General features: G+C 36.4%; 1 protein-coding gene across 2 annotated transcripts; it reads left to right on the plus strand.

Moving 5' to 3' along the window:
* Positions 1-38,956: 38,956 nt before the first annotated feature.
* LOC149829996 (heterogeneous nuclear ribonucleoprotein 1-like) lies at positions 38,957-94,834 on the plus strand. 2 transcript variants are annotated; one of them, XM_090016228.1, is made up of 6 exons: positions 38,957-39,372; positions 39,582-39,622; positions 93,124-93,287; positions 93,416-93,518; positions 93,582-93,748; positions 93,836-94,834. In XM_090016228.1, exons 1-6 carry the CDS (start codon positions 39,185-39,187, stop codon positions 94,295-94,297), a joined length of 1,125 nt encoding a protein of 374 aa, XP_089872354.1. In that variant the 5' UTR covers positions 38,957-39,184; the 3' UTR covers positions 94,298-94,834. The 2 variants fall into 2 exon arrangements, with proteins under 2 accessions (XP_089872354.1, XP_089872353.1); XM_090016227.1 differs by lacking the exon at positions 38,957-39,372 and having other exon boundaries at positions 39,600-39,750.
* Positions 94,835-144,179: the final 49,345 nt, after the last annotated feature.

Consider the following 144,179-nt stretch of genomic DNA (forward strand, 5'->3'; position numbering starts at 1 on the left):
CTCCCTAGGCCACATCAATGGAATGATCAATTCCAACACCCATTTTTTTTTTGTTTAGTTATTTTACGGGTCATTTTTTTTTTTGGATTTCTGCAGTTTGTATAAATGTAAATAGCAGTTTATGATCGAGGCTCCCTTTCATCGTTTTACTCTTTGTATCTTTTGTTTTCGTGTTTTACATTTCCATAGGCTATTTTTAGCTATGACTATTTCCTATTTTGATCTAGGCATCACTTTTCGTATATCTCTGTAATTTGGGATCTGAATCAATATTTCCTGAGATTGTCTTCCTATAAACTGCGACCTAAAGTTACTGGGCTGTTTTAGTATTTTGCCTTTCTGAAATTATGATTGCAATGGATGATCGGAGGATGACATGCGCTCCAGTGATTTCCTTTCTGAGATTACACTCCCGTAACGGGTGATTTAGAGACGTTATGCATCTTTTGTGATTTCTACTTTTGGGATTGGGCTGCTATCAAGAATGATCTAAGAGCATCGCTCATCTGGGTGACTTGGATCTCCGGGGGTGATGTCCCTGTAGTTTCATCACAGGCTTGCGTTATGCTCTGTCATAGCATGAACACACACCCTCCCTCCGGGAATCGTAACCTCTCCCAAAATCAAGGGTACCATGGTTAGGGGTCATGCTTCATAAGATACCTTTGCTTTTATTTAAACAATGATGTCTTGTTGATTTGTCATTCAATCCTTCGTCCAAATACCAATTTACTGAAGTTCAAGGCTAGGACCATTGTATTTCATGTACTTTGATATTTAGTTCCAACAACTGTATGTATGAGGATTTGTATCTTCTGCATTCATCTGATCCAGCATGACTATCACGATATGCATGTTATTCATTTTAGCTAAATTCCCTGTCATATATCACCCAACAGCTTCCATTCACTCTTTCATCTGTTGTTTGAGAAATATTTGCAGAAAGATGCCAAAACACGGTGATTATAGGACTGATGAAAGGAAATAGCAATTATCCAAAAAAAATTTGTTTCCCCAAGCAAAATGAATCAATATAGATTGACTATTTTGTTGCATCTTATGGTCCTTGGTTTTTATTCCCATTACAGAATTTTTTGTCCTGTTCCAGATACCCTTAGGTTGCGACTTATTTTTGTCATTTTATATTATCATGGATTTTGGAAGGTCCCCTATGGAAAGAGAGATATACCTGGATCGACTCTCATTGAGATATGAGAGTGATCGTAAACTGTCAAAGCCTGCTAATATCAGTACCAATCTCCATTGGTTACTATCAATACCATTTTTTTTTGGCAATGAACTACTCAGTCCAAAAGGTTGTTGGACACATCTTAGGTGATGGTGATACCAAGCTAACATTCGAATTATTGACAGTAACATTGGAGTTTGTTAGAAAATGGATACCATTCTGCAAAAAGAAAAGAAAATTTTCTTTGAAGATTGAGTTGTGATCACCTATTATATCACCACCTCACATCATGCACATTTTCCTTTTCTGCAAAATACACTATTCATTACCTTTATGCTTATCACACACGTGCACCATAGCACAACACCCTCATTTTCATATATTCTAGCATATGCTCCATCATTGCTTCACATATATCCCCTGATCATCCGCAGTATGGCATTGAATTTTTGTAGTCACGTATGCTTTACCAGAATTCAAAGTATCGTTGCATATGTTCGCGGTATGTCATAGCAACTCAATTGACATTAAGTAGCAAACAATCCATCGGCACTCTGTTGTATATGATTTCCCTGCAACCTAATGTCACAACTATACATTCCCTGCATTTTTTTTTACCACTAATCTGAATAATAGCACTACAGCATTTACTTTTTCTCCTTTTCTTAATTCTCCTGTATTTACCATGAGCTGTGTATGATTTTTCATACGTATGCTTAACACCAGCCATAACCTGCTGAGCATTTACTTTTTTTATTATTTACTATATGTTGTATATAATTTTTTTTTTCTTCACATACATGTGTTTTGGTCCAACCATATACTTGCCCATTACCTGATACGTTGAGCACCAGTACTCCTTTTGACTCTCTCTCTCTCTCTCCCCCCCCCCCCCCCCTTTGTTCATCTTTCAGTCCCATTTTATTCTTTTGCCCCATGTCTGATCCAAGAAGCGCACTCTTGTTTGTGATTTAAGGGCTCAAGGCTAAAACATCTTTAGTGTCAGATCGGATTTCAAACTCACCACAAAGACCTGTTGTTCCTCAATCATCAGAATATACACTACTAAGAGCCATCTTTATGTTTACTTGAAATTTATCCATGCCAGAACTGACCAGTTCTATGTCCTTTCCTATTATGCCTGTTGCAAATTCTATACCAATCAGCTCATCATCAGTGGGTGCGCCAAGTAAAAAAAAACATATGTTGTCATACAGCTGATGTTGAATTTTGGTATAATAATTGGTCAATAGGTAGGTATTGATGATATGTCATAGCATGCTATAAATAACTCAGTTGGCCATTGATCTTCAACAACAACAAAAAAGGGATGGGTTGTTCATGTCTGAGAATGGGTTTAACTGAATGTGTTGGTTCACCCCAATAAAAAAATGCTTTGCTGGAGCCTATTCCATCCTCCTCCATCAAACTGTTGTGTCTAGAGAAACTCGACACCAATGAGAAACAGCCTGACTGGTGTGGATTGATCACCTCTTATGATGCTGGAGGATTGGTTTCCCCTAATACTGTTTAAGGGGTCAAAATCAGTGCAGAGTCTGGAGCTTGATTTTGGTTTCTCTCTTTTCATAATTTATCACCCACCTTATCACCATCATTCACCTGCATCTTTGCATACAGCATTAGCACATGCACCCTCCGCCTAACCTAGATATCTCCCCCACCTAGCTAAAGTCTTATACCTTCTCATGAAGATTTTCCTGATTAGCATTCAGATATTCCATGTATGTTTCGTATAAGGGTAGAAATTTGTAGGTTCATCCTCCAAGTAGAGTAAGTGCAGACACATGCATTTGTATTTTTTATATAATATCATTCATTTACCTTATGCTAATTCGGATTTTGCAAGAATTAGGTAGAAAAGACCATTTTCCTAAACAGTTTAAGAATTTGAATTTCAATTCAAATCAAAACCTTGTAATAGCTAGACATTAATGAGAACTTTATATTTCTAGTTTTAGATAGAATGTATGAGCGTCATAGATATCATAAATTGCTTGTTTCATACTATTTTCCTCTTATTTTCTAAAGAACCCACAATGGTGAAACACGAATGGCACGTGCACCATTCTAATAAAAGGTGATTAAATCTAAATCCTAAGTTGACAATTTGCATCAATGGCCATAGTCAAGGTACGAACAAACCTTATGGTTTTCAGCTTTTATGGAATAACACTGGATCCACACTGGATCTCCTTCGAAAATCATCATATTTTTTTAATATTTTATTCTTTTATCAGAGGTTAATTTGAAATTAACTCAAAATATATATCAATGGCCATACTCAAGATATATTGAGAGTTAATTTTATTTTAAACTCTATAAAGGCACCAAAATGTATTTTATTCTCTATCTGAATTTAAATATGGATTATCTTATAATACATTTTATGGTCATAGTTAGAAATGTATTATATCTTCAATCTTATTTTAATTCATTTAAAAATGAAATGTGCTTTTTTTTTTCAAATTCAATTTTCAAATTTCTTTTAAATTCATTCATCTTTAGGATAGAATTACATCATATTTTCAAAAAAAGTATATTATTTCAAAATCCAAGTGATTTTGAGATAATCCTCAAATATCTTCTTCATTTCTCAAATCAATTCTTATTTATAAGTTCAAACTCATCTTCTCAAATTCTATCTTATTTTAAAAATCAAAATTCAATTTCAAAGTCCAATTTGACTTTAAAATTTTGAAATCATTTCAAATTTCAAATTCAAATATAAATTCAAAGTTCAATTCAACTTTGAAAATTCAAATTCATCTCCATTTTCAAAATTCGATTGTTAAATTCAATTCCATATCCCAGATCGTATTTCAAAGTTCAATTTAAACTTTGGAATTTCTAAGATTCATCTTCTGATTTCAGAACTCAAGTTTGAAATCAAGTTTATTCTTTATCTTTCAAAATCTCCAAAGCTCTATCTAAAGATTGAGTCTTGATTCTCAATTCAAAATCAAGGTTTTGAGATTGATTCTGAATCTCAAAATTCGATTTTTCCTAAGTTTAAAAAGCCCACTTTTAAATTCATATCTGGATTTCCAAAATCCAGATCCATCCTCAAAATCCCATTTGGATTTTCAAAATCCAATTTCATCTTGGACTCTAGATTTAAAACCCAATTCCATTTAGGATTCCAGATTTTGGATTCAACTCCATCTTGGGTTCCAGACTTCGGATCCAATTTCATTTAGGATTCCAGATTTTGGATTCAACTCCATCTTGAATTCCAGACTTCGGATCCTATTTCATCTAGGATTCCAGATTTCGGATCAAATTCCATCTAGGATTCCAGATTTCAAATCCAGTTCCATTTCCAATTCCTACTTTCAAAAACCATTTTCAAATCTATTTCTTGAATCTGAATCCGAATTCAAATTCCTCTTTCAGGTTCTGAAATTAAGAATTCCTTTTTCAGAATCGATCCATTCAAATTCAAAGTCCATTTTGACTTTGAAACTTCATTTTTTTTTAAAATTCTATCTCAAGTTTCAAAAATCTCCTTTTCTTCTTATTTCTTTAAATCAAAATCCATTTTCAAAACTTTGATTATTCCAAGACTTGGAATTTCTAGTCTCTTCTTCCAGATCTATTTTAAATTCTAAAGTTAGATTCAAAATCTAACTTTTCCAAACCAATTTCAAACCGTTGAATCATTTCTTCACTCCATTATCAAATTTATTTTAGAATCACTTGGAAAATCCTAAAATTTCTAAATTATTTTGTCAAAAGCATACATCCTTGCATTTGCATTGCACAAGCATGATTCTTTGTGCATTTTAGACTTAGAATAAATTCTTAGATAACATTTAGGCAAAGCAAAAGGCATAAGTTCGATCCTTGGTTCGATTACCTCTGGTAAAGGCACCAGGAACGGTCGAACCTCATACCGACGAGCGAATCCTGTCTCTCCATTTTTCTGCAAATTTTCAAAAATGGAGACGAGTAATTTCAAAACATTTTCAAAATTAAGGTCAAGTGAGACCTTTGCAAAAGAGTTCCTTTTTCTTCTTTCTTTTTCTCTTCTCTCTTCTTTTCTATCTTTTTATTTCCCTTCAAAAAAAAAGAGGGGAATAGAGGTTAGAAAGGCTAAGAGAAAGGAAAAGAGAGAAACAAGAGGAAAAAAATTTGCAATGATCACAGGATTTGGCAACCATGATGGGACCTCATCTACGTCTGGTTGAATTTGTGCCTTTTGCTTTGCTTTGATATTGTCTAAGTCTTTATTCTTCAAATGTCAGCTTTGTTTTCATGCAAACCTTAGGAGCCTAGACTCCGTCCTAGCTGACATTAATGCATATAGGATTTAAGTATGGTTTGGTAGGACCATATTGAGGAGATTATTCCATGCTCACTTAGACTTAGGTCTGAAATACAACTCTCCTCAATTCTAGGGATTGAATGCAAACAATGTATGCAAAGTGTATGCTTCTCTTTATTTAAAATCTATCTCTTTAGGACTTGCATTAGAAACATCTGGTTTTATTGCATGTTGAACATGTTTTCAAAAACATCCCTACCTATATTGTCCCGGTCTTCACGTTGTTGGACTGTCTCACTGAACCATAGTTTGGGAGAAAGCCTCATAACTGGATCACTTATTTGGGTTAGCGCCCCATTACCACCTACTTAAAGGCCATAGTCTGAAGTATATCGGTAGGTGCTCAAGGATGTTGGGAAGTCATTACCTTAGAAACCGAAGAAATATTTATATACCACGTACTTTGAGCTTCAGCTTGAGTACATCGGCGTACCTTGATTAGAATTGGATTATCTGAACCATAGAGCTAGGATTAAGGTCCTACAAGCCATTTCAAATATTGCATTTAGAGTCAGCCTTAGGGAGTGTTGTTTGTGCATCCTTGTTTGTAGATCTGTGATTCAGTGATATTTATTTATTTCATTATATTTTCCAAAGACCCTGGGTATATTATTCAAAATTTCCTCTTTATTTTTAAAACCCAGGTGTATTTTCTTTCTTTTCTTTTCTTTTTCTGATTTCTTCAAATTCCTTTTGATTATGCCTGTAATTTTTCAAATTTCAAAATTTACCATCTATTTTCATTTCTTTTGTGTATCTTTTAATTCTATTCCTTGCCTTTTTGCAATAAAAAACTCTTTCATCAAGAGATGTCCTTTTCAAAAAATAGTGGTTGGTCATATTCTAAATTGTTTATTTCTTCTCACGGAAAAACAATACGATTGTCGTACCTTCTGCGCAGACTCGGTCCCTAGTAATGGGCTATCTTTTTGTCAATTTGATTTCTTCTTTTATCAAAATTTCCCTCCCAAAATCTTTCTAAAAAAATCCCACTCTATCCTACAGAGAGTATTTGGCATTGTCGAATGATTCAGACAAGATCAAAGACCGCACCACTCTAGCACTTCAGTTGCAAGCAGAAAGTGAGAAATGGATTCTCAAAGGTTTACCAGGGAGGGAGTTTAGGACAGCAAGAATGAGATTGATCCCGCTATATATCCGTTGTTCAAAAAGATGATGGTTGAGATATTATCTAAGCAAGCTGAAGCCAGTTTCGGAAAAGCTCCCACCGAAGAAGCGGCACCTATCGCCTTCTCAATGAACAAACACATCAATAGCAGTGCAAGAAGTTCTAAGGCCAGCAGGGGCAGCCACAAAGTCAACTAGGGGAATCAAGGAAGCAACCTAGGAGAGCCTAGAGGCCAGGAGGGAAAGTTTTGCGAAAGCCATGATAGACCGCTTCAATCCAGTCCTCAGCAAAAAGGCAAGAATCAGGAGAAGCCAAAGCACAAAGACTGGAGTAGGGATCGAGACTTCGCTCCTTTAGATAAGCCGCTCGACAAAATTCTAGAGTACATGCTGACCAAGAGACTAGTCAGACTCCCAAAAGCCACGAGTCCTCCCACGATCATGGAAAGATTCAGAGACCAGTCCTGCAAATTCCATCGGGCAGTGGGGCATGACATTGATCATTGTTTCGTCCTCAAAAATATTGTCCAAGATTTCATTGATAAAAATATCTTTGTTGAAGATGAAGAAAAAGAGCATCCGGTGGTCTTAACTGAGCAGGGTTAGTCTTGTTCCCAGAAAGGGGTCAGCATCCAACAGAAGTCAAGCAAGCCAAAGAAAATAAAACATGATGGTTAGGGTTATGATCGTAAGTTTACCCCTTTAGGTCAGTCAATCAAGGAAGTTCTCGAATACCTGCTTGCGAAGGATATGATCGAACTCCCAAGAATTGTTGATCCTTTTGTCACCATAGAAAAATGGAAAGAGTGTTTCTGCAAATTCCACCGAGCAAGGGGACACGATACAAAGCGTTGCTTCATCCTCAAAAACATAGTACAAGACTACATCGACAAAGAAATTCTGGTACCAGAGGAAGGAGAGGAGCAACCTGCAGTTCTGACCAAGACTTTTCCGGACCACTCAGAAAATTGATGATGCCAAAGTTTTCTGCTTTCCTCCCTCCTTTTTCCAGTTACCTTGTAGGGGCAAGTCAACCCCGGTCTTTTGTGACCTTTGGTCAAGTGCTTGTAAATATGCAGTCTCTTGTTATTAGCTTTGCTTATCAATGCAATGTTAATTTTCTTCATATCTTTGATATCAAATGCTTCTCTCTTTTGCCATACTGGGGCATTTATTTTTAAAAAAAATCATTTCAAGAATCTTCCTCGCCATCGACTTCTATTAAGCCGCATTAAATTCCTATTCTTTTCAGGATGAGGGACAATCCTAACATCATTCGTGAGAGAAATGAAATTACCTATGAGGGTTTTTCAAAATCATGAAATTTTGAAAATTTTTGCAAAATCTTCATCATTATCACCAAGAGTTCAATACTTTGGTTTAATCTTTTTCAAAATCAACCCTCGTGTTGATCTTCTTTTTCAAAATTGGTTTTGAACCATTGTCTTCAAAAATCAGCCCTTATGTTGATCTTATTTTCCAAAATTGGTTTCGAACCATTTGTTTTTAAGAATCAATCCTTGTGTTGATCCTCTTTTTCAAAAATAGGTTTTGAACCTTTGTCTTCAGAAATCAAAACTTGTGTTGATCTTCTTTGCTTTTGAACCATTGTCTTCAAAAACCAACCCTGGTGTTGACCTTCTTTTTCAAAAATAGGTTTTGAACCATTTGTCTTCAAAAAATCAACCCTCATGTTGATCTCTCTTCAAAATCAACCATCGTGTTGATTCTTCTTCCAAATCGACCCTCGTATTGATCATTCTGCAAAATCAACCTTTCGGTTGATCCTCTTCCCAAAAAATGATTTCCCTCTCAATCATCATATGCAGGCAGGATCAGACAAACTCTTTTTCCTAAAATGTTATCAATTTTTAGTTAATCTTGTTATCTTTATTAGTTTTCATCCATTTTTATTCATTTTTCAATTTGATCAAATTTTCATTAATTTACTAGCAATTTTATCGATTTTCAACAAGTTTTATCAAATTTTTCATCAATTTTATTAAATTTTATCAATCTTTATTCGCATACCCTTTCAGGTTAAGTGATAAACTTGATGCCTCTTTCTAATGAGGTATTCCTTTCCTCTTTTTCCCGCTCAGGTTAAGGGATAAACCTGACCCTCGTTCTTCGAGGTGTTTCCATTCAGGATAAGGGATAATCCTGAGACCCCTCATAGGAGCAACAATGCAATCTGTGATAATTCTTTTTCAAAACAAATTTTCATAAATTTCTTCAATTTTTCTTCATTTTTATAAATTTTATTTACCTTTTCAGGTTAAGGGATAAACCTGAACCTCGACCTTTGAGGTATTCTTTCCCTATTCAGGTTAAGGGACAAACCTGAACCTCGTCCTCCGAGGTATCCCCTTTCAGGTTAAGGGATAAACCTGAACCTCGTCCTGCGAGGTCCTTCTTCCTTCAGGATAAGGGATAATCCTGAAGTCTTTCATCATCAATTTTTTATCAAACTTCTACCAATTTGTTTTCCAATCTTTTTCAATTTTTATTGTCAATTTTATTGATTCATTATTAAGTTCTTTATCAATTTTATCAATTTTTAAAAAATTTATTTTATTCTTCTTCAGGATAAGGGATAATACTGAAAACCAGCATAAATAAATTTAAAATATTAGGCCATCTTGGGTCAAGAATCTTGAATGAATCTCTCATCTTCTTCATAATCGTCGGAATCTATTCATACCTTTTGTCGATCCCTCCAGAATCCGACTTCCAGGTTGGAATTATTTCCTTCCCATCTGAGTTCTGACTCAGCTTTTTGTTTTTCATTTTATTTTCTTTATTTTAAGATCTGAGTTATGACTCGGGTCTCATTTTTATATTCCATTTCCGGAGTTTCAAGTTTCGACTCAGACTTCCATTTGGATCTGGTGCTCGCTTTAGACCAATTGTTACGTCAAAAATTTGAGTTTTCAAACTTGATTTTCTCTTCCTTCTTTTATTTTGAAGATCCGAGTTCCGACTCGGGTTTTCCCCTTTTTTATTCCATTTTCAAAGTTTCGACTTGGGCTTTCTTTTGGATCTAATGCTCGCATTGGATCAATTGTTACGTCGAAAAATCGAGTTTTCAAACTCGATTTTCTCTTCCTTCTTTTATTTTGAAGATTCAGGTTCTGACTCAGGTTTTCCTCTTTTTATATTCCATTTTCAGAGTTTCGAGTTCTGACTCAGGCTTCCTTTTGGATCTGATGCTCGCATTAGACCAATTGTTACGTCGAAAATTAGAGTTTTCAAACTCGATTTTCTCTTCCTTCTTTTATTTTGAAGATACGGGTTCCAACTCGGGTTTTCCCCTTTTCTTATTCCATTTTTGGAGTTTCAAGTTCCGACTCGGGCTTCCTTTTGGATCTGATGCTCTCATTGGACCAATTATTAAGTCAAAAATTTGAGTTTTCAAACACAATTTTCTCTTTCTTCTTTTATTTTAAAGATCTGGGTTCCGACTCGGGTTTTCTCCTTTTTTTATATTCCATTTTTGGAGTTTCAAGTTTCGACTCAGGCTTCTTTTTTTATCCAATGCTCGCATTGGACCAATTGTTATGTCGAAAATTCGAGTTTTCAAACTCGATTTTCTCTTCTTTTATTTTGAAGATCCAGGTTTCAACTCGAGTTTTTCCCTTTTTTTATATATATCCCATTTTCGGAGTTTCGAGTTCTGACTTGGGCTTCCTTTTGGATTCAATGCTCGCATTGGAACAATTGTTACGTCGAAAATTCAAGTTGTCAAACTTAATTTTCTCTTCTTTTATTTTAAAAATCTGGGTTCTGACTCGGGTTTTCCCCTTTATATATTTCATTTTCGGAGTTTCGAGTTCCGACTCGGGCTTCCTTTTGGATCCAATGCTCGCATTAAACCAATTGTTACGTCGAAAAAACGAGTTTTCAAACTCGATTTTCTCTTCCTTATTTTATTTTGAAGGTCCGAGTTCAAACTCGGGTTTTCTTATTTTTTTTATATTTCATTTTCGGAGTTTCGAGTTCTGACTCGGGTTTCCTTTTGGATTGAATGCTCGCATTGGACCAATTGTTACGTCAAAAATTTGAGTTTTCAAACTCAATTTTCTCTTCCTTCTTTTATTTTGAAGATTCGGGTTCTGATTCGGGTTTTCCCCTTTATATATTCCATTTTCGGAGTTTCGAGTTCCGACTCGGGCTTCTGTTTGGATCCAATGCTTGCATTGGACCAATTGTTACGACAAAAATTCAAGTTTTCAAACTCAATTCTCTCTTTTATCTTTTATTTTAAGATCCAGGTTCTGATTCGGGTTTTCCCCTTTATTCATTCCACTTTCGGAGATTCGAGTTCTGACTCGGGCTTCCTTTTGGATCCGATGCTCGTATTGGACCAATCGTTTCTTCGAAAAGTCGAGTTCTAAACTCAAGTTTTCCTTCTCTTATTTTGAAATTCTGGGTTCCGACTCAAACTCCTTTTTTATCCAATGCTCGTATTGGACCAATCGTTTCTTTGAAAAGTCTAGTTCTAAACTCGAGTTTTCCTTCTCTTATTTTGAAATTCTGGGTTTCGACTTAGATTTTCCCTTTGATCAGATGCTCGTATTAGACCAATCGTTTTTTCGAAAAGTCGAGTTCTAAACTCAAGTTTTCCTTTTCTTATTTTGAAATTTCGGGTTCTGACTCGGATTCCCCTTTGATCTGATGCTCGTATTGGACCAATCGTTTCTTTGAAAAGTCTAGTTCTAAACTCGAGTTTTCCTTCTCTTATTTTGAAATTTCGGGTTCTGACTTGAATTTTTCCTTTGATCTGATGCTCATATTAGACCAAAGTTTTTCTATGAAAAATCGAGTTCTGGACTCGGTTTTTCATTTCCCTTTCAGGTTAAGGGACAAACCTGAACTTCCCCTTCAGGATAAGGGATAATCCTGAAAAAACGACAATCATTCCCGCTTCGATTTCCAAATATCTTGATAGTGTCGGTCTCTTTTCCAAAATCCAGTGCTCGTACTGGTGCATTCTCAAAATTCAGTACTCGTACTGGTGCATCTTCAAAAAAAAAAATCTAGTGCTCATATTGGTGCTTTTCAAAATTTATTGCTCGTACTGGTGCATTTTCAAAATCCAGTGCTCGTACTGGTGTATCTAGTGCTCATGCTAGTGTCTGGCAGACTGATCAGTTAGCCTCCCTCCAGGTTCAGTCTTTGTACTAATCATTCATTAGAATTCAATCTCTAAATCTCAATTCCAACCTTCGGGTTACCATTTTTGTCAAAAATCAAAGTTTTTCTCTTGCAAAGGACCCTCTTCCAGGGAGAGATCGAGGGAGCTCATTCCTTTCGCATGCAACCATCTTTTTTGTTCGCAAGAACCCTTTTTCTAGGGAGAGTTTTAAGGAACTCGTTTCTTTGTGAACTGTTTGCAAAACAATAACCCAATTTTTACACAAAGGAACCCTTTTTTAGGGAGAGCTTCGACGGAAGCATGTTTCCTTTTGTGGCCCCCAATTTCTCATTTTGGCCACCCTCTTTGCAGAGGACCCTCTGCCAGGGAGAGTGTGATGGACTCGTTCCTCTGTGATACTTTTTCAACTTCATTTTTTATCGCCTTTCCATAAGAGAAGCCTAGAGATAGGGAGTTTTAACGAAAACTTAATTTCTCTTCGAAAGTTCTGTTTTGCAAACACCTCTTCTTCAGGGAAGAGAGGAGCATTTCCTATTTTCCATTCAGGTAAGGGCTAAGTCTGAGTCTCGCTTTTTTGGGAAAAAGAGAGGAGAATTTTGTCATGGATGTGTCAATTTGATGTCAAGCAATTCCTTTCATTAAAGATTTCCAAAATATTTTGTCAATTTGCTATCAAAAACCATTGTTGATCTCAAAGCTTTTATTGCACAAAGAATTACCTCGAACTACCTTCAGTATTATTTTCAAAAGGACAAGACTTTTGTGAAGAAAGAACAAAATTCAAGCTTTTTTGTTGATCAACCAAGAGAATGAAGAAAAATCTTCGATATGACTGGCAAAAAAAAATTCAATGATGTTGAAAAGCCATAAGTGAATTGATATTGATCATGGCTATGACACATTCTTAAAGATCATTCTTTTGGCAGTAATACAGTGGAAATATCATGGGCAATAGAAGAATCTACCCAATCCATATCCAATCCATATCTTTTCAGTCATTTAAGCTACAATCAAATATCTGCAAAAGGGATCTCTCAATTGTCATCAAGATGAAGACGAATATGCGAGATAGACCCCCGGGGCCAAAGAAGATTTGGATCATCTCCGAGATGAAGGAGTTTGTGATGGATCCTTTCAGAGAAAGTTCAGATCACTGTCAAGATGAAGGCGACTGCGATAAACCTCCCGACAAACCCTAAAAGATATTTGATTTCTGCTATCATCAAAAGATTCTTCACCCAAGAAACAATATCACCAGTATAATTCCTGAGAAAAAAAGAAGGATCGGAGCATCTCCAAGATGAAGGAGTTTGTGACGTAACCTTCTTAGAAAAAGAAAAGTCGGGACATCTCCAAAATGAATGATGATGTAATAAACTTCTTCCCGAAACCCAAGAAAGCTCAATGTCTTAAAAAGAGTGCCAGAAAGATCATCATGGAAAAAGCCCCAGGATATCAAACTGTCAAAACTGCCAGGAATCATCTTTATCTATGTGAAATTCTTCTATCAATATCTTTTCATTCAATTGTTTTATAAAGCTAAGAATATTTCCTCTCTTTTTATATCAAGAAAATTGATATCTTCCTTAAAGAAACTCAACGGCAACAAGTTTGAATTTGACTCTTGATTCTACGGAGTTAGCCCAATCAGAGTTAATACTCTAGGTAGAAAGAGGTGATGTTTTCACACATATGAGCACAGTTCAATCATTCTGAATCAACCACAGTTTTTGGCATCTTATTGACAATATTTTCTAGTTATCCCAACATGAAGCAAGAACTTGATGTTCATTTTGACATATCCTGACGTTGTCTCTCATTTAGGACTGGAAAGTCCTTCCCTTTTGTTTTGATCTGAGTGTTTTGGCTCTCAGATTTGCACACTTCCATGTGTTCTCCATTGTCCCGCCATAGACAGTTCCCGCTCAGGATAAGGGTTAAACCTGAACTTTTTGCAAGAGGTCTTCTGTTTTTAAAAGCTATTTCAGTCTCAGCAATGAAGCGTCCAAAATCAATCCCTTTTCAAGCTTTAGGGACACCCATTTCCTTCTTTTGCAAACCTCTCTTGCATTTGTTGTGCAAAATCCATAGGTCCCATCACAGTTTTTTTGCTCCTCGAGGATTCTGTATCCATTCAGGCTATGGGTCAAATCTGTTACCTCGCTCCTCAAGGTACCACCCGCTCAGGTTAAGGGTTAAACCTAAACTTTCTGCGAAAGATCATCAATTTTAAAAGCTGATTTAGTCTCAGCAATGAGGCGCCCAAGATCATCCATTTTCCAAGCTTTAGAGAACCTCATTTTCTTTCTTTCGTAAACCCCTCTCGGATTTGTTCATCCAAACTCTGAAGGTCCCATCATGGTTTCTTCATTCGAGGATTCCGTATGATTGCCCCTTTCAGGATAAGGGTTAAGCATGAACCTCGCTCCATGAGGTATCTTTCGTTCAGGTTTGGGTTAGACCTGAGCCTCGTTTTGATGAGGTTCCTCATTTCGACAAGGTAGTTCTCTTAGTCTCATCATGGTTTTTCCCATCGTGGAGTCCATGCTCTTTATATCCATCCAGAAAGGATCATACTTGAGCTTCATCTCACGAGGCATTTTTCTCAAGAATGTCTCATCAAGATCTTCATGTATTCCTTTCCCATTCAGGTACGAGTAGAACCTGAAATTCATCTTGATATATCTTCATCCCATCCAGGTTAAGGGCTAAACCTGAGTCATTCCAAAAAAACTGATCTCGCCTCACCCATGAGACCTGATCAAAATTCTTATTTTCCACCATTTCGGGATCTTCATCCAAAATCCCATCACGATTTCCTCATTTCTGTTATTTAGTCATATCGTTTTCAAGGATTTAGTCTCCTCAAAGCCATTCAGGATAAGGTTTTAAGCCCGAAAAAATATGTTTTCAAAATAATTCTTCTACACCCAGTTCAGATCTGCTGATTGGGGCATTTTTTTTTCAAATTTTGGAGTGTTTTCTTTGCCACTAAGCTCAGCTTTCAACCGGCTTAGTAGCAAAGAGGGGCATCTGTAAACACCCCAAATTTTTCAAAAATTTGCAAATATTTCCTTTTTGCCCCTAGCCCCCATTTTCTAAGTAAATTGAGTCATTTTCAATCTAAATTCTAGTTACTTCTAAGATTCACTGGAATCCAAATCCATTTTATATATCTGACTTACTTTTAGATCTGGATGTAGTGTCAAAATCCAAATCTGAGCCTCGTTATCCAATTTTTAAACCAAATTTACAAAAATACCAAAAATAATTTCTGAAAGGCTCAGACAGTCAATCTGGTATCCGTTTGGATCCACTACTCTGTACTTCTCGATTCGAGGTTCAAAACTCAAATATTTTCTTAAAATCCTGGATCCAAAACTCGTTTTTCTAAAGAAATTTCCAAAATTCAAACTCGAATTCTCAGAAAACCCCTCTTTTGTAAATATTTTCCAAAAAAATATAAAAAAATAGTTTTAAATCTCTTATTTTCCCGTAGTTTTAGAGTTTTATTTTAAAAATACAAAAAAAATAGAAAATACAAAGAAAAGAACAAAAAAAATCAAAATAGAAAAGAAAAATGCAAAAAAATAATAGTGTAGGAGTCTCCCTTTGAAAGTCTTGTTAAAAACACTTTTTAGAAAAATCTGTTAAAAGGAGCCACCTTTTTAAAAAATGTCAAAAACCTCTTGGATCCAATTCAAAAAATTTCCAACGGCCTTTCGTTGCAAAGGAGAGACCGCAGGGAGGGAGTCGGAAGACGTTTCGATCAAGTGCACTTACCTTCCAACCATTGATCCTCAACTGCCACCTTCCTAAACCTTCTTCTCCCTCTATAAAAGCAGGTGTTGAATAGAGAGAAGGCATTGAGTTTTTGCACCATTTCTTTTCCATTTCATTCGTTGTTCATCGATTACATTGGGAAGCATCCATTCCCTCAATATTTCCGCTCATCCACACCACGCTCCCTCCTTCCTCTGGTTTTCCCAGCATAAAACCGAAGAACGATCCCATCGCAAGGTGCCACCCCGGCAGTTGCTCGGAAAGGGTCCAATCCGCCTCAAAACCCAGGCGAGTACCCCTCTTCCTTCTTAGTTTTCTCTAAAATTGTTTGTTGATTTTCTGTTTTTCGATCCCCAGTAATGCACCTTGAATGATATTGGATTGCCTATAGCAATCCCAATATCTCTCTGTGCCACATCAATGGAATGATCAATTCCAACACCCATTTTTTTTTCTTTAGTTATTTTACTGTTCATTTTTTTGGGGGGGGGGGGGGGATTTCTGCAGTTTGTATAAATGTAAATATCAGTTTATGATCGAGGCTCCCTTTCATCGTTTCACTCTCTGTATCTTTCATTTTTGTGTTTTATATTTCCATTGGCTACTTTTAGTTATGACTATTTCCCATTTTAATCTAGGCATCGCTTTTCGTATATCGCTGTAATTTGGGATCTGAATCTATATTTCCTAAGATTGTCTTCCTGTAAACTGCGACCTGAAGTTACTGAGCCGTTTTAGTATTTTGTCTTTCTGAAATTATGATTGCAATGGATGATCGCAGGATGGCATGCGCTTCGGTGATTTTCTTTCTGAAATTACACTCCCGTAATGGGTGATTTAGAGACGTTATGCATCTTTTGTGATTTCTACTTCCGGGATTGGGCTGCTATCATAAATGATCTAAAAGCATAGCTCATCTGGGCGACTTGGATCTCCGGGGGTGATGTCCCTGCAGTTTCATCACAGGCCTGCGTTATGCTCTGTCATAGCATGAACACACGCCCTCCCTCCGAGAATTGTAACCTCTGTGCTGCCCAAAATCAGGGGTACCATGGTTAGGGGTCATGCTTCATAAGATACCTTTGCTTTTATTTAAACAATGACATCCTGTTGATTTGTCATTCTATCCTTTGTCCAAAAACCAATTTACTGAAGTTCATGGCTAGGACCACTGTATTTCATGTACTTTGATATTTAGTTCCAGCAACTGTATGTATGAGGATTTATATCATCTACATTCATTTGATCCAGCATGACTATCATGATATGCATGTTATTCATTTTAGCTAAATTCCCTGTCATATTTCACCCAACAACTTCCATTCACTCTTTTATATGTTGTTTGAGAAATATTTGCAGAAAGATGCCAAAACACGGTGATTATAGGACTGATGAAAGGAAATAGCAATTATCCAAAAAAAAAGTGTTTCCCCAAGCAAAATGAATCAATATAGATCGACTATTTTGTTGCATCTTATGGTCCTTGGTTTCTTTTCCCATTACAGAATTTTATGTCCTGTCCCAGATACCCTTAAGTTGCGGCTTATTTCTGTCATTTGTGAGTTAGATTTTATATTATCATGGATTTTGGATGGTCCCCTATGGAAAGAGAGATATACCTGGATCGACTCTCATTGAGATATGAGAGTGATCGTAAACTGTCAAAGCCTGCTAATATCAGTACCAATCTCCATTGGTTACTATCAATACCAATTTTTTTTATTTCTGGCAATGAACTACCCAGTCCAAAAGGTTGCTAGACACATCTCAAGTGATAGTGATACCAAGCTAACATTTGAATTATTGACAGTAACATTAAAGTTTGCATGAAAATGGATACCATTCTGCAAAAAGAAAAGAAAATTTTCTTTGAAGATTGAGTTGTGATCCCCTGTTATATCACCACCTCACATCATGCACATTTTCCTTTTCTGCAAAATACACTATTCATTACCTTTATGCCTATCACACACGTGCACCATAGCACAACACCCTCATTTCCATATATTCTAGCATATTCTCCATCATTGCTTCACATATATCCCCTGATCATCCACAGTATGCCCTTGAATTTTTTTAGTCGCGTATGCTTTACCAGAATTCAAAGTATTGTTGCATATGTTCGCGGTATGTCATAGCAACCCAATTGACATTAAGTAGAAAACAGTCCACCGACACTCTGTTGTATATGATTTCCCTGCAACCTAATGTCACAACTATACATTCCCTGCATTTTTTTTTTACCACTAATCTGAATAATAGCACTACAGCATTTACTTTTTCTCCTTTTCTTCATTCTTCTGTATTTACCATGAGCTGTGTATGCTTAACACCAGCCATAACCTGTGGAGCATTTACTTCTTCTTTTTTATATATTTACTATATGTAGTATATGATTTTTTTTTCTTCGCATACATGTGTTTTGGTCCAACCATATACTTACCCATTACCTGATGCGTTGAGCCCCAGTACTCCTTTTGACTCCCCACCCCCCTTTGTTCATCTTTCAGTTCTATTTTATTCTTCACATACATGCACCCTCCACCTAACCTAGATATCTCCCCCACCTAGCTAAAGGCTTATACCTTCTCATGAAGATTTTTTTCTTTAGCATTCAGATAATCCATGTATGTTTCGAATAAGGGTAGAAATTTGTAGGTGCATCCTCCAAGTAGAGTAAGTGCAGACATGCATTTGTATTTTTGATATTATATCTTTCATTTACCTTATGCTAATTTGGATTTTGCAGGAATTAGGTAGAAAAGACTATTTTCCTTCCCTGTTTAAGAATTTGATTTTCAATTCAATTTAAAACCTTATAATAGCTAGACATTAATGAGAACTTTATATTTCCAGTTTTAGATAAAATGTATGAGCGTCATAGATATCATAAATTGCTTGTTTCATACTATTTTCCTCTTATTTTCTAAAGAACCCACAATGGTGAAACACGAATGGCACGTGCACCATTCTAATAAAAGGTGATTAAATCCTAAGTTGAAGATTTGCATCAATGGCCATAGTCAAGGTGCGAACAAAACTTATGGTTTTCAGCTTTTATGGAATAACACTGGATCTCCTTCAAAAATCATCATATTTTTTTTAATATTTTCTTTCTTTATCAGAGTTTAATTTAAAATTAACTTAAAATATATATCAATGGCCATAGTCAGGATATATTGAGAGTTAATTTCATTTTAAACTCTATAAAGGCACCAAAATGTGTTTTATTCTCCATCTGAATTTAAATATAAATTATCTTATAATACATTTTATGGCCATAGTTAGAAATGTATTATATCTTCAATCTTATTTCAATTGATTTAAATAATGAAATATGTTTTTTTTCAAATTCAATTTGAAAATTCCTTTTAAATTCATTCAGCATTTAGGATACAAATTACATCATATTTTCAAAAAAAAATCATATTATTTCAAAATCCAAGTGATTTTGAGATAATCCTCAAATATCGTCTTCATTTTTCAAATCAATTCTTATTTATAAGTTCAAACTCATCTTCTCAAATTCTATCTTATTTCAAAAATCAAAATTCAATTTCAAAGTCCAATTTTACTTTAAAATTTCGAATTCATTTCAATTTTCAAATTCAAATATAAATTCAAAGTTCAATTCAACTTTGAAAATTCAAATTCATCTCCATTTTCAAAATTCGATTGTTAAATTCAATTCCATATCCCAGATCGTATTTCAAAGTTTAATTTAAACTTTGGAATTTCCAAGATTCATCTTCTGATTTCAGAACTTCAGTTTAAATTCAAGTTTATTCTTTATCTTTCAAAATCTCCAAAGCTCTATCTAAAGATTGAGTCTTGATTCTCAATTGAAAATCAAGGTTTTGAGATTGATTCTGAATCTCAAAATTCGATTTTCCCTAAGTTTAAAAAGCCCACTTTTGAATTCAAATCTAGATTTCGAAAATTCAGATCCATCCTCAAAGTCCCATTTGAATTTTCAAAATCCAATTTCATCTTGAACTCTAGATTTAGAGCCCAATTTCATTTAGGATTCTAGATTTTGGATTCAACTTTATCTTGGATTCCAGACTTCGGATCCAATTTCATTTAGGATTCCAGATTTCGGATTCAACTCCATCTTGGATTTCAGGCTTCGGATCCTATTCCATCTTGGATTCCAGAATTAGCTCTAGTGATAATGGTAGATATGAAATAGAGGACAAAGAAGAAAATTCACCTCATCGAAATGAGGCTGAGGCTTGACCCTTTACCTGAACGAGGAAAATAGAACGAAGAAGAAAATTCACCTCACCGAAATGAGGCTCAGGCTTAACCCTTGAGCTGAATGTGGAAAATAAAACGGAGAAGAAAATTCACCTTATCGAAATGAAGCTCAGGCTTTACCCTTGATCTTAACGGGGGAAATAGAACGGAGAAGAAAATTCACCTCATCGAAATGAGGCTCAGGCTTAGCCCTTAACCTGGATGGGACAAAAAATACCTCGTGGAAGAACGAGGTTCAAGCTTGACCCTTGACCTGAACGGGGAAAATAGAATGTAGAAGAAAATTCACCTCATCGGAATGAGGCTCAGGCTTAGCCCTTGACCTGAACGGGAAAAAAAAGAAGAAAATTCACCTCATCAAAATGAGGCTCAGGCTTTGCCCTTAACCTGGATGGGATGAAAAATACTTTGTAGAAGAATGAGGTTCAGGCTTGACCCTTAACCTGAACGGGAAAAATGAAATTCTCAAAAGGAAAAACCATGATGGAACCTTCGAATTTTGCATAATAAATCCGAGAGGGGTTTGCAAAAGGATGAAAATGGGGGTCCCTAAAGCTTGAAAAGGGGTTGATCTTGGGCGTCTCATTGCTGAGACTGAATGGCTTTTAAAACAATAACTTTTGCAAAAACAATTCAGGTTTAACCCTTACCCTGAATGGAAACTATATATGGTGGGACAGTGGGGAACACAGGGAAGTGTGTGAATCTAAGAGTTGAGGTGCTAAAATTAAAACAAAAAGGGAAGGATCTTGAAAACTCCTGTTATCAAGTTCTAAAGAGGGATAATAACAATGCCAGGATATATCAAAATGGACATCAAGCTCTCACTTCATGTCGGGATAACTTAAAAATATTGTCAATAAGATAAAAATTATAGTTGATTCAACATAATTTGAAATGTAAGCACATTTGTTTGAAAGATATTTGTGATACCCCAAAATTTTAAAAATTTCAAAAATTCCCTTTTTGCCCCTGGCATCCACCTTCTAATCAGTTAGGTTGATTTTTATTCATTTCTCAAATCCATTTCATTGTTGAAGATCCAAAATCCAATTTTATTTTCCATATCTGACCCAATCTCGGATCTAGATTAGATATCCAAATCCAATTCTGAGTCTGGATCTTCTATTTTTCAAGAATAAAAAATTAATTCTCTGTATTAGCTTAGGTATTTTGTCCAGATCTAATCTCATTATATTTTCTCAATTCGAGATCCAAACTCGATATTTGCTCAAAACCTAGGATCCAGATCCATTTTGAAACTCAATTTTTAAAAATCAACTTTGTTTTTTTGTAAAATTCTCAAAATTTTAAAACAAAATATTTTTACAAAACCTCTTAAAAACTTTATCTGGACCCCTCCCCCCTTTGTATTCTGGATTTTTCTTTCAAGAAAATAGAAAAAAGGCAAAATTTAAGAAAAGTTGTTTTAGTTTTTTTTTTAAGTTTTTACAAAAGTTAAAACCTTCTTTTGAAAATTTTTGGAAAACTAAAGGACCCTTTTGAAAAATCTCCTAATGGCTTCTTCTTATTTAAACAGACATTGAGAGGCCATCTCGCCATCCATCGACCACCTCCCACCTCTCACAGCCCATCAACCAAGCTTTCCCCTCTTCTCATTTTCCCCTTTCCCTCTTCTTTCTTCTTCTCTTTCCCCTTTCCTTTCTCTGGTTCCTCTACCTGATCGATTGAAGCGGATCAACATCCAGCAACAATAATATACAGAGGAAGCATCATCTCTTTTGATTCACAATAAGCAGCTCATCACTTCTTTTGATCGATGCTATTTCTTTCCTTTCTCTGCATTTCATCCTCTTTGATCTTCACAATTTTGTTTCCCTTTTCTTATTTCACTGTTCACCGAAAGCATGTTTTGTAGCATTGATCTGCCTATAGCAGCGTCGATGCTACATATTGCAACAGTATCATTGCCTCTGTTTCAGTACTTACTGCATTTGAGGTGACAACATATTGCATAGTTTATTCTCTACCTTAATGTATTGCTTTCATTTTCTTTCATTTTTTTTTTGTTAATTTCTGTTATACTGCGTGAATGTATCTGGTCATTGCGCTCCCTTTCTATTCCTTATTTTTAACTTACACAGCAACATCATTGATCACCATTTCATTGTATCATACCTTTTGTTTTCCTTTATCATTCTTATTTCACCCATTTCTGCATCCATTATTATACCTCATTTTCTCCTTTTTGCATTGATCCATCCTCTGTATATCGTTGCATTTTATATATGACTGTATCGATCTGGTGCCTTCTGCTCATCAGTGTCATCATCGGTTGTTTTGTGCTAGCATCCTGCATCCCATAATATATGCATCTGAGTTGTTGGGGTCTTATAGCATAGCATCAATTACCATCCCATCTCATTGCATCGTGTTTATTCAAATTTCCCCTGCATTTAGTGACATTTGACCTGCACAACAAGTATCCAGCATCATCTAGTCATTTTTTGTTTTTTGCATCAAGGTCTCACGTATTCTATTTTCTGTTCAACGTCATCTTGCATCTGTTCATGGCATCATCGTTTTAGATTTTTGTCCATTGCTTTTTTTTTATCCTCTGCATTTTATAGCATTTGCATTGGTATCTTCTTCATCGGCACTAATATATCAGTGTACCTGATTTCCTGGATCTATGTGATAGTGGTCCTTGCATTTTATATAGTTTGTGTCCTATACTAGAGAAAGGTATGATGCAAAGGAGTACATATGTTACCGAGCTATTCAATTCTTTGTCATAATCTTTATGATTTTAGTTTTTGTCCTCTTGCTGAAGCTCACTAGTTTCAAGATTGTTGACGTGCTTACAAGTCTGTTGGCTCTCATCCCCACTGGATAAGGCTTGATATCAATAGCCCTGGTGCTTAGGCTTTTGTTGGGGAAAACACTTGTGTGGAATACTGTTGCTACTCTGGCTCGCTGTTATCATCGCAAAAAATTTTCCCTCTCCCTCTGCGAGAGTGAGAGAAACAATTTCGCGAGTCAAACTCGACCAAAGTTTTGAAAATTGATTTTGAAAATTACTCGCCTCCATTTTGAAAATTTGTGGGAAAATTTCGTAGAATGGGATCCGCCTATCGGTACGAGGTTCAACCGTTCCTGGCGCCTTTACCAGAGGTAATTGAACCAAGGATCAAATGTGTGCTTTGACTAAGTTAAACTATCTAAATTATGCTCTGTTTTCCTATAATGCATAGAGAATCAGGCATGTGCTATGGAATTTTGAAAAGATGCAAGTTTGAGAAATATGGTGTTTGCTTTGGAAAATTGAAATGTATTTGGAAAATGCTTGGGAAAATCATTGAATTTCATTGAAAATCAGAAATTTGCATTGGAAAATGAATTCTGAGGAAAACTTGAACTTTGGGAAAATCAATTTTTGAGATTTGGATTGCTTTTCTAAGGAAATGGATTTAAGAATCTTGAGAAAGTCAGGAAGTTCATTGGAAAATGATTTTTGAAATAGAAAATGGATTCTCAGGAAAATCAGATCTTTGAGAAAATTGATTTTGGGATTTAAAAATGAAATTCAGAATATGGAAATCTTGGAAAATCTTGATTTGAACTTGGAAAATACTTTGAAATCTCATGTGAAAACTCAGAGTTTTGAGAAAATCAGATCCTGAGAAAGACTTAGAAATTTTTGGAAAAATACCTTCATTTTGCCAAAAGCTGAGATAAGGTCTATTTTCTGAGCTTTGGACTGAGCCTGTTGCAGCACAAGGACCTGATGTTGAGCTTACATATTTTTTTCAGAGCATGGCTTGATATGCTCCTGCGGCTGAAAAGGTTGTTCAGAAATAACCACTGTAGAATGATGAGGAAATGGTTTTTTCAGAATTTTCATATTCTCATATTCGGCACCCTCTACCAAAAGATTTTTATTGATGTGATCCTGAAAAATATTTTTGAGAACAAAGCAGTTCTCAGTATTGTGCCCCACTGTTTTATGAAATTTGCAGAATTGATCTTTGAATTTTCCCATGGGAACAGGGGGATCGACCAGCCTAGGCAATTTGACCATCTCCTTGGTCAACATATACTTGAGCACAGTCTCGAGTGATTGGTCCAGTGGAGTGAACTTCCTGTCATAGCTCCATCCTTCATGCTTTACTTTTTCACGGAGCTTTGGTCCCTGCTCTAACCGAAGTGGCTTGTTGAACTGGGGGATAGATTTTCCTTTCTGATCATTCTTATGGGGATTTGAACCCCCTGCACCATAACAAAAGTCTCTATTATGTCCCTTACGATGGTTCCAGTTATTATTTCTGACAGAATGAGTGAAATAAGCCTTCTTTTTTTGCTCATTCTGACTATTGTTCTTAGTAAATGTGAAGCTTCATAGACTCTATTTTTCATGCTCAATTCGAGCCATTCGGCTCGCTCCGTTAGCTCAATAAATGTTCTGGATGTTGCAGTAGAGATGAGACCTCTTAGAGGCTGTGAGAAATTGCTCAGAACTAGAGACAGTGTGTGTCCCTCTGATATGGGGTCCCTCATCTTGTTGCAAGCTGACCTCCAGCGATGAATAAAAACTCTGGCCTTCTCATTTTCTTTTTGCTTGAGGTCGCAAAGATGACTGAGGATGGGAAGTGCCTCAGCATTAAAGAGGAATCGCTCGATGAACATGTTTACCACTTTGTCAAATTCTTTCATCTCAATAGGGTTGACATGCTCCGAATACCATTTTGCTGTTTTTCCCTCCAAACTGTGAGGAAAACAAAGGAAAAGCGCCCGGTTATCTCGCTTGAATTTGGAGCATTCAGCAAAGAACATGGCGAGATGAGCCTTAGGGTCGCCTGAATCATCGAATTTGATAAACTTTCTGGGGACATTCTCAAGATTATCATCCACATCTAAACCATCATAGAAGTCTTCGCTGGTGAAGACTTTCTTGCCCTTGTCGCGGGTCTGCAGATCTCGAACCATTCTGACCACATCTCTGAATTGCGGCTGGTCAAAGTCATTAACGGACTGCTCTTTGAATTTATGGGCTGACCCCTGCCCTTGAGTTGATTTTTGAAATGTTTGCTGAGTCTCGAATTCATCATCTGTGTTTTCCACTGATTCTTCTTCATCAGTTGTATCAGCATTCTGAGCAGGCTTCTTGGATATCTTCAAGGCTTTCTTGATTGTCCGGCCTTTTTCCTTCTGCTTTACCTAAGTTTTCTCTGTACTAGCTTTAGCTTGCTCTGCCAGCATCTTGCTCATCATCTTTTTTAACATGGCATACATTTGAGGATCAATGTCATCCTCGACCTGCTGCCCTTGATTTCTGCCTGATTGAGGAGAGTCCATCTCTTCTTCTGAGGCCATGGAATATACAATGCCCTCGACTGGTGCAGTTTTCTTCCCTGACCTTGTCTGAACCATTAAATATCATGAACGCTCTCTGCAGGGCAAAGTTGAGGGTTAGGCGTTTAAAAGAGATTTTGATTGGAAGAAAATATTTGCTAAGAATTTTGGTAGACAATTGAAAGAGTATCTCATTACTAGAGATTGAGTCGTCGCTGGGATTACGACAATTGTGTTGTCATTCTTTTGCAAAGAAAATAAACAACTAAAAATTATGCCTTGTTACCTAGGCAAGGTCGTCAAACCAAGATTTGAATAATTTGCAAGATTTTTATTCATTGAAGGAAAAACATGATTGCATCAATAATAAACTTGGGAAAGAGGGGGCGGACAGACAATTTGCCACCACTCTTTATAATCAACAGAGACACGAGGACAGGGAAAAAGTGTAAGAGTAACAAAAGAGTCTCAGCCATATCTGGCAGAATGGTATGTTCCGGACCACTATGCTGATGTAAGGTCGAACTCTGGCACGACTCCTGATAGCAGCCGCATCTCTATGTGCTTCTGTCTCTGAGAAAATTGTCGAACACACCGCTCTGGATGATAGTAGGCGTAGAAGAATGGACCAAGCAATATCTCAAAAGGTCACCTTGACCTCCCTAACTCTGAGTGACTGGAGGTCAAAGGATGCCTCAGCTCTTATAAAAGCACGTGTCGTTGTAACGACTAGTCACTCAGGGTTGTACCATCTACCATCTCTAAGGTGAATCATTTTGTGAATGGGGCACGACGGTTTATCTTTCTTAGGATGGGTTAACAAGTCATATCTCCTTCTGAGCTATTTATGCCCCGTGGTCCCCATGGGGTACGCAAACGAGGACTTGGCCTGCCCATTCACATGCTCAGCCTCACACGGCCACAAAAGAGCACATCGCCTGTGAAGGTGATACAACACCATTTTATCTTTTTCATTCTAGGGTATATACATATGTGAGCTCACTCACGAACATGGGACCACCGCCCAAAGACTCCAGCTGAGTCAAAAAACCATAACAAGTGTATTGCTCATACCCTATGGTGTTTAAATCTTTGTCATTCTTTATATCACAAGTGTAATATGCAATTCGTGCACTCATCTATGCCTCAAGCACGAGACCAAAGTGTACCACTTGAGGTATGTACTAACTAGTATAAGTGTCAGGATGTGCTACGTGCACGTGCGAAGCTAAATGCCACATATTCTCAAGTCTTTCACACAAGTAACGAAACAGAGGCAAAGATATGTTTGCATATCTACAAAAAAAAAACATTTCAACAAGTGACAATGTGCAAGTGAGCGTACCATCGCACATTCTTTAAGGGATATGCAACTCAAAAAGCATAACCTAATCATGATTGCATGTATATCAAAATAGACAAGTATCGCATGCTTTGAGTGTGAACCAATATTGCAAATTTCCAAGTACATGTATTTTCAAGCATCATACATCGGCAAGTTTGCATAATGTAACCATTCGCATAAAATCTTTGCGATATCACACACCCAAGTGTTGAAGGTGAATTTTAGAATATTTTCATACGTATAGGAATTACATTGGCATTCCCAAGGTGGGTCGCTGCACTTGCGAGAAGTAACAATGCAAAAGGCAACAATTTTTTATGAAACGACCAAAAACCTCAAAATGGAGGAAATTTTGCAAATACGAGTGGGCAGCGTTCTGCTCACCAACAACTCACTACAAGGCTGCCAAAACAGGGCAGCAAAGAAACCATGAAAGCCACTCTGGACTCACCACACATTCGGCCACCTGAATGTGTCAAGCTCAAGGCACGAAGTGCCGACAATCCCATAACAACACGGTGACTCGGATATCCACATACCATGGGTCTTAATGCCGCACAAATCGTGCCAAGTGTCCAGCTGGGTCTGCTGGACTGTGAATCAAGGAATATTCTAATCTCTAGATTACGCTCTCATAAATATTCACTTTTTAAAAAACAATTGCTTTCTTTTTAAAACCTCAAAAAAAAAAACTTGTTGCAAGGAGTAAGAAACGCGGACACATGGCTGAACACCTAGGGACTCCTACTCTGTCTCAGATCTGAAGGTAATCAGGCCCTGCTAGGTCTTACCCAAGCCCTGGTCTGAACTAAGATGGCTCAGACCAGGCGGCTGCCAAAGAGATAGGCTTTGTTGGAATTGCACCGAATTGGACTCGTTCAGTCATTCCAGCAAAAACACGGCGAGACCACTAGGTCTGGTCTGTCAGACCAGACCACAAGGGTGTGAACACCCCAATTTCAGAGTTTTGGTAGTTTTCACCACCAAACTCGCTTTTTATAGGATTTTATATATGAAGTATGCCCCTATTTGCAGCACAACTCCAACAATGATGATCAGAAGTTCCTAATCTGATTAATCCTTGCTAAACGGAGAAAGAAAGATGCAACGTCTTGAAGAACGGTTTCCATAATATTCTCAAGTTTAAATCCAGATCTTGGATTCATTTTATAAACAAAATATTTTAGTAAAAAAATCATTTCACCCTACAAAAATCGGAGGATCCACAGTACCCGGCGAAAAGGCCATGTCAGCTCGGGCACTTGACCAAAATCATAACCCAAATGCGACCAAAATATTGTTTGAGTTGGGTTCAAGTTGACCCAAATATTATTTTGTTCAGCATTTTCCATGCCCAAACCTAAGAATTTGTGTTTGGGTTGGGTCAGGCATTCGATACGAACCGGTCTCTTTGATAACCCTATATGTGAGTTCACTATTTTGTTGTTTTTTTCTCTCTCCAGCATAGAGTGATAGTTGTTCTCTATAGCATGAAAACTCTTTTACAATCATCTGAATCAACAAATCATGTGAGATTTGTGTCTCTTTCTCACACTTTAAACAAATGCCCCTACTAGTGTGTGGGCTATTCCATTAGGAATCATGTTGAAATTTTTCTTTAAAGCTGGCTACTTGAGAGTGGCAAGGGTGGTCGTAGGTGTCAGATGAGGCTCACCAGGCATCTTGTTGGTAGAGTCATCTAGAAGGGAATGTGGTCAGTGTGGTGACTCGTGCTTTGGAGGGACATTCATATATAGAAATAAAGTCCTTGGAATATTTTTATAAATTTGAAATACTTGATTGTGAGTGAATGGATTGTTCATAACTATAATTATGTGACCGAATGTAAAACCTATGAATTTTGGATATTATTAATAAATAAATAATTCATCTTTATCTTTGAGTTAGAAATGTGTTTCTATCATTTAAATATCATTTATTGGTGTTTAAATGCTCAATTACTTATCTTTGGCTAACAAGGGTCAAATTGGTATTTTTAAAACTATTTTAGATATTTAACAATCGATTATATTACTTTTGATCAAAGACATGTTTTTAAGAGTTCTGTAAAATATTGGTGTGATATCATTGAATTTTGAAATTTACTAGATGAATTTAGCAAGTTAAAAATATTAATTTTTAAGGGGTATTTTTGTTATTTTAATCAAAAGTACTATTTAAAATATTTAATCTATGTTTTGTAGTAACCAAATTTGGTGAGATGGAGATGGAGATAGAGATGCTGGTGTATCCAGCATTTTCTGCTCAGTAGTTAATATTTATTTGTGGTTCACCCTGTCTTTCTGGATTTTTTGGGATTTCATATTTTTAGAGCTTTTGGCATTTTCGACCATACACCAAGTGTTCAGTGCATTGTTGCTTGAGCTGTTGGTGTGAGTTTTATGAAATAGTTTTTTAAAAGATATTTTATATAAAAACAATCTGAAAGCCATACACCAAATAAATAAAAACTGGCTCGCATGAGTGGTGGAGTGCCTTATTACAAACCCAATTTGAATTGAATTGAATCAAATAAAATAAAAGCCTAAGCTAAAAAGAAAAGCAAAGGCCTTCAGTGTTTTGAGTTCTAGTCCCTTCATTGTTGCTTGAATATTAACTTATGTTCCTTTTTTTTTCTTTGAGGGCTCCCTGAGGCAGTGTGACAAATATCGCGAGATTTATGAAAATCTCGTGATAATATAGTGAGAAATTGCCTAAAAGTTTAAAACGGTAATTTCTCGTGAGATTTACAAAATATTGTGAGATTTATAAAAAAAACATAAATGTCGCGATTTAAATGCGATATTTATGTTTTAAACAACTATTTATCGCAAAAAAATCATGTATTTTTATTTTAAATAATTTTTATTTTAATAATTTTTATTAATATTTTCTTATAAAAATATTTTTAAATTATTATTTTTATTGTCGAGATTTTGCCAAAAAATGTGAGATTTATGGGTTTTTTTTAATTTTTCATGAGTTTTTGAAAAACAAGAAATTGTCGATAAAAACGTTTGTCACTATGCCCTGAAGAGCCTAAAGGGCCTTTTGAGAGGACCTCAGAGGGTTCTTTAGGGGTACTTTTGAGGGCTCACCGCACATCTGAATGCTTCCCTGCAAAAATCAAAACACGAAACACAAAAACTACATAAAATCTAATGCTAGTTTAAGCAAAAAATCATAAAAATAAGATACTAACTAACATGAAATAAACTACTAAAAGATAAATTAGCAAAACAAACTAACTAATTAACAAGAACAATTTATGAAACTAAGTAAATAAACATAAACTAATTCACTATGATCACTTAAAAGAAACAAACTAATCTACTTAGCCACCAAGAAGAAAACGTGAATAGTGTTTAGAACTAACTAAACTAATGAAATCTATCTGATTGAAAACAAAGAAACTAAACAATTCTTGACTAAAAGAACACATTGACTCAAAATAAATTACCTAACACTATAAAACAAAAACCTTCTAATATAAATGAATATTACTTACTTTAATACTTCTAATACATCTAATATGAAATTCACGTTAACTAATGTAAGAATGAAGAGAAGACGTTAACTACACGACAAGCTAAATAAAAAACTTCAATGAACCTAATTATATAAAAAAAAAGTTTGGCATGATACACACTAATAAAATTTGATTACCCTGGGTCATGTTGACTGAATGAATATTGAGTTTAGTGTCAATCACGCTGGATTGTGATTGACGTTACTCTCCAATAGAAAATGATACACATGAAGTGTTGTACTAGCTCGTGCCTAATGTGCGTGCCACTTGCAATCTGTTGGTCCTCTAATGATTTATTTAGCAGCAAAAATATAGGCTCCAGCAGACTGCCAATCGATGCTTAATCAACGAGATGTTAAATCTGGACAAAAAGAAACTCATTGTTCAGCATGGATCGACGATGGCGAATATTAATGGCAGGTTGTAGCTATGACGCACAACTCATGCATGTACGCACGATTTGTTGTTCATGTTCATGGTCACACCGGTCTGCATAATGAAAGATATCACGTCGATCGGTTTTGCTAATGATGCCTGTGTGCGATCTAATCCAAGCCAAAAATCACGACAATAAAACACCTGACAAATAACAATCTACTTCTTAGCTATTGCAGAAAATTAAATTTTACTCTACACTAAATAAAATAAGCAAACAAGAACTGATTTATGATAAAAAAAATCATCAAAACTACTTTTTATGATGTATATGCTCTACTCTAATATGCTGAAACAAAAATATAATAATCAGATTATTTTCTATGCTATGAAGATGTAACAAATTAAATAATGCATGCAATGATCCTAAATGTTACGAAGAAGGGGGAGAAGAAGTTTACCTTACGGCTTACCTCTGACAGAGGGCTTGAGAGAAAGAAGATGGCCTTTTCACTTGTCGCACACACCTCCATGACGAATAAAGAACGAAGATACCGACAATGAAAGCGTTTAAAAGAAGAGAAGAAGAGAAAAAAGAAAGGAAGAACAAGGAAAAAAACCGATAGGAAGAGAGAGGGAAAAGAGAGAGAGAGGCAGAGGAGGGGGCGTGGACTTCAAAGGGGAAAAATTCCCCCTCTTTCTCAAAACTTTCTTTTTATAATTGCTAATTAGGTTTTTAGCGATTATTTTAAAAAGAGTCTAATAAATTTTCAATATTTCCAAAAGACCTCTCTTTTAAAAAGTAACTTCTAAAACTTAATTATTCTCCCAAAATTACTCCAAAAGGCTCAAATTTACTCAATTTTTAATTTTGATAAAAACATGGAAACCTTCGCAAACAAACATTTTTAAATGTTTATCGCACATGATCATGCATGAAAATGTATGAAATTATGCATAAAAATTATTCATGATCAACGGTCTTTGTGAATTTTAAAATTGCTCGATCTTTTGGGTTTTGATTTGTTGTTCTTCACATTATTAAAGTAAGTTTTCTTAACTGAACTTGTAGAGATCATGTTTATGTACTAATTGTGTAAGTATGATGTTGTTGTGCTAAATACTTTACTGAATTGCAAATACAAGTTATGCACACTAACCACACATAGTTGTGGATATCTAGGGGCAGTATGGTTGCCTCTATGTTTAACTGATTTGAGTGCATGATATACTAAAAATATGATACTTACGCTAAGTATCAAAACAACTATAAGCCAATATGCATTGAATGCAATGCAATGCAAAATGCAAATCGGGTAAATACCCATGGTAAGTATGTTGTGCAAATGCATCACCCAATAGATTTATTTATATTATATGCAACACTTTTCTACTCACACACACCACTTGGTTGTAAATATGTAGGATTGTTGTGATTGTAGTTCAGAGATCATGTTGAGCATTATTTAAATGTATGAGAATATAAGTTAATTTTTTATCGTAGTTCAGAGATCATGCTCGTTATGATTTTAGATAGCAGAATATGGAGTGTTTGTTGCAGGTAAATGGTTGAGCATGCATTTATGTGAATGAATATTGCATAAATTGATGTATTTGACAAGACCATATTGAATGTTAGTGTGAAATAATAATTATGTAATCATGCATGAAAGCATAAGCGATAAAATCATGTTTATGATAAGATTATACAATTACCATTATACATGGACTAATACATCCTGTGCTTTCAAGAACAAACCATGGTTTTTTTGAATGCTATTAATATATATATATGTATATATATATTATGTATGAGACACATTATGCATAAAATGCTTGCTTTGCATATTGATTCATGTGGTGAAATAATTCATATATAACTTTAATTCTATGTGCATAACTCGAACTGCATAGGAGTTACGTATATTGAGATTTGGTTGTTTCGTATTATAAAATGTGCATGTTCATGTATGAATGCATAAAACTCATATTTTGTTTGTGCATGCTTCGATATTTAATTTATAAAATACAATATTCCTTGTAGCGATGATATGATGCGTAAGATAATATGCTTTTGTATGATATGATTCAAATGCCATGTGATATGAAATTATGAATGCATGTGATAAATATTTAAGTTCAATAGTAAACTATGGTTTATGGAAACTTATTAGTTAAATGTGTGATTTTATGATTTAAGTGCCATATGAAGTGATGTATGATGTGATGCATATTAATTGTATACATGTTTGTGCCTGTGTTGGTGGCTATCGACCTTGAGAGTGGTCAATTGTATTGATGCATGTATCATAATAGTTTTTACTTGATATGATACCCATTAAGGAACTGTTCCAAAATGATTCTTAGTGAGGGTGTGCATGACCAGATCATATAATCTGGCTATAGCAGTAAGTCTTTGTGAGGAAGTGCATTGCCCAAGAGCAGGTAGCCCGTGAAGATGATATATTCCTGTGAGGAAGTGCATTGTCCAAGACCAGGTAGACCATCCGTCTAGGACAATAACTCCTTGTGAGGTTATGCATTTCCCAGACCAGGCGATCCAACGTGGATCTTATGAATGTTTATATGACTAAATGAAATGTTATGATGAATTATGATAATCTTCTGAGCTGATTGTGATAGCCAATTATGAATCTATAGATTTAGCTTTTCTATTATAGCATGATTATATATTGAACTCAAATGTGAGAATAAAATCCTTATTGATTTTAAATCTTGATATAAGGTTATGATTGTGACGCTTATGTTAGCGTATAGGTGAATGACACATCACGCCTACAATGAATAATATATCATACATACATAGTTTTATTGCAAATAATTGCATTATGATTGTCTGAGTAAATATATCATGCTTATGTATCGTGATTGATGTGTATCATGAATATTTAACAAAATTATTTAGAAGGTACATGTGTGTTTTTTATGCTAGGATGGTAAAAATGTGATTTGTCTAATTGTTTATAAGAATTATGAATACATATGAAAATGATGCAATGATCTAAATGTCTTAGATGCATATATATATATATATATATATATATATATATATATATATATATATACACGATGACTGACTTGAATGTATATAAATTATTCTTTATTATGTGAATTAAGGTTGAATATAATATTGAGTGATAAAATACTTTTAAATGCTTTATATTCGAATGCTTGAAATGAATGACTCATAGGACATTGTTCTCATGTCTATCACTTGACGATTGATGAATAATATATCATGTTTTACCATTAAATACTTGATATATTTTCTTTAAGTTTGAGTTTAGGTTGTTTTACCAAACTTTAGCGAGTATGACCACATTTTATGGGGGTCAGGTAATGCAAGTAAAGTATGATGAGTAGTTTGAGCGAATGATTGGTTTAGCTGCATCCTCGATGGTTCACTCTTATATTGCAATCTTGGTAGACATGATCTTTTCATTTTAAGTACTTGCTCATGTAGAGACTGAACTATTGTTTTTATATTCTAATTTGAAATGAAATTAAAATTCTTCATATTCCAATCTTATATTGTACGTGGTTTGAAATATGCATATTCCGCATATTTTGATTTAATTGTTATCTTTAGTGTAACTCTACCCAAAGTCTTAACCATTTTTTAAAATTATTTTTACATTATAAGATCCGATTTACTTATACTTATAAAAAAAATTGGTCTAAAAAAAATTAATATTTGAATAATAATTAAGGTTAAAATTTTAAGAGCGTTACACCAAATGTCTAGTAAATATAAGATGTCTCAAGGCTTAGTAAGGAGTGAAAGGATAAACCATCAAACTGGTTTCTTTCATATGTAATTGTTCGAGTGTCCTGTATACCCCAACTTCTCTATCAAATAAATTTTTTTCCCAAAAACTTAAATGGTCCTAGCTAGGGCTAGGAAACAAGTCAGTTGCTCATGGTTTGACTAAGTTCAGCATAAAGAGCTCATTTGATCTCCTAACATAGGCTTGGAAAGTTGAATATGAACAATAGGTAGTAGGCTAGGCTCGACTAGTATAAGCTTGTGAGTTGGTAAAAAATGTATTTTAGATATATTTTATATGTATTTTTTTGTAATCCTATTTCTTCCGGCTATAAAAAAAATGTATTTCTTCTACAAACAAGTTTAACTCGGGCTCATTATGAGTTCAAACTTGGCTTGGCTTGGCACTCGAATGAGTCAAGCTTGGCTAATTCATTTCTTTTGCAAGCACTAGTCCCAGCCCTTGACCATACACAAATGTGTTGCACACGAACTGGATCATGGTAAATCCGAATATTAAACAACAAGCATAAATCACAATTTGGGTCCAAACTAGATATAAAGCAATACTGTTAAATCTAGATCTGATCTTAAATCATCATATTGTATTTCAGGTCCATCTCAAAACTGACTGAATTTGATCCATTTACATCGTTATGTTTATAATTCAATTGAAGCTTATGTCTGACTACTCGTTTAAAGTGAGAAGAGGGATGTGAATGGGTCAGACAGTTCAAATTTGTTATAATTTTAGAAAAGGGATGAAAATTAAAATTGTCATTTTAATAAAATTGTGTTGGGAAGGTAGGAGTAGGGCTAAGCAATAGGCCGGGTCTTGTGGCCCAGTTCGAACAGGTTGGGCTTGCACCTAGTTTTCAAAAGAAGGTCCAACCCAAACTGAGCTTAAACCTGACCCAACAAAATCCTGAGTTGGGTAGGACCAGCCTGTGGGCAAACGTATATCGGGTCAAGTCTACGATTCAAAAAATGGATTCATCTTGATTCCTATGTATTCCTTTATGGTTTTAAATTTTAATTAAAAAAAACTATGAATTCAAGGAAATGAATGACAAATATTGTGAATATATGCTGACTTGCAACCCAGTCCGAATTAAACCCATGAGCCTAATAAGAGGGTCGTGGGTTTTGTATTACAGCCGAGCCTAAGCCCAACCGGGCCTAGGCCCAACCCAGCCGGTCAACGGGCACATCAATGGCCAGGTCAAGCCAGTCCCAGCCAACCCATTGTCCAGTCCTGAGTAGGAGTGTCAATCGAAGCACTAATATGAAAATGACCCAAGGCAGCCTCCTCCAAACCCGAGGTCTCCAAAAAGGGTTGAATCTGGGTTCGGTTACAAATCTAGATTTGATAGAGCACACAGTAGAATTCAGGAGTTGGATATGATCGGACTCCCATTTGAGATAGGATCCACAGAAAACAGGTCAAGTACATTTACTTTCCTGTAAAACAGACGAAACGGGTTGGGTCAGACCTAGTTCTTACCCGGTTCCAAACCTATTTATTTATCCCATTGTGGTCCGGGTCTGACAGACCCTGACACTGCTTGCTCTAGAACCCGAAGACGTCTATAAAACATACATTACTTCCGCATGCCGACCATGCATTGCGCGAAGTATCTCTCTTTGGGAGAGGGTGGTGTATGTTCTCCCCCGATGATTCACTGAATCCCACATATGTGTTCGGGGGTCTGAATGAGCACCATGTATACAAGCACATGGGGCTCATATTCCTGTGTATGTTGACATCACTTAGCATTGGAGTCTGGTGTGGTTGCAAAGACTTAAGTACCCTTTCTTGCTATTCTTCTCATAAAATGACGGTTTGAGAAAATGACAAAAATGCCCTTCATTCAAAAAAGGAAAAACAAACGGTTCAAAAAAAGGACAAACATGTCCTCCATCCAGAAAGTCGAGGATGATGTTGAATCTTCAAAGTCTACACAACGAAACAAACCTTAATCGTTTCGTTGATGGTGATTCAGCAAAACAATGGTAAGCTGATGATCCGATGGTGAGTCGGTGATCCGATGGACATCCGGCGAAACGAACCTGAGCCATAAAAAATGTATGTTTGAACTTTTTATCGTCATCATCTTCTTCTTCCTTCTCCGTAAAACACTGTAAAACCCTCTCTCTCTAGAAAAGAAATCAAGGGAGGCAAAGAGTTCCCCCTGGAGAAGGCCATGAACATCAACCCTCTCTCTCTCTCTCTTCTCTTTCTACTGTTGTGCACATCCAGCAAACGATCCTACATTGCTCCATCAAACACCGACTGACCCGCACACTGACTGTAGCATCGTTCAATTTGATGAGTTGTGGAGCCTGATTCATAGTTTTTGCCCTTACAGGAGGGGGTTTGGGGGCTCCTCCCAACGCGGGTAGCATAATTCAACTTGATGAGTTGTGGAGCCTGATTAAGAGTTTTTGCCCTTACAGGAGGGGGGTCCGATAGCTCCCCTTAGCGCGGGCCTTGCTGACCGCAGGCGGGGATCCAGGGGGCCGCCTCTGGCGGGGGGCTTGGGGGGCAGTGCCCCCCGGACCAAATTTTTTTGGGGCCTTGTATAATCGCTGTAAATCGCTACTCGAATTAGGACCAACTTGTTAGGGCCATATCTCCCTAACTGGAGGTCATATTTCAAATCCGTAAAAAGTGGTGTCTTCGTTATTGAGTGTAGTTTAATCCTGTAAATTTTTAGTGATTTCTATGATCATTTCATTATCCATTTTAACTAAAAACTAGACCCCTATTATTTTGTGTTGTGCAACCCAAAAACACTGCAAATCGCTATAGTGATTTGCAGAAGACACTAAAAATCATTGTTGAAAGACCGGATAACACTATAAATCGCTGTGGGGCTTGTTCGAGACCCAAAAATACTACAAATCATTGTAGGAAGGCTCATCAATACTACAAATTGTTGTTAGAAGACCGAATAATACTATAAATCGTTGTTGGGCTCGTCAGAGACTCAAAAACACTACAAATCGTTGTATGAAAGCCTGACAATACTACGAATCGCTGTTGGAAGACCGTATAACACTATAAATTGTTATGAGGTTTGTTGGACACCCGAAAATACTACAAATCGCCGTAGGAAGGCCCGACAATACTACAAATCGTTGTTGGAAGGCCAGATAACACTATAAATCGTTGTTCGGGTCGTTAGAGACCCGAAAGCACTAAAAATCGTTATAGAAAGGCCCGACAATACTACAAATCGTTGTTGGAAGACCGAACAATACTATAAACTGTTGTGGGGCTCATTGAAGACCCGACAACACTAAAAATCGCTGTAAAGGAGTCATTAAAGAAACCGTGAAAAAGAAACAGAAACAGAAAAATAAAAAAATCGTGGGAATGGGTGTTACAAAAACCTCGAGCAAGAAACAACCGAAGGAAACATGAGCCCCACGATTAAACAAAATGCTTTATTGCTCTTTTTCGATAGTTAAAAGAGGGAAAGAAAATAAAAAATTTATACAAGGACCCCGAAAAATTTGGTCCGGGGGGCACTCCCCCCCTCGGCCACCCACTAACCGCGCGGGGGGGGGGGGGGGGGGAGCCTCCGGACCCCCCTCCTGTAAGGGCAAAAACTCTAAATCAGGCTCCACAACTCATCAAGTTGAATGATGCTACCCAGACTGGGATGAGCCCCCAAACCCCTTCCTGTAAGGGCAAAAACTATGAATCAGGCTCCACAACTCATCAAGTTGAACGATGCTACCCACGCTGGAAGGAGTCTCCAAACTCCTCTCTTGTAAGGGCAAAAACTCTAAATCAGGCTCCACAACTCATCAAGTTGAATGATGCTATCCACGCTGGGAGGAGCCCCCAAACCCTCCTCCTGTAAGGGAAAAATCTCTGAATCAAGCTCCATAACTCATCAAGTTGAATGATGCTACCCATGCTCGGAGGAGCCCTCAGACCCCTCTTTTGTAAGGATAAAAAATCTGAATCAGGCTCCACAACTCTTCAAGTTGAATGATGCTACCCACGCTGGGAGGAGCTCTCAGACCCCTCTCCTGTAAGGGTAAAAACTCTGAATCAGGATCCACAACTCATTTAGTTGAATGATGCTACCCACGCTGGGAGGAGACCCCAAACCCTCCTCCTGTAAGAGTAAAAACTCTGAATCAGGCTCCACAACAATCAATGTGCAGGTCAGTCGGTGCTTGATGAAGCAATGTAGGATCTTCTGTTGGATATGCACCGAAGCAAAAAGAGAAGAGATAGAAAGAGTGAGAGGGTTCATGTTCATGGCCTCCTCAAGGAGAGATTTCTTTCTCGGATAATCCTGCAGTGCAGAGACTGAGTCTTAAATAATCATCTTCGAGGGACTTAAGTCTTTACAACCACTCCTTTTCTAGAATCGTCATTTTTTTGACATCAATGGAGGAGAGGGTACTTAAGTCTTTGCAATCGCATCAAACTCCAACGCTAATTAATGCTGACAAACATGAGGATACGAGACACACATGCTTAAATACATCGTGCTTTTTGAGACCCCCGAGCATGAGATGCCCTATTGGGGGGTTAAATGCTTCGCTCTCTTTGGTCAGATCAGATTTGGAAAAAGACCCAACCCCCGCTTGCACCCCTACAACTTCCAAACCAGCTTTTGCTCGACACGTGCATCATAGGCAGGCCGCACGTGCTATGAGTTACTAAAAAACTTTAAAAGGAGAAGAGAAACAGGGAATCCCCAAACATTGGTCTGCGACTTTAGGGTTTGTGCCTTCTCCTAAACTCAAAAATGGCCGAAACCCTAGTTTAGGGTTTAGGGTTCTGCTGAGGAACGGGAATTCGAGAGGCCCTAGAGCTCATCCTCGGGCCATTCTTCTTTATGGCGGTGTAGTGGGTTTCTTCGGAAGAAGAGGAAGAGGAGGACGAGGACACCGTCGCGCTCTCTCTACGTGTGTTTGTTTGCAGGTCTCAGAGTGGAAAACTTCCATGGACGTCGCGGCAGAGGAGTATGCGCGGGACAGCATCGATGGCGAGGATATCCCCGTCGCGAACGGCGAGGAGGAGGAGGAGAAGGAGCGGGTGGAAAACGAGGGGGAAGGGTCTGATGAAGGAATCGACGGTGTCCATAGTGTCGGTGAAAAGCGGATGGGCTCTCCGTCGGACGCTTCTTCAGGGTTAGTTAGTTTCGCCGTGGCTGTGGACTCGTGAATTTCTAGTGTTGTTTCTCAAAATTGGATTTTTAGGGGAAATGATTTTTTTATGTGTTTGTCCGTGTGTCTGTGTTCCCCATTCACAATGCGACTCCCGAAAATCTTCTGAACCCGCCAGACGATCATTCGGTTTAGCTAACTCTGACCCCCCTGGTTGTTTCTTTGCTTGGTAGGAAACTATTTGTTGGTGGCATTGCCTGGAAGACTACAAAGGGTATGCACGAATTCCTGATGTCTTCTTCTCTTTTTCTCGGAAATTGTGCTTGCTGCGTTTCTTCTTCTCTTTGTTGGGTTGATGGAATATGATCAACATTGGAGTGGAGTTGCTCTGCAATGAAATAAGTATACATTGAATTTCATAAGTTGTTTCCGTAGATATTGGTACTTTAATTCTTACATGGTGAATACTGAATAGAAGTGCAATTGGTAGCTTTTCTATTCTCTTGTCTTATATTGTCTCCTTGACTTTGGTTGTCATTTTTCTTTGTCTTGAAAACATATTTGTATTTGGGATGTTTATAATAATCTGTTTATTATGCAGATAATATGTTCTGTATTCATAGAACAATTTGACATGCCATGTAGCTTGAGGAAAGAAATTAGAAAAAAAGAAAAATATTGAATGAACATCTTCTGATTAAGAATCTCACCTTTTGTTGGGTTTCCTTGAGAATCAGCATAAATATGCGATTTTGGCTTTGGAGAAATTGAGTGTAGATAGAGGTGCATCTATGTTGGATTATTCTTAGTTTACTAACTATGCTATGATAAAGAAGGATGAATACATGACTATTTTATGTGAATTTATAGTCTGTTTCCTGCTGCAAAGGATTGCATGGACTTGGATTTAAACAAAACCAATGTGTTAAGTGGCATTTGTTCATGCCATCGATGTCTGGTTCTATTCATGATGGTGAATGTAATTTTATCTATGTTGAGAAAACAATATTTTTAAACCAAGAACTGTGCACAAAATAATAAATTTTAAAACCAGTTGTTGCACTCGCTGCAGAGTATCTAGTCGGATTGTCTCCACAGGCAACAATACTTAGGCAAAAGAATTCACTAAACTTAACTTTATTAATAACTGAGAAAAGAAAATTACGCTATCTCTTAGTTACAAGCTAATACAAATAAAAATGGAACAAAAATAATAAAAATCCTAATTATGCTTGGGCCCTCAGATGAAATTCAAGGATCTTTATAATCCTATTCTTTGTATATTCACCTCAACCCACCCTTCCTCCTTACGCTGGCTAGGTAGGGACCTGTAATATAAAAAAAACAAAAAGGGTCCTTCCCTAATCTAAACAATAAATATTAAATAAAGAAAATATAGTCACTAAGTAAATAAAGGGACCTAAAATTGAGGGACAAACCAATTAAGGGAACTAAATTAAGAGAGAACTATAAATTTAAAGGAAACAATGCAATTAACAAATGAAGTAAACTAGACAATAACTACACTTAATGCTACACAATAATTAATCTAAATTAACTAATTAATTTAACTAACCAAGAAACAATAAAGCAACTAACTAATTTAATTAATTGACTAACAAACAAGAAAACAAGCTAACCGAATTTAAGAATTAAAACTAATTACAAACTAACTCACTAAATGACAAAAAATAACAAACTAACTAACTAAGCTAACAACTAATAAATAAAGAAAGCAAACAACTCACCGAATTAATCAAAAGACAATAACCAACTAAAATATTAAGAAAGAAATTAACTAATTGAGTAACAAGAATTCAATAATCAAAATTCAAGAAAAGGTTAACTAATTAACAAATAATGTTGTATGGAAATAACTAATGTAACTGATTATAAATCTGGAAATAAAATAGACTACTTAAGCTATCTAATTTACTCTGTTGAATCAATGAATTAAAAGAAAAAAGGAAGAATCAGCTATTCTAAATCTATTTAACTAAACTAATTTGACTACAAGCTTGGAATAAGAACTGAACCAAATTGACGTGAATTTAACTAAACAATGAATCTAGCAATAATAATAATTAATCTAACTATCTAAACTAATTAATTAATCAATGAATAAAGAAATAAATGATCAGCTATCTATTCATCTAACGAACTTGGACAAGATTAAAGGGCAAGGCATGAAATCAAAGGCTGGCTAAACTAACGTGAATCTAGACTAACTGAATGTTGAATTAAAGCTAGTATTTACCTACAACTACTCACATATACAATGAAAATTAATAGTAATTATGTTAAAAGGAAAATGATAATTACACTAGAGAAAAGGAAGCGGCTAATATAATTTTAATTGATCTAACTTATGTGAAACTAAAACAATATTAAACTGACTAATCTAAAACAAATATGCATTAACGTGAATTAAAATTGACTAAGTGATTAAAACAAAATCTCATCTATCTAATTATGCTTAATTTGTTCTAATTAATTAAAAAATGACAATGACAACTAAAAAAATTAATTCTAATCTAATTAATGGAATTAAGATTTCTGGAACTAAAGCTAACTTTAACTACTGATAAAGACAACAAATTAAACTATCGTATTCGATGGAAATAAAAATTAATTATAATATCTAATTATTCTACCTATTAATCTAATTTAATCTAATAATTAAATAAAACTAACTAAAGCAATTAATGAATATCAAGAACACGAATTAAACACTAACTAAACTATTCTAATACTGAAAATAAACAAAAAATATTCAGATCTAATTGACAAAAATTAAAAATATTATAAAAACCCTAAATCGACTAATTTATTTTAATTTAAATAATTAATATAATGAATACTGAAAATAAAGAACTTATTCTAAATTAATTCTACATTAAATCTTAACCTAAACTATCTTAAAATCACGAAGATCATAAAAAGAAACTATTCTACAACTAATGATTTCAAGAAAATATAAAAAATATGAAGAAAAACACTAAAAATCGAAAAACCCTAATTTTGCCTAATTTATTTTTAGAAAAACCTAAATCTAAAAACCAAGAAACTCAGATTTGATCTAAATCTACTCTAATCAAATAAAAAATATAAATAAACTATGCTACGAATATATACATACAGATTTTACAAAACAGAACTTTCTCGACGGGCCTTTTCGGTTAAGTTCTTGGACCCAGACGAAATAAGACTCGACCAAAACACCAAAATGAAAATGATCAGATCACATAAACGTATTCTAGACACTAAATAACACCTAATATAAAAAACCCAAAACAAAACGAAAAAAAAATGAGCCAAGATTGGTTACTTTTAAAAAAAACAAAGGGTTTAAAGACCGAAAAGTAGAGAGGGGGAGGAAGACACACCGCAAGGGCTGCTCGACAAATGTGCGGGTAGAGGGGAGCGAACTTACACATAGTTTTTTACGCCGCAGACATCCTTTTTGTCGTTGGAATCCGTTTTTGACCACTACGTTGGAGACCGAGTTGACGAAGAGGGAGATTAATGGTGGAGAAAAGTGATCGGTCAGTTGCAAAGGGAGAGTTTTATCGACCGACCGATCATGAAGGTAGATGGTGGTTCACACCAAATCCGAGTTGAAGCCTCCAATAGTGTGCCAAAACCAAAACCAAAACCAAAACAACGAAAAGAAATACAAAAACAATGGAGGGGAAGAAGATTGAAAATCGAAGGCGAGAAAGAACAAGGGAGAAGAAGAAGTCAGAAAGCAAAAGGGTAGAAAAGGTTTGGAAGAGAGGGTGGCATTAAACCCTAGGGGAAGACAATCTCTACATTGTTGGACGTTCTCCTTTTATAAAAAATAATTTATGAAAATTATGAAATAGGTCCTTATTTTAACTATTTTAAAAATAGTACCCAAAACATTCTAAAATTACAAAAAAGTGCCTGTGCCATTTTCAAAAAGTTTTTTTTATGAAAATATTTACGTGTAGATCTTGGATTTAGGTTTAAGAGGACGTGTGGACCAGATCCCAATGCTATTTGAATAATTTTGGATTGGATCTGGATCCAGTTCGCATCGATACAGATTCAATTTCAAAGAAAATGCTCTAATTTTCTCATTTTAACTCTGATTCTTATAAAATTCAAACCGTAGCTCATTCATACCTAAAACAACATAAACAAGGGTGTTTAAACTATAAAAGTTTATATAATTGCATAATTTTGTGATAATATAATATGCATTTTATGCATTATCAAATGCCCCCATGCTTATTTGTTTGCTAGTCCTGAGCAAACTAAATCGAAATTACTTTGCTAAGAACTAGAAATAAACAATGCATGAATTTAAAAGCAAATAATAAACAAATCCTAACTCACTTTCGTAGGAATCACAATTGCATTGCATATGTAACATACCCTTTAAACCCCTGGGTTATCCTAGTGGACAAGTAAGGTCTTGTGAGGGTTTGTAGCGATGCAACCCACAAGCATCTCTGTCATGCATAAGTATATATTTTTTAAAAAGCATTAGGCTATTAAGAAATTAGTTTAAAAAATATTTTATGCAATTACATTCTCACAACATATTTAGAGTTTACTTGCCTCCACAGTAGAAAATTTTTTCTTTCACCTTTCTAAAAATTGTAATTATCTATGTTTTTTCCTCATAAAGTCATGTATATTTATCATCACTTGTATGTTTTCTGCACAGTTAATGAATTTGTCATTAAGCTCTTATTCTTATTTTTTTTCTTTTTCAAATTTTCATACTTTTTTTTCTTCAGTTGAGCACTATATTAAATTTTAGGTCAGTGACTCCCAGGCCCGACGACCTTAGGACACCAAATATAGAGTATCCCTCAGACTTAATTGCTCGAGTCACTAGACCTTAGATTTTTATAGTTACGTATAGTCCTTTTCCTGTCATGTGCAACGTTTACATCTATTAGGCTTTCTGTTAAGTCCATGTAGTGGGATTTCAGGCCGGTGGCTCCCAAACCAGATGACTTTAGGGCACCAGGTGTAAAACACCCTTCAGTCTCTTCTTGTTCGAACCAAATGGCCACATATGTCGACTAGACAAAGAAGTGATCTCCTTAGTTTTCCTTTTCAACATGAGAAGCAAACACTTCAACTTGTGTCTGAGTTCGGCTGCTAAGGAACAACTAGGATATCAAGCAAACTAAACGTATGCTCTTTTTCTTTGAAGCACTTATTTTTTTTCATATATATATATTTCATTTGCTTAGTTTTTCAAAAATAAGACTGTGATTCAAAACAAACTCTAACATTGTTTCTTAAAGGCCTAATTTTATGGGTTTTTATCATATACATGGACAAAAAAATTTGGGTGTACATCTCATATCCTCTCCCATGCTTGAATGACACTGTCCCTAGTAGCATACAAAAAATGCAAACATACAGATGCAGATGCACACCTAAGAACATGAAGAAATAAATATGGGAGGATAGAAAGATACAACCTGTTTATGCACAAAGCCCTTTTAAGCATGCATATTGCCTTGTCCTTGCACCACCACCATGCATATACAAATGCATGATTTTTTGCCGGTCCGACAAATGGTATACTCCTATAAAAGTGCCTTGTGTCCTGTAACTCATAACACTAAAGCACAAAAGATCAAAGCATATATGCATGACAAAATCTAAAGAAACAAAAATAAAAAATGAAACAATCAAATCAAAAGCAAAGCAAAGATGAAAAGAAAATACAATCTAATCCTACTCTTACTATATACATATGATATAAGATTTCTGCTCAAATCCTATCCAATTCCTCTCTTGGGCACAATATGTCCGAGCACAATCACTACAAGAAGTCTGCGGATTAGCGACAGACATAATCCGTCGCAAATCCGTCACTGAACAGTTTAGCGATGGACTAGTGACAGATAACTTTATCGCAATTTCCTAGTAGCTAATTAGCGATAAAACACATCCGTCGTTACTTCCGTCGCTAATTTGAAATGGATTAGCGAATGCCATGATTCATCGCGAGGCCATCGCTAATCCGCAGAGATTTGGTTTTGCGACAGATGCACATCCGTCACTATTGTAGCGATGGATTTGCGATGGATTACAATCTGCCGCAAAACATCACTGATTCAGTTTTGCGATAGATAAATATCCATCCCTAATCCGTCGCTAAATTAGAGGCTGATACTAATTAGCGACATATAGTATCCATCGCTAATCCGTCGCAAAAATAAAAAAATTTTTAAAAATTTGTTTGAAATATAAATATTGAGAAAAATTTTCTCGTTATACAATTTATATATCCTGTGTATAAAAAACAAAGTACATATAAAAAATACATATACAAAGCAGGTGAAACAAATTTAACACAAGTTACAAGGGAAAAAAATTTAGCGATCCACTATAATCCTCGCCAAGTTCTAATTATTTACACGTGAACATATACAAAGAGTTTCGTTTGAAACAACAAGTAGGTGCAACAAATTCAACACATGAATCTAATCATCGCTAAGATTCAGAGCATCATCCTCTTCATTGTCTCGATCTGCCCCCTTCATCCATGCCTCCATCAGCTCCTCTACGCTGATTATTTCCAGCATCCTACAATAGAACTGAAAGGTTAGTATTGATAAACAAAATATAATGAAATAAATTATATGCAATGCACCTAATCTAAGGCAATCAAAGTAACATGGATGAATGACACATAGACTAGCAATAAAGTGAAGCACATTAACAGAATTCAGATATGTGTTCTAAGGCTGCCAAAAAAAAATTCATAGTGATTCAATCGTGCAAATATGTATTCTAAGGTTGTCAAAAAAATGTAATAGTGATTCAAGCATGCATATATGGTTTATAAGGCTGTCAAATAAATGTGTTATGTATCACAATCATGCATCTATGTGTTATAAGGCAGTCAAAAAGCTTTCATAGTGATGAAATCATGCTTATATGTGTTTTAAGGTTGTAAAAAAACTTTCGTAGTGATTCAATCATGCATATATGTGTTATAAGATAGTCAAACAATTTCATACTGATGAAATCATGCTTATATATGTGTTCTAAAGTTGTAAAAAAACTTTTATAGTGATTCAATCATGCATATATGTGTTCTAAGGTTGTCAAAAAACTTTCATAGTGATTCAATCATGCATATATGTGTTATAAGGCACTAAAAAAACTTTCATAGTGATGAAATCATGCTTATATGTGTTCTAATGTTGTAAAAAATCTTTCATAGTGATTCAATATGCATATATGTGTTATAAGGCAGTTAAAAAACTTTCATAGTGATGAAATTATGTTTATATGTGTTCTAAGGTTGTCAAAAAACTCTCATAGTGATTTAATCATGCATATATGTGTTAACAGTCAAACAAATTCATAGTGATGAAATCATGCTTATATATGTTCTAAGGTTGTCAAAAAACTTTCATAGTGATTCAATCATGCATATATGTGTTCTAAGGTTGTCAAAAAACTTTCATAGTGATGAAATCATGCATATATGTGTTATAACACAGTCAAAAAACTTTTATAGTGATGAAATCATGCTTATATGTGTTTTAATGTTGTAAAATCTTTTTGATAGTGATTCAATCATGCATATATGTGTTATAAGGCAGCTAAAAAACTTTTATAGTGATGAAATCATGCTTATATGTGTTCTAAGGTTGTCAAAAAACTCTCATAGTGATTCAATCATGCATATATGTGTTATAAGGCAGTCAAACAATTTCATAGTGATGAAATCATGCTTATATATGTGTTCTAAGGTTGTTAAAAAACTTTCATAGTGATTCAATCATGCATATATGTGTTCTAAGGTTGTCAAAAAACTTTCATAGTGATTCAATCATGCATATATGTGTTCTAAGGTTGTCAAAAAACTTTCATAGTGATTCAAGCATACATATATGTGTTCTAAGGCAGTCAAAAAACTTTTATAATGATGAAATCATGCTCATATGTATTCTAAGGTTGTCAAAAAACTTTCGTAGTAATTCAATCATGCATATATGTGTTATAAGGCACTAAAAAATCTTTCATAACGATGAAATCATGCTCATATGTGATGAAATCATGCATATAATAGCTTGAAATCTAACAACATGAAACAAATGACATGAAACTTTTATACTTGACAGACATCTGCAGACAAAGTTTTTCTGTCCCGAAAAAAGTTGCACAACTAATTACGGACAACGTCATAAATGACTTCATGTAAAAAGTCACGCACTATGTCCTTAACAAGCTGACAAACACCATTCCAAGAATTAACAGGGTTAATCAAACACTGAGAATTGATGCTGGCGGGAGAACTCTGAGAGCGAGTTGACAACGACTGGTGTGGTGTTCGTATTACTCCTAAACCCGAACACACGACCCTTTTTCGGTTCACCGGTTGCAGTCATCTATGCTACATGATCAAAAGGCAGATGCTGAGTGGAGTCATCGCCATATCGCTCTACCATCTGTTGCTCGTTTGACTCCTACAAAGTAAGGATTAATAATTAAGAATTATAATGTTTATGGTAACTTGTCTATTACAATGTTTATTAATACAATAAATACATATCGTTGTCGCTTTCGCCTTCTCTGATACGAACTCTCCCGTGCTCTTACGTTTATGTGTTTCAACAAACACATCCTTGTAAGGCAAAATGCCTACTTTTTCTGCTTCCTGCAAGGTTAAATGATAAAAAAATCAATTAAAAAGTATGCAACAAATCTTATAAATTTGGTATATATATATATATATATATATATATATATATATATATTGAGGAGTTACCATTTTCTTCAGGTGGCTCCCAAAAGTCCTAGAAACACTTGTGTGTAGATGGGCATTAGGCATCTTCGCTCGGTTTTGTGCAGCCTTTGCTGAGCGGTTTCGAAAATCATACCCTGCCCACTTGTCGCACGTTGCATCCCAATAATCTGACCTGATAGTAGGAGGGCCATGACCCTTCCACTGCAGTGGATCATCTATCCCACCAGATGCTTTTATTGTTGCAGTCTTCATATTGTACAGCATATCGACAAATCGATTGACAACCACCTTCTGCCACACCCGCCTCGCGTCCTGCTCCTCCTTCGCAGTCGTGAAGCGATTCGAAGCATACAAATAATTTCAGAAAGTTAGTACACATGACTATAAAAAAAAATTAAATATGAAACACATTAGCTATGATAAACGATTGTATACCATGAATGAGGACCACAATCTGTCCAACACTTCATTCAGGTACTCTTTCCATTGAGCGACCGGTCCTCAAAGATGTTGAACTAGTGACTGCCTAATTTCTCGTATTACTTCTTGTGGCTCGAACCTCGCGGTGTACATATTGATACACATTAACAATCGACTATCGATATACACTATTTATAAGATAAGTATTGGATAAGTAAAAATGAAATACTTACAGTCGACTATCGATATACACTATTTGAATGAGTCGTAGTGTGTCAGACTGAGAAGACCCTGCATCCGACGTTGTGATAGCTAGTGTAAGTGGGTCATGTGCAGGCAAAACAACATATAGAAAAATGAGTTAAAAATTCACACAATGCACGTTTAAACTAATCATCAAGTATATAATTATTTAAATGATATACCTATCAAAGCATTAGCTGAAAACGAAGGTTGAGACTAGTTATCACGACCTCCACTTGATCCTCGACCACTGGGTGCTCGACCACTGTGACCTCCACGAACCATATTCTAACAAATAAAAATGTTATTTGGATCAGTTACATAACTCTTGATCTTATCATGGACATGACATATACATGAAATTTAAAGATTTAAAGGTCCTACATGAATCCGTTTTATAACTATGCATGAACTGGGCATGTACACGGTAAGTATGCATGGAATGTAACATGATGTGCAATACCATGAACATATATACATAATCAAATTGAAAATAACTTCCTGCAAGCATGCATACAGTTACATCAAACATTGCAATACATTCAAATCATTCATATCACAATAATGTCAAACATGTACCTGCAACAAACACACTCCAATATCCCGCTAACTACAACCATGACTACCATGGTCTCCAAAATACAAACAAAAGAGCATATGAGCATACGAGAAAGTGATGTGATATGCATTATAAGATGTATTTCACTATTTCGAGTATGCTTCCTCGTCACTTGTTTGACTTTCATATTCTTCTTCCTCCTCCTCCTCTTCGTCTTCTTCTTCATTGGGCGCCCATGCACTTGGTATATCATTTGGATCACATTCTTTCATACGTGTGCCATCGAACAATAGAGATGTGACATGCAGACCATGTGTGAAATCGTGGTGGCCATAAGAGAAATTATACATATCATCTGATTGATAGTAATCACCCTCTTCATCCATCTTGTCTTCCTGTAACTGATCATACTCGGGGTATAATTTAGACTTCATCTTGCAAACTACCCACAATTCATTTCTATCTGACTTCCTTGTATTCAGATATGAAGTATAGTAAACTTGTTGAGCTTGCGAGGCTAATATGAGTGGTTCATATGTTTCAAACCTTGATTTATGATTCACCTCCACAATGCCTGAGCTTTTGTCGACTCTTGTTGCCGTGACATCAAACCAATGACACTTGAATAAAGTTATCCTCTAATTTATGCCGAAGTAAGTCAACTTCATTATTTCTTCAATAACACCGTAGTAGTCATGTTCATTTTCACCGTAGCTACTACCCTTGACACACACCATTTATTCATCGTTGACTTGTTTACACCATAGTCTTTTGTATGAAATTAATAACCATTTACGATGTAACCGTTGTAACATTACACAACTTTGGTCAGACTATTTTGTAAATCACATATTCCTTGGTCATTAATATCACCATGACGGACCTACAAGCATAAACAATGATTGTGATCACGACCAATTAAGTAATATATTGTTGTTTACACGGAAAGAATGTATGTCATCGTCCTTACCAACTCTTTCAACCATGCCACAAACTTATTTTCACGTTGTTTCTGTACTTCTGAATCAGTGAGATGTGGAAGTTCTCTTCGCAACTCTAGATCTAATCGTATGCACTTAACAAATATTTATATTACCGAACCATGTACGTACATAGAGAACTTAGTGTAACATATTAAGTATACTTACTCGATGCATGGGTCGATCGCTGAGCAATTAAAAAGGATATAAATTTGTGCTGTGTCTTGCTCTCGATCTTTCAAGTGTCTTGACCAGCAACTGCTAAAGGCATGCCCAAGTAGTTTAAATATCGATATTTCGTCAGTCACAATAACTTGTTCTCCATCATCATTACGAGGTAGGTAAGTGTAACGTGTTGAAATGTGAGGTTCAAAGTACATAGATGAGAAATTTGAAATCTCTTCTAAAGCGTATGCTTCACAAATTGAACCCTCCACTCTTACTTTATTTCGAACCTTTTTTTGAGGTCAAACATGCATCTATTAACACTATACATCTCGTAATACAATAAATTCCCAATAGCATTGCAGAAAAAAATATAAAAAAATATACCTTTCAAATGGGTACATCCACCGATATTGCACGGGACCACCAATCCTAAGTTCATATGACAAATGTATGATCACATGTTCCATAACATCGAAAAATGCTGGCGGAAATATCTTCTCTAACTGACAAATAGTAGTGACTACAGAATCCTCGAGATTCTTTACCTCAGTTACTACAACTTTCGATGCGCATAATGTTCTAAAAAATCTACTCAACTCGGATAATACTCCCCATATAGGTTTGTCTAACATATCATGAAATGCTAGGGGAATCAATCGTTGCATAATGATATGACAATCATAGCTCTTCAACCCATATAATTGTCCCTCGTCTATCTTCACGGCCCGAACAATGCTAGAGACGTATCCATCTGAAAATCTCAACTGTCTCAACCATTGACATACCTGCTTTACTTGATTTGGTCCAAACACGTAACTTGCCTTTGGTTTCAGTACTTTGCCATTGTACTCTTTGAGTTCCAATTCTGGTCTTTTACATATTACTTTTAAATCCATACGGGCCTTCGGATTATCCTTTGTTTTTTTCTTGATATTCATTACCGTACTGAATACATTATCAAACACATTTTTCTCCACATGTATCACATCTAACTTATATCGTATCAATAAGGTTGACCAATATGGTAGTTTCCAAAATATAGATTTCTTTGTCCAATTGTGATCATTCTCAAATCCAAGGAAGGGCGTCGGACTACAGGCATCTGTCAGTCCGTATGGAAAGTATCGCAATCGTCTTAAAATCTCTATGCCAGACAACCATATAGGTGGACCTTTCATTTCAGTTGTGCCTGCTTAAAACACATCCCTTTGTCGTCGAAACAGATGGTCGTTGGGTAGAAATCGACGGTAACAATCAAACCAACACGACTTCTTTCCATGCGTCAATCTAAAAGATTTTGTATCTTCCATGCAGTACGAACATGCCAACCTCCTCATTGATTGTCTATAGAACATCAACCTTCATATTGAAGTTTTGTTTTTTGTGGGCATTGTACATGAGTACACCGTCATCATACAATATTTTCAGTTCATCAATCAATGACCTTAAATATACATCAAGATTTTGGCCCGAAGAGGTCGGACCAGGAATCAATAGAGATGAGAAAAGATTTTGACGCTTCATACACAAGCTTGGAAGAAGGTTGTATGTGGTGACAAATACTGGGCAACACGAGTATGGAGTTGATTTACCTCCAAATGGATTAAATCCATCTGTACATAAATCGAGCCTAACATTTCTCAATTCCATTGCGAAGGTCTGATGAGTACGATCAAATTGCTTCCAAGCTTCCGTGTCAACATGATGCGTGATTTTGTCTTTATCATGTCGAACTTTATTTGCATGTCATCTCATGTGTTTAGCTGTCCTCGAAGACATATACAATCATTGCAATTCAGGGGTGAGAGGGAAGTAGCAGAGTGACTTGTATGATACTTCTTTTGACCTCGTGCTACCATTGCCTATGCCCACATGACAGACATGATCTGCTATTTTCTTGATCTCTGAAATACATGCAGTGATTTGGACAAACATCTATCTTTTGATACCCTATACCTAGAGCGTTGACCATAACCTTCGCACGATAGAAATTTTGTGGCAATTTCTCATCTTTGGGCAACATACTCTTCACAATAGAGCACAGATGGTCAAAACATGATTGACTCAAATTATACTCGGAATTCAAATTCAGTAGTTGAAGAACTGCAGACAAGATAGTGGTGACTCTCTCAACCATTCTAAAGTGGCTCTTCAACATCTCTCTAATTTAGTCATAAAATCTACTAACTGCATCGTTTGCTTCTTCTTCTTCCTTTACCTAAGTTGGTACACCACTAGGACCCATAGCAGAACCCAGTTTTGGTCCTGCGGCATCAAATATCAAATTTACATATGGATTATCGTGCATCACATCCACCCGTGCATTAAAATTGTTTCAAAATTCTTCACCATGAAACATCCAATTCTGATAATCACTCGTAAAACCCTGCACGATGTGTAAGAACAATCGATTTGTAGAATCTCATGGCGTTAGACATCACCTATACAAGAAATTCTTCAACTACTGAATTTGAATACTGAGTATAATTTGAGTCAATCATGTTTTGAACTGCAGACAAGATAGTGGTGGCTCTCTCAACCATTCCAAAGTGGCTCTTCAACATCTCTCTAATTTAGTCATAAAATGTACTAGCTGCATCGTTTGTTGTTGCTTCTTCCTTTACCCAAGTTGGTACATCACTAGGACCCATAACAGAACCCAGTTTTGGTCCTGCGGCATCAAATATTAAATTTATATATGGATTATCGTGCATCACATCCACCCGTGCGTTAAAATTGTTTCAAAATTCTTCACCATGAAACATCCAATTCTGATAATCACTCATAAAACCCTTCCTGTATAGGTGATGTGTAACGCCATGAGGTTCTACAAATCGATTGTTCTTACACATCGTGCAGGGGCACTTGATCCGACCAGTGGGATCCACTGTACTGACACTTGCCGTTGCAAATTCAATAAAATTGTCAACACCATCCATATATTCAAACGATACCTCATTGTAAACTATCCTACGATACATCCATTCACGGTTTGCAGTAATTTTGTCCTATGATGTTACAGATATTATCATAACTAGTTAAAAGAGAATCATAAGAATGCTACGATGAAGAAAATATCTAATTTATCATGCATTGACGGTGGATGTAATGATTTGATATATATATATATGATGTCATTCAATCACAAGAACTATGATGCATGCATTGATAACTTAATATTTTCATGTGCAAAACCATCACATCATATTTACACTCATCACAAAGATATTTAGAATGATGAAATCACATTCATCAACACGATACATTCATTTGAAACATGTTTTCATGATACAATTTTCCATTGAAGGTATAATCAAATTGAAAATAACTTCATGCAAGCACGGATACAATACCATCAAACATGACAATACAATCACTCATTCATACCATAACAATGTCAAACATGTACCTGCAACAAACACACTTCAATATCTCGCTAACTACTACCATGACTAGTATGAAATCCGAACTCAAAAAATAAGAGCACTTTCATACATTCAAATCATGCTCAACATGATCTCCGAACTCCAGCAAAGCAATCCTAGATATCCACAACTAAGTGAGTGTGTGAACAAAAAAATGTTGCATTCCAAGAAATTAAATAACCTATGATGCGCCTGCATCACTTACCACGGGTATTTACCCAATTTGCATGCTTTTGCCTTTGCATTTTTCTTATTTCTTTTTGCATGGCATTTTTAGCTGCATGCGATGCTTAGCAATAAACATCGCGTAATTAGCTCAGTTACGCACTTGCAAAGCACAAATGTACAAACGGAGGATTGACCTGCCATGCCTTTTTTATGGGTGTGCCGTCGGTTGAAATGTTGGCTCACTGCACAATGTAGTGAGGCAAGCGGTGGATTACCATACCCGTGCACTCTGTGTGCGGTGGGATTGTCGCAGCTCGCATGAAGCGTCAGAAGTTTGCTGGAACTCTAAAGGCGATTTCTCGTCTCAGCTTAGCGACCCCAGGTCAGGTGAGGCCACCCGCTGAGTTTAAGCATATCAATAAGCGAAGGAAAATAAACTTACAAGGATTCCCCTAGTAATGGCGAGCGAACTGGGAATAGCCCAACTTGAGAATCGGTAGACTTCGTCTACCGAATTGTAGTCTGTAGAAGCATCTTCACTAACGGATTATACCCAAGTCCCTTGGAAAGGGGCATCAGAGAGGGTGAGAGCCCAGTTGTGTCTGGACCCTATCGCAACACGAGACACTGTCAACGAGTCAGGTTGTTTGGGGGTCGTCGGGTCATTGGCACACGTCACACGACAGCGTCAGTGCTCAGGGGTCATCGTCGGCGGCACATGGCACACGGCGACGTCGGTGCTCGGAGGTCGTTGTCGTTGGCACACGATGGCGAGAGATGGAGTGAGGGAAGACAGAGTAGGTGAAGGAGAGGGCGGTGGGCGGCAACCGATGGGCGATGGGCGACGGACGACAGGCGGCGGGCGATGGGCGAAGAGCGATGGGAGACATAATGAAACAGAAAGGGAAAAGAAAGGGGCTCAGATTAGGGTTTTACTAAAAATTTAGCGACAGATTAGCGACAAAAAACTTCTGTCGCAAACGCCATCACAAATTAGCGACGGAAAAATGGTATAGCTCATCCGTCACGAAGTTGCAACGGAGTGAGACAAAATTTGTCCGTTGCTAATCCATCGCAAATTTGCGACAACATTTGCGACAAAATTTTTCCGTCGCAAATTCCGCAACTATTTTCAATTTTAGGGACAGATAGTTTTCTCTCACTAATCCGTCGCAATGTTGCGATGAATTATTTTCGTCATAAATTTCTGTCACTAAATATCATTTTTCTTGTAGTGAATCCCCTCCTCTAACGCAAAAAAAGACATCTCAACAAAATCACTGTCTAGGCTATCTTTTACTTCATAATATACATCAAGTGGATCACTACATAACAAGTCTGAGTCTTCTTCGAGCAATTCTTGAACAATATCTGTATGGAAACAAGACTCATCTTCGGTGGGTCTAGCATTAAAGATATTCGGTCTCCACCTTCTTATTGCCAAATGATAAGTCCATTGCTCCAGTACGACAGTTAATACACGCATTGGCTGTCGCCAAATACGGTCGACATAAAATAATTGCAGTGTGTTGATCGCTATTTATGACCTCCATGTCCAAGATTATAAAGTCGACTTGAAAATAGAACTCATCGACCTTGACTAGCACGTCCTCTAGGATTTCTCTCGGAACCTTGACAGAACGATCTTCTAGTTGTAGGGTCACAGGTGTTGGCTTTATTTCTCCTAACCCAAAAGAATCGTAGAAATATCCTGATAAGATATTCATGCTGGCTCCTAGATCTAACAATGCTCGCTCGATTTTGATATTTCCTATAATAGATGAAATGATTGGGGCGCCAGGATCTTTAAGCTTGGGTGGAGTTTGGTGCTGAGGCACCGAAGTCACCTGCTCGGCCAGGAGAACCTTGGTAGGAACTTTGCCTTTGGATTTACGCTTTTGTGTGCAAAGCTCCTTCAGAAATTTGACGTATGTTGAGATTTGCTGAATGACATCCAGCAAGGGAAGGTTAATCCGCACTTGCTTGAATACTTCAAGCATGTCTTGTATCTTAACCTCTTGCTTGATGATGCCAACGAGAGATTCTAACCCTTTAGGATAGGGTGGTTTAGGGACATATTCTGGGGGTTTCTCCTCTTGTTGAGGATACTCACCTCTATCCTTTCTCTTATCGGGGATAGACGATTGAGCAGAAGTGGATGGCATGGTCTTACCAAGCTCATCGGTCATCTCTCTCGGGGATACATGATACTCGTGTCTTTTCCTAAGGGCCATCACTGTCATAGCTTGTTGTTGGTGAATATTAGTCATGTGCAGGCCAGACATGGGTTTCTTGCCCTTAGAATTCATGACAGGTTGGCTGGGTAAACTACTATTAGTTCTCCACGTTAAAGCGTTTGCTAATTGTCTCATTTACTGCCCAAGCTTGACTATTGATTGGGTATGAGGGTATAAGAACTTAGCACTTGGTTACACTTATCGAAAGTAATTTGATTGAAAGTTGTCACATCCTGAAGTGCTTGAAGAAGTTTCTCCTCAAAAGACAACTGCGGAGCAGTCTCTTGAGGGGTAACTATAAGAAAGTTTGGAAAGGGTTGGGGATGGTTCAGCCTCTAAAATGAATGAGGGAAAGCATGGGGCCTAACCTGTTGATTTGGAGGGACTGAAATAGAAGCTTGTGGATTTCTCCATGAGAAGTTAGGACGGTTTCGCCAACCCGGATTATATGTAGAAGAATATGGGTCATTCATGGGTTTGGCGAACCCCTGAGCAACTTGAACTTGTTCATGAACAAATTAAGGGTACTGAGATGCTGAAGGGCACTCAGTAATAGAATGTGCCAGACTGGCACAAAGAGCACACACTTGAAGAGAGGGTGATGGGCCCGCGAGAAGTTGGTCGTGCTTTTGAGTAATCAGATCAACTTTGCTCCTTAACTCAACAGCTTCCCCAATCTCTAGAGCACCACCTTTCTTGAGAATGCTGTGTGTGAGTCTCTCGGTACGAGAGCTGGAGGCATGATGTAGGGAGTTTTCGCTCAATGTATCAAATAACTGTCATGCCTCATCTTCGCTCTTCAACATGAATGTGCCCCCATAGGAAGAATCGATCATCTGACGATTCCATTCAGATAGACCATCATAGAAGCACTGCACCAATTGTCATCTGGGCAGTCGGTGATGGGGACACCTACGAAGGAAATCTTTCATCTTTTCTCAGGTCTTATGGAATTGCTCGCCCTCTAGCTCTGAGAAGCTAGTGATGGCTCGCCTAAATTGCTTGGTGTGGCTTATGAAAAAATATTTCTTAAGAAACTCCTGCATTTGACCCCATGACCCTATTTTTACGGTATCTAAAGACTTTAACTAATACTTGGCCTTGTCCTTCAATAAGAACGAAAAATGGGTCAATTTCAAAGCATCATTCTTGAAATTCTAGATTTTCACGGTGGAACTTATTTCGAGGAACTCGTTAAGGTGCCTATAGGGATCTTTGTAACTAAGATCGTAAAAAGATGATAACGTTTGGATTAAGTTGGCCTTAATCTTATATTGCGGCGGTCCTATAGCTGGGTCTCCTGACCCAAGACACCTGGGTATACTTCGTGGGCATGAAGTACTCTTTCAGAGGGCGTGTAGAGCAGATTCCATGTCACCCATTTTTCTTGGACCTTGAGGAGAATGAATCATTCTCTCGGAATCGTCGACAAAGGGATGCAATGGGTTACCCAAAGTCCACCCTTGCATACACTGGTGCCTGAACCAGGTATGCACACGAACCTAATCTAATAAAAAATCAGACTACGCTAAACAAACGAAACTGAAGAGTCAATGGGTGTCTTGGGGGTGTGAGGTCCAAATTTGAGGTTGATTGAGTGGGTTTAGGTTGGGTTTTGACTACACTTAAGTGAAAAGGTCAAAACAGGCTAGGTTCAGTTGGTGACAGTCAAGGTGAAACAGGTTTTGGTACAGAAGTTTTATCTCAGAACTCAGGGTAGTAAAAATTCTGAAATTTGGACAGTGTTTAGTGGACACGTGGAGGGATCTACAGAAAAATTTTCAGGCTTAGATGAAGACTGGGTTTGGGAGATCTGATTTTTCAAAGCTAGACCCGAATTCTCAGTCCTGGTCTGGGTTAGACCGGTCTGAACAACACCTTCCCAAGATCAAGAACCTGGTCTTCATGAGTCCAAACTGACCTCAGTCTCACCCACACGACTGCCACTACCTTTCCACACCAAAATGCTCCAAACACCAAGAATATCAACGATCTTCTACAAGAAAATCAATCCACACACCAAGAACAAGTGATCTTGGTCTAATACCTGAGAACTCTAACAAGGTGTGTGGATGACCTTGTGAATTCAATCAAGATTGACCCTAACATTGGTTCCAATCTCACACAAACACAAATCAAGCTTCAATCAACTCTCCAAACATTAATACTTCACATAATCTGACCCAAATTCCAATTCTCAACAAATTTGAAATTATCTCAAGAAAATCAGCAACACAAGGAAACTCCAATGCGAGCTAATGCATGGACATGTGAGTTCGATCTTTTGGAATCCAACTTCTCAAGATTTATCAACTAAAGCAGATCTTTGTTGAGAAACTCTGCTTTGATGTCACATAATATGATACACTGTCGTATTTGATTTTATATGATATGATAATATGTCCTCTTGAAAAATGTTATATTATGACTGAATATGTTTTGACATAAAACTAACGAGTATTTGATGCAAGGATATCTCACCCAAAAAGGATGGAGACTTCCTGTTCAAGTACAACTAGTGCAATCATACTCCTTGAAGAAAAAGCTTGATGAGCCATGCATTCCTAAAGTTCAAATGAAGAGATCGGCTACCTCAAGATGAAGACTTTTTTCTTCTTTAGAGTCATATGTAACAGAACCTTCAGGAACATGCATATTGCATATTACATACTCATTCATAAAAACTATATCATAAAAGTATACGATAGTTTTAAAAAGCTCCTTTTTGAAAACTAATAATTGTACCTTCTTACAACCCTTTATGAAAAAGATATTTTGTCATGTAATAATTGTACCTTACACTATATACAAGACAACATGAAAAAGAAATGTAGGAAAAAGACAAAAACATAAAATCGGCTACATAGAGAAAAACAAATATAATATGTTTTTGAAAAGACTCTAGTTACCTTCTTTAAAGAAATGTTTTTAATATAAGAAGAAGACAAAAACATAAAATCGGCTACACAAAGAAAAACAAATATAATATATTTTTGAAAAGACTCTAGTTACCTTCTTTAAAAGAAATGTTTTTAATATAAGAAGAAGACAAAAACATAAAATCGGCTACACAAAGAAATACAAATATAATATGTTTTTGAAAGGACTCTAGTTACCTTTTTACAAAACCATAGAATGTCGACTTACTTGAAGTCATCATTCTCTTTGTACAAAGCATTAAATACCTCCTGTAACAAATCCTTGTTAATATCCTTCTCAAAGAATGTCGACTTTCTTTTAGTCCTCATTCTCTCTGAAGACTTTGAAAAACACAACATAAAGAAAACACTTGACATGACTATGTACAAATATATATCTCAAAGCACTCAGTGTACTTACACTCATTTAAAGTAAAGAAGTACTTATGTACCTCAAATCATTAATTAGAATAAAGACAAAACTACAATCCAACGTTCAATGTACTATTGTAAGAAATAGACTTTTTACATAAAATATGTATTACCTAAAATATTACAACGACTAGTGTACCCTATATTTTTCTTTTATAGAAAAAGGCATTCTCGAATTTCTCTAAAGATATTTTTGAAATGACATAACATTTCACATTTCAAAAAGGCTACGATTTCAAAATGTAACGACTACTTTTTTAAAGCTATATAAACACACTCAAATAAACTATTCAACATGGAATGGAATAGACGTGTGAGCTAACAATGAGAAAAATTCCTATTCGATATTTGAAAAAAGAGCCTTGAAAAAGAAAGAGAAAAAGAAAAGAAAGAAAAGAGAAAAAGTCAAGTCCAGCTCTTTGACAAAGAGCATCCTCTGAGTGACGAACAGAACATTCTGAGAATCCTTCATTCGTGCATTCATATCATTCTGAAGGTTCTATAGGAAGTATTGTAACTCTGTTATTCACTGTTTTCCTTCTTTGTTGAAAGAAGTAGACCTCTGTGAAAGAGGGTGTTGCCCTTCTCTGTTGAGAGAAGAAGACCTCTGTGAAAGAGGGTGTTGTCCTTCTCTGTTGAGGGAAGAAGACCTCTGAGGAAGAGGGTGTTGTACTATTTATCCGGTGACTCGGATGTTATAGTGGAAAGCTCAAGTGGTTTGTTTGAGGACTGGATGTAGGTCTGGGTACTGACCGAACCAGTATAAATTCTGTGTTTTATGTGTTGTGCCTTATTGCCTGATTATTTTATTTTTATCGATCTTTATCGTATTTCACTAATCACCCCCCTCTAGTGGAATTTCAATCTTAACATCAAACATCAGATGAACAGTAGTCTAACATATCTAAAATCTACACTTGAACTCTTTCAAACTCGAGATTTTTTCAAAATATCGACTAATCAAGAAGTATCTTCACGAGGTGGCCATGCATGAACATGCTCACAATCAAGAAACTCACCCAATTTCTAATTTGATCTGATTCTAAATAGATACAAACATGGATCTACTCATGCAATGTAGAATATCATATCTTACACCCAAATCAAATGGTTGAATCGATTTTGAGAACTTCCCAAAAAATCACTTAAGAGTTCCAAGCTTGGGAGCTTGATAGTGTTGAAATTCACTCTAGAACTCAACCAAGATTCTATTGTCTCAACGATTCTCAACACCAGCAACGAGTTGGATCTTCAACTCATTTTCAGTCCTCTATCAGGTCAATCTCCACGTGAAACATGATCTGGACTGGTTCTTGATGTAGCTTGATGGTGCAACTGCAACTCCTTGATCAGCCGGGTGAGCTCCTCTTTCGGAGTTGAGCTTCTTGGTAGATCTTAAAGTGTAGATCTACAATGGCAGCCCTGGAATCGTGGCTGCTTTGATACCAAATGTTATGGATCTCCCTCAAAGGGCTTAAGTTATGGAGAATGAAGGTAGGAAGATGGGTGATGGAAGTGGGAAAACAATAGAGGAAGGGAGAGGGGGTCACCTAGCTTGGGAGAGGGAAAGAGAGAGAAGGCTGGTTGGGTATGGTTAGGGAAGATAAGAGTGGTTTGGGGTTTGTTAAGAAGAATCTTAATTAGTTAAGTGCTCTAATCACTCAAGCCAAACCCTTTTAGAGTAGGGCAAACTCCCCAAGAGCATTCACAAGGAAAACTCTCTCATAAGATTGCATTAGAGGCAATTCCCAAGTACATGGATGAATGAATTAGCCAAGAGGCCTTGGGCTGGACCTTATATAGGCCACACCCTACTAACTACCCCATTACATATCCTTATTACAATCATGCCATCCCAGCCCCTAAGAACAAGTAAAATGACCAACTACAAGTGAGATATTACAAGGATGCCATGCTGCCAAATAATGGACCAAATAGGCTAGCCAGCTAAGTGTTGGTGGGTGCTTGGGCATGTAACATATATCCAAACTGAACTCAAGATGATGACTCCTAACTACACCCAACTACAAGTCTCAATTCCTCTATGCCAAATCCGAACTTTGAATAGTTCCTCTCATGTTAATATTAAGTGTCGTGAATTCAGTCTGGGTTCGGTTTGGGTCTGATCCAGACCCGAACTCAGAATTGCGTGTTTGACGGGTTTACTGGGGACACACATGTAATTCTATGTTTTGTTGCAGGACAGATATGTCCATGATAAAATTACTTGTAACCTAATAGTTAAATATAATGTATCATTAGGTCACGCTGAATTAATTCAAGCGTGAACCCTTGTAGTTCAAAGCCTCTCTGCGTCTCCTTCCTCTACTTCAACGTTTTCTTCTTATTTTTTTCCTCATTGCAGATCAACACAGGTCAGAACTCAAGTTCTAACATGGTATCAAAGCAAGGTTGGGTATAGGGCTCGATATTGCTTCCAAAAAGGTATGAACAAAGAGATCTTTTGATTTCAGTCAAGAAAACTTCCTTGCCTCACTATTTCTTCTATGCTATCGTATTTCCTCAAACAAAAAAAAATATACGATCTCTTCTCCTTGCCGCCATCTCTTCTTGAAAAAGTTTTCGTGTTTCCATCTGAAAGACTGAAACACGTCTTTTCTTAATGTCTGTTCACAAGTTTCTAAAACCTATCGTATTTCCATCTTGAGTCATTTTCTTGAATCGGTACCTTCTTGATTCGTGACCCATCTCTCTCATCTTGATTTCTTGAATCATTATCTTCTTGAATCGAGTCCCCTTCTGAAATTGTTATCGTATTCCAAGATAAAACCTTTTTTCTTTCCTAGATTCTGTTCTCTGGTTCTCTCATCTCAAAACTGATTCTTAATCAGTCTGTAGACACCTTTATCGTGATTTTGGAATCACGTTCTCTTTTGCCGATTAACGCTAATGGAACACGGCATGTTCAGATGACTTGATTCTGTTACGACAATGAAGCCGTACATAATACTTCAAGTATAAGGTTTTGATGATGAACAAGTAAATCAACTGCATTTCAGCTAAGGCAATGAAGAAATTGAAGAATTCGATGAAAAATCTTTGAAGATTGCAAATGTTATATTCATTAAAAGTCTTAGATTCTTGTAAGAGCCTTACTTAGAGTGCATATTTCGGTTGCATTTCAGCTAAAAAGTCTTTAAAAAAACTTTTCTAAAAGAAACCTTCATGAAAATCTTTTTAGAAAACTCTTTTCTTAAATTTTCGTGTTTATTAGTCGACCAATAGACTCACCAATCGACTAATCCTTTCGCGCCATATTTTGTAAAAATGTCATTTTTATCAAATTAGTCGACCGAAGGTTTTATTAGTCGACCGGACAGAATGTTTGTTTTCTGGAAATTCAGCAGCAGTCGACTAATGACTTTATCAGTCGACTGGACAGAACATTTGTTTTTTGGAAATTTAGCAGCAGTCGACTAATGCTTTTATCAGTCGACCGGACATAACTTTGTGTTTTTTTCAGAAAATTCTAGCAGCAGTCGATTGAAAGGTTTTTCAGTCTACTGATGATATTATCAGTCGACTAACTTTTCTCTAGTCGACTAAGTTTTAAAAGTTCAGATTTTCAAACGGCTCGATTAACAGATCAGTCGACCGACGATAACTGTCAGTCTACTATTAACTAATTATTAGTCGACTAACTACTGTTCTAGTCGATTAATTTTGCCGTTTTTCCTGAAACTTTAAAAAGGCGTGTCTTTTCATTCTTCAAACGTTTTGATCGTTCAAAATGGACTGTTTTGACACCCTTTCATACCCTCAACGTATGTAAACTTTCAATTATAAATATGAGTGTATTTTACACTCAAAAGTACTGCAATTCAATCAATTTGAATCAATTACTTTTTGTTTTTCACTCATATTCATTTTCTCACTCACGTGATATTTTTCACTTCAGTTTTTCATTCAAATTCCATTGAGAGATAGTGAATTCGTGAGTAGAGTATTTCAACAACCTCAAAAGCCAATTGCATCTCATTTACATTCATAAGAATGACTCATAGGTTGTGTGGGACCGAATTTGGTCTGTATGATCTTGTAGTTACACAAGGTTGATAGTGGAAATCTCAAGCGGGTTTTGCTTGGGAACTGAATGTAGGTCGGGAAAGACCGAACCATGATAAATTATTGTGTTCTTTGTGTGTTTGCTTTGCGAATTGCAAAATCCATCAAAATTCCGCAGACAATTTTTAAAAGCACTATTCACCCCCCTCCCCTCTACTGCTCGTTGCCTCGATTCTACTGCACTTTAATTTGGTATCAGAGCAGGTTTGCTATTCTTTTGATTTGACCATCATCTTGCATGACAACTACAACTTCTCAGCACAAAGAAGGATGTTCCTCTGTTCGTCCTTCTCTCTTCGACGAAACAAACTATGGATACTGGAAAGTGAGAATGACAATATTCTTACAATCTATGGATCTCGAAATTTGGAGAGTCGTTTCAGAAAAGTACTAAATGCCATCAACTGATTTCAGCCAATGGACCGATGAAGAAAAGAAGACTGCTTCACTTAATGCCAAGGCTATGAATGCATTGTATCGTTGACAAGTTAGAGTTCAATCACATCTCTCAATGCTCTACAGCAAATGAAATCTGGCATACTCTACTCGTGACTCACGAAGGTACGTCAAAGGTAAAAGAATCTAAAATTGCTTCTTTAGTTCATAAATTTGAATTGTTTAAAATGAAGCAAAATGAATCTATATCGGACATGGTAACAAGAATGACCGATATCACTAACACTCTGAAATCCCTTGGAAAAGAATATTCACAAGTGTATTTAGTCAGAAAAATCCTAAGGTGTTTAACTCCTGAATGAGAGAGAAAAACCACTGCTATTGAGGAAGCAAATGATTTAAACACTCTCACTCTTGAAGATTTGGTTGGTAACTTAATGGCATATGAAGTTCAACTTCAAGACAGACAAGAAGAAGAATCTAAGAAGAAATCTCTTGCTTTTAAGACTATTTCTGATTCTGAAAATTCAGAAGAAGATGAAGATGAAGATGAAGATATTGCTCTCTTCACAAGGCAATTCAGAAGATTCATAAAAAAGGGAAGATTTCAAAGAAAGGTTAAGAAAGCAAATTCTTCCAATCCTAATAAAGTCAAGTGCTTCAACTGCAAAAAGGCAGGACACATCAAGAAAGATTGTCCTCTTCTCAAAATCAAGCCCAAGGACCAATTCAAGAAGAAAAAGGCATTTCAAGCATGTTGGGATGATAGTGACTCCTCTTCCGATGAAGAATCAAATGAAGAAGCCGCCAACACGTGCTTTGTAGCACAAGAAGATTCGGTAAGTCAATTTGACTATGATGATTTATTAGAAGCATTCAATGATTTATATGCTAAATTTAAGAGTCTAAGTTCTAAAAACAAAGAGTTAAAAACTGAAAATTCAACTCTTGACTCTCAAAATAGAGTGTTACTTCAAGAGATAGAAGATCTCAAGAAGGAAAACTCTTGTCAAGCATTTGAGATAAAAGAAATTGGAATTAAAACCAATCTCTTACAAAAAGAAATAACTAGTCTAAAAGAAAAATCAAATGATCTTCTTTTTATAGTGATCAAATTCACAAATGGTCAAGAGAATCTAGAAAGACTTTTTGGTTCTCAAAGATGCTCGGTTAATAAAATCGGATTGAGATATAGCTTCTTTGATACTCAAAATAGACCAAACTATGTGGTGAAGAATCAAAGACAGTATTCTCAACCATTTGTTCATATAACTAAAATTTTCAATTCTAATAGAAATTCATCTAATCATGGAACTTATAATGCTTATAAGCCTAGACATGATTATTCTAGAAATGCTAAATTTTTTTATAAAAAGATTATTTATTATCAAAGGAAACCTAAATCCAAATGAATATGGGTTCCTAAGACTAACTCTCATGAACCCAAAAATAGAAAGAGGTCAAATGCTTTGTCTTCTAATTTTGTTGTAGGTACACAAAATAAGAAGCAAATGGATATTGGACATCGGTTGTTCCAAACATATGACTGGAAGGCCGGAGTTATTTTCCACCCTCCAAAATAAGGATGGAGGAACTGTCACCTTTGGTGACAATAACAATGGAAAAGTAATAGGTATTGGTAATATTGGTAATTCAAAATTTTCCTTGATAAAAAATGTTCTTTTAGTAGATGGTTTAATGCATAATTTATTATCCATTAGTCAATTATGTGATAAAGGTTTTCTTGTTTCTTTTGAACATGATTTATGCTTAATTTCTGATTTTTAATCTAAAAAGATCATTTTTAAAGGTAAAAGAACGAACAATGTGTATGAACTTTATCTAGATGAGTTACTCACTTTTAATGAAAAATGTTTTATTGTTTCAAATGAAATTCAATAGTTATGGCACAAGAGACTTGGACATGTTAACTTTAAAATTATTTCCAAGTTATCCAAGAATGATCTTGTAAGAGGCCTACCTAGAATACCATATAAGAAAGATCACCTATGTGATGCTTTCCAAAGGGGTAAACAAATCAAGAGTTCTTTTAAAGCAAAAGATATAGTTTCAACAACACGTCCTCTTGAACTTTTACATTTAGATCTATTTGGACCATCTAGAATTCAAAGTTTGAATGGTAGCAAATATGCTTTTGTTATAGTAGATGATTATTCTCGATTTACATGAGTATTTTTTCTAAAAAGCAAAAATGATGCTTTTTCTGAATTTTCCAAACTTTGTAGAAGAATTAAAAATGAAAATTCTACATCTATTATTAAAATTCGTAGTGATCATGGTGGTGAATTTGAAAATGAATCTTTTCTAAAGTATTGTGATTTACATAGTATATCTCACAACTTTGCTTTTCCTAGAGCGCCTCCACAAAATGAAGTTGTTGAAAGAAAAAATAGAACTTTGCAAGAATGTGCTAGAACCATGCTTCAAGATAAAAATTTACCAAAATACTTTTGGGCTGAAGCAATAAATACAACATGTTATGTTTTAAACCGTGTTCTTATTCGACCAATTTTACATAAAACATGTTTTGAATTGTATTATGATCGTATACCAAAGATCTCATATTTCAAATTTTTTTGTAGTAAATGCTTCTTGTTAAATACCAAAGATAATCTTGATAAGTTTGATTCAAAATCAGATGAATCAATATTTCTTGGATATTCTTCTAGAAGTAAAGCATATTGTGTTTTTAATAAAAAAACATCTTGCATTGAAGAATCTTTACATGTTGCATTTGATGAGAATTGTGAGCAGGTTATACCTCTAAGCGAAGGAGAAGAAGTAATACTTTAAGAAGAACCTTTGATAAAGAGTACTTCTCAAGAAAATGTTCCTCTTTAATCGGTTTGGAAAGAAGTTCCCAATCATCCACATGAACAAGTTATTGGAGAAATAAAGAGTGGTGTCCAAACTAGAAGGCAATTGCAATATACGGCAAATATTGCTTTCATATCTAAAATAGAACCAAAGAATATCAATGAGGTTTGTGATGATGAATTTTGGCTTTTGGCCATGTCTGAAGATTTTATGAGAATTAGGAGAGAACTAGGCATTTGCTCGTTGTTGGATTTATAAAATGCTGATTTTTTGAACAAAATCTCAAAATCGCACCATATTAGTCGATCGATAAATTTCTAGTCGACTGATGCTTTAAATTTTTTTTTAGAATGAGTCGCACCTTATTAGTCGACCGATAAAATTTTAGTCGACTAAATTTTTTTTTAAATTTCAACTGAAGGGACCCGATACCCCTTGGATTTTTTTTAAACACCTGATTTTTAAAAAAAAAAGGCATCGTTTCATTTTTTTTACGCACCTTTTCGTTTTTCTTAAAAACGAAACCTTTTGAAAAACGAAACCCTCTCTCTCTCTTCCGAAAAACCCTCGGAGTGACGTTCGAACCTCTCCTCGCCAGAATCTTTTGGCCGTGATAGGGAGTTGCCGGAATCCTCTTGCCGTGATCAGTGCATCTTCAGTTCTTGGAATCCCCTTGTGGCAGCCTTCTCACTCGCTGTCAGCCACTGTATCCTCCTCTATTTCTGTTGCACGACGCACGACAACATCTTCCTCCCGCCGAACGTCATTTGGAAGTCAACATCAACTGTTCTTCTCAACGACTGTGTTGATCAATCATTCCCGCCGAACGTCATTTCCTCTCTTGTTCGTGATGTTGAAATTGAGTTTGATTCTAAACTGCTTGGACAAATCCTAGAAATTCCACCTTCAGATACTCTTTTCAATACTATTGAACTTAATGATGAAAGAATTTTTGAACAAATTCTTCTTCCCGGTGTACCTCATTGCCCTCCTTTCAAAAATACTAATATTCAAACTCGTGCACGCATTGCTGGACGAATCCTTGCCCACAATGTTCTACCTAAAATTGGTTCTTTTGATTATTATTCCACATATTTTTCTACGGCTCTTTATGTCTTATTTGGAAATATTTCTGTAAATTGGGCCAACGTGTATTTTACTAATTTGTAGAAACAAAAACTATTTCTTCCTTATGGATGTCTTCTAACTCGTACTTTCAGACATTTCAAAGTTCCCTTAACCAATGAAAAATATATTGAGCAAAAAGAGTTCTTTGATCAAACTATTTTTAAACGAATGAAAATCAAATATCTGCCTCCTTTAAATGTTGATCAAACTGAACCCTCATCATCTTCTGCGATACCTTCATCTCAAGCAAAACGAAAGAAATTTTCTACAAGTCAAGACAATGATGAAGTTTTGCAGCGACTGAAAGCTTTGGAGCTGCATCAACACACTTTTCATGAAGATGTGACTCAACAACTTTCTTCCATTCAGAAAGATATTACTGCAATCAAGGACTTGCTCAACTCACTTTTCTGATCTTTGTTTTTTCTGTCTTTACTAAACTTTGATACTTTATGGGTTGTAATATTTTGAACTTGAATTTCCATTTTGCTTATACTATTTCTACCCTTACTTTTTTTTATTATGACAAAGGGGGAGAAAAAGATAGAACTTGGTGTCTCTTGGTAGCCACATGATGGAACTTGCAGGAGAAAAATATAGACCTTGCATGAGAAATTAAAAGAAAAAGATAAAAATTGAATATTGCATTATGACATGAAAATTACATCATGAGAAAGCATTGAAAATTGCATTTATGAAAAAAAAAGTTTTAAAAATGCATGAAGTAATGATGGAAATGCAAACCAATCAATATGTGATATATGTGCTTTGAATGTGCTAACTTTTAATGTTTTGCAGCATATTGATAGGGGGAGTAAAATCTCAATCTATGCATCTAAACGCTTTATCTTTGATTAAGTTTGTCATCATCAAAAAAGGGGGAGATTGTTACGACAATGAAGCCGTACATAATACTTCAAGTACAAGGTTTTGATGATGAACAAGATCAACTGCATTTCAGTTAAGGCAATGAAGAAATTGAAGAATTCAATGAAGAATCTTTGAAGACTAGTGTGCAAATGCTATATTAATTAAAAGTCTTAGATTCTTGTAAGAGCCTTACTTAGAATGCATATTTCGGTTGCATTTCAGCTAAAAAGTCTTTAGAAAAACTTTTCTAAAAGAAACCTTCATGAAAATCTTTTTAGAAAACTCTTTTCTTAAATTTTCGTGTTTATTAGTCGACCAATAGACTCACCAGTCGATTAATCCTTTCGTGCCATATTTTGTAAAAATGTCATTTTTATCAAATTAGTCGACCGAAGGTTTTATTAGTAGTCCGGACAGAATGTCTGTTTTCTGAAAATTCAGCAGCAGTCGACTAATGACTATCAGTCGACTGAACAGAACATTTGTTTTTTGGAAATTTAGCAGCAGTCGACTAATGCTTTTATCAGTCGACCGGACAGAACTTGTGTTTTTTTCAGAAAATTCTAGCAGCAGTCGACTGAAAGGTTTTTCAGTCTACTGATGATATTATCAGTCGACTAACTTTTCTCTAGTCGACTAAGTTTTAAAAGTTCAGATTTTCAAACGGCTCGATTAACAGATCAGTCGACCGACGATAACTGTCAGTCTACTAATAACTAATTATTAGTCGACTAACTACTGTTCCAGTCGACTAATTTTGCCGTTTTTCCTGAAACTTTAAAAAGACATGTCTTTTCATTCTTCAAACGTTTTGATCGTTCAAAATGGACTGTTTTGACACCCTTTCATACCCTCAACGTATGTAAACTTTCAATTATAAATATGAGTGTATTTTACACTCAAAAGTACTGCAATTCAATCAATTTGAATCAATTACTTTTTGTTTTTCACTCATATTCATTTTCTCACTCACGTGATATTTTTCACTTCAGTTTTTCATTCAAATTCCATTGAGAGATAGTGAATTCGTGAGTAGAGTATTTCAACAACCTCAAAAGCCAATTGCATCTCATTTGCATTCATAAGAAGGGCTCATAAGTTGTATTGTAAGTTGTTACTTGTTTCAATTTTTTGTACAAGGAAGAACTCCTTGGTTTAAAGGAGTTGTTTGCTTTCAGTAGGTGTGTTACTGAAAGTGGGACCAGATTTGGTCTGTATGATCTTGTAGTTACACAAGGTTGATAGTGAAAATCTCAAGCGGGTTTTGCTTGGGGACTGGATGTAGGTCGGGAAAGATCGAACCAGGATAAATTATTGTGTTTGCTTTGCGGATTGTAAAATCCATCAAAATTCCGCAGACAATTTTTAAAAGCACTATTCACCCCCCCTCTAGTGCTCGTTGCCTCGATCCTACTGCACTTTCCCATTCATGCATATTATATTGATTATTTGATTTTTCTCGTGATCTGAAATCTGCTAAAAAAAAGAGGCAGATCCGAAATCTGTTACAACCAGTTCACTTTTGGACTGTTTTTAAACCATCACATTATTTCCAAGTTTGATTAGCTATTTCATTGCTCCTTTCTTTAAACCATGGATCCTTATTTAAACCAGTCCGGCTTGTCATCAAACTTCCTTAATCAACTTATCTTTGAGAAATTAAATAATTCCAATTTTCTGACCTAGAAGAGACAAATAGTTCCTTTTATCAGGAGTCAAGATCTCTTTGGTCATCAGGATGGATCAATTCCAGCTCCACCAGAGTTCATCACAAAGGAGGAAACAAACGTGCTAGGTGTTGCATCTACTAAGCTTGTTCGAAGCTCGGATTATGTTTCTTGGATGAGAAAAGACCAGGCAATAATTGCCTATATTACATCTATCCTGTCTCAAGAAGTACTAATTGCTATTCCCGACGACTGTACAACGATGAAATTGTGAAACCAGTTGACACAGACATATTCTCAGATATCTGAAGCCAGAGTTTTGTTCCTCAACCGTGAATTTCAACTTCTCAAGAAAGACAACTTATCTATTATGGACTATTTGAATAAGGTGAAGACTATTACAGATCAACTTGCCATTATTGGATGTGAAGTGCCGGACAAGGATAAAGTACAACAGACATTGAATGGTTTGAGCCCAGATTTTCATGTATTGGTGACATCATTGCTATGCTTGCCCATGCTTCCCACGTTTGAGGACCTTCGGGCAAAACTCCTTCAATACGAAATGTCGTTGAAAGGCATTGCTAAAGATTCTGGTGCTCAATCTGACTCCCAAGATGTTTTAGCTACTGGGTTCTCCTTTGATCGTGGTCGTGGAGGAAATAGCTTTAGAGGAGGAAGAGGTCGTGGTAGATTTGCCGGTCCAGGTTTGCTTCCCACACCAAATATGCCGTTCAACTCCAATGCGAGGAACCACAATCAAAGAGCTGTCCCTACATGCTACTTGTGCAAAAAAAAAGAGACATGTTAAAGCAAATTGCTGGTTTAATCCTCAAAATAAAGGAAAGTTGCAAAACACTGAAAGCAAGGAAGATAATGTTACCAAAACTGATGGGGAGGTAAAACAACTTTTGTTAGCTGCATTGTTTGGGTTGCATTTGAAGCAGAATGATCAAGGATTATGGTATGTTGATTCAGGAGCAATGACCCATGTTACGGGGGATGTTGGTAAGCTCTCGAGCTCTGTTCCTTACTTTGGTAAAAATAGTATTGTTACTGGAGATGAATCTCACCATTATATTTCTCATATTGGTGATGCAATCATTCTTTTATCCACATCATCTCTCAATTTGTCAAATGTCATTCATGCTCCTAACATAAAAAAGAACATTATTTCTGTCTAAACTTGTTGATGATACACATTCTTATGTTGAATTCACTCCCTCTTCTGTGTATGTCAAGGATCTTCAAACGAGGGAGATATTCGTTAAAGGGGGGCGAAAAGGAAATATGTACATCTTTAAGTAAGATCCATTTGCGCATACAAGTTCTGTCTTGAAGCCCTTATTGAAGTTCAAGTCTTTTCAGTATGAATTATCTGTGTCAAGTCCTGAGTCTGTTTTTAGCCTTTCTAAATGTAATAAGCCAAGTCTTTGGCATGATCGTCTTGGTCTGCACACTGCAGTCATTCTTTTTTTGAGAAACTTGTATCAAGTAAATTAATTCCTAAATCAAGTTTAACTCCTGAGGAAAACAGTAAAAAGTGCTCCAGTTGTCAAATGCGTAAGAGTCATGTTCTTTCTTTTGATTCTATAAATAAAAGAGCTTCAAGACCTTTTGAAATTATTTATTCTGATGTTTGGGGTCCTGCACCCGTCTGTTTTTCTTCTGGCAGCAGATCTCATCTCATCTTTATTGCCAGTTATTCTCGTTATACTTGGATATTCTTTATGAAACACAAGTCTGAAACTTTTCACATATTTCGTAACTTTCATGCCTTTGTTCAAAACCATTTCTCTACCAATATCATGCATTTTCACGGTGATGGAGGTGGTGAGTATACATCGAAGAATTTTATTGATTTTCTCCAAAGTAATGGAATAAAACGTAGAGTGTCTTGTCCACATACGCCACAACAAAATGAGATTGGTGAGAGAAATCATAGACATATTGTTGAAACGACAATGAGCATGATGCATGATAGCAATCTTCCCATTGGTTTGTAGACAGAGGCATTCCATTCTGCAGTTATACACTGCCTGTGTAGTTATACACTGCCGGTTCCAAGCCCGGATAAAGGAGGAGGGTTGCGGTAGGCCTGTGACAGTCAGCATAAAAACTTTGTCATATCCTATGAAAATGAACCAATATGAGAATTTCGTTGGGGCGTTCTCTACTGAGCGACGCGCTGTACTCTCTAGGCCCGGAGGCAGTGATAAATGTGCAAGGGTTGCTAGGTCGTCGCCCAGAAGCGACGCGTCACACCGGCGCCCGGGTGTAAAATTAGGTTAGCCACTTGGAATATAGGGTCTTTAACTGGTAAGTTGGTAGAGTTAGTAGATGTTATGTGTAGGAGAAATATTGATATTTTATGTCTTCAAGAGACCAAATGGGTAGGTGAGAAAGCTAAAGTGATAGAACCTTGGGGATATAAGATTTGGTATACAGGAATAAATAGGAATAGGAATGGAGTAGGGATTGTTATGAGTCGTCAGTTTATAGATAATGTAGTTGAGGTCCGTAGGAAGGGTGATAGAATTTTACTTATTAAATTAGTATTAGGTACGGATATTATTAATATTATTAGTGTTTATGCACCTCAAGTAGGTTTAGATGATTCCATTAAGCATCAATTTTGGGAAGATTTAGATGGAGTAGTACAAGAGACATCTTATGGAGAAAAGCTTTTCATCGGCGGTGACCTTAATGGACATGTAGGCATTAGTAGGGATGGATTTGAGAATATCCATGGAGGCTATGGTATAGGAGAAAGAAATGAAAGTGGAGAAAGGATTTTAGATTTTTGTTTGTCCTATGATATGATCTTAGCAAACACTTGGTTTAGGAAGAGGGAGTCTCACCTAGTAACATTTAAAAGTGGGGTTAATACGAGTCAGATAGATTTTTTCCTACTTAGAAAGAGAGATAGGGGTTGTTGCATCGATTGTAAGGTTATACCAGGAGAAAGTGTAGCTACACAACATAGAGTCTTAATTTTAGATCTTAGAATTAGACAATGCCGCAAAAGGGATAGACATAGGATAGATCCTAGAATTAAGTGGTGGGCACTGAAAGGAGCTAAACAAGGAATGTTTGTAGAGCAGGTAGTTAAGGAAGTTGATTGGTGTCTCGAGGAGGATTCAGAATCAATGTGGAATAAGATAGCGGGTGGTATGAGAAAAGTAGCTAAGGAGGTATTGGGTGAGTCTAAAGGCGGTGCACCACTAGGTAAGGATACATCATGGTGGAACGAGGATGTCAAATTAGCTATTAAGGTTAAAAGAGAGTGTTATAAAAATCTAAGTAAGAGTCGTGATAATGAGAATTTGGAGAAGTATATGATAGCAAAGAAGGAAGCTAAGAAAGTTGTTTGAAACGCGAGGGCTAAGGTATATAAGGAGGTTTATGACAAGTTGGATACCAAAGAAGGCGAGAAGGATATTTATAGGCTTGCAAAGATGAGAGATAGGAAATCGAAGGATTTGGGTATGGTTAGATGTATCAAAGATGAAACGCAAAGGGTTTTAGTCAAAGATGAGGAGATTAAGGAGAGATGGAAAGATTATTTTGATAAGCTATTTAATGATAGTCATGCTCAAGATCTTGGAGACTTCTCCATTCCTTTTCATGAGATAAATCGTGACTTCATGCGCAAGATTCAAAAGAAAGAAATTGCAGAGGCTTTGAAGAAAATGAAATCAAGAAGGGCAGTTGGCCCAGATGGTATACCTATCGAGGCTTGGAAATGCTTGGGAGAGAAAGGTTTAGAATGGTTGACAAATCTTTTTAACTTGATTTGGCGAACAAATAAGATGCCTAATGAGTGGAGGAAGAGTACTTTGGTGCCTTTATATAAGAATAAGGGTGATATACAAGATTGCACAAACTATCGTGGTATAAAACTCATGAGTCATACTATGAAACTTTGGGAGAGGGTGATTGAGTCTAGGTTGAGGAAGGTTGTCATGATATCGGAGAATCAATTTGGTTTTATGCCTGGAAGATCAACTATGGAAGCTATACATCTTCTTAGACAACTTATTGAAAGATATAGAGAGAGGAACAAAGATTTGCATATGGTTTTTATTGATTTAGAGAAGGCATACGATAGAGTACCTAGGGACGTTCTCTGGTGGACAATGATGAAGAAAGGTGTTTCTCTCAAGTACATTAGTATAATTAAAGATATGTATGAAGGAGTAGTAACCAATGTCCGCACTTGTGGAGGGGTGACAACCAATTTTCCGATAACGGTTGGGTTACATCAAGGATCTGCTTTAAGCCCTTTCCTATTTGCGATAGTGATGGATGAGCTTACGAGATCAATTCAAGAAAATGTACCGTGGTGTATGTTGTTTGCTGATGATATTGTTTTGATTGATGAGTCTAGAGCTGGGGTTAATGCTAAGTTAGAATTATGGAGACAGTCATTGGAAGCTAGAGGTTTTAAGTTGAGTAAGAGTAAGACTGAATATATGGAATGTCGGTTTAGTAAGCAACGAAGTAGTGATGGGAGTGTAGTGAAGCTTGGTGAGCAAGATATACCGGTGAATGATTATTTCAAATATTTGGGATCCATCATTCAAAAGTATGGAGAAATTGATGGAGATGTAAATCATAGGATAAAGGTTGGGTGGATGAAATGGAAAAGTGCTACTGGAGTGCTGTGCGATCGTAGAATGCCATTGCGGTTGAAGGGAAAGTTTTATAGGACGACTATTAGACCCGCTTTACTATATGGTACGGAATGTTGGGCTGCCAAGAGACATCATATTCAAAAAATGAGTGTAGCTGAGATGCGGATGCTTAGATGGATGTGTGGAAATACAATAAAAGATAAGATTCGGAACGAAGAGATACGTAAGAAGGTAGGTGTTGCACCCATTGAGAATAAGATGCGAGAGAATCGTTTACGGTGGTTTGGACATATTCGGCGAAGGCCTAATGATGCTCCAGTTAGAAGGTTGGAGAAATGGGAAAATATATTAGTTAAAAGAGGTAGGGGTAGGCCTAGGAAGACTTGGATGGAGATGATAGGAAAGGATATGAATGCTTTGAACCTCACCGAGGACATGGCGTTGGATAGAAATGATTGGAGGAAAAGGATTCATGTGGAAGACCCAAAATGAATTTCTTTTTTGGTTCATATCGCTGACCCCAATTGTTTTGGGATGAAGGCGTAGTTGTTGTTGTTGTTGTTGTAGACATTGGAAGCAAGAGGTTTTAAGTTGAGTAAGAGTAAGGCAGAATACATGGAATGTCGATTTAGTAAGCAACGAAATAGAGATGGGAGTGTAGTGAAGCTTGGTGAGCAAGAAATACCGGTGGATGATTCTTTCAAATATTTGAGATCTATCATTCAAAAGTATGAAGAAATTGATAGAGATGTAAATCATAAGATAAAGGTTGGGTGGATGAAATGGAAGAGTGCAACTAGAGTGTTGTGCGATCGTAGAATGCCATTGAGGTTGAAGGGAAAGTTTTATAGGACAACTATTAGGCCCGCTTTACTATATGGTACGGAATGTTGGGCTGCCAAGAGACATCATATTCAAAAAATGAGTGTAGCTCAGATGCGTATGCTGAGATGGATGTGTGGAAATACAATAAAAGATAAGATTCGGAACGAGGAGATACATAAGAAGGTAGGCGTTGCACCCATTGAAAATAAGATGAGAGAGAATCGTTTACGGTGGTTTGGACATATTCGACGAAGGCCTAATGATGCTCCAGTTAGAAGGATGGAGAAATGGGAAAATATATTAGTTAAAAGAGGTCGGGGTAGGCCTAGGAAGACATGGATGGAGGTGATAGGAAATGATATGAATGCTTTGAACCTCACCGAGGACATGGCATTGGATAGAAATGAATGGAGGAGAAGGATTCATGTGGAAGACCCAGAATGATTTTCTTTGTTGGTTCATATCGCCGACCCCAATTGTTTTGGGATGAAGGCGTAGTAGTTGTTGTTGTTGTTGTTGCATTCCATTCTGCAGTCTATATCAGGGTTACCGGAAGCGCCTAGCTAAAAGGGGAAGCGCGCTTCGGAAGCGCGGAACGTCGCGCTTCCGAAGCATGGGGGGAAGCGTCCCTCTTTTTTGGGAAGCGCATCCCCCTTTTTTGGGAAGCGCGCTTCCCTTTAATGGGGGACGCGTTTCCCTTTAATGGGGGACGCGCTTCCCTTTAATGGGAAGCGCGCTTCCCCCACGCTTCCCCTGTTTTTTTTCAAGTTTTTTGTATTTTTTATTTTTTTTTTTATTTTTTTCGCTTCCCCCTCGCTTCCGAGACGCTTCCTATGTCGCTTCCGAGACGCTTCCTAGGTCGCTTCCGAGACACTTCCCGAATCGCTCCTAAGTGGTCCCACGCTTCCCCGCTTCCTAAAATTTTGAAGGTGCCTCGCTTCCCGCTCCCGCTTCCCGTATCGCTTCCCGCTCCCGCTTTCTCAACTGGCAACCATGGTCTATATTATAAATCGTTTGCCCATGACAGTTTTACAAAAGAGTACACCATATTTTTCTTTTTTCGGCATTCAACCTGTTTATGATGCTCTGCGTGTATTTGGATGCACTTGCTATGTTCATATTGATGATTCTCTCAGAAATAAATTTCAACCAAAGGCTTCCAAGTGTAGATTCGTGGGATATGCTGATGATTACAAGGAGTATCAGTGTTATGATCCTATGACTAAACATGTTAAAATCTCCAGGAATGTTGTGTTTGATGAGAATAATTTTGGAAATGCATCTTTTGATACCTGTCAAAGAATTCCCAGAGAAGAAGTTTATCATCCATGGATGAATGCAGAATTATTTGCAAGTGTTTATGGTGATTGTTCATCTCAGTGCACTCAGAAAACACAGTCGGCTGACCGAAATGACATTGACTCAAATCAAGCGTGCTTACCTCAATCTGGTGATCAGGTTGGTAGAGCTTTATATGCTGAAGGAGGGACAAACCCATAATCTCATCAAATTGATAAATTCAAGGGGTATGTGTATGTGCGAAGAGAGAAAGGCGCTCCTCAACACTTATGTGTCTGCTAGAAACTTGAGGAGTTCAAATAGAATCAGACATCCTATTGACAGGTGGGTCAGTTACAATAATTTTTCTATGGATCTTCAACTCTTTTTATCTCAGGTTGACAAGTATGATGAACCCGTGGGGTTTCATCAAGCAATGAAATCAAACAAATGGATTGAGGCCATGAATGAAGAAGTGGAAGCCCTTCATGAATGTCAGACGTGGGAAATTGTTTCCAGACCTTCTAACAAAAATGTTGTTGATTCTAAGTGGGTTTATAAAATTAAATACAAACCCGATGACACCATAGAACGATACAAAGCAAGACTTGTTGCAAAGGGGTTTACACAAGCATATGGCCAGGATTATGATGAAACTTTTAGTCTCGTGGTTAAAATGGGGACAATAAGAATTATATTGTCTTTAGCTGTCAAACATGAATGGACATTGAGTCAGTTAGATGTCAAAAATGCATTCCTTCATGGAGACTTGAAGGAAGAAGTTTACATAGAACAACCTCCAGGATATGTTGAGGGAGACCTAAGCACACATGTATGCAGATTAAAAAGAGCCATATATGGTTTAAAGCAGGCCTCACGCTTGTGGTTTGAAAGTTTCTCCTTAGAAATACAGAAACATGGGTTCTGTCAATCTCTCTTGGATCACTCATTGTTTATATTCAAGGGTGAAGACATCACCACCTTGTTGTTGATATACGTTGATGACATTATTGTCACAGGGAACTCGATGAACCACATTGAAGAAATAAATAGACTCTTAAGTCAAAGGTTTAAGATGAAAGACTTGGGAGGTTTGCGTTATTTCCTTGGAGTCGAGGTAGACAGATTGGAGGGTTGCCTGACACTGACACAACATAAATACACACTAGATTTATTGAAGAAATTTGATATGCAAGATTGCAAACCTTTGTCTACATCGAGTGTCTTACATCAAAAGCTTAGTTCACATGATGGAGATTTGTACTCAGATCCTACAAGATATCGAAGTGTAGTTGGTATGCTTCAATATCTTACTTTTACTCGTCCTGACATTGTTTATTCTGTCAATCAAGTATCACAGTTCATGCATGAGCCGCGAATAGGATACATGGATGCCGTCAAACGTGTGTTGAGGTATTTAAAAGGTACCATTGAAGATGGGTTGATATATAAGAAAAGTTGGAAAGAAGGGGGCATGCATGATGTAATGATCTACAGTGATGCAGATTGGGCAGGAGATCCTGATGAAATGAGGTCGGTTTTTGGGTATTGCATCTTTCTTGGGGAAAACTTAATATCCTGGAGCAATAGAAAACAAAAGGCAAGCTAGATCAAGTACTGAAGCTGAATAGCGATCAATGGCTACTGCAAGTGCTGAAGCTACTTGGATAAGGCATTTGTTGAATGAATTGGAGGAACGAATCTCAAAATCTATCTTATTGTGTAACAACCAAAGTGCCATCAAAATATCTTTTAATCCTATTTTCCACAGTAAGACAAAATATATTGAGATAGATCAGCACTTCATTCGACAGAAGGTTGAAGACAAAGAGATTGAGTATCATTTCATACCTACGGAAGACCAGGTGGTAGATTTATTTACAAAGGGTTTGACGAAAAGTAGATTCTTGTTCTTGAAGAACAAGTTGTCCATGGTATAACAAGACCATGCACAACTTGAGGGAGGCTATTAAGTGTCGTGAATTCAGTCTGGGTTCGGTTTGGGTCTGATCCAGACCCGAACTCAGAATTGCGTGTTTGACGTGTTTATTGGGGACACACATGTAATTCTATGTTTTGTTGTAGGACAGATATGTCCATGATAAAATTACTTGTAACCTAATAGTTAAATATAATGTATCATCAGGTCACGCTGAATTAATTCAAGCGTGAACCCTTGCAGTCCAAAGCCTCTCTGCGTCTCCTTTCTCTACTTCAGCGTTTTCTTCTTCTGTTATCTTTTCTTCTTATTTTCTCCTCATTGCAGATCAGCACAGGTCAGAACTCAAGTTCTAACAGTTAATTCCCTCCCTCTTAAGCAACAACTTGCCCTCAATGTGTGAACTTTGAAAACTTCATGAGCAATTGATCATCAAGCTCGTATCTTGCTTCCTTTGGGCCATTTGTTATGTCAAAGAACCAAGATTATGGTCACAAAATCGGTCATTGACGTGTATTCAGCATTTTGCCAAACACTTGTCCAGTTTCAAGTAGTCTTGCTCTTCATATTGTGGTAGTCATGTTGCTTCTTTGGGGAATTCCCTTTTGTTTGCTTTCAGCTTTAAGATGCCGAAGATAAGGTGTATGACACTCTTGGGAGGAAGATCTAGACAATAGGCAACTGTTGTGACTCAAACAAGGTTATACAGATTGACTTGTGATAGGTAGAGTTGTTTTCACACTTTGGCCAAGCCAAGTGTCACATCTGTAGTCCCAAGTAATATGCTGCAAAGGCACTTGAATACGTCACTCGAGGCTTCAAATTAACACCTTTTTTTGTTGTCAGTTTGGGGGTGATATATAATGCTCATGGCTAGTTTAGTGCCTTGCAAATCAAAATACTCATGCTAAAGTGCACTCATGAAGTTAGTATCTCGATCACTTACAATGGTTTGAGGCATGTCATGGAGTTTGGCAACATAATGAAGTGTTAGCTACGATACTTGAACTATATAGGTGAGATAGACCAATAAAATGCACCTACTTGGAGAGTCAATCCACCATCATCAAGATAACAGATCTTCACTTCGCAGTTGGCAGCCCCTCAATGAAACACATTGATATGTCCTACTACACCCTCTTCAAGGTCGAGAACGAGTCCAAGTGGTTTTGCAGTCTCATTTTACCCTTCGCCAGCATGTATATGCTTCCTCTCCATCCAATAAAAGTTGCAGCCATTCTCTTGGGCATCTGAAGGTACCCCTCATGACCAGCCAGGGGGGAGATGAAAAAATTGGACAATGTTGAGCTTAAGGGCCAAGTTCTTAACGACTACTATGCAGCTTCGGTAGTACAAAAAAGGCTTCTCGCCATTCTATCCCTTGTAGTGATGGTTTTCAAGCAATTTGACTTCATAAACTTGACATCTTCATGAGTGTAATATTCTTATTTAAGCTCTCGGGTTTGTGGTAGACCAATGCTTGCCATCCTCTATCCTTGCAAGAGCATTGATTGCCTAGTTCTCGGGCCCCTTTTCATAAGGTACTTTGAACTCATAACTGATTAACTTGACAGTCCATTTATGCTGCATGGGAGTGGATTTTCTACCTGACGTATTAAAGGCTGTGATGATCAGTCTGTACGGCGAACTCACGCCCCGACAAGTAGGGATGCAATCTGTAGACGGCTATGACCATTGTAAATTGTTCCTTCTCATAGATCGATTAGGCTTGCCTTTCATAGAAGGCAATCATGAATCCTTCTTGAGTTGACCTAACTTTGATTCTCTTCTTAGAGGCAATTCTTTCCACCATGAGCACCTTTTTGAAATTGAGCAAGGGCTAGCAGGGGGATAGTGGTCATCACTTCAAGTGCTTCAAAAGCTTTGGTGGCAGTCTGGTTCCAAATGAATGCGTTGTTGAGAAGGTTGGTGTGGGGCCAACTTAGTTAAGCATAATCCCATACAAATCTTTGATAATACCTTGCTAATCCAAGGAACCCTCAAGATTGCTCTTGGGGTCTTGAGTTTAGGCCATTCTACCATGCTTACGATCTTCTCTGCTTTGGCTGATATGTTGGTTATGACTTGGCCTAAGTAATTCACCTTGGGCTGGCTAAATTGAACAGTTGGTGGGCTATGTCACATGGGTGCGGGGATTCGGCACTTCCAAAAAACCCGGGTGCGGGGGTGCGGCAGGGGCAAAAATGTAAATAAATAAATAAATATATATATATATATATATATATATATATATATATATATATATATATATATATATATATATAAAAGGGGTCTGGGGGTTCCCCCGGCGCGGGTTGGTAGTTTGTTTGAAGACTTGTTACCCACGTTCTGCTTGTTGTGTACTTTGAGGCAACGAGACAAAATTGATGAAACGAAAGGATTGGCAATCCCAGCCTGCTGCGTTCTGCTGATTGTCATGCTTCAATCATGTCTGAAACTCCCTGGTCTTCACGAAAAAAATATAAGCGCAAGGTTTGATGTGGTTTGTTGGAGAGAGAGTCTTCATGAGGCCTACCACTCCACTGCCACGCCACAAAATTTTTCAAATTTCATTTTATATACAGCTGCACAGTGATGACAGCTAAAAGAAATTTATTGGATTTGACATGTGAAAAAGAGAGGTCTACACAAGGTTACAACTGTAGCACCGAGATACTAATAGTTTTTATTCTACACAAGGCTACATCTCGTCAGGAGAACAGTGAATACTAATAGCCAGCAAGGCTACCACCATCATTATCATATAGCTTTGGCCCATAACCAAAAAAAGAAAAAGAAACCATGCCGGTTACATGGTCATATCATTGGTAATAATGGTTGGCAAATCCGTAACTCAAATCTGAGAGCAACCAAAGTTGACATATAAATTGGAAAAAGACAAACATTTAGATAAAGACTCAACCAACTCAACTGGGTGAATGATAGAACTAATTAAGTTAATCTTGTATTATCATACCCTACTACTATTTCAAGAATGGAGCCTGCTGATAAAATACGAATAAAACCATAGACTTAAATCAAAAGCAGGCTGAGTGTTGTTGCAACACACGGTAGCACCACACAATTAACTGGACCGTCCAAGCAAATATCAACAGATAAAAGCAGAGAGAGAGAGAGCAACTTTCCATCACCAACCCTTCTCAACCAGGAATCCACCCGGTTGTTGAGGGCGCGGGACAGGAACTTCATGCAGATGGGTGGGTTGATCTTGGCAAGAGAGAGTATGAAGGCGGGCAGCGTCCATATCCCTTCCCCGCATATCAATCCCGACGCCACTGCCGGCCCGAACGCCTTCGCCTTCGCCTTGTCCGTCCTCTCCCAAACATACAGTATCAAGCTCCCCACGCACATGTCGATGGTGAAGTAACCCCCAATGTAGAACGGGATGGCCATCGCCATCGGAATCGGCACGAACTTGGCCCACCTATCGGGGAGGATCCTGTACTTGAGCAGGTCGATGACGACGGCCAGGGCGAAGAAGCCGCAGCAGAGCTCGAAGCAGTGATTGGGCAGCGCCGAGAAGCCCTCCAACCCCAGTATGGAGATGTTCCTGTAGAGCGTCGCGTAGGGCGCCTGGTACTCGCTATTGGGATTGCCCACTTTGAAGGCCTTGTAGAAGAGCCAGAACACGCTCGGCCCGATCACGCAGCCCATGGCCGTCCCCACCACTTGGCTTACGAACATGGACCGAAAGCTACATCTCGTCAGGAGAACAATGAATACTAATAGCCAGCAAGGCTACCACCATCATTATCATTTATTATGGAGAGAGAAAATCCTTTACGAAAAAGAAGGATCTGGATGGTTTTAAAAGTGCCCCTTTATAAAACAAGAGCAGCAGCTGTCAGCAGTTTTTTTTTTTTAATTTCGCAGCCCATTTCACAGGGCAATTTTTTTTTAAAAAAAAAAATCAAAAAAATGGACTGAAATGATCCTGGGTGCGGTCAACACACCCAGGATCGGGTTGACCGCACCCGCACCCGCATCCGCGTCGAGTCGTGTCGACGCGGGTGCGACACCCTGCTAGCCGAATCCCTGTGACATAGTTGGTGGGTTAACACCTAGAAAACAACGTCAACATGCTGCAGATGCTCATATCATTATACTAAGATGTCATCGAAAAATGCAGGAACAAATTTTTGATGGTAGGATCTATCATGAGAGATTGAAATGTGGCTGGAGCGTTGATGAGTTAGAAGAGCATCACGAATAACTCAAAGTGGTTATCATGAGTACAAAATATTACCTTGTGGATATCTTAAGGTGCTACTCTTATTTGTTGATACCTGGATCGAAGATCTAGTTTAGAAAAAGTAGGCCACACCATGTAGTTCATCAAGTAATTCATCCATGACTAGATTGGGTGCTTATCCATCAATGTCATAGCATTAAGTGCTCTATAATCCCCACAAAAATGCAAAGTACCATCTTTCTTCTTCACTTGAAGCATAGGGAAGAGGAAGGGTTCTTGCTCGGCCTAATGATCCCTCTAAGAAGCATATCACCCACCAATTGTTCTGTTTCTTGCTTTATGTATGGGCATAATGATAGGGCCTGGTGTTGGTTGGTGGGGCACTCAAAATCACCTTGTTTAGGTGGTTATGGCTACATGGATAAGGAAACTCAGGTGGTTCTTGAAACACTTCTTCATAGTCAGTATAGCTTGAAAGTCAGTTGGATACTCTTTCTTGGGTGCCACTTCAAGCTGGCCGATAAATTATAGCTAGTAAGCTATTGGTTTGGCTCTCAAAAAATGCATGACTTGCCCTTCCTTGACCCCTTTAAACTGAATTCTAGACTATGCTTGAAGTTCAATAATCTGGCCATTGTTGTTCGAAGTGCATATTCCTTTTGATAAAATGCCATACGACCATACCGTGTCCCTGAACTCATTGCATCCCTAGCACAACATTGACACTGCATTGGGAGGAGTCCCTGAACTCATTGCATCCCTAGCACAACATTGACACTGTATTGGGAGGGAAAACAATTCAACTTGGAAAATATTGCCTTGCGCGTCAATGTTTACTTCCCTACAATTTTTATCACTCGTCAACTTGTTGCCATCACCAACCATAACCTCAAAAACCAGTTGGGCTGTATAGTGCAACCCATCTTTTTAGCGGTTGAGCTATACATGAAGTTGTGAGTGGATCCCCACCAGGATTGAGATGGAAGAGCTTTTAATAATTCCAGTTATGTGCATGGCTTCAGGATCCACATCACGAGCTAGTCTTGTAATAATATTTTTGTAACCTCTTGAGCATCTTCAGTTGGTTCATCCTTTCATTACTCTTTATCGTCATTGGCTACTTTGTACAATTGAAGGGCCTTATACCTATATCTTGGACTTCATTTATCATCACAATGATACTGTAAGCCCCTCATTTTCTGTCCTTCATCTGATCTGAAGAGATATTTTTGACCAGTATATTAGGTTGTCTGAGTTTCTCTCGATGAAATGGCTCCTTGTTGGGCTTGACATCCCATCAAACAATTGGCACGAGACTAGTCGTCTTAGCCCATCAATAGCTAGTAGCATTCAGCCATGGTTTGTGAAGAGTTGATGCTTCTCTTCTGCAACTCTCGCTAAATCAACACTCCAATAGTGACTGGGGATGGTAGCTTCAATTCCACGAATGCACTGATCAATGCCTCTACTAGCTATCCTCTTACCATGTTGCTTAATTTCTCAAACTGGATTTGGTACTCGGTTACAATCCCAGATTGCTTAGTTTTTTACAATGAAACAGTGAAATTTAGATATGACCAAATATTAGTGACATGGCCTTTGTGAACTCTCTCCACATATTTATACGGATTTGAGCCTTATATCATTGGTACCACATTATCACATCTTTGTTGAGATGGATCATGGCATGCTTGACCTCTTCTTTTGATGTGGCATGGTGTTTCAAGTATTGTTCTGCTTGAAAGATTCAGCTGAGCGGATCGTCCACAAAACATTTAGGCCATTCAACCTTGGTGGTTAGACCCTGTTGATGATACTGTAAAAGTATCTTCAACAAGATACTTTAGTCGATAACACAACAACCTTAAGAATAAATGTGTGAACATACACACCCAAGAACACTTGTGCACAACAAACACAACACACCGAATCACAAATGTGCACTTGCACCCATAAGTTTCATAAACACTAAAGAGGTTGGGCTATAATCCCAAAACCCTTGAAGAAATACAAGAGGAGCTGCCCATATAAATAGGGCTTGGAGGAGGCCTTGGGAGGGGCTCCACATAGTCGTTGGAGCCCCTCCAACGGTCACAAATGTGACCGTTGGAGGGGTCCAACGACTAGTGGGTTGGGCCCCTCCCAATGCATGTACAATGCATTAAATACAAAAAACAAAAATACAAAAAGAAAAAAGAAAAAAGAAAATACAAAAAAAACATATTCTTGAAAAAGAATGTGTAAAATTCCTAAACTACCCTTACTATGACTATATATATTTTATATATATAATTGGTAAATACATATACATATATTATATATATGTATATGTATTGCCTTATATATATAAAATATATATATACGAAATTACAAGTTTGATTACATAATTTAACACCCCCCCTCAAACTTAGGGCAAGATGACCGATAGTTTGCCAAGAAGGAAGTTGAACCGCGGAGCGCACAGGGCTTTAGTAAAGAAATCGGCCAACTGATATTCGGACGTGACATAAGGAAGGTCGATAACCCCTCGGAGATATGCTTCACGAACATAGTGACAGTCCATTTCGATGTGTTTTGTCCGCTCATGAAAGGTGTGGTTCTTTGCAATGTAGATTGCACTTTTGTTGTCGCAGCATAGCTTGGTGGGTCCTTCAATTTTGATCCCCATGTCTTCTGGCAGTTGGTGAATCCAAACAATCTCCATGGTAGTAGTGGCCATGGCACGATATTCAGCTTCAGTTGAGGAGAGCGACACCTTTTGTTGCTTCTTGCATCTCCACGAAATTAGTGAGTCTCCTAAGAACACATAAAAACCAGTGGTGGAGTGACGGTTATTTGGGTCACCTCCCCAATCTGAGTCAGTATAAGCAATCAATTTTAAATCAGAGGAAGAGGACAAAAAAACTCCCTTATTTAGAGTACCCTTTATGTATCTTACGACCCGTAAGATGGCACTCATGTGAACGGATGTAGGCGCATGCTGAAATTGACTTGCAGTATGGACTGCATGGGATATATCTGGTCTGGTAATACTCAGATACATCAGGGACCCTACAAGCTGTCTGTAAGGTGTAGGATCCAATAGGGGAACTCCATCATCAATTTTCATCTTTGCTCCTACTACCGCAGGAGTTTCACACAACTTCTCATCTGTAATACCTGACCTGTCAATGATCTCAGAAGCAAGCTTAGTTTGAGATAAGAAATATCCTCGAAGAGAGTATGCCACTTCAATTCCCAAAAAATAAGTTAAAAAACCCAAGTCAGACATTTCAAATTTATCTTTTAAGATAGATTTTATACTTTTAACCCCGTTAGAATCACTCCCAGTGATGAGCATGTCATCAACATACAGAAGTAAAATAACAATCCCTGCATTGGATTTTCTAACAAATAGAGCAGTGTCAGTAAAACAAGAGGAAAAACAATTCTCAATCATAACAGAGTTAAATCTATCATACCAAGCCTTGGGAGCTTGTTTTAGGCCATAGAGTGCTTTCTGAAGACGAAGCACCTTTCCCTTAGGAGTCTCCATTCCAGGAGGAGCATCCATGTAGACTTCTTCGCTTAAATCGCCATTTAAAAAGGCATTTTTCACATCCATTTGATAGATGTTCCATTTGTTGATAGAGGCAACGGTTATAAGACATCGAACAGTGACCATACGAGCTACAAGAGCAAAAGTTTCTTCATAGTCAATACCATATTCTTGACTATATCCTTTTGCAACCAAGCGAGCTTTATACCTTTCAAGGGATCCATCACTTTTAGTTTTTACTTTGAAAACCCATCTGCACCCTATTGTTTTCTTGCCTTTAGGAAGATTTTGGAATTCCCAGGTTTTGGCTCTTCTCAAAGCCTCAAGTTCATTGTCCATGGCATTAATCCATTCAGGGCATTTACGTGCTTCTTCAAAATTTCTAGGTTCTATATAAGAGTGGATGGCACTAAGGCAGGCTCTATATCTTGGTGAGAAAGAGTCATAGGAAATGAACCTAGAAGGAGGCCTTCTACTTCTCTCAGTTCTACGAGGGATCACTTCATTCTGAGAGGCACTGGAACTGACATCATTATATCTGTCAAGAGCACTCCTAAAGTTGTTTTGATCTCTATGAGAGTAGGTGATAGGGTCTCTAGGTAATTCAATAGGTTGATGTGACGAAGGAGACAAGGAGATGTTTTCCTCGGTTTCAAGTTCATTTGGGTTACCTTGATCTGACTCATTATCACTAGTATCATCGTCCTTATTCAGTAAATCAAATAAAAAAGAGTAATCCATATTTTCATTATGGGGGTCACAACTTTCAAATCCACTAACATTTTCCAAAAAACTCACGTTCCTGGAAACATACAACTTATCACTTTTGATATCATAACAACGAAACCCCTTTTGGGTTTCAGAATAGCCAAGAAAGGCACAAGGAATGGCCTTTGGAGAAAGTTTGTCATTCTTATCAGTAAGAACAAAACACTTACACCCAAAGACCCTTAACCTGCTATAATCAGGTTCCTTATCATACAGTTTTTCAAACGGAGAAATTTTGTTTAAATTTTTCGATGGAAGTCGGTTTATGAGATAGACAGAGGTAAGAGCTGCCTCAGCCCAAAGATTTTTTGGAATGTTTTGAGAAATGAGCAAAGTCCTAGTTGTTTCAATGATGTGCCTGTGTTTTCGTTCGGCTAACCCATTTTGTTGAGGGGTTTTTGGACATGATTTTTGGTGAAGAATTCCAAAATTTTCAAGATAACCCTTAAATTCATTTGAGAGGTATTCTCCTCCAGAGTCAGACCTAAAAATTTTTAAACATCCATTGAATTGATTTGAAATCATCATGTGAAAATTTTTAAAGGTTGAAAAAACTTCATGTTTATGTTTAAGGAAATAGATCCAACAAAACCTAGTATAGTCATCCACAAAGATTACATAATATGAAAAACCTCCTTTAGACATTACCGGAGCCGGTCTCCATACATCGGAATGGACAATTTCAAATGGTTTTGTCGTAAACATGGATCTTTGAGGAAAGGGCAAACATTTCATTTTCCCAAGAATGCATTCATTACACAAAAAGTCACTTTTACAAAGATGTTTAACAAAAGGCAAGTACGAGATTTTAACAATATTGGGATGACCCAATCTCTTATGCCATACATGAATGTCTTTGTTTTGGACAACGTTGCAAAATTGACTCTTGGGAACTTGAAGAAAATCTACGTAGTAGAGGTCTCCTCTTCTAGAGCCTTCCCCAATCAATCTCCCGGACTGGCGATCCTGTATCCAACATTTATTAGAAGAAAATTTTATATCGCAACCATGGTCCGAGAGTTGGGAAACGGAAAGAAGATTTAGGTTAAGGTTTGGGATAAAACGAATTTTTGGAACAAAGAAGTCTTGTTTTTCAAAATTACCTATTCCTTTAATCTCAAGAGATGTACCGTCCGCGGTTGATACAAAGGATGAAAAAGCACTTTTAGAAAAATTTGAAAGAGTGCAATAACTAGGGGTCATGTGAAAGGATGCCCCGGAATCTAAAAGCCAAGATGTCTTACCGGGGGAAGAGGATGACATAGCGGCTCCGGAAGTACCTCCCTTGAGAAGAGGTTGTAGGGCTTCCACGATTTGTTGAAGAGAAAGAGACTCACTTGATAAGGAGGGTCGTTCTTCAACTTGAGATGCCATAGCCGTTGCAATCAATTTCTTCCATTTAGGACACAAGGGTTTGATATGTCCGGGTTCTTTACAATGATAGCAAGTTACTTTGCTATAGTCTCTTTTGCCATACCGATCATTTCCTCATTGACCTTGATTCTTGAAATGAGGAGGTCTATAGGTCCTCATGTTATTTCCCGGTCTTGACACGGCATTAGCCATTTCACCATCTTCTTGAGTAGAAGAAGTAACAAGAATGCTAGGGTTATTTTTGCCAATCCCCATACGGGTTTCTTCACCACTTAGCTTGGTGATAACATCTTCGAGTGAGGGGGATGTGAAGGCGGAGAGAAGAGAGGACCGAACTTGTTCAAATTCGGGTCTAAGGCCATTTAAAAAATTGAAGAACCGGTCTTCTTCAAGTTGTTTGTGCCTTAATTCGATAGCCTCACCACTCCATTTAGGTTCAAGGATTGCGAGCTCGTCCCAAATAGAGGATAATTCGGCAAAGTACTCCCGAATGGTCATGTCATTTTGTTGGAGAGTCAAAGCCCTCTTTTGAAGAAAGTACTTGTGGGATAGATCTCTTGAGGTGTACATTTTCTCAAGATATACCCAAGCTTCGGAAGCCCTTTTAAATTTGATGATGTTGGCATTTATCTTGGTCTCAACGGATGAGAAAATCCAAGATAATATCTTGAAGTTCTTCATTTCCCAATCATCATGTTTCTTAGAATACTCTTCAAGGGCCTTTTGTCTTTCATCCCCTTCAAGAATCTTAATATCACCTCCTTCAACAATGGTAATTTTGGGTTCCGGTTCCGGTATGGATCCATAAACGTAACCCCAAAGCCCCTTTCCTTTAATATGGGCTTCTATATTACCGGCCCAAACATGATAGTTTGAGCCATTAAACTTAAACCCAAGAGAGAAATGGGAGTCTTTTTCGCCCATTAGAGAGGAAAGAATGCAAGAGATAGTATGTACCTTAATTACTTTTTGCGTCTTTCTTGACAAAAGAAGCTCCTAAAATATTGCTCGAAGAAGATGATCCTCTTTGATTTCAAAAAACTTGAAGGCACGCTTCCCGAGGAATGCAAAAGAAGGCGAGTCACAATTCTTCTTCTTCAACGAGGCTCTGATACCATGTAAAAGTATCTTCAACAAGATACTTTAGTCGATAACACAACAACCTTAAGAATAAATGTGTGAACATACACACCCAAGAACACTTGTGCACAACAAACACAACACACCGAATCACAAATGTGCACTTGCACCCATAAGTTTCATAAACACTAAAGAGGTTGGGCTATAATCCCAAAACCCTTGAAGAAATACAAGAGGAGCTTCCCATATAAATAGGGCTTGGAGGAGGCCTTGGGAGGGGCTCCACATAGTCGTTGGAGCCCCTCCAACGGTCACAAATGTGACCGTTGGAGGGGTCCAACGACTAGTGGGTTGGGCCCCTCCCAATGCATGTACAATGCATTAAATGCAAAAAACAAAAATACAAAAAGAAAAAGAAAAAAGAAAATACAAAAAAAACATATTCTTGAAAAAGAATATGTGTAAAATTCCTAAACTACCCTTACTATGACTATATATATTTTATATATATAATTGGTAAATACATATACATATATTATATATATGTATATGTATTACCTTATATATATAAAATATATATACGAAATTACAAGTTTGATTACATAATTTAACAGATACAGCCCATGCAATGATGCCCTTGGGATCTTGCATGTTCGTGGTTGAATGTGTGGAGTTTTGAGGCTCCCACATTCTAGGCTAATTGCTGGTTGGTTGCATTAATTTGCTGTGTCATCTTGCATGGTGACTTGCCTGAAATATTCTTGAATAGCTCTCAATTGAGGTTTTCCTCCATCATGCTTTGCTGTTTTGTTTGTTCTCACATCTCAAAGCACCATCTTCTTGAAGCCAAGATCATGGCTTTGACGCCACTTGATTATAAAACTCTGTCATGCTTTGAATTTCACATCAGAAAATTCTAGATTCATTGACCCAACTGAGGAAGATGAATCCTCTTTCGATCTGAGCCTATGTAATACAAACACTTCTAAAAGGGAAACACACCTGTGTCGCACCCGCACCGACGTGGATGTGACACTTGGACACGACTTCCGCAATGTCATGTGTGGTCAACTGCATCGGGGTCCATTTCTGTCTGGAACTGGACTCGTTTAACCCACACCAAGTCCAGTTTTATCTATGTTATATACATAAATGATAAATGTGTACACACACTATATATATATATAGTGATGTGTAGGACTGCAATCCATAGGTGCACAACTCAAAACAGAATGTTGCTGAGTGTCCATCACGCGTGATGGACACTCAGCGTTATTCTCACACAAAATCATGCAAAATAGCCAAAAAAATGCGCTTTTGAAGTGCTGCTAAAGACCTTTTTCGTTAATACCGGGTGCATCCTTTAAGGTCTTTAGAGGCGCTTTTGAAGCGCTGCTAATTCATTTTTTAGCGCAAAAACACACATTTTTGTATGCCGGCCATCCACCGTACGTGCGATGGACGGCCAGCGTGGTTCCACTGTAGCTGTGCACCTAAGGATTGCACATCTACACATTTCTCTCTCTCTCTCTCTCTCTCTGTATATATATATATATATATATATATATATATATATATATATATATATATATATATATATATATATATATCCGCACCCTGCACCCAAGTTTTTTTGAAACTGTCATGTCACACCCTTCTCATCCGCACTCGCACTTATGTGACATAGATCTGAGCTATAATTACACGAAACGGCTAGCCGGATGAGGCTATTGGCTAAGCCGTCTAGAATGAGGAGACTGTTGTCTTGCCGTGTTTCTAGCTGCTAGAATAGGGGTGTAGGGATGTGTGCAAGGATGAATTCTGACCAGAACAGGGCAGGATAGATGGTGATGGAGGCATGAGGGTTGATGATGATGAGTTTGTTGATGAAGGGTATGCACTGAATGCATGCAAGGAAAATGGAGAGACCGCCTCAAATTCTCAGATTTCATTAGCAAGGTGATTTCATTACGATAGTAGTAGCCCTGTTATTACCTAAGTTCCTAACCTAATTGGGTTATTAGACCAGGTTGGATATATCCAAACCCAACTCAAGTCGATAACTCCAAACCCTTCAAACCCAACTTAAGTCGATAACTCCCAACCATACCCAACTACAAGACCCAAGTCACTCAATACTGAATCCAACTTTGTACAATTCCTTGCATATCAGCATCCATTTAATTGGATTTTGTGAGAACCTTTCAGGTACAGTTGAATGGTTCAGATTCTGTTTTAGCTTTTTAATATCTGAACCTGAGAAAAAAAAGGAATCAAATTGACATATGAACCCATTTACATGTATAGTGTACTTGTTTTGGGCAAACAGGAGATCGGACTGGGTCTGGTAAAGGCTTTTTCCCTTCTATATTTAAAATCTGCCTCTGAAAAAAAAGAAAAGAAAATCCAAATCTACATCAGAACCCAATTAGGCCATATCTGTTATGTGGTATTTAATCACGCCCACAGCGAACCTAAATCCAACCCCGTTTGAATTTTTGTTTTTTGCTCGTGTTTGCTTCAGAAATGCTTAGTATGTTATGAGGCAATATGTCGATCAGTTTAATGTGGAAGATTTTCCTTGAACTTGACCATGGACTGCTGATAAACTGATACATATGCCTATCTGTGTGTCATTTTAGTTTTATTGGCATATCAATTTTGCTTCAATTTGTTTTCTAAAGCTTTGTTTGCTTTTCTATTTGTTGAAAAATATTATTCTTAGAATGGCAATGCTTTACTTTTGACGGTGTAATTCATGGTTTGTCAACTATTCAGTTGTTTTGTGATTTTGTGCCCATCTTATTCTTCCTTTGGTAATTTATTCCAGAGACCTTCACAGAGCATTTTCAAAAATATGGAGAGATTACTGATTCTGTGATTATGAAGGATAAGCACACAAAAAAACCTCGTGGTTTTGGATTCATTACATTTGCTGACGCGTCTGTTGTGGGGAAGGTATTGAAGGACGACCATGTCATTGATGACAGGATGGTGAGCATCATATTACTGTTAAGGAAAAAAACAGTGATTCTTTGGACTTGCCTCCTGTAGGATGCTCTTCATTTCTTCTGTTGCATCTAGAAATGTGAGTTTTCAGCTAGTTATATGTCTGATCTCAGGTTGAGGTAAAACGGACTGTCCCAAGGGAGGAAATGACAGTGGCCACAGAGACCCAAACAAAGAAGATCTTTGTTGGCAGGATACCTACATCTGTTACAGATGGTAATATGCGGACCCTTGCTATGAAGTTTGGTCTTTATCTGATCTTGTCCTTATAAAGTGCAGATGAATTGAAGGAGTACTTCTCTTCACATGGCAAAGTTGTTGAGCATCATATCATGACTGATCAGTGTGGTCGTTCGCGTGGCTTTGGGTTTGTCACCTTTGAGAGTGAAGAAACGGTTGAAGAAATTCTATCGGGATCACAGTCACATGAAATTAAAGGGAAGCAGGCAAGTCTGAAGGGCTTCAAGTAATACAGATATAAACAGCCCCAGCTTTTGTGTTATTATTGTCTGACAACACTTTGTAATTTGTAGGTGGAAATCAAGAAGGCTGCACCAAAAAGGTCAGGTGAAGGTCAAGGATTTGGTAGACGAACTATCCATGGTGGTGGTGGTGGTGGTAGTGCATATGGAAGCTATGAAGGCCCTGCACATGGATATGGAGGCAATTCCTGTAGGTCAGGAGGTGGCTATGGTGGAGCCATGGGCCAGAGATATGGTGTATATGGATATGGGCATGGCTTTGGTGGTGGTGGTAGTGGGATGTTTGGGGCTTATGGCTATGGTGTTTATGATGGTTATAGTGGTCGAATGGGTGGATATGGTGGTGGAACTGGGTATGGAGGTGGCGGTGATGGTAGCATGGGTGGATATGGTGGTGGTGGTGGTTACGGTGGCAGTATGAGTGGCTATAGTGGTAAAGGCTATGGTGGAGGTGGTGGCCCTGCTGGCTACGGAAGTTCTGCCAATGGCAGGTATCACCCTTACGGAAGATAAGCTGTGGAGATTCTGAAAGTGTTTTCTCCATGCTACTAGTCTTGGGACATGGAATCAGAATTCATGGTTATATAATTTCTTGTTCTTTTCTCCTTGGTGCCTTTGCAAGCTTGACGGAAGATAGCCTGGAATATGCATCCCCAGTATAGGTGGGACTGAATTGCTGCAATTACTCTCTGAATGGAACGTTAGAAAGGAATTAGAAGTCCTTGGTTATTCCATACTGAAAGGGTTTTCTAAATGCTCTTGTGAATGCGTGGAATATGCATCCCCATTATAGGTGGGACTGACAGTGTGTTGCTGCAATTACTCTCTGAATGGAACGTTAGAAGGGAATCGTAAGTCCTTGGTTATTTCATACTGAAAGGGTTTTCTAAATACTCTCGTGAATTGTTATTTTGCTCTTGAAAATGAGTTTCACTAGGCTTAAGTTAGGTGGCAATATTTTCCATAGGCAGAGAATGCTGGGAAAGCCATGTAACGGAAAAAGAATTTTATGCAAGTGTTTTCATAATTGATTGTTGTTTCCTGGATAAATTTCTGATATGTGGTTGGACAGCATAGCTGGTGGAACTGGATACCTGGCAACAGAGGGATGTTGGGTCTAAACCCGACCTAGAGTAAACAATAACAGAGGCGATTCTTTTATGGCATTAGAGCCGCGCAGATCTTTGCCCAAGTGACATGCTGCTGCTGTCAGCTCTGTTTGTTCAACTGGTAAGCAAGCAACATTATCAGTAGGGTTGGGCATCAGGTCAGGCTTGGTTTTGCCCCATGATGGTCCCCTGAGGCCTTGGGGATGACCTGACTCAAGCCCCTGCGCATTGACATAATTTTCTGGATATGGCATCAGTGAAAAAGGTTTACCTAGACCTAAGATCAGATGGTTTATCTATTCATCTGGTTCTGGCTTGGGTCTAATCACGTTTTGGGCTGCACCTGTGGTCGTAGCATGGCCCGTCCTGCCCCTTCAACACAATTCTGTGGGTTACTGGGCCTGATGTGCTCCCTTACTTTTTAACTTTTAAGCATTGTGTTTCTAAGATCAAGAGATACATGATTAGTGAAAGTATGTTCATCTATGCATTGATTTGGTTAACATTGTCGTTAGGGGTAATCCATTTTGCCTTGCATAATGTTATACCAGTGCTTCTAATTGTTCTCTTGATACTAAGGCATCCCATCGTGTTCACTTTACAACTATGGCTATTGCTTTCCAATTGGTTGTTTTTGCAATAACTGCTATTTCATTAATCTTATTAATTGATTTGTTCACTGTATTTGTTTCTTGCAATGTAAATGTATTTTCAGGTATGCAATTGTGGGTTGAAGTAATATTTCTGGAGCTATCCCTAATTTTCTTTGGTCACAGGTAGGGATGAACAATCACAACTGCTAAAAGTAGAAGCTGTGATTGTTGGTCACGATGTCTGTCTTGTGACTAACTTTCACAAGATTCAAGTCAGAGACAATCATAGTTGGCAATCACAGAACTTGTACTTTCCTCATGTTTCACTAACCTTGAGAAAGTGTTGTGATAGTGATTTTCAATCACAGGATCTTTAGAAAATCCAAGAATCACAGGGTATTGGAAAAAATGCCCCAAGTTGTCATTTTTCACTTGGTGGCTCACCATTCAGTGACAATGAACATCTTCATTTTCTTGGTGTGGTTAGTCAATAAGTGGTCTGTTAATAGCCGATACACAGCTTCCTTTATAGCCTGCTATTATGGTGTATGGTGCCAAGAGTTGCTTGGTTGCTAGCTCTTAAAGGGATGATGTCTTGTTCTTTTAGAGGTTGTACGAGGGCCACATTTGGGTGATGTTTTGTGGCTTTAAAAATGCCTTTGTGTGATCCTAAACAAGGCCATTGGCATGCTCAGTGTGGCTGGGTGAAAGCCAATGGAGGAGCTTCTGATCCTAATAAAATGCACTTTGGGTTCATTTGGAAGTCTGTTGAAGGGTATTGCAGATATGGCTTGTAAACGAGCCAAACATTATTAAACCATAGGGTGTTCAAGTTTGTCTCGTATCTTTATGTTGAGCTCAATCGAGCTTAAGCTCATGGAGAGCCCGAGCTAAACCAGCTGAGCTTCTGCTAGCTGGGTCACAAAAAAATGCTTTTAGAGTTTAAAACAATAGAATTTGGATTGTAGACCTATTGAGCCAAGCTTGAACTGGCTCATTTACAAAAGAAATAATTGTTTCAAAGTTGTAAGCAATAAGATTTCAACTCTTTAACTTATTGCTTGCAAACCAAAACACTTCAGCCATCTATGCTTTATGATATAGAATATATGTAAAATATATGTATTATTGATTAACTCTAATACGAGCCAAAGCTCATGAGCTCAAATGAGCTCTTTATGATCTGAACACAAGCTGATGAATGAGTGCCTTATCTCATTTGATAGCCCTAATTGCATCATCGGGATGCAGGAAACAAAGGGTTTTTGCCAGAAATGATGACAATAGAATGAACCCTAAGAGGAAGTGAGATTTTTATCTTTTTTCACTGGTTGTAAAAGGTTAAAGTAAAACTCTCCTTGAGGTTCCTTACTCTCCAACTTCCAAACTTCCCTCCAAGTAGAGCTTTAATGTGCTCTTGAGTCTGTCAGCTTTGTGGTACACTTTTTATGGAAAGAATGAAGACACTTTTTATGGAAAGAATGAAGAAAAAAAAACAGGACAAGTCAACTTTCTAGCGAAGCAAGTAAGCTTGATTACTTTGAATTTTGAAAAAAAAAAACTTACAAGACGTTCAGCCTTGTTGAACATCGTTGACATTAAGTCATATGATGTACATGTGGGTACCTAACATAGGTTAACTAATTAGAAAATATACATATGTAAGGCACATAGAAAAATAATAATTATATGCTTAAAGGAAATTAAGGAAAGAGAAAAAGAAGAGGTAGGCGATCTAAATCAAAGACTGAGATTAAATCTCCATATCTTGAACTAGGTTAGGGCCTAAAAAAGAGGAGGGTCTTATGCCTCCCATATTTGATCATTTTTGCATTTTTTTTTCTTTTTATGTTTTTTTTTTCTCCTTTACACAACAAGGAGGACTCTACAACACGTTAGAGAGGGGCTAGGCATAGGGCTGCAACCACCACACGAAGAGGAGGAGGCAATTTGAGTAGTGAAACTGTTTTTTTTGATAAACATAATCAATTTTTTTTGAAAAAAGGTAGGGGTTCTATTCTTCTACATGTAGATCGAAATTCATACGCACGAGTTTATTCTTATTTTAATTAGATATACTCTGTACCGAACCTCTCATGTGAGGATTTGGTGTCAGATTTATCATATTTAAAACAGTGACGGTTTTTGGATTGAGAATCCTGTCAAAAATTGATTTATACTAAATCAGTTTTAGAGAGTTTAAAATATATTCACTTCTTTTTTTTTTTGAAAGGCAATATGAGATTAGGCAGACCCCCACCAGTTATTCAACTCTACCACTGGGTTTCGAACCTGCAACTTCTCACCACAAGGAGACGTGCAGTGACAGCTCCTACCAACTACGCGGAACCCCTTGGCAAGTTTGCTCTCTTTTGAGGCTACCTGGTTGACACATCACCCCAGCTGTGAGTCCTTGGTGGCGTTACTCTCAGCACTCCAGAAGAGTACTTTGCTGTTGAAACATTAACTTCTCCCAAGCTGACTGAAAAACCCGTAATACCTAAAAGAAGCCTGCCACTTTGGACATTCGGTGCTTCATGTCTGAAAGATGTCCTTTAACGCTGGAAGTCTCAGATTGATTTATGCTTTTACTAGAAAGTAACAATTTCTGTAAGAGTTTTTCAAGAGTTTATGTCGAATATTATTGTTGGATTTAAAAAGCTGCACTATACCAAAAGGCTTGAATCCGACTGGGTGCTATCATCCAGCTTGTCTATCAAACACAAGAAATGAATCAAGCGTTGCCTGCTGATGTAGATGACAGAAGAATTACTTTCTCAGCAGGAACTTAGCATGAGAGCATCAAATCTTAACTCGAGTACAAACATATATAGGTAATTTGTTCATCCAAAGTTACACGCTTATACCATAATTACCAGAGAAAGAAGTGGGTGCCAGAAGTAACGTGAAGCATGAAACAAAAGTGAATGTTTAAAAAATACCTTGATGCGTGAAGTATGAAGCGTTTTTTTATTTAAGTGCATCTTTAAGCTTTTTGTCCAAAAAAATTAAAAATAACTATTAAAAACCTGAAACAATTATTAAAAGTGCATCTCCAACATCAGTTAAAGTTTAATTCTATATTGAAAAAAGTCCGCTTCTCTCCCAAAATTTCAGAAGCATGAATGAATGACATGGCTTTGCGCTTCCAAATTCCATTAGCTGTGGTTTATACTTGATAAGAATAACTATTATCCTACCAACGGGGGCTCCGCGTGGTTGGTAGGAGCTGTCAGTGCACGTCTCCTTGTGCTGGGATGTTGCATGTTCAAACCCCAGTGGTACATTGAATAATAACTGGTGGGGGTCTGCCTAACCCCAGCTTGCCTCTAAAAAAAAACAAAAGAATAACTATTATCCCATTTCCCCTTGACTAACTTGAAAGGGGATGGCTGGTCAATATGCTAAAAGCTGGATGCTTCCTGTTAGGAGCTACAACTTTTTTGTTTGTTATAATGGCAAACGACTGTCCTGTCATTGAAAAATATCACATTTTTTCAAATGCCCATAAATATGTCAAAATTATCTACACACTTAAAAGTTTGGATTCACAACTTGTTTAAGACCGTTACAGCTCGAAATTCAGAAGATGGTGTGGATTCAAGCTCCAAGATCCATACACCTTTCCTTGCAAGAAGTGAGAGCATGAGTGATGTGGCAGCTGACGTGGCATCCTCACATATGAAAAAGTCAAAGAACGTGTTCATATCAGAAGGAAGGAGAGCCTGACACATGTCTCTGTCAGAACCAAGGAGAGTCACCCTATGGGGCCCACATAGGGGCATCTAATTGAAGGATCACAGTGCGACGTCTTTTCCTCTCTAGATGTCTATCAAGATTAATTAGGAAGAGTCTAATTAATTTTTTATAATTAATGAAAACTTTTAGTTAGAGTAGGAGTCCCGATAGAGGTAAAACTTTAGAATATTTTCTCTAATCTAGTTTTTGTTTCACAGTAAGATTCTTTTTAGCTTATGGATTATGTAGTTAAGTAGAGACTTTATCTCAAACCTTCCATCTATAAATAGAGGTATGGGGTTCCCCTTTTATGCATTGAATTATATTGAAATTTCTTAAGTTCTCTATTTTGCCGCCCCCATCTCCCTCTCTCTCTTCTTCTCTGAACTACACTGGTTCATGTTAGGTCCAGACTCCCAAGGCTGGCCCTCCAACCTCTTCAGGAGCTCGAGCTCCCCTAGTATCCCGAAAAGTGCATTTCCGCTTTCCAGTGAATTGAGCGACATCTCTGCATTGCATATCGTGTTCGAGTTTCAAAATGTGGGAAACTTCTTCTTAGCCTGCTACATACCTCCAATGTAAAACCCATAAATTTTTGATGACTTATGAGAAATAAAAATGAATTTAATGTTAAATATTATTAAATTTCAAGTTGAGAATTTATTTTGAATCGTTTTATTTTTTTTTAAAATTGGATTTCAGTTGGACTTAATTAGGATTTAATTTTGAGGTTTATTGCGAATTGAATTTGAGTTTCAATTTAGTTTGGATTTGAAATGAGTGTGCATTTGAAATTGAAGTTTTATTTGGGAATTTAAATTTGTTTTTTTGATTTAATTCAGATTTAATAAATAAATATCATATATTATAATTGGATTTGGATTTTATTCGAATTTTCATCTAAAACTAGGATTAAATTGAATGCCAATTTGGAATTTGAATTAAACATTAATTTGAATCTTTATTGAAATTGAATTTAGAATTGAATTTGAATTTAAATGTAATACTTACAATTTTTTGGTAATTAATAAATAATTAAAAATTAAATTTTTATATTTAAATTAGGTAAAACCTAGAAATTTGATTAATGTCAACTTGAATTTGAATTCACATGTTAAATTAAATCGTAATTGAATTAAGGTTTGAAATTGAATTTAAATTCAAAGTTAATTTAGATCTAAATTATAATTAGAATTTGATTTAATTTTGAGTGAAATTTAATGTGAATTTGGATTTTTATTTGCATATGGATTCTTAATTTGGGTATGAATATTGATGTGTTGTAACTTAATTTAAATTGGATCTCAATGGGATTTGAAATCCAAAAAGAAATCCATATAAAATTTAAATTAAGTAACATAGTGGAATGGAAAATTGGGACTCAAATATAATTTATAAAATTGTATGAGTCCAATATGGTGGAACATCCCCTTATGTGGGACTATTCTACTTAGCAAATCTGTACTTTAAGAGTTTTGAAAATTTTAAGAAAACTATCTACCTTGAAATAGAAGTAAAAAAAAAGGAAGAATAACTAAGTTTCCTAAATTAAACTTCGAGGCAAATTAGCTATGGAATGGAAATAAAATTTAGATTTTTATTTCATTAGGTAAGAAGGACTCTAGGGTGAGACGTCCCACCCTAGTGGGCCCTCTTTAGTGGCTGGTCTTCTACATTTCTAAAATATAAAAATTAGGAACCTATAAAAGAGAAAGAAGGTCAATAGTTACCAAAATTTAAAATGGGCTTAGGTTTTAAAAAACTAAGATTTCTTTTAAAACTTAATTGAAAAATTGAAATCAAGAGGGGATGCCCTTCTTAGTGGGCCCTCTTGATTAAGAGTGAGTCCATATAGTTATAGCCCCTACATTGCCACAATGATTATATGTATATAAAAAAAATTAGAGCCTATAAAGCGGGTCACATCACCCCCCTATTTGTTTCTCTCTCTCTCATTATCCCTCGGTATTTCCATTCTCCCCTCTTCTCCTTCATCCCACACGTTTGGAGGGACATGCCATTGTGGGGTGCCATTGAACCTATCTTGAAGGTGCAGCTACTGTTGGAAGGAGGTTCCAACATTGAAGATGTACCTTTTGATCCTACGTATTCTGGATCTTGGCTTCGGTTTCAATGTTTCGAGGTAGGGGTTCTAATCCAATACTTGTAGATTAGGGTCAGTATGCATGAACATGCTTCAGGGTTAAAATACTGTTATTCGAACCTTATATCAGTCCTAACATCGTTGGGACTGATATATATTCTGATTTCGCAAATAACGAAATCGATTTTGAGAGAAAACCTTGATTTTGGTATAGAAGCAGTTTTTTCCCAAAAATGACTCGGGAAAAAAATAGTATACCAGACCTGGACATGTTTTAAACCTCATGATGTAAACCAAAGCAGTCCTAGGACAAATTGGTTCTTAAAAAAATATAATATATATACTTCCTGTATGAATGCTTGAAATATGGGCATTTTTCTAAACGTGTTTGAGAGACTGATTTGAGGGGTTGATTCACTCGTGAATCAGTCCTGGACACTATTTGGGAACATTCCAGATCAGTCCTTGACTGGGATGGGACTGATCGGATCTTAAAAAAAATAAAAATATGTAATAAAGAAAATGACACTACTTGATAAATCCATAAAAACTGGTGTCCTTGGCAGTTTTCTTTGTGCTTATGGTAAAATATTGAGCGTTAATTTTTATTTTTGAAGTTCGTGGAGCAATCCATGAGTTTTTGAATAGGTTTGGAAACAGGCATCCGCTGTTGTGTGGTGTCTAAGCTTTTTAAATATGACAACATCAATATGGTAGAATCTAACATTAAATCATTACCCGCGACTAATGCTGTGATTTACTATGCTGTAATCTTATTTTTTTTTGTTCAAGTGATTCAATTATAGAGTTCACAGGCTGGTTATGGTGTCCTCTGCTAACAGACACGGTCCCATAATATATGTATTACAGTTATTGGGTCTAATTTGGATTTTACTTTAGGTTCTTATTTGAACAAAATTTAAATTATTATTATTTATTTGTCCCTTCCCATGAGTTAGTTGTTTCATTTATACCTGTCACTAACCTCTACATCATTGTTTTGAATCCCTATATGGGTGCTTTCGTGATATGTTAACTGGGCCATTTAAAGGGTTGTTTGTGAAGTTGTAACCTTGGTGTGCCGCAAGCCGCTACTGCACTGATGAACACAACAGAACCGTGCTGCAGTGTTGATCATTGGGCAGTAGCTGCTGGGTGCAGCAGGCTGGGTCAACCAGACCCCAGCTCGCCACAGGCCTGCTGCAACTCGGCTATAATTCCAACACACAAAAAAACAACCATTTATTTGCCACGATTAATATGTTAGATTTTGTTTCCAATGGTTAGTGTAAGATATCAAATAATAAAAGTGGATTCAGGTCTTACTAATTGAACGTCGTTTAGTTGAAAAAAAAAATTAGGTGAGGGCTCTCTTTAAAGTTGAAAATTCTTAGAGGAGCCAAATATACACATGAGCATGGGCATTATTGGCCCAAATCATTGGTCAAGTCAATTGAGCTGAAAATTTTAATTAACGTCAGTTGTGGTGTTGGTGAAGGCTTAAAGGCCAACAATCAGGAAATGAATTGTCATATCAAGCTTTTGCCCTTGCTGACTGCATGATCGATTTAGAATTTCTGAAACATTGGCATGCTTGTGTTAGCTATCGGCACGATCCAACCCGGTTGTGACATTAGGCAAAGCTTATGCCTTGATCTGAAGCTCTATTTAGATCCAGCCACACTAATCAAGATGATGAATGATCACATACTCTTTTGTTGCTAGTTAATATTCATTTATTCTTGATTGTTATTAGCCTGTACACTACTCGGTAAATTGATCGTAACACTCAATCTACGAGGAGTTTTTAAGAACAGTTTATGAGTGTGAAAGGTGACATATGAGAGCACCCATGACAGAAAAGTGGACCTTGAACTCAACTTGTGTACAACAACATGGTAGTTTCCACCGAATCGAACCATTAACTGGGTATGGGCCAGAATAACTCTGCGAAGCATAGGCTTTCAATTTTGATAAGTGAATAGGATGACATGATATTTAGTGTAGAATATGCAACCATGCACTATGATATTGATTGAATGTATGTTCTAAATTGTGATAAAGCATGTCATTTGAATGTTCTGTTCTAAATTCATGCCACTGATTAAAAATTTACACTGAACATGCAAATGCATGTGTAGTGAAGTATGTGGCATGTGACAATATAAATGCATGATGTTATTTATATTTAATGCCTAAAATGAATGTATGAATGAATATAAATGCTTTACGATTAACATGCATGGCATGATAGTGATAATATCATTGAAATCATGCATCAAGGTACCCAAAATAGAGGCACGAACCCTTTGATATAGGTTCATTATTTGTACATGAAAGACAATAAGATTAATGTAATTAAAGAACAAAGTACAAATATTGATTCTATTGATATTTACAATGAGAGGATAAGTAGTACTTTTGGCTTCGTGAGACCAAGTTTTAAGCACAAAATGTTGCTTCTCCCCCAACCATGGAAATAGAGAAAACCTCTATAGTAGCCGCGGGGTGGTAAATAAAGAACTCATGAGTGAAGTCTGATATATTAGGATAGAGGTCTTGGGAGTTGTTTCTCAACAAGGTCGTCCCTCACCTAGGACTGGTGACTGGTGCTCGACTAAGGTTAAGCCAAAACTTGTTTGAATATACCCCTTGTGAGCTATGACCTTGATTCAGGTTAAGCCCGTGTTAGTACCCACAGGACTAAACGTAATACAATAATTATGTTTGCATTAACATAGTCATGACATGCAACATTTAAAAAGGAAACTTAAATAAAGGAAGTTAAAGTTACACATGCATGGAAGAACCACCTATTTTGCATTAGTAAGTGCATGTCTTATCTATTTGCTCATGCATAAAGTTAGTATTCATTTATGAATTTATTCATGTTATGCAATTACGATCATGCATAAGTTTAGTATATGCTTTTGAATTGAGCTCCATTCTCTTTTTAGGGTTAGTCTAGGTATACATGCCAAATTTGGCTCAATTCTAAGTTCATTTGCTTTATATGTTAGTTTATCTTTAAATTCAGAAGGGAAAATCAGGCGAAAATCAAGTCAAATTTGATAATTTGTGATATTTTCACCATTTTAGGGCTTTTATCATGTAAGTAAGCATGTCATGTCATATTAGGGTTAATTTTAATCCCATTTACATTTCACATTTTCTATTTGTGGAAAATTTCTTTCAAAAAACCCTGGTTTCAAGACCATAGTGTTGTTATCAGGGATATTTTGGTCATTTTGACCTAAATTTCGAAATTCAAATTTCTAATTCCATAAATTTTCATGCATATAATCATATTTCATCATATTATGTTTGATTTATTTCATTTAATTTTCAAAATTCCAAAATTTATAAAAATTCTTTCAGAAAACCCTGATTTCAAAGTCATCAGGGGCATTTTGGTTATTATGACCATAATTTCGAATTTCCAAGTTTATTTTCAATTTTTATTCATTATTTATCATGTTTATATAAAATAGGGTATGATTCTGGGTTTATATCTGAATAATATCCGATAATTTTTAATATTTTTGGATAAATTCAGAAAAACCTACATTTCTGTGCTAACATTGTTTTCTAGTTTTGCAGGAATATTCAAGAGGAAGACTTAGCCATTTTATTTATTTATTTTATTAAATTCAATGTAAAAAGTAATGTAATAATTTGGAATAAGAATTTACATTTTTTGCTTATAATAGGATTGCATTGCATATAGTTTAATTTCAATAATTTTCAATATTTGATGTATCATTCATGCACATTTTTCCAAATTCACTATGGTTGACACGAATGGCACATGCACAAGCTCTTATGGAGTTTATAAATATGGTGAAATTTGTATTTTTGGCCATAGTCAGAATACGAATGAAACCTAGATTTATGATCTTCATATTAGTCACATTCAACCTACACTCTTAGACTAACTTCAAAAATGTACTGCATTTCTCAAAACTCAAAAGTTTTTCCCAATTCCTCAATGAAATATCTTTCAAATTCATATTCATTCGTTAAATTCGTATTATTTTCAAAATCATGTTCCAATTCTATTTCAGAAAAATCAGTTTTTCCAAAAATTTCTAAGTCTTTCTTAGGATCTGATTTTCTCAAAACTCCAAGTTTTCATATGAGATTTCAAAGTATTTTCCAAGTTCAAATCAAGATTTTCCAAGATTTCCATATTCTGAATTTCATTTTTAAATCCCAAAATCGATTTTCTCAAAGATCTGATTTTCCTCAGAATCCATTTTCTATTTCAAAAATCATTTTCCAGTGAACTTCCTGACTTTCTCAAGATTCTCAAATCCATTTCCTTAGAAAAGCAATTCAAATCTCAAAAATTGATTTTCCCAAAGTTCAAGTTTTCCTGAGAATTCATTTTTCAATGCAAATTCTTGATTTTCAATGAAATTCAATGATTTTCTCAAGCATTTTCCAAACACATTACAATTTTCCAAAGCAAACACCATATTTCTCAAACTTACATCTTTTCAAAATTTCATAGCACATGCCTGATTCTCTGTGCATTCTAGGAAAATAGAGCATAATTTAGATAATTTAACTTAGTCAAAGCACACATTTGATCCTTGGTTCAATTACCCCTGGTAAAGGCGTCAGGAACGGTTGAACCTCGTACCGACAGACGAATCCCATTCCACAGAATTTTCCCGCAAATTTTCAAAACAGAGGTGAGTAATTTTCAAAATCAATTTTCAAAACTTTGGTCGAGTTTGTCTCGCGAAATCGTTTCTCTCACTCTCGCAGAGGGAGGGGGGAAAATTTTGCAATGATAACAGGTTTGGCGACCGTGGTGGGACCTGTCTTCGTCTGATCAATTATATGCTTTGACTTAGCTCAATTATCAAAATCGTGTTCTATGGAATGTCAACTTTTAATTTCTGATTTCATGGGAGACTAGGATCCTAGACTTGAACCCAGCTGACATGGATTGCATGTAGGCTAGGCATGGTTTGGTAGGACCAATTGAGGAGAATTATGCATGCTCACTTAGACCTAGATCTGAAATACAACACTCCTCAATCTAGGATTTGTATGAAAATAATGTTTGCTTCTTCAAAATTTTAAAAATCTCTATCTCTTTAGGTTTAGAGCTCTCTGTTTGCTTGCATGTGATCATATTTCAAAAACCACCCCACCTATGTCTACCTGGTCTTCACGTTGCTGGGCTCTCTTCTAGAACCATAGTTCGGGACAGAGCCTCACAACTGGGCCACTTATTTGGGCTAACACCCCCCTGCTACGTACCAAGGGCCATAGTCCAACGTATATCGGCAGGCGCTCAAGGATGTTGGAAAAACACAAGCCTAGAACCGGAGATGAATTTTATGCCACGTACATCGAGCCTCGATTCGAGTATATCGGCATAGCATGATTGGACACAGCTGATCTGAGCATAGAGACCAGATTAGGATCTTAAAGCTCTTTCAAAATTGATGCATTTAGAGTAAGCTTCTTAGGGATTGCTGTATGTGCATAATTGTTTGTGATTGAATGTATGATATTCATTTTCGTCTTATTTTCTCATATTTTCCCCATTTTTTCCAAAATACCAGACATATTTTCCAAAATACCTCATTTTCCATCTTTTGTGAAATATCTCCTTTTTCTCAAAAACCCTGGACAATTTTTCCAATTTATCCACCTTTTCTTCAAAACTCCAGGTGATTTTCCATTCTTTCGTTCCTCTGGCCTTCAAATTTCTAGCTTTTTATTTTATTCTGCCTGCAATTTTTAAAATTCTTGTATTTTTCCAAAGTCTAATTCCAATCTTCCTATCTTTCTGTCCAATGGCATCCAGTCAGCTCGATTCTGTTTTTCCTAAGGGTCACATATCCTACAAGGTGCGACAAAGTCTTCCTGAGTATCGATCTCTCAGCACCGGTGCAGTAGTATGGATTGCAATCCTTTACCCATGCATGAGTTTCTCTTAACTGTGGCTGCCCACATGAGGTTTACTCGGTCTGTAGCATCCCCAGTTATCATATTAGAATTTGAATAACAGACGTCGGGTGCATGTCTCACAGAATGCGAGGTTCCTTCGTATACACGAAGGAGTAATAATAAGAACTTAAATACTAATCAATCATAGCTAACTTACTTGCTAGTTCCTTTACTTATTTATGTCGTTATTATTCTTGTACTGCCTTACTCTTCATTACTCGTTACTTGTTGTTCAATAGTGCTTATTACTCTGCCTTGTTGCTATAGCTTGTTGCACTTGTTACTTTTCGGGTTACTTAGACTTGTAGCACGTGCACTTACCTAACACATGCACATATGTCTGTTATGTCACATGTTTCATGCTATATGCCTTTTTTCCTTGAGAGATGGATATATGATGTTGTCGTTCTTCACCAACTCGCAAGAGTTCTGACATCGTTTTATGGGGATGTAGGTGATGAGTAGGCACAACTGCAGTGCGACGATGCATAGTTGGAGGCTTGGGGACCCATACTTAGCTGCAAATCTTGGCTCCTTTTTTATTTTGGGGGTTTTGAGGGGATTTTCTCTTGTTTTGTGAAACTATTGAGAATGATTGGATATTGTCTCATTTTGTATATTAAACACTTTGGATTTGTGTACATTTTTGGACTTGATATTTATATGTATCACTTATTGTGGCCCGCGCAAACTTGCAACCTTTTCCCTTGTTTACCCCTTTCTCTAGATTTCCGTTGTTTGTCATAAAACCAAATAAAAAGAATCCTCAAAAAAAAATTCTAAGGATTTCCCCAAGGTTGGGGTCTGGGGCGCCATAAGGAGATATTCTCTATAATTCTAGAACTTAGTCAAAAATGTGTGGGGCCCTCCAGGCTGGTGTTTTTTACTTTGAAAGGTCAAAGAATAGTTTTAGGAAAGATGTCATGGGCCCACTTAATTACAATTTAGCCTAAATATACTTTAATGACCCTTTCATTTAGCAATTTAATATAATATACTTCATTGTATATTGAATTAACTCTTTTTAGGAAATTTTTGAATTAGATGTTTAGAGTAATGCATGCATTCACTAATTAACTTTGCATATTAATTAGGTAGTGGTGTTTATGATTCATTTCATTTTTGCTCTTTACTTAAATACTAAGTAGGTCCCACATAGGGGACAGTCCATATGATTTAGCATTCAAGCTTGCTTAGTTAGGTATGTGGGTGTGTGTATGTGTTATTTCACTTCTGGTAATTTTTTTTTATTGTTTTATCCATATATTAGTAAGTTCTCACGAAGAGACATCTAACATTAGTTTGCATTCATTCTAACTAACATCTATGTTTTAGGTTTGTGTATTTAACCAAGTCATTTATAAGCTAGAGTAATTTAATTCTTGTCTAATACATTCTATGTTCTTTTTAGATTTAGTTTTTAGCATCATTAACACTTTGTTTTTTGTAGTTTAGCATAGTACTAGGTCTGAATGGTCTGTTATTTCATGCTTGTTATCATAACAGTGCATGGAGTGAATAATTTTCAATTGAAATGAATTGAACTTTTGAACCAGATTTTATAGTTATTTGCACACGTCATTTTATGTACAATTTTTTAAGGTTTTTCTAAAAAATCACTTCTATTCTCTTCATCCACATGTCCACTGTCTGCAAACCAAATTTCAACCCATTCAGAGTTGATTTGGTTGGATTTTTAAATGTTTTCCAAAAACCGATTTTTCAAAAGTTTGAATTTCGGGACTGGCAAATTTCTAGATTTTGATCGATCTTAAAATGCTTATATCTTGAGTTTCCAGATGAATTTTTAAAATATGTAAAAAGGGTTAGATTTCACGTGTCAGGAATCAAACAAAACAAAATTTAGAATTTTTGGATCTATTTTGACCCTTCAAACTGCCTATTTTCGAAAACCTATTAGAAAGTGATTCATGCACTATAGCGAGGGCAAAACAGACATTTCACTCGTTAGTTGGTTTTCTGTAATTGTCCTGATTTTTCTACAGAATAGTTAGTGTAGTTTCAAAATTTAGTTTAGTGTAAATTAGTTAGTTTAATCAGAATTTACATTTTAGATTATTTTTATTTAAATTACGATTTAGTTTTATGAGTTATATCTTTTAGAATTAGTGGTAATTTTGCATTAATTATAGTTATTTTCATTACTAACTTGTTATTTTTGTTGTAGGTTGACAAGCATACTATAGGTTAAAAGATATTTATGTCACAAACGTGAATGCCACATCTGTTGAAATGATGAAAATGCCCTTGTGACTTGGAGGAAGCTTGAACAACCTAATTTATAATTTGCTTTAGTTAATTTTTATTTTAATAGTGTGTAACTTAATTGTAGTTGTTTATTTTATTGCGGACATTTTATAATATTAATAAATTAAAATATTCAGATTTAATTTTGAATATCATCATGTTCTTTGTGGATTCAACCAATACTTGCCACGATTGTGGAAAGTCGGTTTTTATTTATTTGGTTGTCGATTTTTCAAAGTTTTTATTGGAAAACATGTTTTAAAAATACCATTGCAAAAAAACAACCACTTACTGCAAAAGTTAAGGTCTATCACCTAAGTCGATAGCCTTGTACTCTGAACTTGAGTTACTAGAGGCCCTTTGGGATGCTTTTGTTCCCATCAACAATATACATGTCACTCGAGGCTTGTACCTCCTACCCTCTCTAAGGTAGGGCCACTGTGAATGAGTTATAAGGGTTATCTTTTTAGCGAGACTTATAATTTCATGTGCATTATACTAGTAAGTAAATTCAGAGCTCAATAGCCAAGTACCTATTTAGGGTAACAACTATGGTCATATGTAACCAAGGCATTCAATGTTGCTTTGTATATATAAGCACTTCACTTGTGAAGACGAATAATACTTTAAGTATGTGTGTAAGCATGAACCCTTTAACATATGGTGCTCTTTTTGCACCTCATAAGTTTGAGATACCCTGACCCATACAAGTATAACTATATTTTATAAGAATAAATTTGCATGTTCTACACAAATCCAATGTACCTTAATGACACCAGAGGCTACTCAAACCTTGGTCAAAATCTAGTCCAAATATTGTATAAACCAAATTTTGGGCATAAAAATTCCAAGCCTGTAAAGTTTTGGTAATCCCTAGCTTCATTACTAAACAAAAACACTTACAATAAGTATTTAAGCATGCTAGTAGTCAATGTATGTAAACAAAAATTTGGGCATGTGAACATTATTCAGAATATGTAAACATGGATCAAAATATATAAACAATCATTTTTGGCATGCTAACATAAATTAATACTTAGGGTTTTTAATAAAATTATGCATGCCTTGAAAATGTATTAAACATTATAAATTATGAGCTTTTGGTATAATAATTTACCTTGATCTTATATAGGATGATAAAAATATGATTGAGGATCGAAGTAGGGAAGAATAACAAATATGTTATGAGGGTAGAGATTTGGACATCACTTCTGTAATACTTCTGGATGCGATGATTTTTTTGGCAGTACTTCTACTACATGTTATCAAAACTTTAATAGTGAGTGGGGATTTTGGCAACCTAACGATGTACTGTAAATTAAATGAGAGGATGCACAACTAGGTGTGGGATGCACTGGTCTGCCGCATGCAAGGTTATGCACGAACACAGAGGTTCGTATGTGTAGAGACCATTTCTATAGAATATTTCTATTTCTTTTATATTTTAAGTCAGAACCCTTCCTATTTGCAATCCCAAGTATTGCTCAGGCCCAAAATCCGCTTATTGCATTCATATCTCTCTAATGGGCGATCATTTTTTAAATATGTAAAAAGAAGTTTTATCATTAAAATGTCTAGTTTATGCATGACAAATTTCATTAATTTTTATTTCTTTTTTATTGATCATTCGGATAAAAAACTAGAAACCTGCTGATTTTCTTTCACAAGTTTTTCACAGGTTTTGATCCAATTTGTTTTGATTGGATCTCTTCAATGGGAGATCATTTTCTAGATCTATAAATTGAAAATTTCTGCCTTAAATATCTAGTTTATCTCAATAAATTTTTAGAAACTTTCATGAATTGTTCATATCTGATCTGGTCAAAAATCAAAACCCTATCAGTTTGTCTCATTTAGTATTTCTTAAATTTTATCTCAAATTGATTGGATGTGATCTCTCTAATGAAAAATTATTTTCAAAATATATAAAAAGGGTTATTCTCTAAATTTTGTCTAGTTTTTCCATATAAAATTTCATAAACTTTTATGATGTTTTAATGTTTCAAATCTGTCAAAAACTAGAACAAGTTACAGAATTTCAATTTCTGTACTAGGTTTCATTCTTTAAATAGAACAGTGACTTCCCGAAGTCACCATTTCCAAACTAAGAATCATTTTCTAATTCTGTAAATTGAGAATATTTTATGGTTGAACTTAATAGCACCTCCCATAAATTTGGGAGAAATTGAATCAGAGAGTTTAGTCTCTGAAACTTCAAAATTACAGAAACTTGTCTGTCAAAATTCATTTTCCTGATTTCAAAATTTATTTTTCAATGTTTCAATCATATCTCAAGTTCTAAAACTGCTTTTCAAAATATGTAAAAAAGAAATATTTTCTTGTGAAGTTAGAAATTCATAGAGACATTTTTATCTCAATTTGAGTTGTTTTAGGCTTTCATTCATTCAAAACAATCTAATAGGGTCGATTTGCATATCTTGATTTTGAAATATCTTATTTTGATTGGATAAAAAAACAAAAAATAGGTTTTTCTCTAATCTTTTTCTATATTTTTCAATTTTAAAACACTTTTGAAGTCATTAGAAGTCTTCACATCAAATATTATTAATTTTCAATATGTTAAGGGATTTTTCCTTTATTTTTTGGGGCATAAAAGGCTAAATTATGGATCTTTCTTTAATTTTTCAATAATGTTTGCTCATTTTACATGATTTTTTTTTCTTTATTTTCAATTGATGTAAATTCATTCAAGTGTTGTAATAATTTATTAATGAAAATTTTGAATTTATGCTTAGTTTAGAATGAATGAGCATTTAGATTAAATTTCATAATTGATGTATTTCATTCATTTTTCTTTTCTTATGAAATATACTATGGACAACACGAATAACACATTCACTATTTAATAAAAGGTAAATAACGTTAAGTAAAGTTCATATTTATGACCCTAGTCAGAATACAAATAATACTTATAGTTATTATTCTTTATTAAATAAAAATTTGATCTACATTTTAGATCATTTTTGAAAATCATCATTTCTTCCATAATTACCTTTTCTTCCTTTATTTGAATTGAAATAAAAGTTAATTCAAAATATATTTTTGGCCTTAGTCATGAATATAATAAAATTAATTTTGTTTTAATTCTATAAAGACAAAAAACTTTTTTCTTTTTTTTTCTTTATTAGAATTTTAAATAAAGATTAATTTAAAGTATATTTTTAGCCCTAGTCATGAATATATGGAAATTAATCTTGTTTTTAGTTCTATAAAGTATGAAACTTTCTTTAAAATTCAAATGATTTTTCAAAGAAACAACATATTCATCATTTAAGATAGAATTGCATCATTTTTTAAAATTATTTTAAGTTATTTTCAAATTTCCAAGAGATTTTGGAAATGATTTTCAAAAACAATTTCAAAGTCATTTTTTGATTTCCATTTTCACAAATTCAAAGTTATTTTTCAATTTTCATTTTCAATTTTTATTTCAAATATTCACTTTCAATTTCCAATTTTTGATTTTATTTTTTTTCTTTATTCTAACTTTCCATTTTCAAATTTTAAAATTTTAACTTTGAGTTTCATTTTCAATTTCGAATATCAATTTCAATTTTTTTATTTCTCTCAAAATTCAAATTCTAAATTTCGAATTTCATTTTCAATTTTAATTTCAGTTTTCCATTTCATTCAAATTTAATTTCAACTTCAATTTTCTATTTCTTTCAAGGTTCAAATTTCGAATTTCATTTTTATATTCAAATATCAATTTCAAATTTTCCATTTTCAAATATCAATTCTTAGTTTCATTCTAATTCTTGATTTTATTTCAAATTAAATTTCGAATTTTGTTTTGAATTTCTAATTCTAAATTCCAATTCCATTTCCAAAATTTCAATTTCGTTTTCTAATTTTCAAATTCCATTACATTTTCAATTTCTAAATCCAAAGTTCAATCTTAATTTCCAAATTTCAATTCTAACTTTGATTTTCAAATTCATTTTAAGAGTTCCAAATTCTAAATTCGATTTCTAAGTTCAATTCTGATTTCAAAATCAAATTTAATTTCAATTTTCAATTTCAAATAATTCAGATCTCAAATTTCAAAATTCAACTCTCAAATCCAATTCAACTTTAAGTTTTCAATTCGAATTTCAAGCTTTGAATTCAAGTTCCAATTCAATTCAACTTTAAATTTTCAGTTTAAACTCAATTTCAAATTTTCAATTCAAGTTCTAATTCATTTCAACTTCAAAATTTCAGTTCAAACTCAAATTCAAAACTCTCAAATCAAGTTCAATTCTTCTTTCTAAAGGATATTTTCAAACCCATTTCCAAGTCACTTGGAAAAATCAGATCTCTGGAATCCTTTCAAAAGCATACACATTTTCAAAATTCAAAATCATAGCACAAACCTGATTAAATGTGCATTTAGGACTTAGAATAATTTTTTAGACAAATTTAGGCAATGCAAAGACATACGTTTGATCCTTGGTTCGATTACCTCTGGTAAAGGCGCCAAGAATGATTGAACCTCGTACCGATGAGCAAATCCCGTCTCCTCATTTTCCTATAAATTTCAAAACGGAGGTGAGTTATTTCAAAACCTTTTCAAAAGGTCAAGTGGACCTTGCAGAATTTTCTCCTTTCCCTAAAAAGGAAGAAGGAAAATTTTTACATCGATCACACTAAGAGAACAATTCAGGATACAAAGTAAATTATCCTTAAAAAGAAATTGATGTCTTCTTTTAAATCGTTGTAATTTTGAAAAGATTTTTAAATGTAAAACATGTAAAAACCAGACATCAAATAATAAAAACCGGTTCTCACTAGTGGATGAGACCGGGTCGAACTCAGGGAACGGGAATATATCGTATTCAAGCACACAAATCTAAACTAATCTTTATTGCCGAATTATTGAAATGTAAATGGTTCAAAAGAGTGAAACAACTAACTATTACAACAAATGAATACCCTTCGCAGAGGGCGTAAAGTGCAATATTTACAAACCCAATTAAATGCCTAATTCTAAACTACAAAGTAAAAAAAAAACTTTATTCTTTGTACTTTGTGTCACGTAATCACTTCCGCTCCAGTCCCGTGCTATCCTGCACAATTCAAATGAACACGAGCAATACAAAATAAAAGAATAAAACTATACTAAACAAAATATACTAACTAGATGCTAAGAATACGAAAGAAATTATTAATGAAATCTAGATGACTAATTACAATTGAAAACTAATTCTAAGTAAATCTAATAACAACTAACTAATTCCAAAACAATTACTAACATTTTACTAATACTTAATACTTACTTAACAAAAGTAACTAATCTAACAATTACACATTACTTAGCTACTTCAAACAAAAATTTTATACTAATCACTAATGATTTAATAAACTAACAACTAACTATTCAATTATCTAATAGCTAACTAATTTTATCAATTAGCTAACAATAAAAGTTCCATTGAGAACCAACAGTAAAAACTGGATAAATTTCAGTGAAAATCCAGTTTTAAAATCAACACAACCGTGAAAATCAGTTTTTAAATTCAACCGACTGTGAAAACCAGTTTTTGTTTCAACACATTGTGAAAATAACTTTTCACATTTGATACACACCAATTTGATCGGCTCTCACAATGGCTCAGTAAGAAGAGTAACTGGAGAACTGTGTAACCGCCGGTGAATTCTACAGAAAATACAGTTCACAATGGAAATGGGAACTTCCGGCGGATTCGAGATGAAGATTCCAACAACCAGAGAACAGATCAAAGTAATTTTCTGGCAAGAAAGAGTGATTCGAGTAAAAAAAACTGAATTCCAGCCAGTGATTTGGAAGAGATCTGATGGTTCTTGATCAGATGATCAAGATTCCGGTAATCTGATAGAGCACAGTTACTTGCAGAGAATTTCCGGCAGATTCTTCTGGTTCCGTTAGATTTCACAACTGCTCAACACTGATGATGCCAACTTCACACTTTCTCATCAGATTCCAACATCTGATTGAATTTTTTCAAAACTACTCATTAAACAACCTCCACCGGAACTAGCCACAGCCTCCACCGGAAATAGCCACAGCCGTGAAATAGCCACAGCCGTGAAATGAATTTCACGGTGACTTAAATGAAAACACCTATTTCACATTTTCATGATAAATGTGAAGTGAATCCGATTAAAGCAAGGAATTCCAGCTAACACAGAAAATAAAGAGATTATGATCAGCTGGAATTTATCCAATTCTCTGATCAATGCTGGAAATCAAACTCAATTAACTTTGAAAATGATAATCTGAAAACACAGTGATCGATCGATCAATCTTTTTAAGAAAATGTTCAAATCCGATGAATCCACAACAGATCTGATGAATTGAGTATGCTATCAATTTTCACAACAGATCCGATGAATCCACAACAGATCTGATAAATTCACACAACCAGGAAATGTTGATTTCACGGCTATCAATTTTCTGATATTTCACTGTACGCACACTACTATGCTGTAGAGAAAAAAAAAATTGAAACAACCAAACAGTAAACTAAAACAAAATGGAAATAGAAATAATGCTCACAATGAATCTATGAATGAAAAGAAGATATGCTGAAAATTCATATGCTCATGCTTACATTCGACTAATTAAAAAAATTTGAAAACTGGAATTAGAAAAGGAGAAGAATAGGAAGAAGAAGAAGAGGAAGAAGAAGAAGAAACACTTACCAAACTGGAAGGGTTAGAAGAGAGGTTGGAATCCTCTCTCTTGCTTCAGCCGTTGTCGGAATTCTCCACCGGAAAGAGGATGAGAAAAAGAGGGGAAAATAGGGAGAAGGAGAAGAAGAGGTAAGAAGAGGTGGAGAGGAAGGGGAAGAAGAGAGGGCTTGGGCAAAAGAGAGAAGACAAGCCTCTCTTCCCCCTATGTATGATATTTATAATTTTGAACTTTTCTCCATAAGTCCCTCTTCTTTGTAAAATTGCATTTCAAAAACCTCTCTTCAAAAAGTTATTTACAAAACAACTCAAAATGACTATGTTTTAGAAAATACAAAACTAAGTCTATTTTAACTCTAATTTTTTTATGATTTTCAAAAACTAAACTACTACAATGATGTCAAACACTAAAATAGGCATTAAAATGTAAAATAAAACTATTTTTCATGCATTTTCTATTTTTAAATCATTTTAGCACATTTACTCGAAACTAACATAAAATTGGGTTTTTAAATCATTTTCTCATGAAATCATGCATATTTTTATATGAAAAATCCCTAAAATATATGCATGATCAGAAATCTATCAATTAATAAAAAATTATCATGGACATTATCATTCACTTCATTGATAATTTTATAAAAATAACTATCAAATTCATATAAAGAAGCAAACTCTTCAAAACCCCAAACAGACAACTTCATGGTAGAAAGCAACATGGTTTTTCTACTTAACGCATTCACAACTACAATTTTCTTACCTACTTTATGTTTCAGAACAAACATAAATTCTTGTAGGTACTCAACTCATTTGGCTCTATAGGGATTCAATTTATGTTGATCATCAATATACTTGAGAGCTTCATGGTCGGTATGGAGGATGAATTCTCTATGCACTAAGTAATGCTTCCAATTAATTAATGCTCTAACTATCACATAGATTTTTTTGTCATAGGTGCTATATTTAAGTTTAGCTTTATTCAACTATTCATCAAAATAGGCAACATGTTTGCCTTTCTGACTCAACATAACACTTAATACTGATGTGAACTCGGTGTGCACTGATCCATGATCCCAGATCCAAACAGATCTCGATACGTGTGGAAACATTTCACGGGATGAATCCAAATAGGGCTCATGAAATAGAGTTTTTGAAACTCATGCACTCTGTTTAAAAAGAGACATTCCAAAGAAAATTTATGCATGACTCGTGCGCCTTTCCAAAAAATCCAAAATCACCAGATTCAGATCAGAAGTGTCTGCTCCACGGACTCACAACTGGAACTGGTAGGCAAGTCTGCGACAGACTCCTGAGCTCAACAGACAGTCTGTTCAAAGGGTTTTTTGATAACTCAAAAGGTAGAGTTTGCAAAAACTATCAACGAAAAAAATGTAGGTCAGATCCATACCTTTCCAACGAGCTATAATACACAATTTTTTGCTTAGCCTATGGGTGTCTACAAATTTTTGAGCTTTCTGAAAAACTTGTTGGCAACTGTCACAACCTGCAACAGGGGGCTCTATTCGTGCACCCGAACCACCATGAGTTCAGGCACTCAAACGTGGGATTTGGAAGAAACTCCAAACTTAAATAGGATTCATCAGAGTGTTATCTAACCAGACTATTTTTCAGTTTTTAATTTCACACCACAAATATCCAGATATTCAAAAATTACAAAAATATACGCAGGATGCCATAACACGAAATATCATACTCAAACCTAGGTAGATGCATAAAGATTGAATCTTTTCGAGTAACTTACAAGATGATTCAGCGAAAAATGTAAACATGAAAGTTATAGACCTGCATCTTATCTTTCCATAAAATCAAACATATCTAATTTTCATGGAGGGAATCAGGAGGAATTCTGAAAATATGGAACACTATCTAGAGCGTTCTGGACTGGACAAGGACTAACAAAATCTGACTGTCTGACAGTTTGATAGGGATTTTAAAGGACCGTTTGGGCTGAATCAAGCTAAGTCCTCAACTACAAAGTTGGAAGCCTGTGTCTTATCTTTCCAAATAATTTAAGTACATAAGAATCCGACTCGTATTGAGGCCAATATAATTAATTCTTTGGGGTTGTCTTTGACAACCTTGGACTCGGGTGACTTATTTCTTGACAGAAACCGAGTTAGGTAAAACCACGATGCTCAAAGATAAGATGGAACTGAAAATCACATACAATACCATAAAATACTCTTAAGCAATCAGTATATCAGCAACAATCAGTTAGTTTGCAGTTATATTCAACAAACATCAAGATCGAATCACAAAAATAACAAGAGATCAAGGGATGCAAACACAGTTTCGTAAAGATGGTACGGTTGTGCAACAACCAACACCATCACCAGTTCATGGAAGGTGGAAGATGCTAAGCCCTTCAACCATAGACGTGACTCATGCAGCAACTCAGCCAATATGACCTTCTCCAATCGAACCTTCAAGCACACACCAAGCTCCAACTCACGTTTTCTTTTCACCTTCTTCCTTGATGCCGTCAACAGAAAACTTGTTTGAGACTTTAGCGACTTAATCGAGCTGACACAAGCCAAATGGTATACAAAATACTTATAGAGAAAAATCTTAGTTTTTCATCGAGTTAAATATCAAGCAATTTGAACCAGTATCTAGGGAGATACGACCAAAATACCGGGGCTGTCTTCAACCTTCAAACCTTTCTTCTCTACTCTATTTTCGGATTCTTCTCCTTTTTTTTCTCAAAACAAAAGCCACTTTCATGGTAGACCACCATGAGGCTCTTAAGCCCTTAAGAGAGTGAAATAATGATGTCACCCCCAGCACCAATCACTCACAAAAGAGGGGTTGTAAACACCCCAAATTTTCACTCACCTCCCCGACATTCTCACCAAGCATCATCATCCAGCTTCCGAAATTGCCGAAGGGCAAAATGGTCATTTTCTGAGATTGGACAGTGCAGAAAGTCCTAAATTCCATGCTTGAGTCTCAAAATCTCTCTATTTAGACTCAGAAATATCTTCAAACTCCAAAATCTCAAAATCCTATTCTTGACATGAAGCTAGAATTTCCAATTTTGAATTTAGAGCGACATTTCAGGAAACATGTCTTTGCAAAGCATTGCATGAACATTTCATATCACTGCACTGCACAACATGTCATTTCGAGGTCCAGAACTCTTGATTTCAAAATTTTCAATCCAGATTCGAATTTCAACTATTTTCAAAATCAATTCCAAAACTTTGGGTCTTCAAAATTGTCAATTCTTCCCATTTTACCCCCAGGACTCTGAATTTCAAAATATTTTCTCAGAAAAATGATCTGGATAGTTTTCAATATGGATTTCAGCCACTTTATCTCAGATTTTGCCCTTTTGTCAACAATTTCAAATATCTTCCTTTTACAAAATCGCCCTACAGGGGCTAACTCATTTCAAAATTTCTGTTTTGCCAATTACTCCAAAATTTTATGAAAATTCTAAAAAAGAGGTTTTGTTGTCTTGTCTTTATTTCAATAAAGAAGCAATGTGGGACCCACACTGAGGTGGTGTCACATAGGCTTTTCTTTTGAAAAATCTGAATTTTGAAAAATCCAAAAATATAGGAGCCTTGTCCCTGGATTGGCGCCACTGGACCTTTTTCTCTCTCCTTCCATTTACCTGCCAAGTGTTAGTGTGGGGCCACCTTAAGATGCCGCCACATGTCATTAGACATCATTTTCATTTTATGCCACGTGTCAATGTCCACCATCTTCACCCTGTGCCATGTGTCATTCCAAGGTCACCATGAGATGCCACGTGTCATGTGTTGTCCTGTTCAGAAAAAGTAAAGCTTGTCTCCCCTGAGGTGACGCCAGTTGAAGTGTGTCTCCTGCAGAGGACACGTGTCACTCTCTCCTTCCTTTAGAAAAAGTAGGATGACACATGTCTCTCCTTACTTTTCTTAGAAAAAGTAAGTGACACATGTCACTCCTAGCTTCCTTCAGAAAAAAGTAGAGGACACGTGTCACTCTTGGCCTTCTTCAGAAAAAACAACCATTCAAAAATTTTCAGACAAGGCCTAGGTGGCGTAAATGCTGATTTTCCTGCACAAACTCACCTTTATTTTATTTTTGAGGTGACGCCACATGGTTCTTCCTCTCTCCCCAACCGCCATATGTCACTGCAGGATCTCCTAGAGGAGGCGCCACATGTCCACCCTCCCTTCTTCCAGAGCCAACCTTATTTGAATTTCAAATTTCTTCCCTATGGTGTCACCATCTAAAGAACCTCCTCCAGCAAGCTGACACTTGTCAGATATGGAACCATCCTGGACTGCCACATGGCCAGACCTCCCTGCATCAGAAAAAGTAGGAACAGCTCCCCCCTGAGGTGGCGTCTTCTGCTTCTTCAGCTCCTGCCTCCTGACACATGTCAATGTGGAGCCACCCTGAGGTGATGTCACATGTCAGTCTCTCCTTTCCTCTAGAAAAAGCAGAAATTTAAATTTCAAACTATCTCAGAGGTGGCACCATCTGAATCCTCTGACTTTCCTTCTAACACATGTCAATGTGGATGCTCTGAGATGGCGCCACATGGCAGTCTCTCCTCCTTCCAGAATAAAGCAGAATTTGAATTTCAAACTCCAAGACAACACCCTCTGAGATGGCGCCACGTGGAGGGCTCAGATTAAGCCTCTTTGAATTTCAAAATTTTCCAAAAATTTCTATAAATACAAGGCCCCACGCCCAGCTTAGAGAGCTCCTTTTGATTTTGCATTTCAACCTAGATCTTCTTCAGAATACAATTTTGATTTCTGAGTTCACGCCCCCTTTGGGCTCAGTTGAGAGGGTGCATTGAAGCACCAAGCTTGCTCGCATCAATTCCAACTCGATCTAAGCGTGTGGATCGAATTTCGTGAACCTTCCGAAGCTCGGATCGAAGGACAAGGGAAGCCATTCATACTCACTCATTTCGGGAGTTCCAAAGCTACGGGAAAACACAAGGTGCACTTCTATCCCTATTGATTTCATTATAGTAATATCTTTATTAAATTCGTATTGTCGTTTTGAGAAAAGGGCTCATTCGAAGGATGGATCGAGCTATTCTCGTAAAATGACATATAGCAAACGAGTTTTTCATGCTTTCTTGATTCAAATTTTAGCACTTCATCACGTTCTTGCATTAAAATAAGGTAGATTTATGTCTTACTTCATTAAAATAGCATTGTTTAGGAATTTATTTGATGTTTCATGTATTCTGTGTTATTTCAGTGATTCTCTGTTTTTGTCAGTCAGTCCACTCGTCATTTCATGTAATTATTTTTCTTTAAAAATGCCAAAAAAAACACAGTACGCGTCCTTAGGTATCCCTAACAATCTGCCAAAAATTTGGAATGATTTGAATTTAGTTACTGCAATAAATGTTCGAAATGGTAGGTCGGGTTTTGTTACTCGGGATACATTTTAAAAAGTTATTTCCGACTTGTAAAATCGAGATTTCTCTCATATGAGGTTCGCTTTTCGATACGAAAAAAGTTCTGAACTCAGAATGATGTCTAGTTTTTAATGTGATTTTCGAATGTTTTTATGATTTTTTTTGATGTCTGACAAAAATCCGAGAGTTCAGGGCACATGTCAGAGCCTGATTTGGGTCTCTGAGATCTTGGATCAACTTAAGTCGATGAGTTCTCTTTGGGTGTCACTCTAAATCTGAATCTGTAAATATTGAATGTCATGTTTGGGATGTCCTCTGTTTGCATCTGAAATGTTATGATTTTTAGAATAGTTTTGATATCAGTTTCGGATTTTTCTTGCCAGTCTCTTGTTTTATGATATTTATCTGCTTTGTTGATTTAGGCCTAAAAAGTCGCATTTTTATCTCTAGTCCTGTTGATTAAATGCCAAAATCATAAACATGAAAGTTATTCCTGTCTGTGTCATTAGTTTTTCTGTTAAATATCTGAAATTGCTATGGTAGGATGCTATTTTTTATGCAATTTTACATCAGATTGAGTTGATTTTGCCTCCATCAGAACCAAATTCTCGTTACCGAACTCACCGTAGTTTAAATCCCGAGGCTGTAAAAGAAAAAATTGCTTATTTTAATGTCATTTAGCTTTATGCAAAATCTTAGATGTTTCTATGGTGGAATTTTTGTATTAATGCATTAAGTGTTGCATTTGGTTCGGGTCCGTAGGCGAAATTCGCCCTTTTTAGGATTTTCTTTAAATTTTAGTATCTAAACCATGTCATTTTGTGATTTTTAGCATTCTAGGCTGTTTATCAGAATAGTTAGATACTTCATACCGAATTTGGTGCGATTTGAAATTCATTTGAGGCTCGGTTTAGCCATATCATCAAAATAGGGCCCCGTGGGACCCTGATCCAAGCGAAAATCAAGAAAAATTCATTATTTTCGATGAAGAGTAGCATGTCAAATTCTGATTTTACAGTTGTAATGTGTTTATCAGCATGTAATCATGCCTCATACTGCATTTCATCAACATTTGATTCAATTCGAATTTCAAAATCTCAATTTTACCAAAATTTTCTTAAAAAAACTTTGATTTTAAAGGTGTAACCTTAATATTAGGGGTATTTGGGTTATTTTGACCACAATTTAGAATTTCAAAATATTTTCTACTGAATTTCTTGCATTTACATCATTTCAAATATCAAGAAAGCATGATAATAGGGTTTATATCCAATTAAATCCAATAATTTCAGAATATTATTGGAAAATCTTGGAAAAACCCACATATTTGAGCTAACCCCATTTCAAGTTTGGCAGGGACATTCAAAAGAAGGAACTGAAGTCTGCAATTTCCCTTTCTTTCATTTATTTAGTGATGTAATAATGTAAATTTTGGAATAAGAGATTTAATTTTCTGCTTAGACTAGGATGCATATCATATAGTTTGAATTCATGCAATATCCTGTTTATGTGATTCATGCATTTTATTTCAAAAGCACTATGGATGTACACGAATGGCACATGCACCAACTCTTAGGGAGTTGATGAACTCGGTGGAGTCCATATTTACGTCCCTAGTCAGAATATGGACGAGACCCAGATCCATCATCTTTCCACCAGTCACATTGAGCCTACACTCTTAGGCTATCTTAAAAATGGACATCAAGTTTCCAATTTTTCAAAACATTGTGAATTAACTCAAATAAAACCCTGAACATATTCATGGCCATAGTCAGAATATGTGAAGGATTTACTTTGACTTGATACACATTTTTCAATAAAATCTCTTAGAAAATCTTTTCAAAGTGCATTCATTCACTCATATCATTTGCATCATGAAATCATTGGTTTTCTCATGATTTTCTTGAGAAAATTTCATTCTCAAATCGATTTCTCAAGAAATTTTGAATTTTTTTAAAAAATTGGTTTTCCCAAGGCAAGTTTTCACAGTTTTTCATGGAAATCAGTTTCTCAAGAAACTTCTAAAATTTCTGAAGTTGGATTTCCAAAATCAAAGATTTCCCTTGATTTTCCCTGAAAAATATTATTTTCTTAAGATGCTGTCAAAAGGAATTTCTCATCTTTCTCAAGAATCAAAGTTGATTTTTAGACATTTCAAGGACAATACTCTCAGGATTTCAATTTCTTAAGTTTGGATTTTCCTTCTCCCTCAGAGTTTTCTAATGGATTTCAATCACTTCCCTGAGAAACTTTTCAAAGTTGGGATTTTCCTTGACAAGCATTTTCCCTTCAAATATTTACCCTTTTCTCAAGAATTCTTTCAATTTTCTGAGAATTTTCATCCATTCATGATTTTCCCACATCTTTATGAACTTTCTCGTGATTTCAAAACCCCTTTCATCTGAGTTTCCTGAGAAATTGACTTTCCCTGAGAAATATCTTTCAACTCTAAATATTTTCCAAGCATACATCATGTTTTTCCAACTTATATTTTACCAAATCTCATAGCACATGCCTGAATTCTCTGTGCATTTAGGATAGAACACAATTTCGATGATTTAACTATGTCAAGCACAATTTTGGTCCTTGGTTTGATTACCTCTGTTAAAGGCGGCAGGAATGGTCGAACCTTGTACCGACAGGTCGAGCCCCATCCCATGGATTTTCCTGCAATTTTCAAAACGGAGGCGAGTATTTCAAAACAAATTTCCAAAATCCAGTCAAGTTTGAATCGCGAAAGCATTTTCCTCTCTCTTTCGCAAGGAAGGGAAGACAGGAAAAATTTTGCGACGATAACAGGGGTGGGCTTCTTCAAGTTGTTGCCCACTTGCCTAATGCATGAGCTCCTTTTAAAAAGAAGGCATCATTACATTCCAACAACCCTTTCGACCTTCTATGGTCAAACTAGATTCAAAAGAGGGTTGTTGATGTCCAACCAAGGTGGTGCCATCTATGGCTTGGGTTGAATTGGATCTTGGATAAGATTCAAGATCCAAATGGTGCTTTTGCTCTGAAAACCCTTCACGATATTGGGTTTCTAAATTGGAAAAAAAAGAAAACTACCATTAATACCCCATACACCCTTTAGTGCTGCAAAACAATCGTACAGGGCACTAGAACTATCCGGATTCGTAGAATTCGATACCTAAAAAAAACAAAAAATAAAATAAAAACAAAAACAAAAACAAAAACAAAAACAAATTTAATATGATTCCGTAACATGACAAAATAGAATCAAAACATAAAATTACAATCTCTGAGAAAGATACAAAATATCTCAGATATTGCAGCGCGATATTAAAAATGAATCTGGGTACGCAGAGATCCAATTGGACTCAGATGGTTCTGCTCAATTGGATTTGTCATGGATCGCATCCTGGATCGAATCTTGAGAATTGGATTTGGATCCAATGCATCTTCAAAGCTCAAATCTTGAGGATGCTTTGCATCATCCCCCTCTGAGTCAAAAGGCTTCATCCTCAGAGCCTGTTTCTGCTCAAATGTCACTCTATAATCCCTGCACAAGTTCAAAATGTAATCAGCGTAGAATCTATTCAAGGAAAATAAAAGAGAACTAAACAAGACATGAAATTCTATATAAGAATGACAAGAATATTTGATGCAATGTAATGCAATATATCGAGCAAAAAAAAATTCAGATAAATGTGATGCAGAACAATGTTATTGAAGCTCAAAATTATGTAAAACATTATATTTAATAACCTTACATCAACGCTCTGTAGATAATAAGAAATTTTAAGTCAGCCACAAATATCAATTGACTATATAGCACGTGATTCAAAATTGCAAATTTTTCATTAAAATGCTGACAATTATAAGGCAATTGACAAACAATATATTGTAATAATAGTGCCAATTTATTATCAGAACTTATTATGGTTGTAAAATCCACATTATCTATTAGATTCTGATGGTTTGGGCTTTAGCTTGACCTAATGTGTCAGGACTAAAAGAAAATTCCAAATTCTCAATCAACTTCCTAGGAGGAGTTTCAACCTCTTGGTGTACATTGACACATATTTCTTGGTGATCCTTATCAATAGAATCTATCTTTTCAAGGCACAACCGTAACGTCCATGGGTTCATAAAATTTCTTGAAGATCGGATCATCAAGACTGACATAGGACGGGTCTTTTAGAGGTGATATTTCCCAAAATGATAAGATGTGGGGCATCTCTTCATACATGTTTTCATAGATTGGATCAGTAATGAACACATTCATAGGAATACCCTCAAATTCAAGTGAGGGTTCCTTCTTGATTTCATCAACTTCATCGAACAACTCATTGAATGCTACATCGAGGTAGGTTCCTCATCAAATATTGGGTTACCGATAATTTCATGAAAATGATCCTTTGTGAAATGGACTTGAGTGCAATTGATTTCTTCACACTTGGACTCTCTTTCGAAATTCGAATTAATTTCGACATCGCTACTCTTGCCTATGCCTTCTTCAATTTTTTGAGGTTTTAAGTCATACAAAATGAGATTTTCTTCATCCTCGCAACTCACGTATGAGATTTCCTCAAACCTAACCCTAGCATTAATGGATTCAAATGAGGTTGGGTTGGGTCGGGGACTAAAGGCTGAAACGGGCTTACAAGGGCCACGCCTCCATTCTCTATGCGAAAAGTTTGCATAGTTGGACTTTAGATTTGGAGTTCTAGGCTCCCGACTGGATCTTCTGGGCGGATCAAACTGACAACACGAGTATGAATATCGATGTGGGTCAGACCCACGAATGGAATCAGACCTCAAGATTGAAGCAGACCAGATCTGTGACGACAGTCTTCCTCTAACTTCAGTTCACAAACTCTAGATTTTATCCTTGCCATCAGAGTTTGTTCAGTGAGCCATTGATTTTGCAAAAACCTCATTTTCTTATCTCGTTCTGACTTAAATTCATTATCAGAGTCATAAGGAAGTGTTCTACGTATTTCTCGAGAAACACATTGACTTCGCTTGAATGACTTCTCCTGCTCCTTGGTAAAATCTTCTATTTTATGGAGAAGATCATTGCTTTGACGTTGCAAGGTTTCAGTTCTACCCCTAAGGTCGCGAATGTCCCTTTCAGGGATATACTCACTTCAACTCTTATATTCGGTTCGCTCAGACATGGTGCATGGATCCTAAAAAAGATTTGACCTTCCCACTATATTGAGGATCATGTAGGATTGAGAAATCTAGCAAACCTCGCTCTGATACCAAAATGATGTGAACTCGGTGAGCACCGATCCACGATCCCAGATCTAAACATACCTCAATACGTGCAGAAGAGTTTCACGGGATGAATCTAAATACGGCTTGGGAAATGGAGTTTGTGGAACCTGTGCACTCTATTTCGAAAGAAGCATTCCAAAAGAAATTTGTGCGCGACTCATGCGCCTTTCCAAAAAATCCAAAATCAACAAATTTGGATCAGAAGTGTCTGCTCCACGGACTCAGAACTAAGATTGATAGGCAAGTCTATGACAGACTCCCAGGATCAAAGGATAGTCTGTTCAAAGAGGTTTTTGACCACCCAAAAGGCAGAGTTTGCAAAAATTATCAACAAAAGAAATGTAGGTCAGATCCAGACCTTTCCAACGAGCTATGATACACAATTTTTTGCTTAGCCTATGGGTGTCTACGAATTTTTGAACTTTCTGAAAAACTAGTTGGCAACTGTCACAACCTGCGACAGGGGGCTCTATTCGTGCACCCAAACCACCACGGGTTCAGGCACTCAAACATGGGATTCAGAAGAAACTCCAAACTTAAATAGGGTTCATCAGAGTGTTATCTAACCAGACTATTTTTTAGTTTTTAATTTCACACCACAAATATCCAGATATTAAAAAATTACAAAAATATACGCAGGATGCCATAACACAAAATATCATACTCAGACCTAGGTAGATGCAGAAAGATTGACTCTTTTTGAGTAACTTACAAGATGATTCAGCAAAATATGTAAACATGAAAGTTATAGATCTGCATCTTAAATTTCTATAGAATCAAACAAATCCAATTTTCATAAAGGTAATCAGGAGGAATCCCAAAAATACTGAACACTATCTAGAGTGTTCTGGACTGGACTGGGACTAAGAAAATTCGACTGTCTGACAGTTTGACAGGGATTTTTAAGGATCCGTCAAGCCAAATCAGGCTAAGTCTTCAACTACAAAGTTAAAGGCCTATGTCTTAAATTTCTCTAAAGCCAAAGAACATCAGATTTTGACTTGTATTGAGGCTGATACAATCAATTCTTTGGGGCTGTCTCTGACAACCCTGGACTCGGGTGACTTGTTTCTTGACAGAAACTGAGTTGGGTAAAACCATGATGCTCAGAGACAAGATGGAACTGAAAATTACATAAAATACTCTTAAGTAATCAGTACATCAACATCAATCAGTTACTTTACAGTTATATTCAACAAACATCAAGATTGAATCCCAAAAATAACAAGAGATCAAGGGATGCAAACACAGTTTCATAAAGAAGATGGTGCGACTGTGCAGCAACCAATACCATCACCAGTTCATAGAAGGTGAGAGATGTTGAGCCCTCCAGCCATGAACGTGACTCCTACAATAACTCAGCCAACGTGACCTTATCCAATCGAACCTTCAAGCACACACCAAGCTCCAACTCATGTTTTCTTTTCACCTTCTTCCTTGATGCCGTCAGCAAAATACTTGTCTGGGACTTTAGCGGCTTAATCGAGCTGAATCAAGCCAAATGGTATACAGAAAACTTTTAGAGAAAAATCTTAGCTTTTCATTGAGCTAAATATCTTGCAATTTGGATCAGTATCTCAGGAGATATGACCAAAATACCAGGATTGTTTTCAACCTTCAAACCTTTCTTCTCCACTCCATTTTCAGAATCTTCTCCTTTTTTTTCTCAAAACAAAAGCCAGCCTCCTCATGGTCGACTACCATGAGGGTCTTAAGCCCTCAAGGGAGTGAAATAATGATGCCACCCCCAACACCAATCACTCACAAAAAGGGGGTGGGCTTCTCCAAGTTGCCGCTCACTTGCCCAATGCATGAGCTCCTTTTAAAAAGAAGGCAGCATTGCCTTCCAACAACCCTTTTGACCTTCTATGGTCAAACTAGATTCAAAGGAGGGCTATTGATGTCCAACCAAGGTGGTGCCATCTATGGATTGGGGTTGAATTAGATTTTGGATAAGATTCAATATCCAAATGGTGTTTTTGCTCCAAAAACCCTTCACGATATTTGGTTTCTAAATTGAAAAAAAAGAAAACTACCCTTAATACCCTGTACACCCTCTAGTGCCATAAAACAATCCTACAGAGCACTAGAACTATCCAAATCTATAGAATCCAACACCTAAAAAAGTAAAAATAAAAATAAAAATAAAAATAAAAATAAATTTAAAAATAAATTTAAAAATAAATTTAAAAATAAATTTAAAAATAAATTTAAAAATAAATTTAAAAATAAATTTAAAAATAAATTTAAAAATAAATTTAAAAATAAAACTAAAAACAAAAACAAAAACAAAAACAAAAACAAAAACAAAATTAATATGATTCTGTAACATGACAAAATGAAATCAAAACATAAAATTATAATCTCTAATAAAGATATAAAATATCTCAGATATTGCAGCACGATATTAAAAATGGATCTGGGTACTCGGAGATCCAATTGGACCCAGATGGTCCTGCTCAATTAGATCTACCATGGATTGCATCCTCGATTGGATCTTGGGAAATGGATTTAGATCCAATTTGTCTTCAAAGCTCGAATCTTCAGGATGCTCTACATCATATACCTACACCAAACTTTTCATAAGATAATTCAAAAGCAAGTTTGAAATTAGGCAAGACTAACACAGGTGTCAAACACATATAGGATTTCAAGAGCTCAAACATTTTTTGAGCCTCAAGATTCTATTGAAAGGTTTTACCTTATACAATCCTTCAATGGGGCAGCTATACTGCTGAAATGTGTAATAAATCTCCTATAGAAGAAAGCTAATCCTTGAAAACTATGCACAACAGTGGTGGAATTTGGCACAGGCCGATCTCGAATAAACTCGACTTTAGATGGGTCAATAGATATGCCGGTGGTCGACACTACATAACCAATGAATAAAACTTCCATGGCCAAAAAAACACACTTATCGACCAAAGCATATAATTGCTCTCTCCTAAGGATTTCAAACGCTAACTTTAAGTGTCGTAGGTGATCTGATTCACTTTGGCTATAGATAAAAATATCATCAAAATAAACAACTAGGAATTTTTGGATGTAAGGTCTGAAAATGGTTCATGATTCTCATTAAGGTAGATGGGGCCTTGGACAACCCAAAGGACATCACAAGCCATTCATAAAGTTCATCGCAAGTTTTAAATGTTAATTTTCATTCATCCCTAGATTTAACTCTTGATGATATCCACTTCTAAGATCCAATTTGGAAAATATTTTTGAGCCAGTCAATTGGTCCAAAAGATCATCTAATCTTAGAATGGGGAACCTATACCTGATGGTTATCTTATTGATAGCTCGACTATTAATCCACATTCTCTAAGTACCATTCTTCTTAGGTACTAGAAGGTCAAGAATGACATAAAGACTAAGGCTTTCAAGAATATGACCCTTAGTCAATAATTCTTCAACTTGTCTATGAAGTTCTTTATACTCCATAGGACTCATTCGATAATGTGGAGCATGAGGTAAGATAGATCCTGTATGAAAATCGATATGATGCTGGACATCCCGAAGTGGGGATAATTTATCTGGTAACTCTTCAGGAAAAACTTCTTTAAACTCCTCAAGCAAGGGTGACACTCTAGAATCCATGATATTCAGACTTGATTCACTATGCACAATATCAAAATCAACTGAAAACAAGAAGTAACACATACTGCATTGATTTAAAGCTTCTTGAAGTTTATGTCATGTGATAAATGCACTAGAGAGCTTAACCTTTGAGGTAGCACTTTTGTAAGTAGTGGGGTGAGAATTTTGGGTGGCTGATGATGTTTGAGATGTGAAAACAGATGGAGTAGAGAATAATGAGAGTAACTCTTTAAATGACTTCAACTAGATTTTCCTTCCCTCGAATGTGAAGAAATAGGTGTTATTTCGACCATTATGCATGACCGACCTATCGTATTGCCACAACCTCCCTAAAATGAGATGACTCACATCTATGGAAAGTACATCACACCACACTTGATCAAAATAGATATTTTTAATAGAAAATTTGACCAAACACTACCGGTCAACACGAACATCTATGCGCTTTTGGAGCCAAGACATTTGGTATGGACGGGGGTGAGTTCTACAACCTACTTTTAATTTGGTCATAGCCTCAACATATATAACATTCTCACAACAACTAGAGTCTATGATGAATTTGCAAACCTTTTCATTTATGGCACAAACATACTAAAAAATGTGAGTTTTAAGCTAATGATCACTCGCTTCTTGACAAGAAGCTAAACAGATCCTCTTAGAGATGAGTGCTTCTCCTCTATCAGGCAACAACACATCTTCCTCTATAACCTCCTCTTTTAGTTCTTCTTCAAAAGCTTCAATTTTGGGATCATAGATAGGATCAAACTATGGATTAAATTTTGAGTCTTCTTCTTCATGAGATCCTTCGATGAATAAAGCTTTGCCACGACATTCAGTGGACTTATGACCGGGTTTCCTACAAGTATAGCATTTGATGGGAACATTAGAACTAGTGGGTCTCGCTTGGAATCCTATCGAAACATTCTGACTTATAACCTTAGGTTGGGTAGTAGCATTGAGATATCAGTAGAGTGGGACAATCTTAACATTAGAGACCATAGGGGCCCGCATTGCAGGTTTAGCCGCTTAACTAGCTCGAGTCAAAGTCTTTCGTTGAGAAGCCCTTTCCCATTGATGCACCTTCTGATGAGCTTCAGACACCGACCAACACTCAACAAAAAACATATCTTATAATTGGAAGTTCAAACCCCCAATATACTTGGACACAAGTTGCTCTTCACTTTCTCAAATATCATTTTATGCAACCAAGTCATGAAATTCTTCAGTGTACCGATCCACTGACTTTGTACCTTATTTTAAGTTTTGATATTTTTGATGTAGTTCTCGATGGTAGTTAAGTGGAAGGAATTGAGCACGCAATTTATGCTCCATGTGCTCCCATCGCTCAATAGGTGCACGACCTTGATGCCTACGCATTTGTTTAAGCTAGCGCCACTAAGCTGTAACTCGACCCTTAAGTTTGAGGGAAATTAATCCCACATGTTTGTCCTCTGGAACTTCTTTAAATTCAAGGATATCACGAACTTCGATAATCCAATTCAGAAATTCTTCAAGAGTTCCTGTTCCTTTGAATTCAGGAATTTCAAACCTCAATCTGGAGTTCCAATGTGACCTCCAAGGCTGGTGAGTCTCCTTACTATCCTGACCTTGTCGATACAAGTCAAATTCACTATCTGAATCGTATGTATTCACTTCTCGGGATCAGTGCAGACTGTACTCGAATTGCCTTTCTCATTCCCTCACGAGTTCTTCCATCTTTTGACTCATGTCCTCTAATCTCCTATTAGTTTCCTCAACTTGTCGCTGCAAGTATTGATTTTTATATTTAAGATATCAATTTTCATTTTCTGGGTTATATTCATTTCGACCTCTACCTCCCATTCACCCAGCCATGGCGAAAAACTCCTAATTTTTTTTCTGACGACAACTATAAAATCTTGAACCATGTTGGATTAAGAAATCCAACAACCAGCGCTGATACCAAATGATGCAGAGTCAGCGATGAAGTCGATCCACAATCCGAGATCCCGATGGATCTCCACGCACGGAAGCTTAATGTTTTAAAGTAGAGTTTGAATAGGACTCAAACTATCTCTAATTAGAGGTAGCGACACTTTGTTTTGATAGTTGGTGAAAACATAGAAAAGATGCGCAATAAGCACACCTTGCCAATGGATCTAAGAACACATATATTGGACATGTGATAGCCGAAATATGATAAATTTACCAGACTAAACTATCAGATCACTATGGTCCAACCGACAGATAGGTTGCCGATTTAAGAAGGCTTTTTAAACCCTCAAAATTCGGCGTTTGGAAAAACTCAAACAGGTGAGTTATGTAGAATTTTCTTATATTTCCAACCAAGCAAAATTTATAATTTTTGGATTAAAACACATAGAGTTATGATAAAAATACATTGTTATATTTTTGGAGCCAAATTACTTGAGAAAACGATTTGGGATTTAAGCATGCAGGAAACAAGCAAACTTTTGAGGTAGTAGACAATCGATTCACTAAATTCTTATAACATGAGAATTGTTAATCAAGATGCCATCTTTTCAGAACATCAATGTAGACTTGCTTGAATAATTCAAGCATTTCATTGATTTTCACTCTCTGCTTGCCGAAAGACTTTGACTTCTCTAAGGCCTGTGGAAAAGGGGCTCTAGGGATGTAAGAAGGCGATGGCTCAGGTTGTGTGCCTTGGCACTTTCCTTGGGCCTGGTAGGACTCGACTGCTCTATGGGTGGGTTAATGGTTTCTTCAGTCGTCATCTTAGGTGGGTGAAACTCTTTCCCACTTATAAACACCCCAAATTTTTACTCTCATTCACAAACACCTGCCTTCTACCACTGAGACCCACTCTCTGCAGTCTTCGGGGAACCAGCTGGTTGACCTTTGAGCCAGGGCTGTTCATAGCCCAAATTTTACAATAAATTTCAATACTTCATCTTATAATCAAGATCCAATCCTTATCTTGGCTCTGTTTCAGTTGTCAGCTCTTATCCTCAGATGAGAATCTTCAAATTCTTTATCTCAGCCAGGAGTCGGGGATTCCAAGTCTCACATCCAAGGTCTATATTTCATGTGTCATTGCATATCACTGTATGCATTTGGCATATCATCTCATATCATTTCATGGCATTACATGTCATCCCATTTCATTTTCGAGATCCAACACTCCTGTTTTTAAAATATTTCAATCCAGATTCGATTTTAAAACTTTTTCTTCAAGGTCAATTTCACAAACCTGGGTTTTGACCCGACATTTTTCATTTGTTAATCCCCAGAATCTTATTTTTTTTCAAAAAAATAATCTGGATTTGTTTTCAAAGCCATTTTTTAACTGATTTCAATCCTCAGAAGAGACCCAGCTAGGTGGTGTCGCTTCTGGATTCCTTCATTTATCAAAATCCTAAAAAATTTCTGAGTCCTAGTTGGATCAGGACTCTGTCTTTTCATCTTTTTAAACCTTTTCAAAACTCCATTTTGATTTTAAATCAGAGGTGATCTCATGCTCTCTTTATTTCTGACATTTTAGCCAAAATCTCAGAGTCCTAGTTGGACCAGGACTCTTTTTCCAGAGTCTCAGTCGGATCATGACTCTGCCTTTTACCACCATTTTTACCTATTTTTTGAGAAAATCTTTCAAAATCTTTTGTCTTGGCCAAAATCTTAGAGTCCCAGTCGAATTAGGACACTTTTCCAAAGTCCTAATTGGATCAGGATTCTATCCTGATTTCATCCTTTACTCATGTTCTTCACCAATTTTCGAAAACCTTCTCATCTGACTTTCAAAATAGCCAAAACCTTAGAGTTCCAGTTGGATTGGGACTCTTTTTCAGAGTTTCAATCAGATTAGGACTCTATCTTTCGTTGCTATTTTACCTTTTTTTTGACCAAATCCTTCAAAATCTTTTGAAAGGAGTAAAAACTCAGAGTTTTAGTTGAACTAGGACTCTATTCAAAGAGTCCCAGTTGAATCAGGACTCTGACACTGACTTTAATTTCAAGAGAATCTTTAAAAAATTACCATGTTTATCTCTTCAGAAACCAAAATTGTTACACTTTTATCATAGAGTTTCAAAATTCTAGGACTCTATCCCACAGTCCTAATCAAACTAGGACTCTATCCTGAGTTCATTTTCTAACTTCATTTTCACTTGTTTTCAAAAATTCTTTTTAAAATCTCATCATTTACTTTCTAGAAAACAATTTTTTTTCAAAGTTCTAGTCGAATTAGGACTCTTCCTTAGAGTCCTAGTTAGATCAGGACTCTAAATCAGACTTCAATTTTTGCTTTATTTTCACCTATTTTCTAAAATTCTTCCATTTGTTTTCTCAAAAAATCCAGAATTCTAAGTCCTAGTCAAATTAGGACTCTGTCCCCAGAGTCCCAGTTAGATCAGGGCTCTATTTTGATTTCACTACTTGTTGCCATTTTCATTGATTTTCTCAAATCCTTTTATCTGTTTTTCAGAAAAGACTCAAAATCTAGAGTTTCAGTCCGATGAGGACTTTGTCTTAGAGTCCTAATCTGATCAGGACTCTATTCTGAATATTGTTTTTAATTTCATTTCCATTTTCTCTATTTTGTTTTAAAAAATTAGTCTATTTTGCAAAGTTCCAGTTGATTCAGGACTCTATTTCAGAGTTTCGATTGAGTTAGGACTCTAAACCTGACTATATTTTCTGACGTATTTTCACCAGTTCTGATAAAATCTTTCAAAAACTTCTTCATTTGACTTTCAAAAATCTAAAATCTCAGAGTCTTAGTTGGTTCAGGACTCTGGTCCAGAGTTTCAGTTCGCTTAGAACTCTATTTTCAAAACCTTTGAATTCCATCTGTTGATTTTAACTCCTTTTCAAAGGCTTTTTTAGTCTTTATTTCAATTTTTTCAAAACCCTGATGAGGGGCCCACTCAGTTGGAGCCATATCTAGAAGAAAACTGACCCAGTCAGGACTCTATGCCATTTCAAAACTTTCAATTTTGAGTCTACTTTTGAACCTCTTTTAAAAAACCTCTCGTTTTCACTTTTAAAATCGTTTTTGAAAAATCAAACGGGGCCCACTTGGGGTGGCGCCACATTTGCAAAAGTCAGGGTTAGACTAGGGTTAGTTAGTGTTCTAGTTAGATTATGGGTTTAGAAGAGTCAAAATCAATTTTGATAATCCATTTTATTTATGTTTTTAATCATTAGTTTTTAAAGGTTTTAAATTAGAGTTAAAAAAAAAATGTGGGCCCACACTAGGTGGCATCACATTTGGAAGTCTTTTAGGTTAATTAGAAGTTTGGTTAGGTTAACTAGAGTTCACATAGGTTAGGGAACTTAAGAAAAATCGCCCCCCACTAGTGGCTTTGGATAGGATTTTAAAAGGGCAAACTTGGAATTAATTAACCCAAATTAATACCTAATTTATTTCTATAAATAGAACCAAGAGGGGGGGGGGTTCGACTCTTATTCCTCTCTCATCCACTTTCTTGGAGCTTCTCTTTTCTCCCAGCACCCTCTCCTTCCTCCTTAGCAGCTGTAACTCCCAAGGTAATATTTTATCTTTCCTTCCATGTTTTATTATTTTTTTATGTTTTTACTAAGGATTCCACCATTGCCGCCCCTCCATTTTTGGATTTGAGCACTATTTTTATCCAAGAACCTCAAGATTGGTCCGAGAAGATGATCTAACTCTATTCAATGAGGTTTTCTAGGTTTCTAATCCATTGGAATCATTTAAAAATATATTTTTTATGTTCTTAACCAACGAAATATGAGATTTGCCTGTTAAATGGGCCAAATCTATCTTTTCAAGGGGCAAATCAAATTCAACCATGGATTCCCTAGATTTTTTTTTTTATTTTCTTATTATACTAGTGTTTATTTTACATGTTCCATCATCTATTTCAATTTCGTTATGCTGATTACATCTTTTTTTCTTTATTTTCCATGTTTAAACCATAGTTTTTAGTGTTTTAATGGATAGTCGTATGTTTTGATTCTAGGTCCGTAGAAATTATGCTAGTTCGTGCTTAAATATCCATTAAAAAATTCTATTTTTTTTTATGGTTGATCCAAAGATTTGTCAGTAACTCACTATAAAAAAATCAGAGGGTTTTGGGTTCGGGAACTCTGTCAGAAAAATAAAATATCGAATCGTGATTCCTGTTCTTTGAAATCACTATTAAATTCAGATATAATTTGCAGATGCGATATTTTTGTCATCCAAGACCCGATTCATGGTCCGTAAACTGTAATAGCTTTGTATTGGTGTCTATTATTTGCTTTAATTTTCTCATAGTTTTCTATCTGTGTATGCTATTTTTCCTCTGTCAGAAAGTAAGATCGATTTCTCAGAACTCGTTATGCTTCCTTTAAACCCTAAGATAACTTGTGTCAATCGTATCTTCCTAACCAAAGATTTGATTGATAATCTATAAAAAGGGAAAATTTTTGTATGAGTGTCTGTTATTTACTTATAAAATTTTAGAATTTTGAATGAAGTTTGCTATTTTTCTCTGTACCTGAAACCGGAAGCACCTATTTTAGTATATTTTATATTCGTTAAATTCAAGCACAGATTGCCAGAACGATATCTCCCTAACTGAAGATGATTTTTCTGATCTGTAGAAAAGAAAATCTCTGTTTTTATGTCCAATAGTTCTTTGTAAAATTTATAAATTTTCATGATGATTTGACCCCTAATTCGGGTTTGACACAATGACAGGTATGTGCTTGTGGGTAAAAATAGCATATTTTAGGGTTTTTTGTGCAAATTTTGAATTGAAATAATGTCAAAATTAATTTTTTTTTATTCAAGTTTAATTTTACGGTTATCAGCAGTGTAGGTGTTGATTTTTATTAATTTTGGAACTCATTTAATGCTCGAATTAATTATATTGCAAAACAAGGTGCCCGTAGGATCCCGAAACACTGGCAAAATCATGTTTTTTGTGTTATTTTTAATTTTCTTCATGCAATTTTATGTTTTTAGGGTTTTTACATATTTAGAATCATGCTAGGACATTGCATATTCAATTTGGCTTTGATTTGAGTCTTTTTAAACCCTAAATCCAAAGTTTTACCAAAATATTTTCTAAAACACTGATTTCAAGGTCATAGTCTTGTTTTTAGAGGTATTTTTGTCAATTTTCTCTAAATTCTATATTTTAAAGTTATTTATTTTTATTATTTCTTTAATTTTACATTCTATTTTATTATGTTTATATCAGAAAAAATATGAAAAAGGCTTATATCTAGATAAATTCAGAGATTTTTAGATATTATTGGATAAATCTAGAAAAACCAACATATCTTCACTAATAAGTTTTCTAGTTTTGAAGGTATGCTCAAGGCTATACTTTCCTTTATTTTCCATTATTTAAATTCAATTAGTGATGTAAATTATAAATAATTTTAGAATAAGAATTTAAATTCCTGCTTTAAATTAAGGTTTGCATGTGCATATAGTTTAATTTTATAATAATGTCAATGTGTGATGAATGGTGATTCATATATATTAAACTCACCATGGTCAATATGAATGGCATGTGCACTAGCTTCTAGGCATTTGGTAAACTCGATCGAATTTGCATTTATGGCCATAGTCAAAATACAAATGAAATCCTGATTTATCTTCTTTTAAGCCACAATCAGCATATACTCTTAGGCTATCTTCAAAAACCATTGCATATATCAAAGCTTTATAAATGTTTTTCTTCTTTTAGAATCAAATGAGGTATATTTAATACGTATTCGTGGTCATAGTCATGGATATGTAAAGAATGTATTCCATCTAAGTTCTATAAGGCACATAAATTATTTTATCAATGATTTCTCAATTTTTTTTCAGAAATAATCCTTAACAAATTGCATTCATGTATCATCTAGGTTTAGAGAGCATCATGAACATATTTCTCAAGGCCACATGTGAACTTCATTTTAGAAAATCAATTTTCCTCAAATTTGCCCTGATTTTCCTCAAAATCGATTTTCTCAAGAACCTTTGGTTTTTCAAGGATTTCTCAAGCATTTCCCAAGCTCAATTCATGATTTTCTAAGTTATATTCTCAATTTCATAGTTCAAATTCAGAGAAATCAACTTTTTCTAAGTCATTTTGAGTTTTATTAGAAATTGATTTCTTTAAAACTTCAAGATTTCTTCATAAATCAATATTCTTTTTCTTTAGAAATATTCTCTTGACAAGGATCATGGTTTTCAAAGTATTATCTTTTCCAAATTTTTTATGAGTATCTCAAATTTTTAGGACAAACATCATATTTTCAAATCTGTATATTCTAAAACTCATAGCACATGCCTGATTCTTTATGCATTTAGGAAATAGAACATGATTTAGACAAGTTGAACAAATCAAAGCACCAAATTGATCTTTGGTTCAATTACCCCTAGTAAAGGTGCTAGGAACGGTTGAACCTCGTACCGACAAGCGAGTCCCATTCTTCAAAATTACCCCACGTTTTAAAACGGAGGCGAGTTATTTTCAATTTTTTTTTCAAAGGTTAGTTTGACTTGCAAAAGTAAAATTTTGCAATGATAACAGGTTTGGTGACCGAGATGAGACCTGTCATCATCTAATCAACCTTCTGCTTTGCTCTATTCAACTTATCAAAATCGTGTTCTATAAATGTCAGGTTTTATTTTATGATATCATGTGAACCTAGGAGCCTAGACTCAAACCCAGCTGACATGGATTGCATGTAGACTTTGGCATGGTTTGGTAGGACCAATTGAGAAGGCATTATTCATGCTCACCTAGACTTAGGTCAAAGTCAATCCTCCTCAATCTAGGATCTGATTGAAAACAATGTTTGCTTCTTAAAGTTTTTCAAAATTCTACTTCTTTAGGTCTTAGAGCCCTCTGTTTTCTTGCATGCTGATTATATTTAAAAAACAATCCCACCTATCTTTACTCGGTCTTCACGTTGCTGGGCTTTCTTCCAGAACCATAGTTTGGGACAAAGCCTCACAACTGGGCCACTTATTTGAGTTAAAACTTTCCCGCCACCTACCAAGGGCCATAGTCTAAAGTATATCGGCAGGCGCTCAAGGATGTTGAAAAACATGAACCTAGAACCGGAGAAATTGATTTTATGCCACGTACATCAAGCCTCGGCTTGAGTATATCGACATAGCATGATTGGACACAGATGATCTAAGTTTTAGAGTTAGGGTTAGGGTCCTATAGCCATTTCAAACCTATGCATTTAGAGTAAGCTTTTAGGGAATGCTGTATGTGCATACTTGTTTGTGTAGGATGTGATTGAATGTACTTTGGTTATTTCCTTTTATTCTCTTTATTTTCTCATATTTTCTATAAATTTTCTAAAAATACTGGATGATTTTCAAAAACCCTTATTTTCTACTTATATTCTTATTATTTCTACAAAGATTTTCTCCAAACCCTAGACGATTTTCAGAAAATTTCTCTAGTTTCTTCAAAACTCCAGGTGATTTCCATCCTTCCTTTCCTCTAGATCTTGAAGTTCCAGCCTTTTTTTTATCCTGCCTGCACTTTCTTCAAAAATCATGTATTTTCCTCAAAGTCTTGTCCTTACTTCTTCTTTATTTTCCAATCCTTCCTGATGGCATCCAGTCAACTTGATTCAGTCTTTCCTGAAGGTGATATCTCTTATGAGGTACGACAAGGTCTTCCCAATTATCAAACTCTGAGCACCGAACCTTTTATTTCCTAGTGGTACTATTCCTGGCTCAAGAACTTCTCTCGTATGTTCCCGGACCATCTGGGTGACTGCGGATTAGAACTAACATCAACAGTGGGAGAACAAATCATCAATGACAATTTGATTCAGGCATTAGCAGAGTGGTAGAATCCACATACCTGTACCTTTTGGTTCCCGTGGGGAGAGATGACTCTACTACTGGACGAGTTCTCAAACATTATGGGTCTACCTGAGCCAGCTGGTCAGCCCAATGATCCGATACAGTAGCAATTTTTGATCAACATCAAGGGATTGGACCTCCGAGACACTTTAGCTCGTATGACTGGACACAGATCCTGGCCATTGATAGAAGCATATGATAGTCAATATGTAGACCTGTTTGAGCTATACCAACAACATGGAGCATTTGAAGAAGTCGACTCTGTTAGAATTGTATTTGTCTTGGATATGGATCCAATATAGGATTCATATCCGTACGTATGCTCCCCCATACTTGGGCGGTGGCATACTTGTAAATCTTGTAATGTTTTCATGTATTTTGTTTAGAGGTGTAAGATCCTATATATACATAATTGAAGAGGGACATAGATTATTACATGCCCAACTTTTCTCTCTCCTTTTGGCGTCTTCCTCCTCTCTTCCTTTCCTCTCTTCTCTTTCATTACTTTGATTTTCAGATTGAAGATTGTTCTCCAAAGCTTGAAGGCGCTCTATCTTGAAGACTTATTCAGATTCTTACATGGTATCAAAGCAGAATGTCACCTGGTAATCCAAACCCCCAAATCTGTCTTCTTTACCCTAACCCTAAAATCGTTATTTCTGCCGCCATTATTTTTTTTCTCTCATCTCCCTCGTTCGTAATACTCTGCCTGCGTCAACATAGACGCAGAAATACCCAAACCCTAATACCTCTTTTTCTGTCTGCGTCAATATAAACGCAGAAATACCCTAACCCTAATATTTTTTTTTGTCCACGTCAAAATATACTGTCTGTGTCTATTCTGATTGTTATTCTCTTGTGTTCTGTGTTTATATCAGCACAACCATGTCTGCCCTCTCTTCGAGTTTCCTCTCCCAACTCATCTCCCAAAAGTTAACCCATTCCAACTATTTGACGTGGAAACGTCAAATAGTCCCTTTCATTAAAAGCCATTGTCTATATGGTCACATTGATGGCTCTACTCCAGTCCCGCCTGAATCAATTTTGTGTGAAACAAAGGATGCTACTAGTTCGGTGACTGCTACAGATAATATCCCTAATCCGGCATATGCCGTATGAATGGCACATGATCAGGCTTTAGTTGCTTATATTACTTCTACTCTCTCTGAAGAAGTGCTTGCAGGTATAGATGATGATATCTCAGCTTTTCAATTATGGAATATGCTTGCAAATACATACTCTCAAGTTTGAGAAGCTAGATATCTCCAATTGAAGCGTCAATTTCAAAGCATCAATAGAGGCTCCAGATCTGTACTTGAGTATCTCTATGAGATTAAAAATGTTAGCGATCAACTTGCCATTATTGGTCATCCTATTTCAGACAAGGATAAAGTTCAGCAGGCCCTCAGTGGACTAGGGTCAGAATTTGATATATTTTGCACTGCTCTAGAGGTTCTTCCTACTTTACCCTCTTTTGAAGACTTAAAGGCAAAATTGATCTAGCATGAGGCTAGTAGAGTTCACAGGCATGATGCTTCCCTTTCTACTTCACCTAGTGTTTTAGTTACTTCTACACATGGTATGTCAGGACAACGTGCACATACTTGGGCTCACACATCCGGCCAAGGAAAGGGTATTCTTCCTACTCCTCAGAGCAGTACTCCTGTTAACATGCCAAAGCGTATCCCTACATGTTTCTATTGCAACAAGAGAGGACATGTTAAATCTGAATGTTGGCACAATCCTCAGAACAAAGCCAAGGGAGGTCGACGTGATCACAAGCCCACCCCCTCTACCACTTCTAGATCGTCTTCCTCCTCCTTCACGCCCGATGCACAACAACTCCTAATGACAGCTATGTCTAACCTGAATCTCAAGCAAAATGATGATGGTGTCTGGTATGTGGATTCTGGTGCTGTCGCCCATGTGACAGATGATGCAGGTAAACTCTCTAGTGCTTCTCCATATTTAGCAAAAGGTTCTGTAGTTACAGGTGATGGCACTCATCACAAAATTACTCACATTGGAAATGCATATGTTTCTTTGCCGCATACTTCTCTTCCTTTACACAATGTTTTAGTTGTCCCTAATGTCAAGAAAAACATTATTTCAGTATCTAAACTCATTGATGACTCTTCCTCATCAGTTGAATTCACTCCTTCTTCTGTTTTTGTCAAGGATCCTCTCACCAAGACGATATTCGCTGAAGGAACTCGTGAAGGCAACATGTACGTCCTCAAAGAAGCTCCTCTAGTGTCCAAGTCCAGTCCACCTGTTTCCTTTCCTATTAGTCCGAATGAAGTTAATTTGACTCAAATTGATATTCCCTCTGTTTGGCATAATCGATTAGGCCATTGTAGTCATTCTTTTATTTCTAGTCTTGTTATGGATGAATTGTTGCACAAATCCAGTTTGAGTCCTGTTAGTGAGTCAGGCATGTGCTCAAGTTGTCAACTTTGTAAGAGTCATGCCCTCCCTTTTAATTCCATCAATAAAAGAGCTTCTAAATTGTTTGAGACAATTTACTCTGATGTTTGGGGACCAGCTCCTGTCTCATCTTCTTCCGGCAGTAGATACTATGTCATTTTTGTTGATTCTTTTTCTCGCTATACATGGATACACTTCATAAAACACAAGTCTGAAGTGTTCCATCTGTTCACTCAATTTCATGCCCTCATTCAAAACAAATTTTCATCCAACATAGTGCATTTTCAATGTGATGGTGGTGGTGAGTATTTATCATCTGAATTTACTGAATACTTGCTAAATCATGGCATCACTAGACAGATATCTTGTCCACACACACCACAGCAAAATGGCATTGCAGAACGCAAGCACCGACACATTGTAGAGACTGCCTTAAGCATGCTCCATGACACTGATCTCCCTATGACTCTATGGACTGAGGCATTTCACACGGCTGTTTATGTTATAAATCGATTGCCTTTAGCTCTTCTCGCAGGGAAATCTCCTTTCTTCCTTTTGAATCATGAGCATCCTAAGTATGATGAGCTTTGGGTTTTTGGATGCATTTGTTATGTTCATGTTGATTCCAGCCTCCGGAACAAACTTCAAGCTCGGGCTGTTATGTGTCAGTTTGTGGGCTATGCAGATCATTATCGAGGCTATAGGTGCTATAATCCCCTAACAGGTCGTATACATATTTCAAGACATGTTGTTTTTGATGAACTCAGGTTGCAGTTTCACACTTCTTCCAAGGCTCTTCATGATTCAGCGTCCAAACTGTATGATCCATGGTTATGTGCTGATATCTTAGGCGATGGGATTCAACCGACCACCTTCCCAGCCCCTTATGACAGTACTCACATTGAAGTAGATATGTCTGATGCCCAGATGGATGATCCTCCTTTAGACAGGTTTTCTGGCTTGGTTTATTCTCGTTGCACTCCTGCCTCTACTACTGATTCTGCCATTGTTCCTTCCCATCCACGAAGGTCCACTCGAGTAAGGCATCCCGTGGATAGATGGGTAAGCTATGACACTTTCACTTTGGATTTTCAGCTTTTTATGACCAGTTTGCATAAACAGACTGAACCAAAGTGTTATTCTCAAGCCTCTAAAAATTCCCGTTGGATTGAAGCTATGAATGAAGAAATGGAAACCTTGAATGAATGTCAAACATGGGAAGTTGTTCCACGGCCAAGGGATAAGAATGTTGTTGGGTCTAAATGGGTTTATAAAATCAAATATAAACCAGATGGCAGTATTGATAGGTTTAAAGCTCGACTTGTGGCTAGAGGTTTTACTCAACAACATGGCGAAGATTATGATGAGACTTTCAGCCCTGTTGTTAAGATGAGTACCATTCGAGTTATTCTTTCTCTTGCAGTTACTCTTGGATGGCCATTACATCAACTTGATGTCAAA

Source organism: Nuphar pumila, chromosome 8 (genome assembly GCF_984573655.1).
Source record: "Nuphar pumila chromosome 8, dmNupPumi1.hap1.1, whole genome shotgun sequence".
NCBI lineage: Eukaryota > Viridiplantae > Streptophyta > Magnoliopsida > Nymphaeales > Nymphaeaceae > Nuphar > Nuphar pumila.

Coding starts and splice junctions, on each gene's coding strand:
- LOC149829996 (XM_090016228.1), top strand. CDS start 39,185: ATGGACGTCGCGGCAGAGGAGTATGCGCGGGACAGCATCGATGGCGAG. Junction 93,519..93,581: donor ACCTACATCTGTTACAGATG/GTAATATGCGGA, acceptor TATAAAGTGCAG/ATGAATTGAAGGAGTACTTC. Junction 93,749..93,835: donor ATGAAATTAAAGGGAAGCAG/GCAAGTCTGAAG, acceptor TGTAATTTGTAG/GTGGAAATCAAGAAGGCTGC.